Here is a 142829-nt window from a genome sequence, read left to right on the forward strand (position 1 = left end):
AAAAGGAAAGCCTCGACGACGATGATTATGGCTATGCTGCTGCTGTTGTTGTTGTTGTTTGTGATGATGATGATAATGATGATGATGAACCGACACTCCAATAGTTTCCCTCGCTGATAATTCTGATTTTCTGCCGCGCCGTCGCCACAGCTTATGAGCATTCTATAGGGAGCACTTTTTAAACGTAAGTGTGGTAAGCGGCTGCCGATGATATCTTTTCTGTAATAGCTTCAGCGCCGTAAAAGTTTGAAACGATATTTTTTTTAACCTGACCTAAAAAAAACACCACCTTTTTTTACACTAACAAAAAGGTTTTTTTTTTTTTTTACTTTCGTTCACACCTTATTTTTTTCTCGCAATGGGAGACAAGTGAGAGAACTTGGGGGGACTGAACGGAATTTGCCAACTCTGAGATCGCCTCTCAGCGCCCCGTGACGTACAACAAGGCTTAGCTTCGGCGCCGATCCACTGATGTCTGCAGCACCGCCCTCAAGGGGACACTCTAGCGCTCCGTTCAACACAACAACATGTGAAGAGGCCGTAAAAACCCGCCCATCCGCTCTCTACCCCCAAACCACACTATTGTACGGCTAAGGCTTGTATCCTGTTCCCCAACCTCGGTCATGATGTCAGAAACGCACGTGCGCGGACAAAACTCCAGTGCCTGTTCTTTTTATTTTTTTTTTCCCAGCTCGACGGTGACATCTCGGCACCTGACACGTGCTTGCGCACGTCCCCCGCACTCGACCGTGTCTCCTTAAATGAAAAGAGTGCGGTCAACAGAATGAGCACGTCTCTCCACCAACCCGCACGTGTTCGCTTAGTTTCGCAACCCGTTAGCAAAGAAGAAAAAAGCAGGAGATTAATTGTGTCATTCAGCTATTTTCTTTGTTTCTATCTTGCTCTATTTTTTTTTCATCTCGCCAGATCTCTGTTGCCTCCGCGACAACGCTGTCAACCCGCTGCCCTAACGGGAAATTAATTCTCATCACAGCTCGCTTCCCGTCCGGTCGCCCTCATTTTGTTGCTATTTTTCTCTCACTTCACGCGACGAACGTCGTAAAAGGTGCTCACAAACCACGTTGAAGAGCAGATAAAACCCAGAATAGTGGGAAGTAACATTAAAGCTCCTTTTTCCTTCTCTGGCTGTGAAAATGTCCGCGCTCTGTTTTTTTTTTTTTTTTTTTTTGTCTGCTTTGAATAGACGCCGGTAACTGCAGTCATCTCTCTATGTATGCTAATTACTCGTGTCAGACACGCCCCGAGCGTATCTGACACATTCGTTCATATATATACGCTCACAGCCGTTGCGTGGGAGAACCAACACACCCGACGCAGAAGGCCGTAGTTGTAGGGTGTCGACTCTGAGGCGATTTTGACTTGTCTTGGCTTGGCTTCTTCAAACGGTTGAGTGCACATGGCGATTCGGGGACAATGTGTTGGGAATCATGTGACTGGGCGGGCTCAGGATTTACGGAATTCTTGTGAAAGGGGTGTTGCAGGGAGATAGGTGAAAAAGAGAGGGGGAATTAAGAGAGAGGGGGCGTGGCGCGAACATTAACGTCGCCGTTGTCAGCGCTAATCCATCACAGCGGTGTGATTAAAAGCCGCCGGGGAGAGCAAGGTCAGGGCGTCGGGAATAACGACGAATACCAGAGAGGGGTCAAAGTTATTTTTTTTTCTCCTGGTGTTGTAACGAGTTTTATGTTCTTTATGAATTAGTGACTGTTATTATCGTTTTTTTTTTTTTTCTAATATTGGTAGCGAAAATGTTCCTGAACGGTTTGTCTCGGCGGCTTGCCAAGTTGGGTTACGAAAACTCGTTAAACGTCAGGAGGCTACGCTTAAAAAAATTGAATAACAACTTAAGTAACGCCTCGACGGGTGGACGGGAAGGGGAGAGGAGGAGGAGAACCTCTGGCTCGTGATTGTGCAGCACGTGTGATAGACGACTCGGCCATGGATTCAGACATTGTCTCGATATTTTTTTAAAGAGCAGAGCGTTTTCGGGGCTCGCCTTGTCGTCGTTGCTCGCTGTAACGGTCCATGTCAAACGACTGCCGGAATCAGGCGGTGCCGCGAGATAACGGACCCAAGTAGATCCCGGCGTTCCGTCGTAGGGCGTAGCGCAGAGGCTTCGAAAACCAAGCAGTTTAAATAGTCATAACCATTTGAAACTCGTGAAACGCTGGCACTTCTCATACATATCCTTATTGTTTAGCGCAAAACAAACTGCAGGTACATTTGACGCAAAATTTACGCAATTAACCGGCAGCACCCGCGTTCATTTAGTTGGGAACGCTCGTTGGGTTGGTTTTTGCGATTGTAAGCGAAAAAAGTGGCAGTGCAACGCCGGTGCGTGCGGGAGGAAAAGCAAGCAGAAAAAGAACAGAACTCCCGCTGGCCCGGCGGGGGGCGCGCGGGCACTACAGAGGCGGGAAATTTGAATTGCTTTGGGATGTAGCAGTGAGCGGATAACGACGCCGCAGCCCATTATGGCGAACACTGCTCTGCAGTTCCGACAGCTTTCACGTTGAGTGGAACGGCTTTAATTACTTTTTTTTTTCATTACAGTTATGGCGTGGAGACACGCGAGGTGTGACGCACACAAAATACAAAAAAAAAACATACCTTAATGCACCACATCGCGCTAGTTTATCTCTCTAGTATCTTTCTCACTCTCTCTGGGAGATGAAGCCCTCGAGCTCTGACTTCTTTTTTCTGGATTGAAGTAAATATTGGTGATTATCAGTATGCCATTTTACGCATTCGTCCGACGGTTGCCCTGCTATTGTTTTTTAAGAAAAAAACTCTGGTTGATTCCTCTGTCATAGGAATCGGTAAAGCACGAAAGTGAAATGTGCAACGAAATGTGCAGCTGACCATGATTTGCGGGTCGGCGGCTGTCTTGCGGGTGCGCTTGGCGAGCGATGTCCTGCTTGCGGGTCGCTTCGGCAAAGGTGTACCGGCGTCATTTCTGTGACGGATATGACGCCAGTGAAATTTTCGTGTATCCCGGAATAAAAAAATTTCGTGTTAAAAAAAACATTGCATTATTAATTGACTTCGTACAGAACGAGCATGTGAATCTTGTTACAAAAATTAATGCAGCCCCAGTACTGGCGTCGGTCAGTAAAGCAAGCATTGTAAATATATTGGAAAGAGCAAAGATTTAGAAGAACACCGACGTAGCTCCAAAGACAGGACAAACAAGTTCAATGCCAATGCCTACGCGCTGCAATACACTGCACGCATTTGTTCTTTTTCTGAGCGTATATCATGTAGGGGAGCCGTACTATACTGTGCAGTAAATCGGGAGCGGTACACGTATCTACGTCGTTGCGTGCGTGGGTCTTACCGTCACCCTCAGGGTAGGAACAACTACGCTTTAAGTGAACTGGAATGAGTGAAACTAACAGCGACGGGGCTTATCCTCGAGGGAAATCGACCCAGATGGACCGTTGTCGAGGAAGCTCGCGGAAGACGTGGGCTGTCGTGGTTCGCAAAAGTAAGGATAGACGAAAAAAATCGACGTAGCCTCTGCCGACGAGGCAGAAAGAGATAAAGTAAGAAAAGTGAGAACACTTGTGCGAACAAATACTTCTGTAGAACAGTGAAGCACCGGAAAAGCAAAAAAGATCGTTCGAAACTACCCGCCTATTTTTACGGGGGCTCCGTTAAGCGGAGCCGTAAACAAAGTCGCCGCCTCGGGGACTTCCGGAAGCAGCTCCACCACTGATTCGAACCGTACTTGCTGGTTTAATGTTCCAAGGCGTTGGAAGTGACGTGTTGCTGCAGTCATTCAATTACGATTCGTAGAGTAGCTGGTGTTTTGCACACCGCGTACTGCGTGAGGCAGATAACAGAGCCTGTCGTCTGCTATTGCAAAGCAGACAACTTCCTGTTGGCTGCTGCATCACTGATTCCGAACGACCACGCAAAACATTGGCGTAGCGCTCTAGGGGTTAGAAAAAGATGTGTAGGGTTGCATTTAATTATACTTCTTAGTAGTGTGCGCGGCTATCGGTAGCTGAAGCCATTGCGGGCAAGCACTACTTTGGATAACAGGGTTTGCGTCGGTCGCTGTTGCTTAAAAGATAACGCGCGGCCGGTCGGTAGCGCGAACGTGTAAGGTAAACCAGCTTTTAATTCTAATCATCGTCATTATTGGGCTCTTCGTCATCTTATCTCTATCAATGTGACGTAATGAAATCAAATAAATTATAGCTGAGGCCTTTGGCCTCAGCTATAATTACATCGGAAACTGGGAAGACCGCTTCGTTATAGTTACGTATACGGTTACATACTTGACTAGCAGGGACTACTTTCGTTACCAAACTCTTTCCTTATGGAACATCCCGCGGGAATTTCTGTTTCGCCCGCACGAGGCAAACAAGTGAACCGAACTCAAAACGTACCGTCGATTCCAACTAATTAACCCACGCGCGCGAAGTCGTGGGACGGGCCGCGGCTTTAGCGCGTAGGCCGCGCCAGGCACATCGGGGCGTCCGCGTGGGTTGGGACGCCCGTCGGCCGCGCGAATTTTTTCAACTTTATTCCTTCGTAAAGCCTCTAATTCGGCCTTGTAACACTGACCCTTTGCTGCCCGTGGCCTCTATCGTTCTTCGTGGCGCGTAGAAACCGGCAGCGTCCCTAATGGATGCAAAGCTCTCGCGAGGCTTCGCGGATTAGCACGCGCGCGCGGACGCGGCTGGTTCGGCAGGTGACCGCGTTTTTTTGTCGCGTCGAGACTCGTGTGCTTCTTAGTTTTTATATTTTTACACCGCCTACGGTTCTTCCACGTGGCTCGGCTTTGCTGTTTGTTTTTCGATTTCTCACCACGTGGCGGACGTCGTATTGTGACCGTGTGTACGCGAGTCCGGAAGGACGACAGTGCGAGGACATACGTGGCCACTATAGTTTGTTCTATTTATTTATTTATTTATTTATTTATTTATTTATTTATTTATTTATTTATTTATTTATTTATTTGGGCGGTACCAACTGCGCCAACATGGCACTATTGTGGCGAGGTTCAAAACTTCAAGATTCTCAAACAGTCGCGCAAATGGCGACACAGTGACGCAGCAGTAGGTGATTTAAAAAAAAAAAAACGGTGGAGCATATAATACATATCATTTGTTACGTAACAAAATCATCATAAATGGCGGGGGGAAAATAACGTTGCGCTGGTAGGGTCCAATTTCTTTTTTAACTGTCACGCCGAACAACCACGTAACGAGGGTACTTTAAATTCAAGAATAGCAAATTCCTTCTCCCGTCCTTTGCGCTGTTTTTGCTATTCTTGACTACGCACCAACCATCCCAAATTTTTACCTTGTTGAAGTACTTTACATAAAGGTTTTGTTATATAAAAATTTTAAATTTAATAATTTTTTGCGGGCTGCCTTATATGACCCTGACTGGGAATTTGGATTAGCCGCACTTACAGAACTTCAGGGAGCTTTAGAAAGCTTTAAGCCGAACTAATGTGGCTTCGCCACCCACTGGGTTTCGTTGCAAATATGTGACGGAACGGAAATTTCCGTTTGGCCACTAACGAGATGCATCTGCAAAAGTTTCTGCGATACTACAGGCGTCAAGTTTGAAACGTTGCGTCCCATTAGGACTCCACGTGTGACCTTTAAATGCGAAAGCATTAAAAATGGCCCATTAAAGGGGGCATTATGACTTTGTTCAATTTGAAAGGATTAGCCTTTTGGCACCTCACTAAGCACCATTACAGCCCCGAAAGACGTTTATCTAATCGAGAAAGCGCAATTAATACTCAAACATTTTCAAATTTCCCGCTACGGTGACGTGATATTGGCAGGAGTGACGTATTAGAGGCAGGCAGTTGTCTGCGCGTTAATTGCACGTCAACATTCAAATTATATACTATGAAACGAAACTAGAGGCTCTACTGTATGCAATCGCATTGTCTGATCTCGGAGGTGGCTTTTGTCGGCGGCCGTCAATTGCCCAAACAAGATTCGGTGACGTCATACAGACGTCACCGGAATGTGCCGGGTGGGGGGTCACCGCTGCTTCATGTGCTTTCCTAAATATCCCGATTATTTATTTGGAGTCTGAGTTAAAACTGGTGCCATTGTTATCAGGACAAAGAAGCCCTTTAATGAACTCACCCTGTTGCATGGCCCCTTAATTTAAGGCTCAATATAGGCAAAACAACATACCTACTTAGGTGAACTAACCACTGTCGATTGCAGCAGTCAGAAGCTCGCAGCTTATTCACAAGCTCTCATTTATTTATTTATTTATTTATTTATTTATTTATTTATTTATTTATTTATTTATTTATTTATTGTTTGTTTGTTTGTTTGTTTGTTTGTTTGTTTGTTTGTTTGTTTGTTTGTTTGTTTGTTTGTTTGTTTGTTTGTTTGTTTGTTTGTTTGTTTGTTTGTTTGTTTGTTTGTTTGTTTGTTTGTTTGTTTGTTTAAAGTTCCCTCAATCGCACCAGCATTGAAGAGGGCAGTGGATTTTTTTAGAGGAAAAAACACAGCAACAAAGCGGGAAAAAAGTAACAGAATATATATGCTGGTAGTACGGTAGTACAGACACAGAAGTATGTGAGATATACGCTAGTGGTTGTTCTGAACAGGCCTGTATAAATACTGGCGCTGCAAAGAACAAGCGGAAAGCATTTGCCGGCTACAGAGCGCACTACACAGCTTACACAAATACTATACAAGAGATGCGCAAAACGTGCGCTCAACAACAGTAATTCAAGGGAAAAGAAAATGAACAACAACAACAACAAGAAGAAAACAAAGAAATTCACATGGAATCACTATACACTCGTCTATTTGGCTGTGTATTATATCAACACTATTCTTGACGACACGCTCCAAAGAATTGGCCACTGTCGATGACAGCTGTCGTCAGAAACTCGCGGCCGATTCACCCATTCTGATTACACCAGAGCGTCACCACACCCACTCGACGGAACACCCAGCAGCGTTCAGTTGGATATCAATTCTTGCCCATTCACAACTCAAAACAAGAGCTTAGGTGTCCTCTAGGCGTGCCCTATTCAACAGCGGCCAAGCTTTCCTCGCCAGACCGACTCCGTTAACCTCCACTGGAACCGCCGCGTGAAACGACCAAGAAGACGACGGCTTCGACTTAATAAGATATCTCTACGATATCTATACGACATCTACACAAGACCTGGAACACCATAAAAGAATCAAAAGATTCTCTGCAAGAAAGCGCCAAAACCGCCGTTTTTACGCCGAGCTTTGAAGGCGGAGGACCGCTTATAATTCGCCCACTCCGCGCCAACGCTAAACAACGACAGCAACGAACAAACACAAAACTTTACCATTTCTTCCTAAAAAAAAAGTTTAGAGAAGCGCGAAAGCTTTCTCACATCAAAAGTGCGTTAAAAGTGCGTAAAAACCTTCGCTGAAAGTGCATCCAACCTTCCCTGAAAGTGCGGCCAATCGATCGCCAAACCTTCAAAAACCCACGCCTACTCGCAAACGAAGAACGAACGAAACTGCGCGGCGATTTTTCGCGCACTGAGTAAACGCATCTACGAACGATCTAAATGTATACCGATACGTGGTTTATGAGATGAAGGTATACTAGTGTACTCTTCCTTCATGATCGACACATGTATTGTCTTATCCAGAACTGTTCCTTTTTCGTGGTTTTCTTCAAGTAACCGGTTTGACACAATGGAAGCCAGGTTTAACGGACGTGCTGTGTGTCCAGAGATGTTATCAGAGCTTTTCGGTCGACCAACTGATCCATGGGGACATGCATGCGTTTTTGACAGGACGCCATCGGTCCCACTAATAAAGATTTCGCTTTAAAAAAAATTAGTAGTGGCTTAGCTCTGCTATGCGAGGATATACGTAGCGTGAGCTAAGGTTTAGCAATCCAGTCCAATCCAGTCCAGTCCAGTCCAATTCAGTCTAATTCAGTCTAATAGAGTCCAGTCCAGTCCAGTCCTGTCCAGTCACTGCTCCTCGCGCATGCTCAGCACGGCTCTTCACGAGCCACGCGAAAAGGCTATCAAGCGGCTCCGGTGCAGCGTCAGACTTGGCTACAGCGCAATTGAGGCGCACACCTGGGCACGCGCCGGCGCCAGTGCGTCTGCCGCGGCTATGGCGCAACACAATCCAACACAATCCACTTTATTCCAATCCAATCCAATCTAATCTAAGCCACGCCAAGCCAAGCCAAGCCAATCCAATCTAATCCTATGTCCCTCGCGCTTGCGCAGAACGGCCCTTCACGGCACACGCGAAACTGCTCAACCTCGGCAGGTGTAGCTTACGCTACAAAACAAACGGTCGATTATACCTCGGGGCACTGACCCTCCGCTGCTCTGTTCCGTCCCAAGTATGGTGCAGGCTTCCATATCACTATAATGCCTAGAATATACTGTATCCTTTCGCGAAGAGTTCACCCTACTCTCGCAAAAGAGGATTTCCCCCTCGGGGATAATGAAAGCGCGATCGCTCAAAACCGTTGCCTTGGCGCTCAGTTTCAAAGCATCGGTGATAAGCGTTCGTGTTTGAGGCTGTGCGTCGGTGTGTGATGTGTTGCATCTTTTTTGAATAAATTACGACCGCTTGCGCATTCCCGATTCCCCTCTGCGCACCCGCGGCATTTTTGAATATTCAAACGAGGATTCTTTCGCGCCGCGTGAAGCACGTTCGACGAGAGCGCGGTACTTTCTAAAAACGCGGTCGCGCATAATCGTTGAAAGCTTGCTTTACAGGCGCAATAAAGGCAGCTTTAATTCGGACGGGAAGCCAGAAAAGGCGTTGTAGTGGCTTCCGCGCACATTTTATTTTGTTCTTTGTTCGAGTAGATATTGACAAATGGGGCAGAATGCTTCGCAGCCGTTACCGTTCAATTTTTTTAAAAGCGGTGCTTTTGGACACCCTTTTTCCCTCCACTCTCGTCTGTTGAAAAGCGATCTCGCGCGTGTTTTATAAAGAATGGACGGATCGAAGATTCGAATTCAAGGGCTGAGAAGAATACAAAAGCGTTGAGTACGCCGTGAAGAAGCGTGCTTTGAGCCTCTGTAAACGTGAGTGCTGAATTAAATTTGCGATTGTCCGTGTTTTAAAACTAGGCAAGAAGGCTTACGAGAGCTTTTGCCGTGGTTCGTTGAGCATGCTAGATCCTAACTGAGAGCGTTGTTTCGTTGGGTGTAGATTCCATTATTCGCGCTAATTACGCATCGGTGAGTCGGTCTTGGTGATGCTGCTAGTATGCAACGGCTTCTACTAGTTACAGGTAGTTATACGCAATACTGGTTAAGTTGGCGCTTAGCCGTGTGTACGAAAATGAGGTATTGAACGAACACTCTTCGTTAAACGCAGTGCATCGCAATTTTGTTGCGCCAGAAGCAAAATAAATATATAAAAAGCGTTTAGATAGCAAAAGCGTCAAAGAGGAGAGAAAAGTAATTGATACTGTCTGGACAATAACTGACTCTTTATTTAGTCGAGGTTTTCTGGAGCAGACCCGCAGCTTCTTTTATTTTCCTTTAGAATTTAGATTACATGCGGGTAAAACGTCACGTTGTTATATGAAGTATACTCACTAATAACGTTGTTCAAAGTCCCGGCGCCCATCGCGAGCGAAAAACTGGAGCTAGAGAAGGTCTTTTAGAATCTAGATCAAAGCCTACGCCTCCCCTTACCCTCCCCCCCCCCCCCCCCCCAAATTTTCATTGTTTTTGTTTTTTGCGTACGTGGCACATGCCTCACAGGTGCAACACAAGAAAGAATATTTTGGTTACTTGTCTTTAAAAATAAACACAATTCCGAATATTTTTAACGAAGAAGGTGCAAACAGAGCGATGACATGCGGGATTAAGAGGCTATGACAAAGCATGACCTCCGACCCCTCCTAAGAGCAGTGACCGCGGCGCGGAATTGCTACATGTCTCGCTACATAACTAATCAATATTCCCAACTGTTTCGAAATCTACTGTCGCAATTAATCATAACTTTGTCTATGGTTGTTTTACTCGTGCGGAGGTGATGACCCCGCGTGACTGCGAGTGTTTAATTAATTAGAGATGTCATCAAGCATAAACTAATTTGTTTGATGCCCCGGGGTGACTTCGGTGTGTCTTGGATTTAGTGTTAGATTACAGTACCTTATTTACATTCCGTGCACATCGCCAGACTGTGCGAGGGCACGCTGCTAGTAGTTATTAATGATTAATTAATAAATTTAGCTGTAAATTATAACTACTTGCCATTCTTAGTTATCGATGATTAATCGGTCAATCAATCAATCAATCAATCAATTGATTGATTGATTGATTGATTGATTGATTGATTGATTGATTGATTGATTGATTGATTGATTGATTGATTGATTGATTGATTGATTGATTGATTGATTGATTTAAACAAGCACGAATCAGCGATCGATGAATCTTGTTAACAGGCAGTCGACAAAGTTTAAAAAGCCTTCATCTCATTGGTGAAAAAATGACTGTAAACAGGCTTTTTATTATATAAGGCAACATTTTATACGGCTCTAATGTTACCATAACCTCTTGAGGGCACATAACGCATTTGCCGTAAGATTGGTCACGCCACAATCACTCTGCCTGTTATTAACTCACACTTCATTGATTCAAATGCATTATAATGATGCAAATTTTTTTAATGCTTCCTGCAGGACAAAATGGACAAGCTCGGCGAGGTGATGCTGTCTCTCTGCTACCTCCCTACCGCCGGGAGACTGACCGTCACGGTCATCAAGGCGAGGAACCTCAAGCCCATGGATATCAGTGGCTCTTCCGGTACGTCACTTCCGGCCATTAAAAAAAATGAGATATTCAAAAGAATAGGAACGCTGCAAGCTGTTGACATTCGAGTGAGGTGACTGTTCCGCAGTTCATTCCGCTATTGTCGCGGAACAATGGAAACAAAGAACGACAGACTTTGGGCTGGCGGAATGATCGCCGGATGAGCGTACGTCAACCGTAATGATCGACCACCTACCGTTGCACTTGGCGCCGGCTTAATAAGAAAGCCGGTAACAAGCGTCGTGCTTGCAATTTTTGTTTATACCGCCACGAAAGTAGGGATGTGCAGCGAAATACGCATTGAAGGCACTGATGGCATCTTCGCTAGAAGAAATTTTTGTACCGCCACGCCAGATTTCGACATTTGTGAGCGAGGAGAAATCCGACACGGGAGAAGAGCCAATCCAAAATCACACGCATGCAAATTCGCCATTTGGATGGTAGATCGATTTGTGGGGCGCGCGGTGCCTTGGCTTAGTGAACAAGAACTTTCTTGTGCGGCAGTCTGGGCGGTGTTTTTTTTTTTTTTTGTTTTTTTTTTTTGCGGGTCTTCTTTCAGACAGCTCGAAAACATTTTATAATACCTGCGTGTTATTGTTTTGCCATCCCGCGGGCAGTCGATAGCGATTTAGAGGATGGCGCGTTCTTTTGGTGAAAGAGCCCTTTCTTATCCGCCATTCTAATCCAATAGCATTGCACAATACTCTCCTGTTATTGTCTTGCCATTGTGAAAGTAGTCGGTACGGATTATTCCTTGGCTGTTACAAAAAAGATAGGAAGGACGATCAATCGCATTCATTCGGCACTAATGCGTCGGCATTAGCTGCACCGTTAAGCTTCTTTGGCGCTATTGATGGTCAGGCGGGCTCGGATTAAACGTTTTGAGCGATTATTTGAGCAAAGGCATCGCTGAACGGCGTTTCATTTGTTCGTCCGTTTCGGCAACACGACATTGTTGCGTAGCTTCCACCTGTGATGTTCCGTGCTGAAAATATTTTTCCCTTTTCTGGGATTTTTCGGCAGTAACTTTGACCGACAGGCGACAAAGAAGTCTCTGATAGATGCGGGGAATTTTGAGAGGCATTGAGCAAGAAACGACAGTTAGGCCCGTAAGCCAGACCTCTCATCGTTCATTTTAAACCCGGCACAGTTAAGGCATATTATGAACAAACGATGTGTGCAAAAAAAAAAAAATCTCAGTTACCTAAAAATATCTTGGTATCTCTTCAAGCGGACACTTTCCACTTCGAGTACTCCGAGTAAGAGTAAGAGTACTGTTTGGTACAAACCGTGGAATGCATATTATTGTATCACTGCCCTGTAATAATTCGTGAAATGCTGCTGAGCGTCAGAGGTAGTGGAATTTGGCTTGCGCTAAAACTAAAAAAAAAAATCAGTAAAAGCCCTCCCAATCAATGTGAAAGCTGTCGGAAGTTCAGATCAGTGATTCGCCATAATGGGCTGCAGAGCCGTTATCCGTTCACTGCTAACACCCAATGCAATTCAAATTTCCCGCCTTCGCTGTGCTCGCGCGCCCCCTGCCTGAAACTGCGCCAGCATGAGTTTTGTTCTTTTTGTGCTTGCTTTTCCTCCCGCACGTGCCGGCATTGCACTGCCACTTTTTTTCGCTTGCTATCGTAAAACCCAACCCAACGAGTGTTCCTAACTAAATGAACGCGGACGCTGCCGGTTAGTTACGTATATTTTGCCTCAAATGCACCTGCAGTTTTCTTTGCTCTAAACAACGGGGAGATGTATGACCAGCGCCAGTGGTTCACGAAGTACCGTCGTTGTCCCTGGTGTCAAACAAAATAGACCACAAAATGCGACCTTCGTGTGAAGTTTGAGCGCGAACAGAGCGGTGGTTCGCCCAGGAAAAAATTTTAAAGTGTTCCAATTATCGCCGCACCACCCCGTATATTCATTTGCTCCTCTCAGGTTTCTTCCGCCACGTGGCGTTATAGGTATTTTGTTGTGTTAACGCTTAGCTTATTTTTCGCCAATAAAAAGGGGAACCTCATCCTGACCAACTGTCGACGTTCGGCTAAGGAGGGCAGTTCTAGCGAGCGTAACATTTCTGTTGCCGACTCGGTAGTAGAGTATTTCGAAAGAATGAGCCTGGCGGCAGGTTAAAAAACCTACGTTAAAATTCTTGGGGCAGGTTAAGAATTTGCTAAGAAACCTGCGGGGAAAAGAGATAAAGTGGGGAATTTGTGCATTTATAAAAGGGTGTTTTTTTTCTCCGCAGAACGGATCATCACTGGTCTCGATAATCTTTCGTGGAAGGGTGCGGCATCGATTGCTCATTTCAGCTAGACGTTCAATCTCTTTCCATACGTTTCTCCCGTGTGCGCTGAATAATTACATTTGATTTAATCGCATCTCGTACTCTCACCGCAGCATGCGGCAAGCTTCGACAATCGGAATATTCATCACGGTCTTTCAGTTACCGCAAACGTGCTATTCGATGTCGCCTATCTGCTATTCGACGTGCTATTCAATTCGTGGCAGTCACGGGAAATTTTTATTTTGTGTGGAGTTGGAAATCGAAAAGATTATCAGCTCAGAATGTTTTAGTGAGATTCGTAGCACTTACAAAACTTGTTTGCTTTTGTTTTAATTTTCGTGATTTGGAAAGAGATTAGTTTATACTTTCGCGCCTAGGTAAAAACCTGCATTCCCAGTTAATCTTGCACTCAGCATGTTTCGAATACATTTTGAAAGTTTGATGTTCGCAGACGTTCCTACACGGTTGGTATCTTCTGCGTGGAAATTGTTTTTACGCTTGAATATTTTAAAGAAAAACGACTCCTGCAGCGGTGAATTTTATGGCAACTACCTGTTCTTGGCGTTGTTTGAACGAGTGAAAATTTCTCTTTTTAACCCATTCAAGTTCAATAGTATGCGGGCCTTGATTCAGTATGCCTATCGTCTGCAGCTCGTCACGCCTGAGCGCCGCCATTTTGTTTTCTTTCGGCGGCTCTGCCTTCGGGCATCGTCTGCTTCATCAAATTGCACGTCGTCTGCTAGCATTTTTCCCATCTCGCGTGCGTGGCGTACAATGTAGCGCCGCCCGGCAAATAAGCTGACTTTTTGATGCTAGTTGGTTGGTGACCTTAAAGGAGAGCGCTCTAAAGTAACCGCTTCAAATGTTTAAAGCCTCCTCCATATCTGCATTCTCATCAATTATGGATAGCCAGCGTTGAGAATTTGGTTTGAATAAGTACAAAAAAGGAAGAAAGAAGCTCGGAGCTGAAGCTTTCCACTTTTTTACAGCTTAAAACAAGCTCTCAGCCAGCGTCCGGCTTCGCTAAGTGTGTGCTATAAAATCCCACATGATCCCGCATCGTCGTTTATTTTTATTTTTTCTTCGCTTTTAGTGAGAGTAGCTTTCTAAAACAAAGCGATCGACTCGCTTTAGAATGGCTGGTTTACCACGTTCGCTGCATAAACTAAAATTTGAAAAAGGTACCTGCTTGCCCTTTTCTTACTCTCTAACCAAATCGGCTGCCGTGCGAACTGTTGAAATCCAGGAGAGTTTGTTGCTGGGCTAGTTGGTGCATATTAAGTAGCATTGTCCCTGTCAGTTTTTGTTAACATTTAGTCCTTTGTTTCTGTGTTCAGCTGGTTTCTTCTAAACGGTTGAAATCCCCGGCGCCTAAAATTACGCACAGCGGCATCTCAGAACGGACTACATTTGTACATCAATGGCGTTTAACACGTCTTGGTGCTATAGGAGTGTAAAGTGATATTCGTAACCGTCGCAAGTGCTAGGCTGGCGCTGCCACTATTACGTAACAACGGAGCTGGGCTTCTATTCGTCTTTCTGGAGACCACTTTCCTCATTGCGCGGCCTTAAAAAGTCCATGAAGACAAAATACAAGTATGGTTTTTTTTTCGAGATATTTCCACGTCGCAGTAACAGTCATGTTAATTTCCACGCAAATTTGAAACAACTAAGATCCTCCGCGGTGGCTCAGTGGCTAAGGCATTGCGCTGCTGAGCACGAGGTCGCGGGTTCGATTCCCGGCCGCGGCGGCCGCTTTTCTGATGGAGGCGAAAAGCAAAAACGCCCGTGTGTACGAGATTTCGGCGCACGTTAAAGATCCCCAGGTGGTCAGAATTATTCCGGAGACCTCCACTACGGCGCGCCTCATCGCCTGCGTTGCGTCGGCGCCTTAAACCCTACAATCACCCGAAACAACTAAGCGACATAATAAGAGGAACAGACGAAGTGAGTCAACTAACTAACCACTTTCTTGCGCAGCACCTATGACGTCACAGGTATTTGTTAGTGGGATTTTCTGCGGCGGCCAAAACCTTTACCATCCCATACCAAATAAGGCTTAGAGAAGCACGAAAGCTTCTTTACATCAAAACTGCGTCAAAACCTTCGCTACAAGTGCGCCCATGCAAGCTTCGCCGAAAGTGCGTCCAATCGATCGTCATACCTTCAAATTACCAAATAGCAAACAAAAAAACTAACCCATGCGACGATTCTTCTCACACTAAGTAAACGCATCTACGTACGAACGATATAAATGTATACCGATGCGCGGTTTATGAGCTAAAGGTATACATACTATTGTGCTCCTTCTTCATGACCGATACGTGTATTGTCTTATCTAGAACCGCTCCTTTTTCGCGATTTTCAAGTAACCATTTTGATAAAATGGAAGCAGCCCGGCTTCACGCACGTGTTGCGTGTCCAGCGACCTTATCAGAGCTTATCGGTCGACCAAATGGTCAATGGCCAAATGCTTTAGTCTATTGAAAGGACGCCGCCGGTCCTACTAAGAAAGCTTTCGCTTTAAAAATCACCCGGAGGACCGATGTTTCTCCTCTCCTCTCCTCTCTCTCTCTCTCTCTCTCTCTCTCTCTCTCTCTCTCTCTCTCTCTCTCTCTCTCTCTCTCTCTCTCTCTCTCTCTCTCTCTCTCTTACCGGCAGGTATGTGTGATGCCTCTGATTCCGTTAGATCATGCGTCTCCAGAATATCCTTGAGGAGGGTGTTATACATGTATTTACCAATGTACCGTATGTATACCCATAGCTGTAGTAAAGGCTATATAACGCTGCGAAGTGCCCACACGGCAATTATCTTCTCATGGTGCTTTCTACAGGCTTAAACAGAAAGGGGGACGACGCTTCTCGGAAGCAACTTCCTTTTTGTAGTTCGTTCCTTCCGAAAGAAGCAAGATCCGGCTCGGGCGATGGGGGCCTCCGTGGAAGAGGAATTCCCTTCTAAATCGGCTTAGAGCCTTCGTTGGTGAATGCAGAAAGAAGCTTCGAGGGCAACGGCCCTTTTATTTCGCCATTGTAGTATACAGGCAGACGGATTTCCTTAAATAGCGCGTTTTCCTTTCCTGGCTGAACCCCGTTTTAGCAAAAGGTAATCCCTAGCTTTCTCAAAGCGCAAGCCGTCTCGTACGGGAGCGACCCTGAAGAGTTGGACTGGAACAGTAGTAGTTGGAAGGTTAGCAAGTACTAATCCGAGCAGAATTCTGAAACCAACCAAAACCGGCAGCTTGATAGATAAGGTTCAACGAGTGCAAGACGGTAACATGATCTCCGTTACTCCTGTCCTGTCGGTTAAAGCTCGACGTTGCGTCTTTTCTTTGAGGATGAAGGCACTGGCCCAGCGGAAGCTACGTTATTAAAGTGGAGCTTTCTATGTATCATTGATAACGCATGTAGCATCAAAAACGCACTGCAGGAAAGGGAAAGCCAGCTTTCTCTGGCGATATGATGATCGTGGATGAAGATAAAGAAAAAACGCTTTCCCTGGTCGGAATCTAATTCGGGTCCATCGCGTTATGAAGCCCACGTCTATCCAACTGCGCCATTCGGACACTTTTGTAGCGTAAGTAGTGTAAGCTAAACTGGCCGAGGTTGAGCAGTTTTGAAAGGCCGTGCTGCGCAAGCGCGAGGAGCATTGGATTGGATTGTATTGGATTTAATTGGATTGGATTCCAATCCAATTGGAGTACGGGTGTGTAGAGAACTGGGTCTGCACATTTGCCGGCCTGCGCATTCCAGAGGAGCGACGTCATAGCCGCGGCAGGCGCACTGGCCCCGGCGCGTGCCCAGCTGTGCGCCGCCGTTGCGCAGTAGCCAAGTCTGACGGTGCGCCGGAGCCGCTTGATCGCCGTATCGCGTGGTTCCTGGAGAGCCGTGCTGCGCATGCGTGAGGAGCAGTGACTTGACTGGTCTGGACTAGATTGGATTGGAAATCATTTTAGCAGCAGTAAGCATGATAATCAGCTGATCCTAGACAACCAGGAAACCTAAGAATAACCAGCTGAACCTTATATCCTGGCATAGCCGAGCTAAGCCACTGGCAATTTTTTCGTTTTTCACATGGTATTTATTGCACTACATGTCAATGTAGGAAAATATATTTACAACACATATTTACAACCATGTACACATACAAATGAGTTGATCACGTACACATACAAATGAGTTGATTACAAGCTGAGAAACAAAACTAAACACAATGAACAATTATGTACGCTTAGTTTAAAATGGGGACAACATTGAACAACTGATAAGGAGGGTATACCAATCAGGGCGAGAATCATTTTGCTCATAGACGTCTTTAAGATTAATAATCATATGGCAGAAATGTGCTCTGGAAGCAACCATAGGCTCAGCGTGCCTATCAAGCATTCGCGTTTTCCATGAACTATGCAGAGCGATTCGAAAAAAAAAACAATCATATGGCACATCACTGTCTGCGGGTGATACGAGATACGGTATACCATGCGGAGACAATTCAAAGTCCTTCATAAGAATTCTTTGGAGAACATCCCAAGATAGTATGGTATCCTTACAATTTATGACGCAGCGCTCAATAGTTTCCGGTACATCGCACAGGCGACAGTTCACAGAAGACACAAAAATGTTCCGGTTGTGCAGCCACGTCTTAACAGGTTAAGGTTTCGCTGTGCAGTTCGAAGTCCGTAAAATGCCGCCATTCTGACACGGTCAGAGCAGTTTGGATTTGGAGAGGGCTGCATTGACGTGCAAACTTACACAGAAAAATCATGCTCCGCTCCATGTAACCACGACGATGGTTGAACGCGAGGCTTTCTTCTTGCAAAATCAAGCAACTGCGAAGGGTTAAAGTCAAAGCATCTGTGACCATCAAAAGTCCCAACTGCGTGCGAGTCAAGGTCAAGGTCCGAAACGTCTGCGAGTCAAAGTCCACACTCAGGCGACAACCTACGCCTGTGAAAATGGAAACAGCATTTCTACCAAGAAATCATAATTTCCAGCTTCATTCCTGACTGGATTTATAGATTCTAGCTGGAACTGACAGATTCCAACTAGAAAAATTCTTAGTCTAGCTAGAAACGATTATTTCCAGCTGGCAGGTTTTTTTCTTCCGCCTGGACTGAGAAATGCTAGCTGGAAGTAATAGCTGGCAGCCGTGCCAGCTGAAACAAAATCTTAATTGCGCTTCGTCCTGTGTTGTAGTCTTACTCGTCCTTGTTTACTAGTCAAGCGCTTTCCATTCAAGCTATCTCAATCCAGCTATAAATGAGCTAGAAACTTCATTTATAGCTATTAATTCTGCCTATTTCTAGAAAATAATATTTCTAGCTAGAAGAAATTTCTTTTTCAATATTGCAGCTAGAAAAAAAACCTTGTTTGATTTCTCTGTCATAGGAATCGCTAAAACCAAACCGAAAGTGAAATGTGCAACGAAATCTGAAGCTGAGCATGATTTGCCGGTCGGCGGCTGTCTTGCGGGTGTACTTGGCGAGCGACGTCCTGCTGGCGGGTCGCTTCGGCAGAGGTGTACTGGCGTCATTTCCGTGACGGACATGACGTCAGGGAAATCTTGGTGTATACCGGCATAAAACACTTTCGTGTTAAGATATAAAACCCGGAAACGAGCAACCCTAAGTATAACGTACTCTTTAGTACTAAAGGTTGCTTTCCCTCAAGAAGACCTTGTGTGCAGGGGTGCACCCTTTACAGGCCGCTTGATTCGTTGTACTGGCGTCACTTCCGTGACGGATATGACGTCAGGGAAATCTTGGTGTATACCGGCATATAACACTTTCGTGTTAATATATAAAACCCGGAAACGAGCAACCCTAAGTATAACCTACTCTTTAGTACTAAAGGTCGCTTTCCCGCAAGAAGACCTTGTGTGCAGGGGTGCACCTTTTACAGGCCGCTTGATTCGTTGTACTGACGTCACTTCCGTGTCGGATATGACGTCGGTGGAATCTTTGTGTATCCGGGAATAAAACACTTTTGTGTTAAAAATGTTATTTTCACCTGGGTAGGAATACCTCACGAGAAAGCTTCGCGTTCAACCATAGTCGTGATTAGAAGGAGCGGTGCAAGATTTTATTGTACAAAAGCCTTATCACGTGACCCTTTTTCTTTTCTTTTTTTTTGTTCCTGCAATGCAGACCCGTACATCAAGGTGATCCTGGTGTGCGAGGGGAAGCGGATTAAGAAGAAGAAGACGAGCGTGAAGAAGTCCACTCTCAACCCGGTCTTCAACGAAGCCCTGGTTTTCGACGTGCCGCCGGAGAACGTCGACGACGTTAACCTCGCCGTCAAGGTCGTCGACTACGATCGGTGAGAGACGGTTCACTCTTCTTTTTTAAAAAAGAAAATAAATAAGCAGAATTTTCCGCGTGACCTTGCGGCACCATTTAAAGGGGCCTTGAAGACAAAGCACAAGTTTGGTTCATTCGAAAGATTGCCTCGTTAGAATCATACTGACACAACTTTTAACACACACTTCGTTCAAATAAGCTATATAATTAGGAAAAAAGGGAATGGCCATGCAACCCATTCGCTCATTTCTAGCAACACAACATATGATGTCATACCAGCCAGCCCTGCGATTGGCGGAGGCCGGCTAAAGCAAACGCAAACTAGGCAGCGCTTATAAGCTTGCCGAACGAGCTATTTGCGCTTAAAATTTAGGGCACATTCGTTTTATAGCAGTCACACGTAAGCATAAAAGTACCGATGCGTACTGTTGTTGGTACTGCGCGCACTATGCTTGTTTTAGCTGCGGAGCAGTCCGCCGCTTTGGAGTTGTCTCACACGACACTGGCCGATTGGCGTAAGCGACGTTGTCTTGCGTGACCCTGTGTTTGTCGAGGATATTCCATGTTTCACGAAACGATTACTTTCTGCAGTAACAAAAACAAGCCAGGTCCAAATACGGTCAAAAAACAAAGCAACGGCAGACAACGGTCCGTGCTAGAGTATGGTAGCGCCATCTGGGAAGACTGGCGGCAAGCATCGCTGCAGCCGAATCACGCAGCGCAAGTTCGTTTGTGTACGCGCGCTTATGACTTCGTGGCTGACGCACCAAAAACACACGCACGATTTGGCGGGAGAATCAAAATTTTAACCTAAATCGATTAATTTCTCAATGAATACGGCATCCATTTGCTGCCGGACAAGCTACAGGAGCACTATAGAACACGAAATCTTTCGAATAAAACAAAGTTGTATTTTGTCCTCATGGCCCCGTTTAAGGAGATTTTTTTTCTTTTCCGAAATGAGTCAAATCCAGAAGCCGGAACAAAGTGAGATAAAGCTGTACTGACAAGAAAAACGTTGAAACTTTCCCCTCGAAATGTGGCTGCAAAGATGTAGGTCGGATAAGGTCTGGCGAACGTGTACGCAGGTCGTATAGCGTACCGAAAATGAGCCAGATAGTGTTGAAGCACGGATCAAAATTTTCCCAATACGACTGTGCTTTTGGTTTGACGGCATGATACAACCAATATTGCAGCCTCCTTGTGAGTTACCGCCTGACAGGTCGGGCTGTCAGGAGGGACTATTTAATTGATCGGGCTATTTGTAAAAAAAACATAATTAAACATTAAAAGTAATTAACTAATCGCTCTAATTTTCAACTATTTGCGGCGTAAACGTCCCCAGCTGAGATGTAAAAGATATCACATAAAAGCTTTGCCGGCGTTGCATTTAGGCCGTGTTGCATTTACGTCGGCGTTGCGTTTAGGTCGTTGCATTTACGTCGCAAACATGTGGTTTCCCTTACATCAGTAGCGACCACCTACAAATAATGGCGGTGGGGAAACCACTCATGCTTTCCGGCGCCAAATGCCAAATGCCATTATCCACGAATATTAGGTAGACGTCCACCTATTAGGGCTAGACCACGGATGTACGCCTTGTCGTCGTGGTTGTGGAGTTTCAAGTTAAAGAGAGAGAGAAAGATAGAGAGAGTGAGTGAGAGAGATATATAGATAGATAGAGAGAGAGAGAGAACAAACTTTGTTGCCATCCCTTTTAAGACGAATGCACCGTGCGGAAATTTCCGGTGTCTTCGTCCCGTCAGACGGCGGTCAGGAACGCGTGGTCCCTGGCGGCGTCCTCTGCCAGTTGGATGACAGCAGCTTGTATCTCGGGAAGAGAGCTGAGCAATGCGGCCTCCCACTGCTCATTACTTCTTATATGCATTACTCGTTCAAAGGCCTGTGGTTTATTGAGGCATTGCCAGACCATGTGTTGTAGTGCGGCTGCTACAATGTTGCACCACTTGCATCTGTCCGTGTACCTATCCGGATAGCTGCGGTGACACAGGGCGGGATGAGGGAACGTATTTGATTGCAACCTGCGCCAAGCAACTGTTGGCCATTTGCAGCAGGAAATTTCAGTCGGCTCAAGCTATAGTGCTGAGTAATCTCTGGGTAGGTTGCCAGTCTCGCCCTCCCCCCTTCACAGACGGCACGTTGTCGGATTCGAAGTCAGCCTGGTTCGTGTATCCTCGGGTTAAAAATTATTCTTTGCTTTTTTTTTCTTTTTTCTATTGCAGTGTCGGCCCCAACGAGTTGATGGGATGCTGCGCTGTGGGTCAGCTGGCCTCTGGTGTCGGCCGCGACCACTGGCTGGCCGTCATGGACAACCCCCGGAAACCGACGGCCCAGTGGTACCCCCTAATCGACAGCCTCCCGGCCGAACTGGATCCCCCGAGGACGCCGTCTGTGACCTGCCTAAAGTAGAGACTCTCCGATCCGAGACGCGGGAAATGATGGCCACCTAACCAACGGTTTGCTCTTTGGCACGGAATACCCTTTTTAGAGCGCCCAGCTCGCGAAATGGTGCAGAGTACGGCACCGCGTGCGGCGAGAAACGTGGCGGAAACTCCGCAGCAAGTCGCTTCGGTAACCCTTGACGGTCGGTAACGGGGCAGTACGTCGAGTTTAGTGCACCCAGTTCTCGGCTCGAATGGACCAAGATAACCCTTTGGAGAGTATTGTCAACGCGATCTAGAAGATGGCAACGCCTGTTGCGGAAAGTTATGGGGAACGAAGAGCGGAGTGCTGTGGTCTTCAGGGGTCCGAACTGAGGAAAGGCAGCAAAGGTTTCGGTGTGACGCACATAGCGCATTTTTCGAACTTGCTTTGGAAAAAAGCGTTGCATCAGATCTCCTGTGCACAGTAACAGAGTGTTCCTAAAGCTATGAAGAGCCATCCCAGAGAAAACATTTATCACAAAAGCAGCACAGGAGCACCTCCCTACCCCACCAACACCAATGGCATGTTAGATCTCCGCAGCGGTGCTCCGGTATACCTGGCAGACACAAACGGTCCTGGAGTGGTGATGTGGCTGCTGTGGGCGTTCTGAACATGGTCTGGTGTCAACCAAGTGCACGCCTACACCCGACATCGGGGCATCTTTTCCCTAAGAGGAACAGCAGCCATCAATCTGCGGGAATAGTAAGAGACGGTCCAGCACCGCTTCTTCTCCAATGAAGCTCGGCAAATACATCCGACAAAGATGGACACAAAGATGAAGTGCTCTCAACTTGTGTCTTGTCCGTTTTGCTTCCGAACAATCCGGAACTCCAAGGAAATCTCCCTTTTCACTATGGCCACCCCAGCCACTCAAAAAAGTACACCCCAAATGAATGATATCTTGTCTGGAGGCATATCTGCTTCCCAGTTTGTCCGACAAAGTCAGTGACACTCTTGATATCGGGTGAGGACTACCACACGGAGGTTCTGCCTGTGTGTACTCCTCAAGCCACCGTGCATGAAGACAGTTGGGCAAGCGAGCAACCATTGGTCTGGACTCACCAAAGCACAGCTGCGTCTTCGCTGAGAGAAGTTTTTCTTCAAGAGCATCAGTGGTTGTGCAGTTGAGCTTACTCTGCGAAGAGATACGGCGGCGTTGTCATCCTAAAGGACTCAGAGCCATGGAAGTCTAACTTGCCCCCACAGCATTTATCCGTCACCATCTTGTCAGCTCCGGTGTTCTTCAAAGCCCTACGACCTCTGTGGTGTGGTTACTTCTGAACGGTTTCTTGTGATACGCGAGCCATTGTTTCGCTCGAATATTGTTCCGACGCACACACCCCACCCACTGAATAATGCACAGAGAATGTTTATTCAACCGCTGTCCCAGGTGCAAAAGCCTAGGCTGTCTTGTCTGTGTGCGCGCCATGTGCGAAGTGTTAGCGTAGGCGTCCAGTCTCTGGCGATCGCTCGTACTGAACATGAACTCTGCCAGAAGTCGTATAGAGAGCACACTCACAGGTATAGTGCCCGCCAAGCATATTTATCACCAATGTTCGCGTTTTGTCACATGAAATAAGCGGTACGGGCATTTGCGTAAATTAAGCACAAGATTTCGCATGATGAGGAGATGGTTGTTTTTCTTTTTGCGGGTTTACCGGCAGTGCACAAACACGCGAGAAGGGAATGGCGTCTTTTTTTATGTCCGTCGAAGCTGTGGCCTTTTACAAAGATCTTATTTTCGTCGGCCAGGTCGAGAGCCGGGTACCGCTGTACCGATGTTGCGCGCTGAATATACCTAAGACATGCATGTAGATGTGTGGGAAAGAGTGTACACATTGTGATATCTAGAAACCCGACTGGATATCTAGTTTTCGATGTAGCAAACCCGAACAGTAAAGCATTTTTCTAGATGTTATTCTTGCTACCGAGCACTCTAGCCGCGCCAACCGTGCATATATATAGCAGCACAGCGCTTGATCCATAAGTTGTGTTCCCTCACTGCGCGTGTATACAACAGCCGATGTAAATTTGCATTTAGTGTCATGACGTTCTGTGAAAAGCGCTTAATACAGCATTAGTCCCTGATTATTTCGTACATTATCTTCCTGCCAGACGTGGGCGATGTTTATCATTTCTTGACCAACAAGACGAGGTGTATTGAACAGCGTACTTCCGTGCCTAATAGCAAGGGAAAAAAAGAAAAAGAAAGGCTATGGTTGTGCCACATAGTGTGCAAGATTTAATTACCCATATCTAAACAGTTACGGGCGACCCATCCAGATTATGAACCGGCGGAAATTCACATTCCCTGGAACACCGACGTCTCGGCGTCGAAGCCTGCTAGAACCCGCCATTAATAAGCGTTAACTGCCTTAAGTAATATCGACCACTACAGGAAAAATTTTCCTTATCCCTTTACGGCCCAGGCCATAGAGGTGTGTGGGTCAACAAATTCGCTTACTAAGTACTCTGAGCTTTCCATTTTCACTTGCCGAAGCATCATTAGGAGGGGGTAAATACACCCAATATAATTACATGTGGACATTTTTTTCTGAAAACCTTTTGTTGGAGAGCAAAGGATTATGCTAAAAGGGTTAATAGAAGCGTCGGTTGTCCGTTTATTGGTGGTGAGGTAAACCAGAGCATGCTTTGGCCAAGCCAGGCAACACAAATTGCTTAGTTACACTCGAGGACTCTTAGCTTGATTGCACTGCGCATTTCCTTGTGCAGTTTGGGCGTAGAGTCATGCATGATGGTGGTTTCAGCTAGACGGAAAGGGTAGCTGCGCTAGTACAGACAGCGTAGCTCATTAGGCCTTAGCGACAACCATGATATGTCATCGGTTCTGTATTCGTTGCTTGTACAGCTGCAAACGAAAAAGATGTTAGTGTGCTCGGCAGGTACAAGCAAAAAAGTGCAGCTTGTTCTCAGCATGAAAACAAAATGAATGCGAGAAAGGAGACGCCAAAAACAGGTCTTCCATTGCTGTCGCATAGTAACGCCGTTACCCACCAAGACCTACATGGTTCATGGTATTTTGTCCTCAACCGTCACCTTTTCGACAGGCCCGTTCTCTCTTTCTGCGGTGTGTTGCGCGCATGCGCAAACACTACAGACGATAATGGCGTCCCAACTTTCTTGGAATTGACCTTGCTGTCGATGGGAGCTGTGATAAGGCGTTATCTTGGATGGCTGTACAATGTCCATGCCCATGACGATAGCGGCCGGAGGTTCCGCTATGCCTACAGGTTAAGGCCTGCTCCAATACAAGTAGGGCCTGCTGTACAAGATGGAAGGTCACTTCACTTAACTTGAATCTCATGCTTGGTGTATAAGGTTGCAGAAGTTCTCGCTGAAAAGTAATGTCGCGCATTTCTCTTATCAGACCTTTGCACAAAGATGGCACAAACATCGCGGGAGGTACGTTCAACCACACCACAGTAATTTTCGGCCCCATCGGCCGAATTTTCTTCAAATTATCACCAACAACCGCTAAATCTCGATTTTTTTTTTCGCTTGCCATTTCTCCTAGCGGAGCATGGATTAAGTTAGCATCGTGCTCTTTGGTAGCAAGTGGAACTGCGTGCACTCACGCGCCAATTACAACTGACTTGCTTCGTTGTACAGCTAGGGCGAGAAGTTCCCAGTGTGCTTACGTGTGCCTGCACATGTGTCCGTATCTGCAAATGTACAAGATGTAAACGCAGCGTAACAAGAGTCATGTAAAGCTTTGTCACATCACCTGCTATGCCATTTTCATGACCAGCAGCACTGCTTGTGTATTCTTTGCACTTCGTTTCGACGAGACGAACAGCTGTACTCTAGCACGTTCCGGTGTTTCCTTTCCTAACAGTTTAGATGTGCCGTACTCTGTCAAATGCGGACTCTTGACACAGTATGTAGGATTGACGTTTGCCAAGCACGCCCGTGTGTACGCAGCAGCAAGTCACCTTGTCGCCTGTGTCCGTGTAAAGTGTATGCTCCAATTGATATTTCCTTGGGCGGTATTCTTGTGTTTTGTCCGGTTTGAAAACGTCCGTTTTGCGTCCATTTTATTGCGACGTACTTCCAGTCGTAGGCGGGCTTCGGGTTGAATGTTGCGCAACTGTTCGTGCAAAGACATTTCAAATGACCAAACCTATTTTAAACTATCTTTTATGTGTTTATTGTTCCGCCAGCGAACCAACAATAAGGCGACGAAAAATCGTCTGCTCCAAACCGTCTGCTCCGAGAAGCCGCGGCTCATACCTCCGCCGTGCTTGCATGGCGTCCAATCCGGGTGTTCACTTTTAGCCAATGAGGGCTTGCTCAAAACGGACACTTTTGAAACGGACAAAAAGCGGGCAAAACAGGGGAATACCGCCCCTGATCTCGCATATGTACAGTAAACTTTCGTCATGGCGGAATCCCTCGAAATGTCGCTTTATTCGAGATGTTGCGTGATGCCTATAGTGCAGTGCATAGAGATCTCTTTGTATTTGTTTTAACGAAATATCGCTTATGATGAAGCCATTTTTCTGTCCCGATGACTTTGTTATAACGAGGATTTACTGTAATTGTCCTGACGATTAGTTTAAGGACAGCCCCCAAAGTGGAATGGGTTTCTGCAAAAAGAAAAAAGGTTGACGTCTTTGTGAAATGCAATCATATGGTTTTGCACCTGTGTGACGGAACACTGTGTGGATGCCACGTTTTTCTTTGCCACAATTAATCATGTTCGATTGACATTCATGTGAACTGCAATCATGTGGTTTTGTAGCTGTGTGACGAAAACTGAGGTGAATGCCGCCTATTATTTTGCAATATCTTATCATATCTTAATTTCGTCTCTGCTCCCGTGTGTGCACGGTTAAGCAGATTCCGAAAAAAAAATTAAAAGGTGTTTCTTCTGTTTGCAAATATTCAACATTGTTTGGCGTGCGAATGCTGCCCATTCTCTGACAACCCTGTGTGTGCAGTGCTATATCTTTGCGCATGCCCGTGCGTTTCTCCAGTTGTGAGTGTCTGTGCCCTGGTCTCCCCATTCAACGCACTTCGCTGCGCATTTAGCATGCGATTCCTGCGAACCCAAAGGCCACAGCATTTTGTACAGGCTTTAACAGCGTTCTTCCACCGTTGTAAGATGGCCTCTTCTCTGTATATCACCACTCCCGCAGTTATGTGAGCTCCCCAACGACGGTACCCAACAACCCCTACCCGCTCAGCAACTGTTGTATAAGCCGCCATTTTAGTTCCTACAGCCAAGAGTTTAGGCACCTGTCAACACTGGAACTGTGAACTGGTGTCGCTGGAATCGCTAGCGGCTGTACTTGAAATAACAAAAGCGCGCACAAAAAATTAAACACAAGCTTTATAAAAAATTACGCAGAAAAAGAAAAGCCATTTTAACTTTGTTAGGTTAAGCTTTGCTGAAGTTTACATAAATGACGAAGTGTGCACTACTATAGCAGACGATTTACGACATTGCATCCACGACAGCGGGCATTCCGGCAGACAAGCCTTTATTTTTACCGCTTTGATTACGAACACTCAGTAGGTAAGACTTAGCAAGGAACAGTGCGCGAATATATCTATTGCACCGGTGATGAATACGCCGAGGAAGCGTAGACGGAGTTGCCGCGCGCTGCTGACGCGACATTATACCCGTAATAGACGGCTAAATAGTGTTCAGATAAATGGCGCGCTTTTTGATTTGTCGAGTGACCGCCAAGCAGTTAATAGTGAAACAGGTGAGGCGGCAAGTTTGGCGGGCGTTTTTCTTCGACACTGCGTGTTCGTTTTATGCGCCAAGATCTTCAGAGATGGCAAGTTGTGCGCAGCCTGTGGGAGTCACCCGGAGTTGATTAAAAAGTTGTATCTCGCATGTTTCCGCTGCAGCCAGTCACACAAACACGCGAAATTTATTCCTCTGAAGAAGGAGAGGACACGATACGCCAAAGTGTGAGTGTATTTTTTATTCGCATTTTAGTGATTGAGGTACTTTTTGCCGCGCTCTGTCTTACATACCGCTTCTAAAACACATAAAACGCCTGAGCATTTAAGCGAATTCCAGAACCGAGCACTGAGTCCTATAACACAGCTTTCACTCATTTGTCGATGATTTTCCCGCTCTTCTTTTTTTTTTTTTTTTTTGCCTTTTGCATGTTTCGCCAAAAAACACAACTAGCGAAAATGGACATTTTTCTATAGCGTGAGGTGGGCGAATTCAAGCAGATTCGAGCAAAATGCTGACGAATAATTCGCCATCAAGCGCAAGCATTCCTCCAAAAAGTTATTCCATTTGAGCCGAAGCAAAGGTCGGATAGGACCGCAAAGAACCGTGGCCGTGTGGTGGCGACGCAGATACTCAATCGAATTGCGCGCTCTTTTTCGCTTGCTATAGTCTGCGACGTTGCGAAACAATAGCCAGCGTCATAGATTGATTGAGTTTGGTTGATCGCGATGCCAATGCTAGCCAGGCAAACTTGATTAGCGCGGATGCATCTGTGAGCGACGAAAGGGCACAAAGAAAACCTCACCCGCAGAATCAATAAAGGATACACGCTAGAATTCGCTGTGGAAGACAGCCGCGCCAAGATAACAAGAGCAATACCTCGACGAATCACCATACGCAACGGCTGCAGAGTACGGCGCACTTCGGGGTAACTGCCGCCATGATTGCTGCGACGCCGAACGCATTCCAAAGTTGTCTGTTCGGGTCGCACATGAGAACCGCTAAACGTAAGCCGGTCAGTGATGGCGCGATAGTAATGAGAAAATGCGACCAGAAATGTAATACTTTACCTTTTTATCAATAGAAATAGGGCTTCAGCTAGGCCCCAAAAGAGTACGTGACGTTATTGTTGCTGAAGAAACAATGGCCGTGGGAGTTAGTCGCACCCGCGTACACCGTTTTATCAAAAGGGTGTACTGAAGGGCTCATTGGTACATTGTATCGTTTAAAAACAGCGCGGAAGACGGAACAAAGGAAGGTACAGACGACACCCTTCGATAATCGCCACTTAACCCCTCACCCAACTCTTGCATGGCGTTATAATACTACCTCCGTATTCTTTGCATGTTATATACTTTTATGCATGGAGATCGTGCGGTACAAAATAAAAAAACGTGTCCAAGCGGCACTTGTACAGTTTCTGTGTTTCAGTCGGTGGTTTAGCGAGTACGTTGAGTGACTTAACGCTATCATCATCGCGGGAGGTCGGAGTTCGGTAAGTGCTGTGTATTTTGGGAGAGAGTGACAGAAATAGAGAGTGAAACAAAGAGATATATTTATCTGTGTGAGTGCACGGCCAGATGTTATTGTAAAAAAAGATTACGGTGTTATCTCACCCTCTCTTCTGTATGTAAACCTTTGACACAAATGTATGAAAGACGTGAACAATAAAAAATGCCCTTTATTTTTGACGTTAACAAAAACGACTGCTGCCTCAGTCTGTTATCTCATCTGGCGCATGTCCTGTCTGTTTTCAGGAGCCACATTTCGCCATTTTGCTGCTGGCGTCACAACTTCGCTGTACGAAAAGGGAGGCGTTGTAGGTTACCTGCAACACTTTTCATCGGCCATTCGGTCAGATTCTGGGGTTTAAAGGGACTCTGCAACACTGCCGATATTTCGCTCTTTCCTTCACGTCTGAAAGCACTGCGAAAGCTACAGTTATTGCCAGCCCGGAGCGGCACTGCGTGATCTGCTCGACGCAGCAGACACGCCTTCCGTTTGTGCCTTGATTTTGAGATTGATTGATTGATTGATTGATTGATTGATTGATTGATTGATTGATTGATTGATTGATTGATTGATTGATTGATTGATTGATTGATTGATTGATTGATTGATTGATTGATTGATTGATTGATTGATTGATTGATTGATTGATTGATTGATTGATTGATTGATTGATTGATTGATTGTGAGGTTTAACGCGCCCACGCAACGCAGGCGGCGAGGCGCGCTGCAGTGGAGGGCTCCGGATTAATTTTGACCACCTGGGGATCTTTAACGTGCGCCGAAATCTCGTACACGTGGGCGTTTTCGCTTTTCGCCTCCATCATAAAAGCGGCCGCCACGGCCTGGAATCGAACCCTCGTCCTCGTTCTCAGCATGCTTTGCTTTTGTGGCCTTTCTGAAAAGTGGCTATCGAATGCGTTTATTGCTGCAACTGAAAAAAAAGCCGACCAATTGCCGTTGCACCGCTGTAATAACGTAATTGGAGCGCCCGAAGAACGCCAAGTACGAGAAGGAATGAAACTTATTTTGAGCAAGTTTTTAAGTAATCTGATCGGCATAGAGCAGTAATTTTCCGCTAAGGTACTTTGTGACCCGTTATTTTAAGTGTTTGTTGACTACGTTCTGAAAGAATTTAGGATATGAAAAAATTTGAACTCCCACCGCCCCTCGCGGGAACCCCTGTGTAGATGCGACGCATAGGGGGTTCCGTTGTTGTTTCCGTTAGGTTGATTCTCCCATCGCGTGAAACGTGCCGTGAACCCCCTGCCGCGGCTATGACGCAACGTGGCGCGGCTATGACGCAACACAATCTAACACAATCCACTTTAACCCAATCCAATCCAAATCCAATTCAAGCCAAGCCAAGCCAACCCAAGCCAACCCAATCGAATCGAATCCAATGCCCCTCGCGAGAGAGTGTTCGCTATCGGAGAGGAGAGGGGGTGAGCGGCGTAGAGCGCAGCTCGCGCGGCGAGGAGAATGGGGGAGGGGTGTGGACGGACAACAACAACGCCGTATGGAGGGAAAAGGCGAGTGAATGAGATGCAGTCGCATCTAAAAGTCGAAGAAAGTGTTTCAGGGTCCCTTCTACGTCTGGTCTATGAGGTACGCCGTAGTGGAGGGGCCCTCCGGATGAATTTTGAGCACCTGGGGATCTTTAACGTGCGCCTAAATCTCGAAGAAACGGGAGTTTTCGCTTTTCGCCTCAATCTGAAAAGCAGACGTGCACTGTGGCCGGGAACGAACGCGCGTCCTTAATTGGGCTCAGCAGCAAAACGTCCTAGCCAATGAGCCACCGCGGTTGGTTCATAAACCATTCGGAACGCATTCGCTAGTAATGAACTATCCCACCAGCCTCCTTCCGCGGGAGTTTTAAAATAAACTCAGTATGAACGGAGTTATGCGATATGAAATACAACGTACACAATATGATGCACCGTTCCTTCCTTGATAAAGCTAGCACTAATACTCGTCGAAGGCCGCGCGCTCTCGCCGACGAAATTGGTTCTCCCGACGAAATTGAGTTTCCGCCTTTGGCGGCCTCCGATATACGGGCCAGGGAATTTTCTATTTTTTTCTTAAGGTGAGGTCATCTGCATATGGTGGGAAGCACACATGGCGAGGACAAAGTACGGGCTTACATGCTAGCTCATATGCTTTCTGGCTGTGACCATGTCAGCGCTGAAGAAAGCATAGCATTATGGTCTACGCACAGTAGATCATGATGGTCTACGCTCAGTAAACCATACACTGCGAACACGGCTATAGGCGATGACCGCTTAAACGAGTCGAGACCCGTATACGCGGACATGCATGCTTCGCTGGAAAGCCATCAGAACAGACGGCGACGACTTACTGCGGAGTCGGGACCTACCAAATCGGTGGCGCGTATAGCCCGCGGGTAATTCCAGATGGTCAGATCTTAAAGGGACACTGCAACACTTCCAATAAACGCTTTCACTCTTTCCTTCGCATCTGGAAGCACTGCGAAAGCTACAGTTATGGCCAGCCCGGAGCGGCACTGCGTGATTTGGTCGTCGCAGCAGGTGCGCCTTCCGCGTCTGCTTTGCTTTTGTGGCTTTCTTTTTAGAGGCCCGGGCTGTCGGCGTCTCCTGTCGTTGTCGTCTCATGTATCCACGGTAATAAAAGACCGGGACACTCGTTTTCCAACTTCTCGGGCTAGAATAACGCTTCGTGCTTCAAAGACACTAGACTTTTACAGCAATGCGTTATACCTCTACCCACCAATGGTTTCATCTCCGTGGGCAAAAACGCCAAAGCGCCAAGGATACACTTATACACTGCATGCTTCGCCCCTCCCCAGGGGCGGTATTCTCGTAACTGTCCCTTTTGAAAACGTCCCTTCTGCGCCCCTTCCTCGTGACGTACTTCCGGTTAAGCAGTGAGCGTTGGCAGTATGTTTTCCGCGCTTGCGTTACGTCACTTCCGGTTGTTTGCTTTTAGCCAATCAGGGCTTCCCAAAAGGGACACTTTTGAAAGGGACGCAAAAGGGACAAAACTCGAGAATACCGCCCCAGGTTTCGCGTTAGTGGAGATGGCCCGGGATTTCCTAAGTGAGTATCGAACGCGTTCATTGCTGCCACCGAAGGAAAGCCGGCCAATAGCCGCTACACCTCTCTAATGACGCAATTCCAGCGGTCGAAGAACGCCAAGACCGGGAAATAGAAACATCTTTTGAGCAGGTTTTCAAGTTATCTGATGGGCATATAGATGTAATTTTGAGCTGAGGTATACTTTGCAACCCCCTAATTTAAGTACTGGGGGGTTGACTATACGTTCTGCGAGCATTTAAGATTTCGAAGATAAATTAAAAAAAAAGCGTTTCAGGGTCCCTTGAAGCATGCCTTATCTTACCTTTATCCTGGTTATGTCCACTGCAGGACGAAGGCCTTTCCCAAGGATCTGAAGCCACGCCTATCGAGTGCCTGAAGGCCGATAGTGTGATTGTATAATCATGGGAAGGTTTTTAGCAAATGTACTCAACCAGGGAGGCCAAATCCTTGTCTGGTGAGGAAATGCTGTTTGTGTCCCAGTGAGCCTCACCTAGCATGGTTGAACCTATCTAGTACAGCCTCTCGGGGTATGCGGCGGCGTTATATACCGGACCAGGCAGCATTTCGAACCTGGAACAACGCTGCAGGACGGCGCTTTGTGGCAGGTGGGTACAGCGCGCAAGGAGAGCAGCAAGGCTGCCCTTGCGCTTACTCTGCCCCGAAGCGCTTTCCACGTAATCGAAGCATGTACTCGAAGCATGTACAGCATGTACTCGAAGCATGTACTCGAGCATAATGCCTACCACAATTTAAAGGAGCCATGAAGACAAAATACAAGTTGGGTTTATTAGAAAGACTGCTTAGTCCCGATAACAACGATACCAATATCATCGCAATCTCCGAACAAATAACGGAGATATGAAAGAAAAGGTGTAAAGCAGTCGCGACCCCCTAGCCAATTTCCCGCAACTTTTTCTATGACGTCACAGAACCTTGTTTGCGCGATTGGCGGCCGCCTAACTGACAGTGTCATGACGACGCATGACTGGACGTCTGTAATGGGGCCTGTAGTTCCATTTGACCGCATCACTTGAATGCTGACGTGCAGTTAACGCACTGAAAATTATATTTTTATTGTTGGCCCGTATGGCGTCATTCTTGCTCATAACACGTCACTGTGGCGCGAATATTAAAAGTTTTTAAATACTTCTTGCTTTTTTTTTCGTTAAAAAACATCTTTTGTGGCTGTAGTGGAGCTGAGTGAGATACTCAATCCTAGTTCTTTCAAATTACGCGAAGTTGTATTTTCTCTTCATGGCTCCTTTAACAGAAGGCGGTCAAAACGCGAAGCTTTCTCCCATGCAACTGGAGTCAAAGTCAAAGTCCAAAATTTAATCTTCCTCGACCATGCCGAAATGGCGCAATCGGATAGACGTCGGCTTCATAGGGACCGAGGTTCGACTCCGACCACGGGAAGCGTTTTTTTTTTTTTTTTTTTTTGAGGAGCTTGAAGCAAACCCCACAAATCTACACATAATTTCTTTCCAGTTCCTGTAAGAATGCTTGTTCTACCCACCCGAGCTTCAATAAATCCCGGGCCATCTCCACTACCGTGAAACCTGGGGAGGGGCGGAGCATGCGGTGTATAAGCGTATTCAAAGATTGTAAGTCTCTCTCTGGCCACACGGCGAACGCTGATTGGGCACCGGAGAAGTGCCGGTGGGAAGAGCAATCGCGCGCTTGCTGAGGCGGTGGCGCCCTCTCTTGCGTTGAACAGGACTTAAGCAATTAAATAAGAGACAGACTTGCCGTGGGTTGTCTTCGTGTCGCACGCTGCAGCATGCTAACAAGTAGCGCGAGGCGTTGGAAAACGAGTGTCCCGGTGTTTTAGTACCGCGTCTACATGAGACGACAGAAGACGCTTACAGCCCGAGCCCCTAAGGCGCTTCGCCCCTAAAAGCAATCCATTTCCTTTAGTATTATCGAAGACCTTTTCTCGTTCGACGTGTCCACTTTGAGATTGTGTAGACATAAGGATTCCCTTGCTTTCATTCCTAGAGCCGCCGGTCTCCGGAAAATTAGAAATATTCCGGTGAAGCCGATTTAGTTGGCGCCGCTCCCGGGCTCCTCCTCGCCACCGCCGACACCGCTTTCACAACTGTTATCCCCTTGCCCCCACCGACGCCTCCTTCACAAGCTACGTAATCGACTGATAATGGCGGCCGCACCCTTATCAGGCGTCACCAGAGCAACTTGCCCGCTTTGAACGCCGACGGGAGCCCATAGTTCGTTTTCAGCATGAAAGGCTTTCGCGCGAAATTATCGCCCCTAAGCAAACGCCCATTAAGCGGGATTCACACGACGGAGAAACCCTCTCATTTTGGCCCGCGGGACCCGCTCACGTGACCGGTTTTAGGCTCCGCCCCTCGGTGGGGATAGCCCGCGGTGGCTCCGCGAAAGAAAATGCCTCCGCATGTTTTCGCTGGACGGCGGTGGCCCTCGGCGGGGAATGGAACCTGTTCCTCGGCGCTGTCGTCTGCTATTCACTCCGCGTAGCTCCGCACGTGTGGATGCGCCGCCAGGCCGGATAATCCGGTCACGTGCTGTTGACGTCACATATCCGTCCGCCTCCGTGAGAGGGTTCCTCCGTCGTGTGAATGCCGCTTAAATTACCGGTTGCCGGATTATGCGTGCACTGGTTGGGGGCGGAAGCATATTGCTTTTCTATGGTGGAAGCGGGGGGGGGGGGGGGGGGTGCATGCACAGCCAGTGTTCATGCCGCTACCGATGGCATGCGCGTTGTGCTGGCGCGTAATTGAAACGTGGAAGTCGCGCCCCTAGCAAAAATTCTGATACAAATTCTAATACACGTATATGCTTATTGCCACTAATAGACCTATCAGTCTGTATTAGTCTATTAGGTCTATCAGTTTGTATCAGCCTATTAGTCCTATCAGTCTGTATTAGTCTATCAGACTGTATTAGTCTGATAGGTCTACCAGAGTGTATTAGTTCTATCAGAACCAGTGCAAGTTCGAACAAAGCAATGAAACATGGCAACACATTTTATTATCAGGGTACACAGGCAAATTCCTCTGGCTGAAAGAAATCTTGCTGAATAATTTAATGTTACATAAGTTCGTAACCTGATTAAGAACGAATGAATAAATATCAATGCGAATCCACAAAATAGCTGCAGCATGCAATCAGAAAAGCTCGTCAAACCTGTACGGTCCAGCCGTAGGGACATATCGAGCGCATTAATGGCCGATTGAACACCATCCCCATTTCGATGCAACTTCAAAACGGCATTCACCCTTCGCAAAACGCGATTAGAATGGAGTCTCTCCTTCGTGAGAATGAACAAAGGAGTCCGAAGCGGCGAGGTGACGGGTCAAAGATGGGTCGGGCGGCGGCCCGGATCACATTTGTCAATGTTCGGCGGGCGCTAGACACATCGCCAACACTTCTGGATGACGTGATGCACACGCTTTCTTCGATGTCAGGCGTTCGTTAAACAGCATAGCAGACAGAGCAAAGATGTTCGGAGCCGCGAGGTGACGGGTCCATGATGGATCGCGCTGCGGCCTGGTTCATACTTGCCAAAGTTATACGGGCGTTAGACACATCTCCAACACTTCTAGATGACGCGATGCACACGCGTCTGATGTGAAATAACGCTAGAAGCCGCTTCCTTCTAACCGTCTTATTCCCGAACGTACACACACGCACACACGCCAGCCGCCGCACTTTATACCGTCGCTATCTTGGCTACCCAACGAAGATCATTGGCATGGCTTGGCTTGACTTCGTTGCAGTTTTTTCGGCTTAGTTAGATTTTGCTGCTCTTCTTGCAGCCTCGCAGGTACGGTCAGGTTAAAGTCCCATCATCTGCTTTAAACGCCGATCAAGGGCCTTTACGTCAGGTTAGCGTCACTAAATAAAGGCGTATCTTATTTAGTGACGCTAGGTCAGGTAAGGTGGCTTATCGCTGGCGCAGCACTCCCAGCTCCCATCAGCGCTCTTAATGTAGCGCATTTTTTAGGAGCGAAATGAAAAAAAAAGTTGACCTATTTTGCATAAGAATTTGGTTAGATTTGTTAGTGAACAAAACGCTTCATAATAATATACCAAATAAAAATTATTGCTCAAGGGCGATCATTTCAACCTTTTTTGGCTTGTGATTTTCCAGAAAAAATAAAAAGGCAAAGGCTGCTGCACCCCGGGGATCCTTTCCCCCGGGGTGCTCCAGCCTCGCCCGATCGGGGCTGGCTGGAGCGCCCCACGGAAGTGACGTCACCTGTTTTTTGTTATTATTTCTTGAATTTGGTCGTCGTTGTTGATCGCCGAAACTAGTACGAAGTACCATGCCGCCCGTGCAAAGCGGCCGTGCCGGCACTCATGTTTAGGTCGGCTGTGCTTTTCATTGTTTACGATGAAAAGCACGTCCTTTTTGTACGCGCCGTAAGCGCAGGCTGATAACTCTCCTCCTTGGTACATCGGCTGTCGTTCGGTGTTGTATTATCTACGGCGCACCTGCGGGCAAGGCAAAACCACTCCGAGTGGAGGATTCGGAGGATCGTTGCACGTTTAAATTCGCCGGCTTTTGTAACCGCACTTCTTTCTTTCTTTTTATTTTGGAAGGTGTGTGCGCGCCCCATATCACGCCATCAGGTTCGATCTGCTGTGGCTCAATAGGGAAGAATGGGTCTGTGTCCTCAAACGTGGGCACTGGCTGAAGACTCTGCCGGCAAAGGTCTAAACAGTGCTGCACGAAGGCTGCTTGCGCTCCCATTTAGATCATAGAATCTGTGGCTTTTGTGGGGAGAAGAATAGGCCGAATTCAGGAATACCTTTGAAGGCCCTCATTTGACAAGAGTTCTCGATTACTGGTGCCCAGTGCACTTGATCTTCCACTCTGGTGCACTGTAGTACGCGCCGCTGAACACCAGCGTTTTTGTCCGTATAGTTTTGGCGCAGCAGCCTGAAATGTTTTGAAACCTCACCATACTTTCTGTGCATAAAGAGACCAGCAGGTGCCCTATTTTGGGGAGTGAAATCAGCACAGCTGGGGCAAAAGAGGCCTGAATTATATTAGATGTGACAAAAAGATATTTGGAGTAAACGCGTGTTAATATGCCGTCGTGCCTAACTATCTGTATATTTGGTCATGTTGTACCAACTTTTCCGAGCTTCCAAAGTTACAAGGTACACTGCAGTGCTGATCACAAAGAGCCAAAAAATTTGGCTTCTGGCACAAGCACAACTTTGCCACCCTTGTTAGTGATGGCCTGGAAAGAATCACGCCGAAGCAGGAAGCACCGACCAATCCAGGGGATACACTGTACTTCATTTCACCAACTTCACACACCGTTGTAAAAATTGTGCTGGTAACTAATAAATAGCGAGAGCACAGCGCTGTATCACACGCTGGTAAGGGCAGCAAATGTAGCGCCAATATAGTCTCCCACATAAGCTGTGCCCACAGCTACTGTGAACATCAAATTGATAAAAGCGTTGTTGCACATAATTTGTATACAAACGTCATGTAAGCGCATGTTGCTTCTGGTCATAGCAGCAGGTGTCCAACAGCCTACCACTGCAAGTGATGAAGAACCGGCCAACCATGTGACGTTTGTTGTCCAAAAAGAAAGAAGCATGCAGGCCTTCGTTTTCTGACAAGCAGACTGGATACTCATCACGCTGAAGTTCCCCAGCAGTCAGAGATGTGTGTGCGCATCCGTTTACGCGTATACGTGCTGCCACGTGCACCTGCAGCTGGCAGCACGTGGCAGCAAGGTTCCATTCTGCCAAGGTGCCGGTTTAGCGCCGTGGTGAGGGGATTTGGCTGCTGCTCTGGCGAAATGAGTTCAAGTACACCAGTCCATACAGCGGTGGCCCCGCCGACGCCACGTATATGTACGGTCAGTTTTCGCGTTTGATATGTTACACCTTCGTCTTTAAAACTGGCGAAACTTGCACTAAGTGACGCAAGGCGAGCTGGAGGATTTCTTTTTAGATCCTCCTGAAGCACTGAATGACACCACCACGTATTGCGAAATTTGTTTATTTACGTGTTCCGTCGTCGCTTCTCACTGTGGCAGTAGTAGTCATCGTCATACAGTCGAACACGCATATATCGAATTCCAAGGGGATTTCAAAAAAGTTTGATATATCGATAATTCGAAATATTCAATATGCCCATCTAAATCTTATCTGAAAGCTCCGCACATCACAGAGGTCTTCAAAGTCGCGATAAGTGGTAACTTGCGGTGCAGCATTCGATATATCGAATGCGCCCGTGATCGGGAGGTCAGTACACGCGTACAACGGCGCTATGCTTTTGCACGGGATTTCCAAGGGGATGTTCAGACTGTTCGATATGGACAATAATTCGATATAAGCGTGTTCGACTGTATAAGGTCCCTAAAATTATCGTCATATCCATCTTCCGCATGCATGACTGGCTGACCCGGATTGCTTTGTCCGCAGGCTTTCCCATTCCTCCTAAAGTGAAATGCGTCGGCACGCGGTAGAACCGGCTTCGCGAGCTGGGCGTCTGCGAGGTGTCTTGCGCTCATCCTTGTGGCGCAGACGTACGTGACTGTTTTCCTGGTATTTTTCCGAGCACCACGGGCAAGCCAGGTTGATGCCGCACGCTCATCGCAAAACGCTTGCACACGTACGTGGTAAACGGTGGGAGTAACTATGACATGTTTTCTGATGACGCCGCACACATTACGGCCAGCAACGTATGGCGGCTGGTCGTAATTATTATTCATTTTATAATGGGCACAATAGCAGTATTGTCGTAAAAAAGAACTGCAGCTAAATTATAAATCCTAATTGTTGTATGCTAGTGACATGTTGCAAGAAAATCGGAAATGTAATAGTTATATCCCTTCGCTCACCAGCTGTACAAGTTGTACCTGCCCCATGGACCTTCAAATGCTGATTAGTCTCATGGCCAACACATGAGCCATACATGCTCAACTGTTCCCAAAAGGACTAAGCAAACACACAACCTCCAAGGAAACACATCCGGCATTGGGAAAAACATTTAAAATTGGCTCACTTTATTTGACCAACAACCAGTACATTTTGCTTTTATAGCCCACAAAAGACCATCGCCAGCACTGCATTATGGCTGAAGAACTTTTCTGCAGTTGGCTTTGGCAACAAGCAGAATGCACCATTATGAACTGGAAACACATATGACAAGCCACAGCTTTTACCAGCCCATTGGTTGCACTGGGTGTCAAGAGATAAAAAGGAAGAACCAGCAAAAATGCTTTAATGTATTTAATGTATGCACAACGATCAAACATTAATTCGGAGTGTAGAAAAACATCCCTTCCAGCATGTTCGGCTGATCAACCCATTTGTGACAGCCTTATCGAAGTGAAGGCAAGAACGAGTCCGTGGCAAGATTTCGATGTGGGCTTTAAGAACTGTAGGCTGTCTGCAGTCATAATTACTATTGCGCGCCAAACACCCTAGTACACTGAGTGCAGTGAACTTCAGCAATGAAAGTAGTCATAAGAAATTTTTATCGTATGGTGACCGTTGCGAATCCTAGTAAACCGTTACAAGCACCTGGCATGCTGGCAAGAGAGAGGTAGAGATAGTAAAAGATTTTTGAAAGGAGAAGAGGCCAGCCTGAGAAACTGAACTTGGGCCTGCTACTTAAATCCCACTGGGGCAAGGAGGTACTGAATACTGAGAGTATGAGAAATGACAGTGAAATCAACCAATGAACTTTGTACACTTAAAGCATGTATGGGGCGCAGAAACAGACTAATCACTGCATAATTCGCATAACTTATTTACCGACCATAAAAAAAAGTTCCGCAGTTTCTGAAATTTCACCACATAGACCCAAGAGTCCTGACAGGACAAGCAGCGATTTGACAGCTCGATCTTGCTTCTTCGTGTCAGCCCACGTGCCCAAAAGCTTTCGTTCAGACAGAGGGTAAACATTCAAGCGTAGTAAGGCTGCTTCAAGGTCTTTTCACCCACTAGTATACCTTGGTCAAAAACTATGCAAATGATCAATTGTCTCTGTACAGCCTTACACAGAAGGCAGTCTGGGCTGTCCTCGCGTCCGATTGTGTGCAGATACTTTCAGGTCAATGCTACTTTAAGCCGCAGCCTGTGTAACAAGGTTTCATTGACTTCTGTGAAGTTGAGGGGCATGAGCGAGCCAGAACCTTTGCTCGGGATCAGTCCTGGGGAGCTGTTCCTGTCAATTCTGTGGGTCAGACCAATGCAAGGCAGCAGCTTGTGCACGGGCTCTGTGGAGTATTGCATTGCTATCTTGTCTTATGATGTGTGTAGCCAAAACAGTGTGTATCCTTTAGCCGGCACAAGGCAGCATTTCCTTCACAGAAAATAAGTTCTATCATTGTAATAACACTAGCTAGTTTCTAATAATTTTTTCAAACAAAGAGCACGACTACAAAGTGTAACAAAGGGAAGGGACAGCAACGACTTCCAGCTAGTGCCTTGTTTGAAACATATGACCCATATAAATACCATGCGCTTTATAACATCAACATAGCAAAAACAGCACGACGCCATGCTGCAACTTTTCTGCTACGACCCCCATGAGCACTGCCAGCTTTCATGTCCGCAACCTCGTTAAACTCGGTTTCCCCTTGAGAACATGATTTTAGTGCTAAAGATGACAGACACACTTTACTGGTGCTTGCATCTATCAATCAAACACCAGCAAACGTCAGTTAATTTGAAATGATACGGGGTAAACTTGGAAGCTGGCACAACTAGGTGGGATGGGAGTGGCAACAAAAATCTGTGCACAATACAGCCCTGTTGTGGCATTTTTCAGCACGGCGACAGTTGTCACACCGCCCTTGTTAACCTATATTCGAATCTCCTGATACTACGGAGAGACTTGTTGCATTGGTGGCACACTGGAATTACCACTGTGTTGAACCATGGAGCCTGCCAGTTGCCATTCGAGTATGCGAGTCTGCCGATGGAAATTTTTTCTGGCGACTGTTGCACTGCCCTGCAGTGCTTCATGAATTATTTCCTGCTGGCACAGCCATTCCATTCCACGCAGACAAACAAAATGCGCACAGGCCGCATGCAACAGGCATGTGTTTGTGTTGTTATGTGGGAAGCAGGTTTGCCAACGGGTACCAGTCGGCTGCGCAGTAGCACCCAATGTATGCTTAGATGCAGATATACCTAGTGGGTCCACCTTGGTTCAGTCCGTGGAGGCAAAAGCAACGCTTTCTCATGTTTCTCTGATGGTGCTTTTCAATGGCCTCAACTTTGCATTGCATTAAACAACGAGACAGAGAAATATTTTATGGATTTGCGAGCAGAAGGATGTTAGGGCTTCCACCCCGTGAGAGCCGTTCTTAGTCCAAATGCACTGAAACCCACAAGCGCCGTCAAAGTCGCCCACCCCGGACTTTCACTACCGCCTTCACCATCGCTACAGTTACATCTGGATTTTTTGAATTATTAGTAACGATTAATTATTAACAGTGACTCTACATGGCTAGTCAGTGAGTGGAAGTGGTTTGGTTTGTTGGGTAAAAATCAGAACAGACTGCTTTCACTATATGTTATGAAGTGGGCGTGACAGTGACCCTGGCTCGTCAGTGAGCAGAAGTGGTTTTGCCGGTTGGGTAAAAATCAAGCATGACTGCGTTGAGGGGCAGACGAAGAGTGTGGAGCACGTCAGACATACTTTTAGCCTGTGTGATCAGTGTACGTGCTTTGTGCCATTGAGAAATTTAGCAGGTATATCCCGTGTATTGTTTTTTACAAGTTTGTCCGACATAAGCGTTAAATCATTCATTCCTTTTAAAAGCAACACGAAGCCAGAAGGTGAGAAAGAAAAAGGTATGCTAGTAATACTAAAGGAAATTCAGGCTATTAGCAATGGTTCAGAACGACATGCAAACAATCTTTGCTAGCATGCACAGTAGCTGACGAAATACTGCAGGGTAACAGTAGCACATGCACACGTGATTACAAAGAGGGTTATGGCATGTACAGGTAAGTGTGTAAGGTTGATTTAGTGCTAATACGCTGCGTGCACACGTAAATAAAAATACCCTGCAAAAAAGATGAACAAGGCAACTGAGGTTAGAGCAAATAGAAACAACTACGCAGAGTCACCTAGATGGTATGCTTATAGCATCCTCGATAAACCGCACCGGTGTGCACCGTCCGTCCTCAATAAACCATGGCGCACCGTCGCAGGGCAATTTTCGGTTGCACCGCCGCGCACCAAGAGAGTCGACGGTGCGCCGGAGCGCAATCCCGAGATGCATCGCCGACGAAGGGGCTTCCTCCGCCGTCTGCTGCAGCGACGGCGCATCGCCGCACTCGCATCAAGGCGGGAGGAGCTGTGTATTGTTGCTGACAAGGATGGCGTGCTTGTGAATTCATCGGGCAACGATGCGACAGGCTCCTAACGGGCGGTAACAATGGCCAGAGATTGTAAATGAGGACGCGAACTTCGTGTACTTCAAAGACGGCTGCATGCATTGCCGGACAGTTGGGCATTGACATTCGTTTCGTTCGATCGAATGATCATGAACTGTCACCGGAGTGCCTAGGCGATGAAGACCTACTTGTTTTGCTGTAACGGAAGGGTGGAATAAAACAGGCACTCGCATTATGGCTCAAACGAAGATGAGAAGCCGCTTGTATGTAGCTGTTTAGTGGTTCCGCAGCCGTTGTTCCGCATGTGTGACGGATTTAAGTTGTGCGTACATATAATCATTGGCCTTCAATAAATACCACTTTCTAATAGCGCTGTGTCTCATTACAGTGCTGTATTGCTACTTGTGAACGTTTTTATGAGTTGATTTCTTAGATTAAGCGATGGCGCCTGGTAGAACCGCCCCGTTTGTCCTCGATCAACGCTCCGTGCCGGTACGCACCGTCGTGGGGCACTGTGCACCGAGCCGGTTTTGGGGGCAACACCGGTGCGTGTTTATCGAGGACGCTATTAGAATGTAGATATAACAGTTCAACACAGCACGTAGCATCTGTTATTGCTGAAGCCACTGACGCATCACCTAGCCTGTCATAAATGGGCACGATCACGTACGTTTGGCGACATCGTAAATTTTGGAGCACACGAACACAACACACGGAAAATGCCACAGTAACTCACGACAGATATCCGGCGCATTTTTTGGCCACGTTTGTAACGACAGGGATCACGGCAAGTTGAAGTGAACGAACGAAAACTCGCTGTCACTGCGACGCACCATTGCTAGCTGATGGGGCTCTAGATTATTCACGTATACACTCCTGCAGCGACACGAATCTGGACACTTGCAGGTCGAGTACGGAGCAGTATCAAAGTATTTGCCTCGCGTTGTGATACCGACACAACACCGTGTATAACAATGGCTGTGATGATAGCATCGATGACTGCGGCGCCAGCAGCTTCACACAAACAAACCTCTGGAAAACTATGACGCACCACACACATCGGTCACGTTTTGAAGGCAACACGGCGCTTCGTACTTCACTGCACATTTTGGGGCAACATTTGGTTCTGATACGTACGTATTTGATATGAAAACATTGCGCTCTGCGCAAGCGCTGACCAGCACTTCGCGTTGCTGCCACGAATAGTCATCAGACTTTGAAGACTGTGAATTACTGCAGAAGATACAAGCGCGGTGACACAGGCTTGGAGCTGAACACCTCATATGAAACGAAAACACAGCGCAGCACCGCACCACTCGTGAGCGACTCCACACAACGCCGACGCTCGTAACATTCTTGCTTGCCTCGGCACAGCGCGAAGCCGGAATATTTCAAATAGGCCAACGGAACAAACTCGGAACAGACAAGCCCGTACTAGAGTGAACTCTACCCGTATGTATGCCAATACGGGGCCAAAATTCGCTCTTCGATGGAATTCGGCCTCTTCTCCATGCCGCTCGTCCGTAGGTCATCCGTAAAACACGTGGTAAATCTATAAAAAGTGCTTTGTTGACACAACTTCTTCTACGCGAGTGTCAAAAACAATAACAAACTCGAGTTTCGCAGAGAAAAATATAATGCAAACATCTACAAAGCATGTCCATGACGTCACGGTAACTAGGTGACGTCATATTAAAAGACAATAAACTCAGGCTAAAAATAGATCTTGATACTGTAATATTAGTGTGTCACTGCCAAAAATATATGCAATACTATTGAAGTAATTGCAATGTAATGCAATTACGCAATTTTTTTTGTTGACGTACGTCACTTCCGTGGGGCGCAGCAGCCAGTTCGGGGGGAATCGGCTCGGAAGCCCCGGGTTGCAGCAGACGCAGCCAAATAAAAATTCAGGAAATCGCACTTTGCGGGTCCATTTGTATTAGTTTTTATTAAAACCAATACGTCTCTATTAGTTTGTATTAGACTCAGGTGTCTATCAGATCTATTAGTATTTGTAAACTAATACAAACTAATAGGTGTATTTATATTAGACTAATACAACTTGTATATGAAACTTATAAAACTGATACAAGTTTGTATAAGACTAATACATGTCTTATACACCTAATACAAAAATGTATAAGACTAATACAAGTTTCTATCAGAATTTTTGCTAGGGCGCGGCTCAAGGTGACCTGTCAGCTGTCCTCAATGGTCAAGAGGTTTGGATATGGGTTGGTGTGTTTCACAGACAGTGAGATGCCTACGACACGGTACGAAAACGGACAGCCACATGTTTGTCTACTGGAATAAAGCTCAAGTCCTTCCAGGTTTTAACTCCCTGTGGACAGACGCGTGTCGTTCGCTCGGAGAAAGAACAGCGGGGATCGAAGGAGTGTCCGCCAGAACATGAGTGCGAATGGGTGCGAAAACAACAAAAAACCGCTGCAACCGCAAGTTTCAGCTCGCTGTGTAGCTGGGAATTTCTCCCGGATGAACAGGCTCAGAACAGCAACGTCACGTGAGCCATGGAGGAATTTTCTTTACTCCATGACGTGTTTTCCACGGTAGAAACGGAAGGCACATCTGCTGCGACGAGCAAATAAAGCAGCGTCACTCCGGGCTGGCGATAATTGTAGCTTTCGCAGTGCTTTCAGACGCGAAGGAAAGAGTGAAAGCGTCTATTGGCTGTGTTGCATTTCACTTTCGCCTACAATTTTGTACGTTTGTAGTTTGTACTTCGCGGTCTTCTCCGAGCACCCATTGCGTACAGCGCCGCCTCGGTTTTTATTTAAGTGGAGTTGCCGTCAACGCAAAAATGCTGTAAATAAATTTAATTTTTATTCATTTTATTCAATAAATACATAAAGTAAAAAACTTGCGTGTCTAGGGGTATTAAAAGTGACGTTTTATGTTTAAATTATTTTTTTATCAACCTACGCACTTTGTATAGAAGCTGTGTATCGACGGCCGATGTTTTTTCAGTCTCGCCGAAAACGGGACCAGCGCGATCAATATGAAATTTCAGCGTCTGCGTTCTCGACAAATTTAGCCGTAAGTTTTGCGCTACAACAGCCGTGAAACGTTTGTCGCGTGCGCGTTTAGTGTCCTATTGTTGTTTCTGGCATCTTATAAGTCGAAATACCGTCGTTCGTGACAAGCCGAATCAGCTCTTACGTTGTCCAGCGCTCGAGCTGACGTTGTTGTCATATTGCTGCATCAAACTGCGTCGCGGTATCTCGTTTAATTGGCACACAAGGACTCCCCACGTGAGCCTGCGTCTTGCAGGGACAATCCTACCCCATTTTATCAGGATACGACTTTCCCTTTCGACTTTAATTAGACGCCGTAGTGGCGGTTTTGACAACGTTACCCGCGCTGGCACGGTTGTCGAGTTGCGTGCCAAGAAAAGGCGTTCAAAATTGCCCGACTTTTCACGTAACAGACTGTCATAGTTGTAAGAAGTAGGTAGGTGGTACAGAATGTGAGATGGAGAAGGGACTCCAGACCCGCACCACAAAAGTATCGCAGGTAGGTAGGTGGTACAGAAAGAATGCCGACTTTGGTTTTATTTGCAAACGCTTGTCGGGCGTTTCTGGTAAGGTGACATTGCAATATCAGCTCGAGTCACGCCAGCCACAGCGAACGGTGAAAAGCGTTTACGTTCATTCACCTGACATCGCGTAACAGAACGTCCCGACAACCTTGTTGAGCCGCAGGCTGTGAAAGGACATGACCAATGGCTCAATACCAAAAGTGTCTGGCCTTGATCGAGTAAAGTTGATGCGCTCAATGCTGCCGCCGTATTTTTAGGCAACCGCCCCCTGACATGCACAGAGCCGCGGAAGCTGTCACCCGAAATGGGGTAAGTGTCCGTTATTAGCTATTATCACAGTGTTAGCCTTCATTATTGTGGTAAACAAATGCTCTGTAGTGTACAGCGTAAGGTGGTTCCGAAACTAGTGCGCCAGATCGTCGAGGGAAAGTTTGATTGCTTTCTGGCCTGAGGACTGGTTCGGAAACGTTGAACTGCTCAGTTGTTTTATTTGCTAATTTGCCTTATAGTACCTGCCTGACAGTTTGTTTAGCGTTGCCAGGTTGCGCCTTTGTGCGGACTTATTCTGTTGTCCTCTGCTCAATATAAGTTTCGTAAAGACGGAAGAACTTGTACTTGCAATGGATGTGGCACTAGTCATTGCATTCAACAGATGCCTCAAGGGAAAGGCTTTAGCCTCGAGAGATGTCATGCACGTCGTAGAGGCGTTATCGCACTCTAAAAACAGTGCAAAAATTAGCCACTAAACTACAAAGAACCATAATGTATTTTTCCTAATTTCAAAAGTGCAGGAGCTGGTTTTTCTATATGCCAATTTTTAGAATTCCTGATAAATGAAACGCTTTTGCTGAAACTGCGCGGTACCATACTCGAGCTTTTTCAGACCTGTCGCATCTGAAAAATTGGTCGCAGACTTTACCGAAAGGGTGCAATGCCTCCAGCATTGCTTGTTGGATATCAGGGTGAGGTGTATGCTGAGGCCTGGGTCTGCTTTTAAAGACAATAGTCTTTCTTGGGCTGCGTTAGCGAGAAAATTTTGGTCTGCCTGTATCATGGGCTTCGGCAGGGTTTTGTCTAGCACGAGGTCGCGGGTTCGAGTCATGGCCGCACCGGCCGCTTTTCTGATGGAGGTGAAGAGCAAAAACGCCCGTGTGTACGAGATTTCGGTGCACGTTAAAGATCCCCAGGTGGTCAAAATTAATCCGGAGCCCTCCACTATGGCGCGCCTTATCGCCTGCCTGCGACGGCGCGTTAAACCCTACAATCAATTAAGAATTTTGTCTTGAAGGAGGCAAACCCATTGTATTTGAGGGGAAAGAAAGTGAGGGAGTGGGGCAGTTGTTGTGGGGTGGCTGGGGGGGGGGGGTGCAGGTGTTCCTTTTGCACCCCCCTGCCGACGGCCATGGTCTGTATGTCTATCTGGCACCTCATTCAACCGCCCGGAGAAACGACAGTTGAAAAAATGCTTGAACACGAAGTATGTACAAACTGGACCATTCCAAACTATTACAGCTGCCGGCAGGCCCCCCACACATCCACAATATTCAGTGCGAAGGAAACCTCAGGTGTACAGTAGCCGACCGATTTTTCGAAGAACCTGGATGGCAACGAAAAATAGTCCGAATTAAAGAGCAGTTCGAAAAATCCGCGAGTCATTACTCCTACGGGACAACTGGCAGTTCCTCAGGAAAGTCTGGAATATCCAGCGAGTATGAAAAAATGGTTGGCTACTGTATACAGGGCAGAATGTAAGTACGTAACTGAGAGTACCGTTGTTCTTTATTGTAGTGAAAGAAAAAAAGAGTTCAAAATGGTGTCACAGAGAGGCGAGATAAAGCAGACACAAACAAAAGATATTGGCTCAAGCTGCTCCAAGCACAGCAGAAATGAAAGGTCCTGAGAGCTAGCACGTGAGACTGCGAATATTAAAAAAAATGGAATTCAATTGGGTTAACCTCGATCACATTTATCTTGGACCCGCCGCGGTGGCTCAGTGGCTAAGGCGTTGTGCTGCTGAGCATGAGGTCACGGGTTTGATTCTTGGCTGCGGCGGCCGCTCATCTGATGGAGGCGAAAAGCAAAAACGCCCGTGTGTACGAGATTTTGGCACGCGTTGAAGATCCCCAGGGGGTCGAAATTAATCCGGAGCCCTCCACTACGGCGCGCCTCATCGCCTGCGTTGTGTCGGCGCGTTAAACCCCACAATCAATCAATCAACGTTTATCTTGGCAGGAGTGAGAGGATGAGGGAAGAGATTGAGGGGTGGGAGAGGAGGAAAGTAGATGTTACATTTCAGGGGCAGCAGAAGGCTGTCACCTTTCGACGACATTTGCCAAGCAAACACGTAGTCAATTTGTTGTGGCTACTGTGCTGAGTTGCGAGTCACCGCTGATTTCATCAGTGCGGTGATCAGGGTGTTGTTAATAAAAACACCCGTAAAAAAAACGAAGTAGACTAACTTGTTGCTCCTTGGCTGCTCCTTTTCCCCGCCTTGTTCCAGACCAGCCATCGCAAGATCGTTCCGGCCGACAGTAGCCGCACCAACAAGGTCATCTCGGCCAGCGGAGCCGACATGGCTGCTCAGCGCGCTCGTCGGCGCAAGGAGCTCGACCTGAAGGGCAATGCGGAGACTTTTGCGGTGCCCAAGGTCAATCTGACCGGCGTGACCACTAGGACCAAGCGAGAGGCGCGGGAGGAGAAACATGTCCAGGACGTCGCGTGCGAGCGGCTACCACAGAAGAACGATAGTCTCAAGGTTGGTATTTCTTTCAGTACTGCCTTCCACAAGTTGGGAAGCTCGGATGGACAATATCCTAGCTCAGATTAAAGGGGCATTGAAGACTAAGTATAGCTTTCTTCAGTTTGAAGGGGCTGGTCTTCAAACCTCTGCAACCATTTACAACCAGTAGTTGCAACCATTTAAAGTTTGGGCATGAAAGGTGGGAACTAGAAAAACCAGCCTTCCAGGCCCAAACTTTAGATGGTTGTAACTACTGCTACAGACCGGATAGAATGACACTCTTCCTCCTCCACTCCACTTGCTCCCTCCACTCGGCTGAGGGGAGGATTCTGCTATGCTTATGCATGGGGAAGTCGATTTCAAGGCTCTCCTCCACTGGAGGCTCGAGTGGAGGTAGGATTCAGAATACCAGGGTTAGTCTTATTGCACTCCTTGATTTGTGCACAGTTCACTGATACCTTGTTTAGCTGCATCACTCCAGCAGTTTTCTTACGAAAGCTGTCAAAATATCAAATATAAAATACAAATAAGTTTCAATGTAGTCGTTTTACACAAAAACAAATTTTATATCTACAATCATAATGAAAAACTACATATATCCTCCCATTTTTATCATAATAACCTTAAAAGCAAAGTTTTTTTTTATTTAAAAATAGTGTGAAAAACGTCTTTCTTTGCTAGAATGGAACTCTGTGAGTTACCACCAAACGCTCAGCTTCTTTCAAACTGAACAATTATATTTTGTCTCCATGGCCCCTTCAAATGCCTGTTGCATCTAAAATTGGTACTTGGGGCACACTTACCATATTTACTCGCGTAATGATCGCACCCCTAGAGTTTGTCATCAAAATAAGCCTTTTTATTTCCCACGCAATGATTGCACCCTGAACTTGCTGCAGCCATATGCCGTATGTGTGCCAAGTCTAGATGATGATGGTCATGCTTACCTTAGTTTCCTCCTCTTTCAAAATGGACATGGCTACGTTATTGCGCGGACTTGATGATATTAGCGATATCGGCAAGCATGAGTTCATTATTGGTGCAGAAGAAACTCTCACTAAATGCGCGTAATGTACTCGCAAGACTTATAAAAAGACGCGCTCGGCTTGCTGCGCCGGCAGCTGTGTCTTGATGTCCCACACTGCGACAGCAGCAGCCACTTATTGGTCGACCTGTTGTCACCTCGCATCAAACTCGTTCCGGTGGGTTCCGTAATTCCGGCGCGTTCCGTAATGAAAACACTGCATTTTGTGTCACTTGGTGGTCATTCGGTGGAGTTTTCATTATGTTTTTATTTAGTTATGTTTATTATGGTCATGAGACTTATCGTAAACATTCTGACCTGCAACTTGCGTTTTCTGCGCTGAAACTTTTTTCGCGAAAAATTTACCTCGCATAAATGAACGCACCCCTAAATTTGCATCATATTTTTGGAAAAAAAGTGTGATCATTACGCGAGTAAATATGGTATCACCCAGCTTGTTTATTTTTCAATACACGGTTTATAAGAATTAATTTTGCCTTTTTTTTTTTTTTTTGCTGATGGAGTGTGTCTGTGTTACGCCTTTGTTCAAAGGGCGATGTCCAGAAGAAGGTTGGTACCGGTGTCAGCAACGTCACGGCGAGTTCAGCGACGTCACTGACCAGTTTTGCGGCAGCCGTCAACAGTGAACTTCGCACCAAGCCAGGTGGGGTGCTCCTAGTGTTCTGTTTTGATCCTTTATGGACTGATACGGACTTTACGGACAGAGTCATATCTGTTAAAAAGCAAAAATCCAGGAGTCAAATGCATGCTCCATACCTGTTGCAGGGGCTATGTTTTCTAAAACGTAAAATGTTCCCGGGTTGCTTTTCTCTGCAGCGTATGTACATTTCTTAAGGCGAGTGGCGCTGAACCGCACTACACATCTTCAAGGAGCACTGACATGAAAATTTTATGTTACACTTTTATTGCTTTTATCGATGCTTAATAGTCTGGCGAACCCGAAACAGCACTTCAAATACTTCAGCGCGCGATAGTTAATTACATTGAACAGCCTGAAAATCATTTGTTTCAAATTCCCGCGCTTTCATCCCGAACGGCGCATATGACAGAATCCCTGCCTGACCTCACCGCTTTGTGCGGACGTCACCGGCGCCCGCTTGAGAGGGTGTTGTGCCCGCTCGCTGCTCCTGGGGCCGCGCGCGTGAAGTGACGTCACGAGTTTTTGAGGAGCGCTGTCGCGTCACTTCTTTTGGCTTCATGGGGTGATGTCACGCTGATGTCCATTTGCTGAGTGCCGCTTCGCGCGCTGCTCCGTCGGCGCGATAAATGAGATCCAATTGAAGTATGTTCTTCGCGTCGCAGGCCGCTCATATTTCAGCCAGGGTATTCTGTTGAGTGAAGGAAGTGAACTGTGCAATAATATTAATGCCACAAATTGGTGTCAGTGCTCCTTTCAGTGTTGCATACCTGAGATGGCATCTCAAGATTTTTCGCCAAACAATTAACCAGAATACTATAATGAACCTAATGCTGGAGTTTTCAATTCAATAAGCACTCCGTCCAATAAGCACTTTTTTGTACCTTTTCTCACAAAACGGGGGGGGGGGGGGGGGGGGAAGGAATTCACATTGTTGCCGCCTACTCTGGGGATTTTTCTTCTCATAGGTACTCCTTAGGGAATTTAAAGGAATACACGAAAGTGCGGAAGTGGAAGTGTTGTTGTGTTAGTAGTGTGTTGATGGAGTAGGGCGGGCCCAACCACATTGTCGTGCTTTCCTGTTGTAAACTCTCACGCGGTATTGATGCGAGGTCAATGCCAATTGCTTCGCACGGGAGCAGCATAGGCTCATTCGTTGAGCTGTCATTCATGACATAGTGTGTTCCAGCAGATCTCCTAAAGGCTCTGTGGTGGCATGGCTTCACAGGACTTGGGAGTGAACTTGGAGGGGGGTGGGTTAATACTCAAATTTTGCGTATTACCCAAAAGGCTACCCACACATAGTGCGGTGTGTGTGTGTAGCCTCTTACTTCGTCCTGTGCTGAGCACTGTTTTGTTTGGGTGATATGAACCAACAAGCCCAAAGACTTCCATTGCCAAATAAGGGTCAAATCAGTCGGCGATTGTTTTGTCCCCCCACTGTTGTTTGGGACACGACAACAGGGTTAGCTGCTGCTGCAAATAAGTAGTGGAAATGGGTAGTTTACGACACCCCTGTCGCAACCCTTATCACAACAGAATGGGGTTAAATATCATCTTAGCTGAATGGCTCCGCTGAAGGTGCAGTTTAAAAGCAAAGTGCTGGGAATTTGGCCTGGTGTTTGTTGTCAGTTGTGGGTAGGCCTAAAGGCCGCATTTATAACTCTTTCATAGTTTTTTTGTTTTCTTTTTTAGCTATTTAAGCTGATGTCGTGTAACTTAGATGGCATCATTCAGCATTGTGGGGTATGGCGGAGCTTTGCAGAACGCTGCTGTGCTGTAGTCTCCGGCCATGAGAGTTGTTTTTTAACCGAGAAAGCACAAGAAATATCGAAAAACAAATTTTGCACTAAAGTGATGTAATGTGGTCAGGAGTGATACAGTAGAGGCCAGCACTCAAAGCATAGTTATCAATGTGTTAACTACATTACATTACATTAGCATTCAAGTGATAAAACCAAATGGAGCTGAAGGCCCCACTACAATTGGCCAGTCGTGCGTTTTAGGGAAAGTTTGGTCGACGGCCGCAAATCGCACCAAGATTTTGTGACGTCATAGAGAAATCGCCGGACAGTGGCTGGAGAGCCGCCATTGCTTCGTCTGCTTCCCTTGATCTTCAGTGTTTGTGACATCGGTCCAAAGCAGTCGTTTTTAAAGGGACCCTGCAACACTCTTTGAGCAGTACAAGTAAACCTGCGCGACGTTTAGATTACACTGCCAGGAATACCTGAGCCAAATATTACACGTGCACGTGAAGCGGTGAGCGCGCAAATCGATGTGAAAGACGCGGAAAAACAAACCGCTCTCTCTTCAGTTGTCCTCATTATGCATGGCCTAAGGGACGTCACATAGGCCATGGCTGCCCGATCGGCTGTCACTGGTCAACTTCGCGGCTAGATTCTCCCATTTCTGTCGTCGTCATCGCTCTGTACGAACCTCTTCTATGCCTGAACCTGTAGGCACAGTTTTGCCGTTTATTTTGTGTTTTGAGTGCGCGCGGAGTTTGAGTGATGAGCTCAATACTTCCCTTTCAACGGGACCACTCGACTACAAATGTTTATTGCTTCAAAAACGCCCTACCAGCCCGAGCGCGCACTTGCGAGCAGGCACCCATGCCTGCTTTTTTGTGGCACCAGACCGGAAATATCCCTCTCCGCGTTGCGGAGAGAAGGAGAAAACTACCCGGCATGTGATATATCGAAGGCCGCCGAAGAGAACGCCGCGAGCCGCCCCCCTCTTCGGGAGAGAGCGCGCAGCTTTCGTCGCCTTGTCCGCGCTCGAGTTGAGAGGGAACGATTATGCGCGATTTCTCATCGCGCGTAGTTTCGTTAATTGTGAACGGATTTTCATAATTCTTGCGGGAGGAGATTTCTGGGACAATAGACTTTATCCCAAAATACAGCACTAGTAGTCGATGGCAAGTGTTGCAGGGTCCCTTTAAGGGGCAGACCGGTCTTAGAGCTATTTTTTAATTTACGAACCAATTTTAATGAAACTGCACAGCATTATGGAGTTTCTTCTGCTGATTTCAAATCTGCAATTACATGTTATGCAAGTTGATTATTTTTTTAGATAATGATTAATTGCCATTATTTTGGTTCACAATTACAAAATAACCACTGTATACAGCAGGGGAGTTACCCCTGGCTGGGCAGACAAATGACTAAAAGAATACAACTTCGGAAGAATTTTTTTGATTTAGCTATTTTTTGGTTATTTTACAACACACTGAACTTCACTCCTCCCACGCTCTGCCAGAAATGGCTCAAAGGTGGCGTCATTTGAACACAACAATAATTTTTCAAAGCCACTATTTGATAAAAATTTTGTTTCCAAAATTGTATTCTCCCTACATTTAGGTATCAAAGGAAAAAAAAACTTACGGTTGTACCTGCTCTGGGTGCCGATATATCTGAGGGCGAAATGCTAGCTTAGCATTGCTAGAAAAGTACCTTTTCATCATCAATATCAACGCGAACTGAGCTGTAAAGCGCGCTTTAAAATGCTATTCACAATAAAATATGGGGCCTTATGATGAGTAAATTTGCAGACTGATAGAAAAATGGATGTGGATGCCGCAAATGCCATTTTCCAGAAAACGGTTTTTTGACCGTTTTTCGGCCCCAAAGACCCATCTGCCCCGTTAAATGAACCAAACTTGTATTTAACCTCGTGGCTCCTTTGAGCTGAGGATTTCTCTTTTTTGTCACGATTGTGGCGGGCACGTCACAGATCTGGGACACTCAGCTGTGTGTTCGCTCTGTCCCTTGCCTCCTAGCCCAACTTTCCTTTCGCTGTTTGGCTCTCTTTCTTTCAGATCTGATGCACCTGGGGTCGATTCAAGACGATATGAAGGTGTCCTGGGACTTTGCACCCGAGTCCCACATGTTGGCGGATCCCCGGGTGGGTGAATTTTTGTGGTGAATTCTAGTGGTGATAGCCTTTCTGGGGCCTTTTTTTCTTACATGTGAAAATTTTGGTCTGTCTGTCTGCAACTCGTTCCAACCACCCAACCAAAGTGAACGAACGCTTGACCACGAAGTTCGGAGACAGGATTTTTCCAAACGAGCAAAACCACTGCCAATATGTACAGTTCAGCGCAAAAATAGACAGGGACTAGAAAAGACGCAACACAGGAGCGCTTTTTTGCGCTGAATTGTACATAATGCAATACCAGCTAGGCCAGTCAATTACGTTACTAAATCACTGCCAATGGCTCGTTCACGTCCACATTATTGAGCGCAGAGGAAACCACGGGCCTATTTAAGGTACAACATAGGGACACAGCCAAAGATACCAGTGTTCTTTTAACTGGGAATGCAGGTTGAGTTGGTTGTTACCGTAGCAAGTAAAAGAAAAGTGCTAAAAGTGGTGGCAAAGAGAGGTTAGGCGGAAGCAAACACCAAAACAGAACATGTAGGCTCGAGCTGCTGCTAGCACAACAGAAACAAAACATCCTCGCATATAAAAAAAGATTCAACCACCTTTGCAGTTGCGATGCAAAGACTGAGAAACAGCGGACCTGGTGGTCGTTACTAGCTTTAACTTGGCTTCTGTTAGGTCTGCCCATCTTATCGGTAAATCGGACACTGATGCCGCAGAGCATCTCTCTCAACTAGGAGAACACCTGCACATCAGGGCTTAAATCATCACTGGCGCAACCAATCCCAGATGCGCACCTATCCACCCGAACATTTATGCCACGACGAGCACTCCCCACACTTGCTCTTCGGCTCCTTGCCTCCTCCCCACTTTCCATCAAACTTCTCGGCATAGCATTTTCTTCCTCTCCTCTTTGCTGCAGAGAGTTTTGATCAACTCCTGGCATGGATGGAACTGAAAGAGCTCTGCTGTTAACCCTTTGAGGGTCACGGCCGTACATGTACGGCATCGGCAAACACTTTCAAAATGGTCAATGACGTACATGTACAGCAGCGCTTGTATCTTTAAAAAGCGCGCCTTTTTCACCAACTTCTCTTGCTTGTAATGTGCTGCCACACTTCGGAAATACGTCAAAAATTTTTCTTGTGCCGATGGCTCTTCTTTTTATTTTTTGATTTACCGTATTTATTCGAATCTAGGCCGGCCCCGATTCTAAGCCGACCCCCGAAAGTCCGAAGGCGCGGAAAAAAAAAAAAAAAAAAAAAACTTACCTCGAATGTAGGCCGAACAAAAAGGCGAGGTCAGCGTTCACAAAAAGAAAACATGTTTATTGAACATGAAGATGCGGTGCTGGAACTCAATCAATTTCTCTTCAAAATCACCGGGCAACTTCTGGACGATTGAGGTTCGACGACGGAGGCAAAAGCCGAAGTGCTTCATGAATTTCTGTAGCCAGCCCCGACTGGCTTTGAAGTGTGCCCCGCGATAAGCCTCGTTCCGTCAAAAGCTCCCTTGATTTTTGCCTGGAGCACTTCCGTCGTTATTGGAAGGGCAGCTGCTCGCTGCATCTGAACGAAGTCAGCCAATGCCATCTCCATTTCATGGTGACGGCATTCTCGTGGTCCGGTGATTGCCAACCTCGTTGCGGCGCACGCAAATATCCTCTCCTGTTGCGTCCTCCAACGATGGACATTTTTTTCATCCACGCCGAAGTCCCGCCCGGCTTGAACGTTCGACGACAACTCCGCAGCTAAAACAACTTTTCTTTTAAAAGCGGCACTATAATGGCACCGCTTCTTTTTGCGCTGTCAAAACTGAACGCCACACCGCACGCAGGCCACTGTCCGCACAATTCAAAATGGCGGCCTATGGCCCTTAAGTGGCTACTGGCTCATCTAGTAATGGCTACAATACTTTCTTTTCTGGGTGGCGGTAGCTGCGCGCCACTTCCCTAGCTCCCTTGGCGCTAGCTGCGCGCCACTTCACTTGGAAATTGGCGTGTATTTCAAAATCCTCGAATCCAAGCCGACCCTGGAGTTTGATATATCAGTATTTCAAAAAAACTATCGGCTTAGATTCGAATAAATACGGTACTTCGGCGCGCCGGCTATCGCTTGCGCATCTGCTAACGAGGGGGCGCACTGGGTATCGCCCACCGAGTACCCGGGCGTCTCTCGCTTCTTGCGCCTGCCACAGACCAAGGTCGCCTGCGAAACTGATGAGGCTCTTTTCTCGTTTTTTTGTATTTTATGAGCGGTGCACCATCTATTGCTCCCGCATCCGGCCGCGCGCGCCGGCGGGAGTGCAGCGGCTGGTTTCGTTATCGTCCTCCGGGCGCTTACCGCTTTTTGCGCCCGCAAAACTGATGTCTGATTTTGATTCACTCAAAAGGTGCTGGCTTGTTACTCTCTCATTTTTATTTAGAATTTTTCTTGGGTAACGCCATAATAAACCACGTGTATGTAACAACACAAAGGGTTTTTTGTCCCTTTACGGTCACCCAAAAAAATTTGATTATATTTTCTTGATATAGATTCGTTTGAGAATTTAAATCGGCAATTAAAAAAATCTATCCTGGGGGGACGCATTTGGCGAAAAAATTCGACCCTCAAAGGGTTAAAAACAAAGCCGATTGTTTAAGAGAAAGATGGTTAAAAAGCGGTGCTTTGTTCGTGCAAACTTAGTCAAATTATAGTAAAAAAATCTATGCTCCTACAGTCCAAAGTCCACTTCAACTCAGCCAAAGTCGAAAGCCAATGCCGCACCACTAACCCACAGTAAATGCGCAATCTATGATACTGCAATCGGATAGACGACGGATTCCTGACGCAAGGGATCCAGGTTCAATTTTAACCATGAAAACTTCTTTGTTTTAAGTGCAGAGCACTTTAGGGGCTCACCTTGTTGCCGTACCTCGCTGTAACGCTCGATGTCAAGCGACTGCCGGAATCAGGCGGCGTAGCGAGATAACGGACCCAAGTAGCGCCCGGTGTACCGCTGTGGAGCGTCCCGCAGAGGCTTCGATAGCCAAGGGGTTTATATAGTCATAAGCGTTCGAAACTCTTAAACCACTGGCGCTTGTCATACATCTCCTCGTTGTTTAACGCATAGAAAACTGTAGGTACATTTGAGGCAAAATATACTCAAATATCTGCGTTCATTTAGTTAGGACCGCTCGTTTGATTGGTTTTTACGACAGTAAGCAAAAAAATGTGGCAGTGCAACCCTGACACGTGCGGGAGGAAAAGCGAGCACAAGAAGAACAGAACTCCCGCTGGCGCAGTTTCAGGCAGGGGGCGTGCGAGCACTGCGAAGGCGGGAAATTTGAAATGCGTTGGGTGGTAGCAGTGAGCAGATAATGGCGCCACAGCCCATTATGGCGAATCACTTTCTCTGCACTTCCGTCAGCTTTCACGTTGAGTGGAACGAACGGCTTCAATGTGTCTTTGTATTGCATTTATTGCGAGTGTATCGTTTTTCACATTGTCCTTTGCTTAGAGGGCTCCTCCCAGTCATTAGTGACTCGGCAAGGTCTAAGTTATTCTGTGCTGCTGAGAAAAGAGTTTGTGTATTGACTGGGGTTGGAGAAGTTGTGTATGTCTTTCGGGGATGTGAGATACAGACATCACCGTGAACGCTTGGTATGGGAGCGCACTAAAAAAACGGAACAAGACACACAAAGTGTACAGTCAGTGACTCCGTTGCAAGCACAGGAAAAAAACACCGGAGCTTATTAGATTAAGCGCTTGAAGTTTCGAGCATCGAAAATAATTTACCGCAAAAAGACCGTCTTTTCAGAAAGGGTTTGAATTGACACAGAAGTTACGTTTGCTCCCACAAAACCTGCGTGGGTTTCTTCCGTAGTGAATTGCTCTTTGTGTTTTGCGGTATTACAGGCGGAGCCAATCGGAGCCCTCCCGGTGGCCACACAAGAATACAAGCTTCTTGAAGATCTTCTGTTTGTCATGACGGTACTTATTTATTCTTCTTTCTGTTTATTTCTTCCTAAGCTGATTAAACTTCCAAAGTGCCCAAAGGCATTATACAAAGCACGCTATGACTTTGCTTCATTCATAAGAGTGGGCCTTTCACGCTAAATTGTTGTTCAGTGCAAGATGCTGCTGCTATTCATGTGTAATCTGCCATTTGGCCAATCCCCTTGGCCAATCCGTTTTATGGTGCCACGATTTGCAGTGCCCTTAAAGTTCCTGGCCAAAAGTGAGGAGTGTTGCAACTCCACAGTATGGGGGGATTGGAACAGGCCAGAAGGAACCAGGAGTATGCTAGTAATGTAGCACGACTCTAGTAAAGCAGTCGGATGGGGCGTGTGTGGCAATTCTCTTTTGGGGCTTCAGTAAAACATGTTTTTGCAAGTTGGGGCGTACTTGTTCTGGAAATTAGAGTGCGATAAACACGACGCCACAGAACAACAGCGGGACGAGGGGGGAATGCAGCTGTCGACAAAACTGGCTTCTAAGTCTGAACCCTGCTTGCTTCAGCTTCTTTTCTGTCCTAGTGCAAAGTCTAGAAAATTTAAAGTGCAGAGCACTTTAGCAGCTCGCCTTGTCATCATAGCTTGCTCGCCGTACTCAAGTCAAGCCACACGGTGTTCTGTCGTCGCGGCGTAACCCAAAGGCTTCGAAAGACAAAAGGTTTATATAGTCATAAGCCTTCAAAACTCGAGAACCGCTGGCACTTGTCTTACATCTCCCCATTGTTTGGCGCAAAGAAAACTGCAGGTACATTTGAGGCAAAATATACGTAATAACCGGCAGCGCCCGCACTCGTTTAGTTAGGAACACTCGGTGGGTTGGTTTTTGCGATAGTAAGTGAAAACAGTGGCGGCGCAACGCCGGCACGTGCGGGAGGAAAAGCGAGCACAAAAATAACAGAACTCCCGCTGGTGCAATTTCAGGCAGGGGGTGTGCGAGCACTGCGAAGGCGGGAAATTGGAGGAATTGCACTGGGTGGTAGCAGTGAGAGGACAGCAGCGCTACAGCTCATTATGGCGAATCACTGCTCGGCACTTCCAACAGCTTTCACATTGAGTGGAACAGCTTTAGTTTTTTTGGTGGTGTTCTTGCAAATGAAGGCGAAAAACTGGTTGTGGATTTGTAAAAAGGAACCCTACAGTGAGGGAATTCACTGTGTGTGATGTTGTGCAACTGTTGTGGGTGTTGAAAAACGTTTTTCTATAAACCTTTTTTTTTGCCCCGTGTTCCTTTCCCTTTCTCTCTCTCTCTTCCTACAATCTCACCGAAGGGTGTGGATGGCACCTACATTCGTTCCCAACCGCTCCTCAGCTTGCAAAGTGAACGAACCTTCACCGTCGACGAGTCGGCCGGTGGGTGCGCTTTTTATATTTCCGCATGACGCTAGCCATCGTAAAAGTTGTCGCGAGTGTTGGCCTGGCTTGCGACTTGGCTTCTGCTGGCTTGCGATTTCTACCGGCCAGTCAGCTGCGCCCTTCCCTTATCGATTTTTTTTTTCCCCGGCATCTGGCTTATCACTAATACAAAGTTTCCAGTAAGCTGTTTAGGCACGCATGAATTTTTTGCATGCGTAGAACACAGTGTGCTGCTGCGTATGTAATTCGGCCAAACGGCTTTTTATCTGTTATCATCAATGTTGTGTTATTGTTATCTATGATCATTATCTGTGATTTGTACATACCGTAATCTTAGCTCTGATTTGTATGAAGGCGTGCTCCCTGTAGGGGTAAAGTGTTACAGCAGATAGAATAACAGACAGAAGCAACAACAGAACACTGACAATTTTTTTTTTTTGAGATTGATGATGTGGCGTTTTAAGCATTGCTGCTGGACAAATGTTTACTAACTATACTTTTACACGGATAACACAATTTGGGATGTACTTCTAGCAACAAAGCTTTTATTTTCGCAGCCACGGGCATCTTTTCAGCTTGTTCTCGTGCCAAGCCAAGTAAGATTGGAACGTTTCTCAGCCGTGCCGCGCCATTTGTAGTGCACCTTTCCGTAGACACTAGTGCCAGATTTAGCTATAGGTTGTTTTGGTGGGAAAATCTGTGGGGTGGGGCATTTGATTCAATTGATGTGCAAGAGGTTGATGAAGGGGGAACAGCGAAGCGATTGAGGAGTGAGTAGTGGTGCCTAGAAACTTGATTGTCAATAAATGGATTCGAGTGATTGGGGGGGAAAAGGGGGACATAATTGGGTAGGCGTATTTGATGAATGTGTGGGATGGTGCTGCTGATGGTAATGCTGATTTCTCTGTTCATGTGTGCAGAGCCTTCTTTGCGGGACATGGTGAAGAAGATTTTCCCCCTCTGCAGCCACCATTCACTCGTAGTGCAGTTTGTGGAAGGTGAGTAGTCCTGGCTTGTTATGCTCCTGCAGAGCATTTCAGTTAAAGTGGCTCTGGTGTTGGTATGTTAGATGAGTGTGAACATGGGGACCATTAATCCACAAGGAAGCCCTTGCTTAGCAATTTTCGTTGGGTCTTGTGATTGCGTTTGAATGTCGTGATAAGGGAGGCAGGTGAGTAGAAGTGGGTGTGAAGCTTTTAGACGCCTAGGTAACTTATTCGTTCATATTAGGTCCTTTGTCCTTCAAATGACGAATTCTGTACTAAAGTCTAACGGTGTTATGAAACAGACTCCGAAGTTCATGGTTGAAGAAAAAGACGCAAACTTCTAATTCCGTGTTTTAATGATGAATTTTGAGCTTTCATAACCTCTGAAGCAACACAAACGTGAAGCAACCCTTATTGCACCCCTGTCTTCCTGTAGATTATGGTTGCATAAAAGATTAAGCACCCAGTTAGCAGTATTGCTGTAAACTTCAAGAGTTAATCAGGTGATTTACACTGTTATAAAGATTAAATTTGTTAATTCCACCAATTGTACATTTTTGTGCGGATACAAGGCACTACACTGTTTTTATAGAAGACCTCGTTAAAGAATGCTTCTGCACTAAAAATGGAGTCGTTTGAAGATGTATAACACGAGGGACAGAAGAAATGCTCTTCAATGACACTGCCAATGCTAGCCGGGTAAACCACTTAGGTGCTATGACCTATGTACTCAAGAGAATGGATTGAAAAGAAGACAAAAGGCATGGTGATGCGATGAGAATGTGGAGAGTAATCTAGGGTGTCTTGACTGGTTCTGCACTTTGCAGGTATACAAGGAGACATTGTTACAAGATGTGTGCATGTACCATGCAGCCCTGTCAAAATTGCCGGTTGTAATTTAGAATATGCCATCATCGCCATCATCATCATTGCAGTCATAGTTGTTCATCTGGGGAGGGCTTACGCCTAAGAAATTTCAAAAAAGTGTGTTATCAGTGGAAACATAAATGGGAGATTAAGCCAGCGTGGTGCAGACCTGTGAGAACAGCTGATTGTAACGGCCATCATCATAATCATCACCGCCTTCATTCTAGTTTTCATCTCGCGTGCAACTAGGAAAGTTAGCAAAATTTCAGTTGCTCGCAGTAAGTTTCCAAGAGGTGCGGGAAGTTATTGAGCAGTTTCATATAAACTACCAAATGTTATGGGGTTAGCCTCATCATCATCATCATTTCTATTCTTGTTTCGCATCTGACGACGTACATCCTGGAGATCCAGGAGAATTGACTCATTTGCAGTGGTGTCACGCTATACTCGGTTACAACTTAAGAATGGCAACGGAAGTTGCCGCTATGCCTCATCACCGCAGCCGGATGTTACTCCGCGCAGCACAAGTAGAACGTTACAGGGAATATTTTGAACGTGGCACAAGCTGTTTTCGTAACTTTTTGGACCTGATATGCCTGTAAACTGCTGCAGCTACTACAAACAAACGACGTGAGAAAAGGCATACGATATCACGCATTTGTAGCAGTCTCTTTTCAAAGCATGTGCCTGTTGACATCCTGGTCCGTCGGTTAGGTGGAGTGATACTGCACATGAGCAGCTATTGCCGTTTTTAACTTGTTCCCGAGTATAGGAGATCAGGCAGTTTTGTGAAATCAAGTGTATTGCAGTCATCATCATAATCATCACCACTATCACTTTCATCCTGGTTTTGCACCTGACGAAGCCTAATATCCTGAATATCCAGGATTAGTGAGTCGTTTGCAGCAGTAGCACTGGGAGATGTGGAAATTTTGTGGAAACAGGTTATGGTAACAGCAATGGTGATGGTAATCATGGTGACCTGACCGTTTCTGCCTTGTAGTGAAGGAAGCATGTGGTCATGGCCTGTTGAGTTGTTTGCAGCAGGATTACGTGGAGACAGGGCAGTATTGGGGAAAAGACTAAGTGGGATGGTTATCATCATCATCACCCTTCTGTATTGCAGAGAAGGTGGAGTGTGGCCAGGGCAATCAGGCCTGGTGGTGGCCGTGAAGTTGTTTGCATTAGTATTACTAAGGGATAATGCATTTTAGCTGATTGTAACGACTACTATCCTCATCATCACCGCTTGTGGCCTCTGCTTTGGAAAGAAAAAAGGAACTTAGTTGGGCAACCAGGCCCCAGTGGTTGCCGTTGAGTTGTTTGTAACAATATTACTAAGGGATGATGCAGTTTAGCCGATATTTACGGCTACGATCATCGTCCTCATCATCGTCATCGCCACTGCCGCCTGCAGAGAAGGAGGAGCGGGGCCAGGGCCTGGTGAACCAGGCGTTGGCAGCGGCCATGCGCTCCCTCCTGGAGGACTACCTGACGCTGATCGCCCAGCTGGAGCACAAGCTGCTCAACCAGGGCTCCCTCAGCCTGCCCAAGGCCTGGTTCTACGTCCAGCCTGCACTGGCCTACATGGGCGTGCTGGCCGGCTGCGCGCAGGCCGTCTGGGCGGTGGGTGCTCTCTCTCTCTCTCTCTTTCCTTTCTCTCTCTATATCTCTTTTTGTCTATATATCTCTCTTTCTCTCTCTCAAATCTTCAAGGGGAGAAGGGTTGTCCTTGTCTGTAGGCAGCGGATTGAATAGCATCCAAGTTAGTGGATAACTGTCCTAGGAGAATGGGATTGTCTTGGGAGTAAACGCTTTCTACGAGGAAATAGAGGGGGAGGGGCATTCTCTGGTTCTGTGGCTGAGTTCTGCTTCATAGGTAGAATAAGTAGTATCAGATATCTGTATCAGTGACGAAGTGACGAGGAACGAAGGGAAGAGGAGATGGAGGAAGTGGGTGTGGTCTTGTCTCAGTTCATTGCCAGCTTGGGAAGTGGTCTTAGGTGGTGGCTGCTCTCTGTTCTGTGGCACAAGTTGGCGTTACAGAATGGATACTGGAACTACGTGAAATGTGGCAAATGTTCCACCATGGGGGGCTTTTTGAACGCGAGAGCATTTGTATGCAGACTCAGCGAAGACACATGTCTGTCGTTCTGTAACAGTGCAGATGGATATACGTTAAACAGACCTTAAGGTCTTTGTATTTACATACAAGGCGGCTTTTATGTACCCTGACAAAAATCTTCTCATCAATGCATTTTTGCTTTGGTGATGATGCTGACTCTGAAGGCGCTCAGTGTTCAAGCGTGCCCTAGGGCACGGGGGGGTTTTAAGTGGGCAGTTGATAAAAACCCTAGGGCTTTAACCTTTGATGTCAGGTTTGCTTACACTGCTACTTGAACAATGTCCTCCGCGTGATTCTTGTATGAATGGTGGCCAAGGCCACCTTTTTAAAGAGGCCAGGCAGACAAAGTGCAAATTTGTTTTATTCGAAAGATTTCGTATTTTATAGTGCCCCCAGTGCTTGTCCAGAAGCGAATGATGCCGTATTCACTGACAAATTAATTGATTTAGGTTAAAATTGTGATTCTCCCGCCAAATCATCTGTTTTCGGGACGTTTGCAATGAAGTCATGAGGGTGGGTATTTGAACTTAGTGCGTCATTCGGCTCTGCAGCCTTGCTTACCGTCAGTCCTCCCAGATGGCGCTACCATACTCAGCCACGGACCGTTGTCCGCCGTTGCTTTGTTTTTGATCGTATTGGCACCTGGCTTGTTTTTGTTGCGGCAAAAAGTAATTGTTTCGTGAAACATGGTGTTCGCTTGACAAATATGGTCACATAAGACATCGTTGCTTATTCCAATCGGCCAGTGTCGTGTGAGACAACCCCCAAGCACCACAGTGTTATGCGGCTAAAACAAGCATAGTGTGCCCAGTACCAACAGTAGTATGCACGTTTAAGTGTTCGTTCGTTACTTTAATTATTCACCCCACCATTCTTACTGCTGTAAGATGAATATGCATTACATTTAACCGCAAACAGCTCGTTCAGCAAGCTTATAAGCCCTGCCTAATTTGCGTTAGCTTTTGCCGGCCTCAGCCAATCGCACAGCAGGGCATATATGACATTATAGGTTCTGTTGCGGGAAATGAGCTAGCGGGTCGCATGGCCATTCCCTTTTTTTCTCATTATATAACCTGTTTGAGCGAAGCGTGCGGTAAAAGTGGTGTCAGTATGATTCTAACGAGGTAATCTTCCGAATGAACCAATCTTGTGTTTTGTCCGCATGGCCCCTTTAAAGGCACTCTGGTGTTTAGCGGAGCTGTGGGTGTGCTTACGCATTATCAGACAGTTCCCTCTGGGGGGAGTTTTTGAATATTTTTTTTCTTGTAAATATCTTTTTCTTGTAATGTGGCTCACTTGCTCACGGTTCTTGATTTACACGTTGCCTGCAGGGAAATTCTCACGGCGGAAGGACGCTGAGCGTGTTGCATGAACGGGCCACATCTCTGACTGGGTAAGGAAGCTCTCCCCGTTTCCTCGAATAATAACAAAACCTTAATGCCTCTTCCTTTTCTTGTTTTTCAGTTGTTTTAGAGTTGTGACTGAAGTGTTATGAAGAATAAATAGCTCCTTTGCCTTTTTACCATCACCATAACTTCATTACCATTGTCCATGCACTTTGTTTTTTTGTTTTTTGCTTTGCACACCTGCAGAGACACCAAAGCAAAGGAAATCTGCCTCTACTTAGCCAAAGCTGTAAGTATTGTTTTTTTAAAAAAAATTTTGCGGGGACCAAGTGCGAGAACAAATTACCGTATTTTCACGCGTATAACTCGCCTCTGCATATAATCCGCACCCCAACTTTCAGGCCGCCGGAAGAGAAAAAAAAATCCTTGCGTGTTGCCCGCACATTTGATACAGGAAAGGCTGCACCAAAGCTGCACCAAGCAACACATCACATGCTATTGAGACAGAAAAAGTGTATATTTAGCGAGTAGAATACACTGACTGCAAGGCAAAAGCCACAATTCACTGAGAAAGGCCAGTTGTTTGAGTGCGCTCGTTTTTGTTCTTTCTTCCTTGTCCTTGTTTGTTTTGCGCAATCACTGCCATGGAAGGTTTAGTCAGTGTTGCTGCATAAGAGCTTCGCGGCACAACGCGCATTGCCGTGAACCTGCACTAAAAAAAAACTTATTATTCACACCCCTACTTTGCCACTGAAATTTTCGCATTTTTGGTGCGGGTTATACGTGCAAAAATACGGCAACTTATTGGATATAGATTGCACTTCCAAAAGTACATATATATAATATACCACTCAAGGCCAGCCCCGGTAGTCTGCAAAGGCAGAAAATGCAGAAAAAGTGCAAAAACGGTCATCTACACCCTGTATGTTTTTTTCTGCCCTATGATTTTGGACATCAGAAACGACGACGAAACGAGGTTGACAGAACTTGTTTAAGTGTTTAATAACTAAATAAAAATAAATAAAAACGTTGAGATTGGGACATGTATATGGAATTATTTCGTGCGCCAACTTCTGCTGAGTACAGTTTAAAAAAAAAAACAACTTCAGCTAGCAAACACTACAAAAAAAATTGTCTTGCTACCGCTGACAGTCGGCTTGTGGTTCGATTTAGGCTTTTCGAATCTAAGTACCCCCTCACTTTAGGCATCGCAGTCGTGGAAAAAACGGGGGCTTAGAATCGAGTAAATATGGTATATCTTATATTTTGTTTAATATTTTGTCAACAGAATAGGGAGCATGAAATCTGAGTTTGAGATGATTTTTGTTCTTACGTTGCTTATTCCTGTTCCACTCAGGGTTGTGCTGGTCTTTAAATGACGAGTTGTATCTGTATGTACGACAAATATTTATCCTGGCATACTTAACAAATGGTGGTAACACGAGATCTCTCACTCCGTCTAAAATAAGCTGTAGAGGTGGAATCTAAATTTTCCACCGAGTACAGCAATTGTCCGGACATACGTTAAGAAATGTCAAGTTGTGCTTTACATTTGGGAAAATTCTCCGACGCTTCGGTGTAAGTGTTTCTTTTTATTTTCAAGAGTAATTGTGAATTTGCAAAATAAATTGCAAGAAAGGTTTCAAACCGAGGTTAATTTGCAAAACACCTTTGAGGTCCTTGTTCTCGAAAAAATTTTCCACTTGTCTCTTGTCTTGTTCGTGAAAACGTTTGAAGCATGTGTAAGGCAGGCTGGAAGGATTTTTACACTACAGAGCTGACTTAACGAAGTCTCGCACAAACCATTTTTCTCGGTGTGGAGCTAACGGCTACGCATTTTTGTTGTCTGAAAATTGCGAATTTTTTTCTTCACAGTGTCTTCCTACTACCCATAAGGGCACTTGGAAGGGTGATTTGTGAGACATCGTATACTGGCAGCCCTGTGAATAGTTTTTTTTTTTTTTGGTTCAACATCATAGTTTTTTTATATCTCGTGGTTTTTTGTTCCTTCAGGCGTCTGTGCCGTATTTCACCATGCTGGAGAACTGGGTCTTCAGGGGCCGCATTAACGACCCGTTCAAGGAGGTAAGTCAATTAGTTCTACTCCTGAAAGAAATGTTTCAAAACAACAACAACAAAAAAAAACCCCGGGTCATCTCCACTAAAGTGAAACCTGTGGAGGGGCGAAGCATGCAGTGTATAAGTGTATTCTTGGTTCCTTGGCATTTTCGCGAACAGAGATGAAACCTTTGAGAGGTAGAGGTATACAGCTTTGCTGTATACCTCACGAACGCACGAAGCGTTCGTGAGCGAGGCGTTAGAAAACGAGTTTCCGGGGGTTTAGTACCGTGACTACATGAGACGCCAACAGCCCCAACCCCTCAGGGGCTTCGCCCCTTCTTCCCGTAGGGGAACCCTGAGTAGTATGCGAAGCAGCCATGGGGACGACTGAAGTTCCCATTAGTGTTCAGTTCGTCATTTCCGTTGACGTTCAGCTTCGCGTGCCTTCGTTGTATCAGTAGCTTATTGATGTAGTTTGAATGAATGAAGGACATAAGGCGCGTTCGTAGCACATGCTCCCGCCTCGGTTTGTAGCGCAGTGGGAAGAGCGCCACGTACCTCCCGTTGCGGCCACAGAGTCGTGGGATCGAAGCCGGGCGCCACCTAACTATTTCTTTTTATAGTGGACTGCGCTGACGTCAGCCCAAACGCTGACGGGGCTGAAGAGACGCGCATGCGCAGTAGAGGGCGGACGGTGGACAACGATAACGAGAAAGGGAGGGACACAGCCCCGAGCATGAGATGCTCCGCATCTAAAAAACCGAAGAGCACATTTTTTAAAACATGACTGGCTGCCATACTGGTTGCTTAAGCATTCAGATTAGCAGTACTGCTTTTGTTTTGTTTATAAACAAAACTATATAGATGAAGTATGTAGAAAAAATTATATAGTGCTTAGCAGCCATGGGGTCTATGTTTATGTCTTAAGCAGCTATGTTTATGTTTATGCAAACTAGGTAGAATGTAAACAAAAAAGTGAAAAATCTGCCACTAAGGCATCTGTTCCTCCAGACACCAAGAAACGACAAACGTGCTCCCTAAAAACGGCAAGTGTAGCTGCGTCAGCAGTTGATTAGTTTGGAAAATTGCGCAATAGCTGATGTGGGAAAAAAAAAACAGGAACAATGCTTCTCGAGTCTTTTATTCCTTTGGGTGATGGTTAAAGAAAGAATGCTTGAAAGGAAAGCTGTAATGATGTATGGCGTGTTTAGGCAGGGGTGGGGATTTCCGCGGCTTCCACGGCATGCTTTACAAGCAGTCCGCTCTGTCTACGTGAAGTAAGCCTTAACTTTGCAAAATTGAACTGGAATTTTTCTATTTTTTTGCGTCCAGTTCCTGGTTGGGGACAAGAGCAACGTGAAGAAGGAAGACATGTCCATTGACACCAGCGACAAGTATCCTTTCCTGTCCTCTTAAGCAGTACTCTGCTTATTTGTATTTTAGTACATATAGTACAGTGTAGACCATTTATAATGTAACCGCTTATAGTGCGGGACCGGATATAACACGGGTTGTTGTGACCACCGGTTCACCTCCCATAGAACTCAATGCAAAGCATACTGCTTAGGATGCGGTTGGCCGAAGCACAATACCGTTTATGGTGCGGTTTTCTGGCAGGGCTGCTGATCGACCGGCGCAGCTGGGACATCATTTTATGGTAGCAAAAGAAAAAAAAGGGATGAAATCGGCCATCTGACGTAGTGCGCACCCCTTGCTCTCCTGTAACATCGACACACAACAAAAGAATAGGCACCCTTTAGTTCACGCGTACGTGATAACCACAAATGACCTTGCTTGACGCACCTCGGAAGATACCAACCCCCGTCCCCGTCCGCGCGCGTTAAGTTGTTTCTATTAAACGTTAACCGCATGGCCCGTTTTCGCACATGATTTGGGCGAAAACGGCGTTGCGCATGCGTTTTTTTCACGCTCAAGTCGACGATTTTGCGCTCGCGGTGGCTTCTTTGCGTGGCAGTGCATGGCAGTGGGAGGAGCCTGACGACTTGCACCAATGGGGAGACGCGCACCTAATGGCGGGAGATCCGAAACACTCCAACCAGCCGGCTGGCCGCTCCAGAGATGTTTAGGCCTACCACCGGGGTGTATTTTGATGGGCGCTTTCACAAGCAACGTGGATGGTAGTTTATATTCCTCTTTTCGCCTGCATTATCAGCTCTTTTCTTGTGTGAGCATCCTCGCTTGCGCCTCGTGCGGCATTTCAGCGAGCAGTTAGAAGCGGTCGCTGGAGCTGCCCGCACCACTTCACGGCCACAGCCGACGCCATGTTACCGCCTCTTACTGCGCCGCACTGGCCGCACACCACACCAGTTGTAACTGGGCCGGCGTCGCTGCGCCTGCGGCGGGCACTGCATGTTTTCGCGAGAAGAAATCGCTCCATGCGGTTCACGCTTTGGAATGTTGTGCAGATAAGCCACCGTTATTTTCTTTCCGAACAAGCGATCCGCGCGAAGCTGAGTGCGTTGAGCTGATAAGCAGCCGCCTTCGGCATTGTGAATACAAGGTGGGGTAATAATAAAAAAAAAAAAAAAACTTCTGTTGGCGTTTTTATCACGTACCGCGGTATCTCTTCATAGACGCTAAAAACGCAGCCACGATCCTCCAAAACACACACAACAGAAGTTGGAGCCGTGCTCGCTGTTTGTAAGACCGCGCTTGCAATGTGATAAAAAAATACGATATAAACACCAGGCCTTTGCTTTTAAGTGCCGCGCGTATGAGTGATGATGAATAAAGGCTGACTTGAGAGGTAGATTGCGGTTTGGTTGGATTCGCGCATGTTTTGGTTATAGTGCGGTACCGCTTATAGTGCAGATTTTTGCGGCTCCCGCGACATACGTTATAAGCGGTTTACACTGTATACAGTGTTGTTGTAATACTTTTGTCACGATCTTGCCAAGTGTTTTGCAGTGCAAGTATTGTTTGTTTCACGTTTTTGCATTCCTCCCTGAAATCTGGTTGTCGTGAGGGCAAAGCCCTGTTTGGAATCACAAGGCCCTTAAACGCGTGGATATAGTAACGTGTGTTCGGTTGCACTGCACCGAATCAGAAAAGCACTTCAGGCTGCATTGAGTTCAAGTACAGCAGGTTTCGGTGCACGTTGAAGACCCCCCCAGGTGGTCAGAATTTTCCGGCAACCGTCCACTACAGCAGGCCTTATAACCCAAAGGCAGCTTCGACGCATAATACCCTCGAAATTCAAAATTACAGCGCAAGCACGTAGCTTCTTTGAGGTCGCTTTCTCGAAAGTGTACAAAGGGCGATACTGACTGTAGCTCCGCGGGGAAATTGTGTGGTTGTTGCAGAATCTTTTAAGTATTGGTTGCCAAGGATTATTGTCATCGCTAAGATACACTTATGTTGTGCTAAGTTCTGGATAACTGTAAGAAGTATTAGTTGCCAAGGCTTATTGTCATCATTATAACACACTCATGTTATGCTAAGTTCTGGATAACTGGAAGGAGTATTGATTGCCAAGGATTATTGTCATTGTTAAGACACTTATGTTAGGCTAAGTTGTGGATAACTGGAAGGAGTTATCTGTGGCTCCTTGTTGCATCAATGTTTGTGAAGTTTTATGGTTCATTACTTCCTCATAGGCTGAAAAACAAAAAAAAATTCTACGCGGACAATGGAGTGCGTTATGTCCAGTGTGCATTTGGTGTTTGCCCTACACACTGGTGCGGAAGCCAGAAAATATTTCGGAGTGAGGCAAACGCAGGGGTGAGACAGCTGCGCATATTGCGCAGACTAGATACAAATTTGTTTTCCTGCGCCAGGCTCCAAAAGCTCAAATTGCCAAAATTGCGCCAAACTGCTCCAAAACAGTCTGAGAGCCAAGGATTTTAACGCTCCCGCCAGTTTCATTGGGGGAAAACGCTTTCTGACGGCATAATTTTCCAGCACCCGCAAGGTGATAATGTTTGTAAAGGTTTAATTGATCGATCATTCTATAAAAAACCTGCATAAAATTGTCACCGAGGTAGTTTTCTCGAAAGTCAGTGTCGGGTTGCACATGTTATGTTCTGTGGGTTTTTAAAGTTTTCCCATCGAAAACCATTGTAAAGTCCTACAGAAAAAATACTGATGTGTATTGAGGCGTCAAATTGCTTGTGCAAGTTGATGAAAAACCGGCAATTTTTGGAGCGCCGTATCTCCATTAACTCTATGGTATCTCCGGAATGACATTACTGGGTGCCGCCATCTTTGTGGGCTGAAAACAGGTGAAGATGCGAAAATATGGCCGGGCGAAGCAGTTCCTTGCGGTTCAGGCATAGGGCTCTTCGCCGATTTCTGGGTTTACCGATCTGTTTACCGATTTCTGGGTGGCTGGGTTTACCGATCTGTTGTGGGTAGTTGCGCGACTCGAAAGGCGGGAGTTCATCGAAAACAACATGGCGTCAGCGAATTCGCCATGTTTCGGCCTTGAGTGTGAGGGGCGCTGCGTGCTTGAAGTGAAATTTCGGACTCGTTGCGGTGTAATAAAACGCTGAGTTATTGTTGCCTTTCACAGTGAACTTGCGAGCGGCGGGAATGGGATGATCGACGCTGCAGAAGTGGCGGCGCAGGCTACATCGCCGCAAAATGTTCAAGCAGTGTCCGATAGCGGGACGAGCTATTATGGCACGCTAGTAATAATGGTTCATCGATCTGAAGTGAAATGTAATGCCAAGCGGGAGGGGCATTACAATATACCAACGTTACTCAAATTACTATCGTAGTGAACCTTGGGGATTGAAATGGGAGGTGTGGTGGGGTGCGACGACTGTGACCTCGCTTTGCGCAACTTTTGCCGTGGCTTTATTCTTGTGCGTAAAGACGAGTCTGGGATTACAAATAATAGTTTCGGTATTCACATGATAATAAAAATGCCTTACGATTACTTAGTTTTTCAGTTCGATATTTTCAACGGAACTCCACGTTATCTATGCATAGAACCTAAGAATTTAAAAATGGCTAGTAAAAAGGTAGTGCAGTTCGTACCTTGTGATACTCTGGTAGAAAAAACTGAAATGCTGTTTCAGTGTTATGTACGTTCAAAACCAATTAAAGAGTGCTCTTTTCCCCCATGAGTGGCGAAAAATTTGATTTTTTGGGCTCTAAGGTGACATAATAAATGTCGTTCTTCTGCTCCAAATCGAGGTTGTTCTGCTCCAAAATCGAGATTTTGCTGCTCCAAAAACTGCTCCCAAATCTGATTCAGCTGTCTCACCCCTGCAAACGTAAAAAAAAATTTAGAGGCGAAAGGTGTGGGACAAATTGCCGGCTAGAATCGATGCTGTTTGCACGGCTTCATTTTTGAAGTGAAGAACTGTGCAATGTCATTCACAGACCACCTTTGGATGCTTCTCCATGCATTATTTCATCGCATTTAGTCAAAAAAAGGAATAATCCTGAGACTGCATGAAAACCCTTGTGGGTTTCAGAAGTATTTCTGAGATTAACAGTGCGAAAGTACGGGACACCAGAGGAGTAGACAAACACAGCGCTGTGTTAGTCTACTCCTCTGTTGTCCCGTTCTTTCGCGCTGTTAATCTCAGAAATATGTACCAACTGGCTCGCCTACAATCAGTGTTTCAGAAGTAATAAGACGCTAACAGTTTGTTTTCTTATTGACCTGGAAACGAAACCTAGGTTTCATTTCCAAGTTAATGTTAGTGGTTGGTCTGCAGTTCAAGCAATGAAACGAGCCACTGGGAAGTCAAGTCGATCCTGTTCACTTTTTTTACGCTCCTTTCGGAATTGATGCGATCCGGTGATGTTTGTGCCCTGTGCTCATTTTGAAAAAAGCCTGTCGTGCTTCGTGCAACATCTGTCAAATTCCAACCTTGACGAACGTGCGCCTTCAGCTATTGGAACTCCCGGTACGCACTGCGCAAGGAGATGGTTCCCGCCTTCCTCAAGCCAATCCAAGACCGGATTCTCGTAGCCGGCAAATACCAGAACGTTATCCTGCAGTGCGGTAAGTGGCTCCAGGGAAGACAAAGGAAGGCATAGTTTAATGGTTTTCTAGGGGCAGTGCTTTTCGAAACCTAAGTGTCCAACTACAGTAGACTTCCGTTTTAAGGTGAACTTGAGGGGACTGTGAAAAGTTGTTCGTATTATCAGAAATCTGTCGTAAGCTGGGAGTTTTTTTGCATTGTGGACATTACAAGAGAGCAAAACGTTGTTCTTCTTAACCGTAGAGTTTGTTTCAATTGAGTTCATCTTAACTGGAGCCTGCTGTACAGTCTTAAAGTATTTTTCTTGTGCCGGTTTGGGGGCACTGAAATCGAGTGTAAAAAATTGTCCGATCACTCTGCCCCATTCACCTTATGTCAGCCTTGAAGACGCGTTACGAATTCTGCAGGTATGGCATCATCTAACAGGTTGGGAGCATTGTGTGCCTAACGTAATTGTTCGCAAAGAACTATGTCGGCAGTGACTGTGACACAGAAATTCGTGTCGAAACTGGGAAGGCTGAAATAACACCAAACCACTCTATAAACCAGCATGACTTCATCGCAGTGTAGTCTTCCTGGTGTTTTCTTTCAAGCTTCAGATAATTTACTAGGGCTCTACAGGCTTCTACCAATCAGCGAAATTAGCAGTGTCTGTGCAACTTTGTTAATTAAGCAGATTAGATTTCGACAGCTCCGGCCACTCACATCGCTCACTGGTGTAATTGGTAAGGCTGCCACGAAAGGTGCCCCAGAGTTTCCTCATGCAAGCGTTTGAACCTCGTGCAAGCGTTTGGAGAATAAACCATGGCTTGTGCTGACTTATACCGTGGGACGAAATAACCGGCCTTTCCCAAGGTCTGGGCGCTGTTGTAACGACGATCTCTCGTTGCCTTGCTCAGGCGAGAAGCCCAAGGCATCGTCCACAGGGGACGAGCGGCTCGTCTACTCGACCGACGAGAGGGCGTACGCGGAGAAGATCGACGGCGCGTACCGCAAAGCCAGTCGTACCCTCCTTAGCCTCCTCATGGACAAACTCGACCTCATGGGGCGCCTCAGGTACGTGCTACTCCAGCAGCAGTTCCAGCCAGTCCCCCAGTCTCTGCCATTCCCCCACCCCCAGATTTGAGGGTTTGTTCTTTGTATACGTGCAGTACATGTTCTTGTGGGGATGTTTGTTGTGGTGCGATCTGAACGCTTACTCGGTATAAAACAGGTGTACGATATGCAGTACACATTAGGGCGGATTGCATGTGGTCTATTGACAGCCAAATGTTTTGTTGTGCGTGCAAATGAGAAGCAGCTCATCACGGCTGAAAGCTTGTATTGTGGAACAAATGGCATTCCTTGGGCAGCAACACTTTATACCCGTAGTCTTTTAGTAGCAGGAATGAACCCTGTGAGGGACATTGGTGTTTCTTTTCACTGATTGGGAACATAGAGAGACACGTACCTCAAATCGTTCCCGATTAATTAACTCGTATTGTAATTTTTAAGTAAACTCTGGCAAACTTGTCAGTCTTGCTGCTTTTTTCCCCACTGATTTCAGATATGGTATTATTTTTGAGTCGGTCAATTAGTTACCAAGATAATTAGAGATAATTAGCCAATTTTGGAGGAACTATTGATAAGACAGTGTTAGCCGTAAAACTGTAATCTTTAGATTTTCCAACACTATGAACCCATGGTGAGTGCAATAAGAGAAGCGGTTTTTTGATGCACCACTTGGAACTAATTGTACAGCTCATTAAACTTTGGGTTTGAAATGGACATCTTTGCCACTGGTGCCACCAAGGTTTAATGAGCTGTAAAATTAGTTCCAAGCGGTGCATCAAAAAACTGATTCACTCATTGCACTCACCGGGGTTCATAGTATTCGAAAATGTAATGATTACAGTTTTACGGCTAACACTGTCTTATCTATAGTTCCTCCAAAATTGGCTAATTATCTCCAATTATCTTGGTAACTAATTGACCGACCCAAAAATAATGCCAAATCTGAAATTAGTGGGGAAAAAATCAGCAAGACTGCCAAGTTTCGCAGAGTTTACTTAAAAATTAAGTTTTTTTAAGAGCAGTGTCCCTTCTTAAAAGGGCCATGAAAACAAAACACAAGTATGGTTCATGGGAAAAACTGCTTTGTCCTGATAACAATGATACTGTTATTTTATCGCAAACTTTGAACAAATAGTAGAAGAAATAAAGAAAACGTGCGAGGCAGTGGCGACTCCCCGGCCACTTTCCGGCAACTTTTCTATGACATAAGTTTTGTTTGTTCGATTGGCAACTGCCGACCAAAGCTACCACCAAGAAGCATGACTGGGCGTTCGTAGTGGGGCCTCTATACTCAGGGGCAACTTTCTGTGGCAATGGAGCGAAAGCTACGGAGGGAGGGGGAGGGGGAAGCTAACTGCTCTGTGTTACTGCGCAAAGTAGTTCTCAATAAACTGGTTTCGGTTTCAGTTTCGGCGTGACCGTATGGGGTCACCTTACTCGCTCAGCCTGGCAAGCGGGCTTCGCCTAGTGGCTCCCGCGTGAGAAACGTAGCGATCCCAACCTGCGGCGCGCTGGACAGCGGCCACGGCCGGTTCGGGCGAAAACGGAGACCTGAACTCTATCAAACACATTTATTAAATAACTAAAAAGTACAAAAACACACTGGCTGATCTTATTATGGTAACATAAAAAAATAGAAAAGGTCGGTCAGGCTTTCCCGGGCTGGGGGTGGCCTACGTCTGTCTCTTTCGGTGGTCAGGACCCGAGAGAGCATCCCCTCAGGTTTTTTTGGCGGAAAACAGAAGACGACACCACCCCCACTTCCTCTGCTCCCTCGACGGACAGCAGCGCGCCCCACGGGCTACGCGGCGCACGGGAAAACGAAACAGCCGTGTCTCGCCTCCCGCTGCTCATGCGCACCGCGACACCCGTCGCGAGAGCGGGACCTCCTTGGAGGAATGCGGGAATAATTCAGCGTTCCCACAACCGATACGCATTTCATACAGTTCATTTCTTCGCATAAGCTCCGTGGTTGAGTGCGCTGAACCACGATCACTGAGCATGCAGGCATATTGGCGTCTCCTTCCACACGCTTCATTTGTTTGTAAACACAGGCCAACGCTTTGACTGGACACGGCCCGAGCGGCCGTGAACTGGAGAACTAAGACTGACTGTGGACTCTCTATCGTTCAGAAAAGAAGTGAATTTTGTAAACGCTGCAGTTTTGACGGAATGCACCGATCTGTAAACTCTTCTAGTGTGCAGCACTACCGGCATGTGCGGCGTACTTACAAAGCGCGGTCGCGGTATACCGAAAGAGCAGCATGCACACATGCTTACACACACGCTCGCTTATGCCAGGAAACTGGCTAACCGAACGGGCAAACGGCGGAGAGTCCCGGTTGCATCAGTCTCACTTGGGCGTATACACGTTGCAAACCACTCGCTTCGTTTGTTCAGACCTCGAAGCTTTACAAATTTTGTGCGGAAAATGAAGTGGTGAGCTGCCGAAAGCCGTAAACAAAAACGCCTTTTTTTTTTTTTTTTTTTTTTTCTCTGGGAGGGAACCATTGTGACGCCAGCAGCGACAGCCTCAACCAAAAATATCCGAAAATGTAAAACAATGCTGTGTTTCATATATTCTGGCTAGCAATTTAGTGGCATTATCAATGCAAGTCTAAAACATAACTGAATATTCTTGAATTGCTGAGGTTACTGCCGGCCAATTATTTTTGTTGAACTACTTCCAGGTGCCCAGTGAAAAGGCGTGGTCCGGCTCCATAGCCTTGACTGCGTTGCCATAGAAAGTTGTCCCCGAGTATAGTTCGGTTCGATCATATCACTTGAATGCTAACGTGCAGTTAACGCACTGTACTGACCCATAATACGTTACTGCTACCCGTATTACGTCACTGCAGCTCGAAAATGTTTTTCATTACTTGTGTTTCTTTGGTTAAGAAAACACCTTTCATGGTTGGAGTGGAGCCAAGTGAGTTCCCACAGGCTAATTCTTTCAAACTGGACAACGTTGTATTTTGCCTTCATGGCCTCTTCAAGCACAGGCGCACGACAACCCCTTTTCCCCCTCTCTCTCTATCCAGGTCGGTGAAACACTTCTTCCTGATGGACCAGGGAGACTTTGTGGTCCAGTTCATGGACATGGCGGAAGAGGAACTCAGCCAGAACATCGACGACATCGCGCCCACGCGCCTCGAAGTGCTTCTCCAGCTCGCCCTCTCCACCAGCTCAGTTGGTCACGACCGCTACAAGGACTGCGTCAAGTGAGCACTCGCCCTTGGATAAAGCATGCGCAAAACACATTCACCTTTACTACTGCGACGCTTACGTTGTCTTGATGACGGATCGGGTGTGCCATAGAAGGGCAGTCGAGGGTAGTTGACACCATCTCCATATGTTGTGTGTGGGTGCTTGCATTCCTCAAGCGGTTCTTTATGTTGACATTATTTCGGGTGTCCATCGGCTGCAAACTTAAAAGGGACAAGTTTTATTGATACGGGGCCCCTTGAATGGGTCAAATGGGAGCAACAAAATAAAACAGTAGGTTTTTGTTGTAGGGGAAAATTCATCGTGGTGAGTCGTTTGCAGGTTCTTGCCACAAAGTTGTACAAGTGGTTCCATAAGTTGGCATTATTTTGGGCGTCCGTTGGCTGTGTAGGTGTACGGGATGTGGACTATTGATACGGGGCCCCTTGAATGGATAATGTAAGCAACCTGAAAACATTAGCTCTTTGTTGTTGGGAAAGCACCGTCCCATGATGTCGTTTGACGGTGCTCGCATTCTATGTGCAGTTCCGTATGTCTGCACTGTGTCAGGTGGCCATTGGCTGTGTACTTCTACAGGACATGCATTACTGATACAGGGCCCCTTCAATGGGTCACACAGGAGCACCACAAACAGACAAGCTTTTTGTTGTTGGAAAAGCATTATTGCGATGTGTCGTTTGGGGGAGTGCTTGCCACTTCATTCTACGAGCGGTCCCGTATGTCGGCACTATTTCGGGTGTCCGTTGGCTGTGTACGTTTAGGGTATGTGCCTTACTGATATGGTTCCCTAGAATGGGTCATACAGGAGCAACGTGACAAAAAAAAATGGTGTCGTAATCAAAAGACACTGCATAACAGCCAATTTTGCACATGAAGAGGGCACCAGATGATGATGATTATAATGTTGATGATGACACAAAATAACTTGCTGTGGCCGGAATCGAACCTGGGTACCTTGCATTATGAAGCTGGCGTCTGTACGATTGCGCAATCATCACATTTGGGTTGTTGAGCATTTGCTCTGGGTTCATTGTGTGGGCTTTGGGATTCAGGCACCACAAACTACACCTTTAGTGCATTCTCTCTTTAAAGTTGTATGACGAAGATGGGTGAGGGGGTGCCCAGCTTTCTGATTAGACATTCAAATGCTGTTGTCTGAGTTTGGACTATGACTCGCCGGCTGCTTGCACTTTGACCGTTGATGTTTGGATTTTGACCCTAAGGCAGTTTGCACTTTGATCATTGACACTTTCACTTTGTTTCTGGTGGTTTTGTAAGCTTTTTATTGTTAGGAAAAAATTTTTCGCGCGATGTAAAAGATTGGCTTTCTGTCTCTCCCGTGGCGCAGGCACCAGATCCTGGAGTGCAGGCTAGTGTCCCAGGCAAAGCACATCATGACAAGCGACAGCCCGGGTGAGTGCAGTTTAGATGTTTCAGCACGGTACAGTTTCTGTCGAAAGATTGAGGCCATGCCACAAGTCTGCAGGTAACCAAGAATTCGAAGTACAAGATTAGCTCCTGACTGAGACTGAAATGTTCTGTTTCAGAAACCTGGCTAATTTTTGAGTCGCAAATAATTTGGTCACATTTGAACATTTTGCTTTTAATTCTTTGTGGCCCAGAAGCTTTAACTCTAACTGATGCACAAGCACAGTAGGTCAGGCCATCACCCATGGATCTCTTTCAAATTCACGTGACATGAGACCAGTGTTTTCGAACTGCATAACCCTCCATAAAACTGGCATCTTTGTTAACTTGTGCAAATAAAGGTTGATAAAAGCAAATAACGGTCAAAGATCGCAGGAATAAACGTGAAATTTTGCACTTGCTTTGTCAGGTTGGCAGAAAGTTAAAAGCTGAAAACTCCACGCCCCATGCATAACGAAAAAGTGCGGCATTGTAGTTACTTTGTTACGGATGACTTGGCTATGCATGCATATGTGTGGGCATGCGTGGGGTACACCCCATGCATGCATTCCATTGTAGCATTACATTGTAGCACATTGTAGCATTGTACAGTTAAACCTCGATATAATGAAGTCGTACTTGCCGGTGAAAATTTCGTTAAATCGAGAATTTCGTAAAATCGAGGTTTCGATGTTACAGTTAATTTAACCAGTTATTGAGGTTTCAAAACCTTGCCCATCGCTCAGAAACAACTGCTATGTAGTTACCTCTCCACTTAAAGCGAAATTTGTACTAAAACTGGCCGCGAAAATTGTGTGAATTAAGAGCTTCAACACTTAGGCAATGGAATTCGGATACCCAACAGTAGTCCGTGTCGTCGTAAAACCAGTGTTTTTTCCACAACGCCTCATTAAATATGATAGCAGACTAGGTTTCCGCTTTTTCTTTTTTTCATTTCGGTCACTACTAAACGCCGCTGTTAGTCAATTGAACCCGCGTCCATGCCCCGTGAACTTCACCCCGGCGAGGTGCTGGTTCGAAGTTAAGCCTCTTTTCGTCCGTTCAGTGGTAGGCTTAGGCGCGGCGTTGAGGGGTGCGGCGGGCCAACAGCGTACGGGTGCTATAAAGTTTTCGAAATACTTTTTTCATGCACAAAGGCTCTGCAGTATGTGCGCGTGATGCAACCACGACACTCGAGATAAAGCCATGATTGAGAGTTGAGCGGAGTACACACGGACCGCTTCACTTTGTGGAGCAGCGCTTATGTGCTCCCGCTAAAGCAGAAAGCTTACATTAAATATCTTCTAGCCAAATTTGATTAAGCAATTACTTTTATGCCTGCTGAGCCCTAAAGAAACCGATTTCTCCACATCGCAGCTGTCTAATGAACACGTTTTGACCACGTTCGGAGAGCAATTTATTGCCACCAGCACTCGATGTTCAAGCCGTAGTGAAGAAGTCCGTAAGCAGTGCTTGGCGTTTCTTGACCAGGGTGGGCTTTACGTGACGCTCGTATGCTGACAGCGCTAACAAGGCTTGCTCTTAAACATTCGCGTGCGCCTGCGTGCCTCCGCAGAACGTCGATGGCATCCATCACTTCGGTGGCCTTCGGTTTCACCGACACTTCCTCAGGCTCTTGTTCGGAACACTTTTCTTTCCCTTGGAGTGCTCATGCTGCTTATAAGGCTCATCTAATGATGGACGAACAAAGTATTAATGTGGTTATCAGCGAGCACAACCTAGAGCAGCAGCACCGTGAGCAAAGACGTGTAGAAAAAAAAAAAACTTGAAGTAGGCTTCGGCAGCCTAAGCATAGAGGACGCTGGCGTAGGCAACGATGGAGACGTCAAAATGGTGGCCGCACTATTAAACCGTCCATGATTGCTAACGGTTTCTGAGCAGCTTCTTTCATCGCTTTTAATTGTTGTCAACCGCATAATTCACCGCTTTTCTTTCATTTTAGCCATTTAAGAGTTAATGTGAGTACTGAATGTTTTCAATGAAGGCTCTGAGAGGCAAAATAAAACGTGCCTCGATTGGAATTTCGTTCTTCCTTTCTCGCCGTGACTTCGTTAAATCGAAAGCGCCGCACGAAAGTACTTCGTAAAATTGAGATAAAAATACATGGATTTAGCAAAATTTTTATAGAAAACTTGAAAAAATTCGTTATATCACGAATTTCGTTAAATCGAGGTTCGTTATATCGAGGTTCAGCTGTATTACATTGTAGCACATTACATTGTAGCACCCCATGTAGCACTACATTGTAGGCCACACCACATAAGGCACAGCATAGAACCTCACAGGCGGCTTAATAATAACTTGTAATGGCTCTTCCCTCTTTGAACAGGCAAAAAACGAAAAGTCGGACGTAAGTAGTGCAATGTTCTTTTTTGGGGTGCGAGAAAAAAAAAACCTGGTGATTTGGCATGCAGTTGTGTCTCTGCTTTTGCTTTTGGGGCACACATGTACTACTGGGAACAAAAATAAATGTGTTCGCACTGTGATATTTTGATAAGTGGTGCGGGTAGGGTAGCTTGTTCACGTGCTTTGGCTTTTTTTTTTTGTTCTTGGTAACTACTTACTGATACTGTGCTGTTCAACGGACTTTTTGGACGGTGCCACTTTATCACTGAAGGCATTCAAAGTGCCTTTTTTTAGTTTAAAAGTGCATGGAGGCAAATTCTTGAGGGGGTTGGAGTAATGCCGTCTTTGTCAGGAGTTTGTTTGCCATTCAACATGTTTATAGGCAACGATGAATTCAACTTGCAACTTTTCTCTTTGGTGAGGCTATGATTTTTTATGTCGGAAAGCTGGTGAAAGCAGTACTGTCATATAAGTCTCATAAGTCTCTTACAAATGAATGTTAAGCTCTTGCTTTGAATTCTCTGTGGCCTAGAAGCTTTTGTAGCTGCCCAAAAACATTAAAAACAAGCAAGGTCTTTAACTCCTTTCTTTTCTGCATGCATTGATGGTGGAGTGGCCGGAGTTCCAAAAATGTTTTTTCAGCATATCATTTCACATTTGACTTTGCACATTCGACTCAGTAGCTAAGGCGTTGTGCTGCTGAGCCCAAGGATACGGGTTTGGTTCCCGGCTGCGGCGGCTGCTTTTCTGATGGAGGTGAAAAGTGGAAACGCCCATGCGTTTGAGATTTCGGCACTCGTTGAAGATTCCCAGGTTGTCAAAATTAATCCGCAGCCCTCCACTACAGCGCGCCTCATCGCCTGCCTTACGTCGGCACATTAAACCCCAGAATGAATGAATCAATCAATCAAGCAAGCAACCGAGCAAGCCTTCTAAGAGGAACCTTCTGTTCATGGTTATTAACTATTACACCAAGTATAAATAGTAAGTTTGTGTGCAACAGAAATGTCGATGTTCAGCAGAAATGCAGTGGCCCAGAGTGTTTTCAAAGGAAACACGCGGTGTGCTTGTTTACTAAAAAAAATTTTTGCATGCTTGAAATTTACTAAGAACCAGACTACAAAATCGGAGGACTACAGGCTGTCTTCTAGCCTATTGCCGGTGCCAAAAACTGGCGCGGAGGGAATTTCCTGTTATTGCTTTGCACTTGCAAATATATCTGGTTTGTTTAACTTTGGCTCACTGCAGAGCTTCCTGCATGCTTGTCAGTACCTTTCTGTGTCATGTCTTTTCTTTCACCTTGGTTGCCCCACATCCTGCTTTCGTTCACGCTTTGTGTCGTCTTTCCTTTTTGTTTGTTCACGCTTTGCTTTGTTTGTGCGACTACTGTTATGCACCCTTCTTCTTTTTTTCCCTTCCTTACAGGTTTGATCGGGGAGGCACTACGCAGAAGTATGCATTTAAGTCTTGCACGCAGTGCATTGACACCAGCTTTTACCAAAACGAAGCTGTCAAAATGACGCTGTTGAAATGCGGCTATCTAAGCGAACCTGTCAAAGTGAAGCTGTCATAATGAAGCTGTCGAAGTGTTCCTAACAAAACAAAGCTATCAAAACAAAGCTGTCGAAACAGTGCTGTCAAAACGAAGCTGCCAGATGTAGCTTTAAGATGCAGGTACCAAACAAATTGGTCGAAATGGGGCTATTGAAATTGGGCTATCGAAATGAAGGTGTTTATAATTTATTTGCAATGATCATGGGATTGGGCTGTAATGCTGGAAGACGTTTTTTTTCAGCTTCTGATAACGACCCAAAGCTTCAGGGCAGAGCACCGTATATTTTGTTGCTGTATTGTTCAAATACTGGGCCACGTTTCAGCTTATGCCATGCACTTACCTTCCCTACTTCAAGGGCCGCTCGATAGCTTCTGTTTTTGTCTACCTGCAGCTTCCAAAAGTATCTGGCCGTTTCACTATGACCACCTGTGCTGTTTAGAGGCAACAGAAAAAAAAAAGATAGCTCGGGCTGTCTTTTTTACAGCATATAGTACTAGTAAAAGTTTGCAGATTTGTTAGCTGTTCCTTGCTGTCTTAAAGTTTACTGTCCACGCTACTAAGCTATCCTGTGCTATATTGATACCATTGCTGTCACTTGAGTAGCATCTAGGCATGAGTCAAGCAGATTATTCTACTTGACTCGTGCCTAGATGCTAGTATTTCCAAATCATGGAATGCAGTGATATACCGGTGTATGCAAATGCAAGAAAGCACCTACAGTCGCACCAACAGCACAATATATAGAGTGTAATGTTTATAATTGTGCAAATTGTGAAAATGGGGACTATTGAATCGTCAAAATGATGCCCATTCAGTGCTGTGTAAGTTCCTACTCAAGTTTGTATGAAGCAAACCAGACTTTTCGCAGACAAAGATGTTCGTAGTCCAATTTAATGACAAGCCCAAGACTTCTTGGTTTGCCCAGGCATGTACATCGCGGGCTTCTCTTATTTTAGAAGTTTATTTTAACATACCACTGCAGTAACTCCACTTGAAATGCCGTAGAAGCTTTGGCTCGTTTATTAAACAGCATGCGCTCTGGAGTCATTTGTCTCTGGCCAAATGACTCTAATAACAAACTCAAACAACCCTTGCATAAATTGGAGCAGATCAGAGTATATCGGCTTGTTGTGGCAGTAAACAAAAGCAGTTGAAGGTTATTAGAACTTAGCCCTTAGTTTATACTTCTTTTCCTTGGCCATATTTTTTATCACCATTCTCAAACTTCTCGCCAACCCTTTCTTCTGCTTTTCTTATCAACCACATCGTAACGCTTGTAATTCTGTTCGCCTAATTCTTTGTTGCACCACTGGGGAGCTGGTTTTCCTCGTTTTTCATGCGTTGTCACACTTGTTACCCATCAGCTCGTCACCTGTCATCATATGCATCGTTTGATATTGCGCCCTTTTGACAAGTACTGCATTTTGACGTTTTTCCGGATCAAATCTACATTGATTGTGCTTGTAAATGATGCAATCTAAATACACGCGCTTCCTTTCGCATTGTAACTAAATGCCTTTCTTGTCTATGCTGTTACAGACCAGAATGCAGCTCCAGAAAACATCACCGGTCACGAGGCGTTCACACTAAACTACGACGTCGACTGGCCTCTCAACTTGGTCCTCAGCACCGCGGTGAGACACTGTTCCAACTCGCTGCGTGACCGTTGTGACCAACACTAGACTGCTGTGTGACCGACTGTCTTGCGACTGTCACTGCTACTTTTGCTGTCTGATTTCTAAGCGCTCTCAGTGCCTCAGTACGGCAGCTTGCTGGTTTGTTGCACAATCATTGCTGGATGCTGGTAAAAAATGAAACAGCTGCTACGGACGAAGACTAAAAGAGGGTTGTTGGCAGTTTTTCTTTAGTTTTACCGGTAGCCACAAACTAACTAGCTCATAGGCAAGTACTTCTAGATGCCCCTTCTTTTATTCCAAGCATTATTTATTTTTTATTGCAGTTCATATACTTGTGCTCCATAGCTGCTGGAAGTGTTTTATAGCTATAAAACTATAGACTAGGGAGGCTGGAAAAGTGTTTACATGTAGGGACATCTATGGCTGTTTGAGGCTGACGCTGCAAGACAGTGTTGACATTTATGCTCCAGAACTAAAATTGTTGGTGTTTATGCTCCAAAAGCAACATTTCATGGGCTCTGTGGGTTCTGGTATGAAAGAATTGCCACCAGTTCAGAATGATCCAAAGCATCAAGTTCTTTGCATCACCTGTTGCCACCTAAAGTTTAAGGGGGCACGCTGGTTTTAAGCCAGAAAAGTTTACAGTTATGATGAGGAAAATTGGGTGGTGTATGCAGTATTTTGTTCTGATTGTAGATATAAAATTTGTTTTTGTGTAAAACAAATAAATTCAAATTTATTTAGATTGTTTTATCTCATTTTCTGACAACTTTTGTAAAAGAGCTGCTGTAGGGAAGCAGCTGAACGAGGTACCAGTGAACTGTGCACAAATCAAGGAGTGCAATAAGCCTAAAATTATCCTTTTATCTGGCCTGTAGCAGATGTTACGACTGTTTGAATTTTGGGCTGGAACGTGGGAACTAGAAAAAAAGCGGTTTTTCCTTCCAGGCCCAAACATCCAACAGTCATAACTTCTGCTACAGGCCAGATGGAATGATAATTTTAGGCTTATTGCACTCCTTGATTTGTGCACAGTTCACTGGTACCTCGTTCAGCTGCATCCCTACAGCAGTTCTTTTACAAAAGCTGTCAAAAAATCAAATATAACAATCCAAATAAATTTGAATCTACTTGTTTTACACAAACAAATTTTATATATCTAAAATCAGAATGAAGAACTACATACGTCCCCAAATAGTTGTCACAACTGCAAAAATAAAGTTTTTGATCAAAGACCCATGTGCCCCCTCAAGCCTTGTTAGGTTGACAACTGCAGCAAACAATCATGCTGTGGCCTGCGTTAGACTGCTACTGCTGGGTTGGTAAATGACGTGAATGCACACAAAACACAAGCCAGTTTTTGAATCGGAAAGTTCTAATGTACCATGAAGGGAGTGAGTTAGTGCTGTGTTGGGCAAGGGCAAATAAGAACTGTTTCTGAAGAACAGAGTCTGACTTGCACTCTGGCGCATTCTTAGGTGCAACTCTTGCCTATGTTGCAAGCTTTTGGTAAAACTGTGTGAGCTCATCAAAATTCCGTCATTCCGTCTCTTATTTTAAACGCATTCTTTAGTTGTCCAAAAAGCAGTCGCTTGCATGGTAAATTCCAGGACGATGAAAATTGCACAGATTTTTGAGCTTTCGAATCGACTGATTTTGAATTGGTATTGTGTAAGTGTCTGATACGTGTCCTTTTTTTTTTTTTTTTTTTTTTTTTTTTTTTCAAAGAGGGAGAGAGAACAAAAAAACTGTTGAATGACTTCGACCTCTGGTGACCTAAGTGTTGATTTGGTATCGTTGTCTCGTGTTTCTTTTTATCAGAGCCTGGGCTGCTACCAAATGGTCTTCAGGTTCCTCTTCTACTGCACACACGTAGAGCGCATGCTGTCCAAGTAAGTCTCTTGTTCTTCAAGGACGGGCATTCGTTTTGTCATTAATTTACAGACAGTGTTTCTAGGCCATTGGAGAAAAAGGTCTGTCGGAGGGGGGGGGGGGGGGGGGGGGGGGGTAAATAGTCGAGTGTGAAATTCTCTTTTGCCCATCTCCCTTGCATTGGAACGGGAAGCTTTTTTCTGGCGTGGGAATGCACCGCTGACAAATACAAACGAGGCGTTCTTGCCATCAAAATACTCCTTGATAGCCGTAGCCGCATCCGCATCCGAATCCCATAGCCCGCAAGGGCGCAAGCTCCGCAGCACAACCAGCAAACTCTTACAAGCATTTGGAAGTTTGAACGCTGGGAACATGTTGAAAGGAAGAGATTTTGTGAACAACACCGAGGACATTCACAGACTCGCACAAAGATCCTTCGAAGATCTACCATTCAAACTCAACACTATTGCAAATCACACTGGTGGTGTTGGTGGAGCTTGCCTAGTCAGTTTATTAGAAGAAAATTAATGGTTTAGAGTTCAGACTCATTAGCCCTCTTTGTAAGCAAGGATTGACAGTGTTGACAAAAGTGAGCTTGCTGCTACTGCATGGGTAAATATTAAGTGATAACCTGTGTGCTGTCTTCATATTGCCTAGCCTCTTCATATTCTCGCACAGCGAAGAAGGAGTCGAACTTTTTCTAGATATAGACGTTTATTGAAGCGAACTACGCTTTAAAGGCCACCTGCACTCAAAATTTCGACCTCTTGAAAGCACTACTTCCGTATAGTCTGCCTGAAAAGAAAGCAAGATGCAAAATACAAAAGGTAAAATACGAGCGTGAACGCCACAAGCGTTCAGCAAAAATCGTCGATTTTGAAACCAAAATCGAGGAGAGCGCGGCTATTGAAGTGATGTTGCAGCCGTCCAGCGAGCGGTCGGACGGTCAGCGGCTCGGGAGCCCGCGTACAAGCTCTGCGCGCGCATGGGGTAGCAAATGGGTGAAGCGTTCGCAGCAGAGCTCGACCGGTTCTTCAGCTGCGTGGCTGGCCAGAGGAAGAAGCCCCCGTCGGCCGGAGCGTCACAGGCGCGTCATGGCTGGTTACACGATCCGCCGGCAGGTGCAGCGTGGTCTGCGGCGGAGCTTTTTAAACGCTTCTGACTGATTAATGAGGCGTTTCACGGGGCCACCACGCGTGTCCCAGCTGATTTGGTGGTACTTACTACGCATCAAAAATAAACTTGGTCGAGGTGAAATTTGAGTGCAGTTAGCTTTTCAGAAGAAAGAAGCACCGTATATGCGGTCGACGTGCGCAGGCGGATGTCGGTGAATTGAATGCCGCGGCGTTTGCCCTGTGGACATTTATTTCTCCACGTTATTCTCTCCGGAACAATCGGATTAGATTAAGAACACTGGCAATGAAAAAAGAACATTGTAGTCTATTGATGACAGCGTGGAACAGCCTGTGCAGTGTACAAAAAAAAGAGCAACAAAACACAAGTAAACGAAACAAAAAGCATCATTCATGGCAACATGCCGAGTAGGCACACCCATGAGCATGTGTAACAAATGGGGCACCAGGCATTGGCCCATCACCTGTTTTGCCACCAATGTCCAACATTTGAAATGTAAGTCTGCAATACGTCCGTTAGGCCTAAAAAGATGGACGTTAAGCCTAAAAGCCGAGTCCCAAATGGGAATGGCCTTGCAGGGTCTGGCTGCGTGACAAGGGCGCCAAGCTGAAGACGGCGGCGTACCCGACGGCGGCGTTTGGTCTCCGCCAGGGGATGATGCACTTTGTCAAGAACCTGCAGTACTACATCACCGTCGAGGTTGTCGACCCCAGCTGGCACATCTTCCAGGATCGCCTGCAAAAGGTGCCCCACGTTGGACTGCATGCTGAGTGTTTAATTAAGAAAGACAAATGACTGAAAGCATACACAAGACTAGCGCGAACAATCAACTGCTTTATTCACAAAACACAGACGGTATGTACGTATAGTTGAGTGTGAGAGGGGAAGAAAAAAAAGATAAAAATAGACTATTCACGGGTGTTATTCATGTTAGGCCATTTTCAATAAGCCTTATCTTGCCCTGTGATAAACTTATTGAGGGTTCACAGGCGCAATCTTTCACTTCGGAACATATGCAATGCACTTAGTCTATTTCTCTCGTGCGATCTTTTGCCTTGCCAACGCGTATGTGTTCTCAGACCGTGACATAGTGCATTTGCAATTTTTACAGTGTGCAGACAGTGTTTCTTGTGCTGGTCATTGCTTGCATGTAACGTGCGTAAGCAATGACAAGGAACAATGCCTGCACATATTATCTTTTAAGTGGAGAGCCCTTTAGGGGCTCTCCTTGTCATCGTAGCTTGTTCTCTGGACCTAAGTAGAGCCACATGGTGTTTCGTCGTAGTGGCTGTTGTCGCGGCGTAACCCGGAGGCTTCGGAGGCCAAACGGTTTATATAGTCATGAGCGTTAAAAACGTGTGATCCGCTGACGCTAGTCATACATCTCCCCGTTGTTTAATGCAAAGGAAACTGCAGGTACATTTGAGTCAAACCATACGTGACTAACTGGCAGCGCCCGCGTTCATTTAGTAAGGAACACTCATTGGGTTGGTTTTTATGATAGTAAGCGAAGAAAAGTGGCAGTGCAACGCCAGCACGTGCAGGAGGAAAAGCAAGCACAAAGAGAACAGAACCCTTTTTGGTGCAGTTTCAGGCAGGGGGCGCGCGAGCACTGCGAAGGCAGTAAATTTGAATTGCTTTGGGTGGTTGCAGTGAGCGGATAACAGCTCTACAGCCCATTATGGCTAATCACTGCTCTGCACTTCCATCAGCTTTCACATCGAGTGGAACGGCTTTAATTTTGTGCAGTGCTGCATTCAACAGTCGCTGTTTGTGGTTCACACTAATCTACAAGTCTCAGTAGAAGTCATCTAAGTAACATGTCATATTAGCTAATGCAGCAAGGAAATCGCTGTTCCTGTCCAAGCGGGGAAAGAAGGGATGACTTTGAATTGGCAGATGTGCAAGCATTCAGTGTCACACCTGTCGTTTAGACATGGTTAGCTTAGAGAAGTTAGGGGGGCAGGACATTTCAATTCACACTTTATGGGCGCTCTTGCTATTCCTCGGGCATAGTTTGCTGCTGAATAGCTGCAGACACACTATGATGCTGCACATTCATATTGTCACGTAGCCATGGACGACGCAGGTTTCTTGAAGGTATAAAGTTTACTGCAGCGAACTTGTGCTCCCCAGTGAGCCTAAAGAACACAATTGTCGAAGGAGCAGCCAACAAAGTGATGTGTGCAAACGGCCTTCGGCAATTTGGATGCTGCGGCGTTTTCTCTTTAGACATTTATCTAGAGTGCTATCGTTTCTAATTGCGTCGATTTAGATCGAGAACATTTTGAATTGCACAAGAACGGTCTAGGATGGTGACCGTAAAGCAACACGGTTTTTCTATCAAATAAGGTTGCCGGTGCGGCATACTAATAGAGCAAATACACACTTCGGTTTAAGGGGGCAGACTGGTCTTGGAGCTATTTTTTTTATTTACCAACCTATTTTAATGAAACTGCATGCATTATAGTTTTTTGTGCTGATTTCAAAGCTGCCGTTAGATTTTTTGTAAGTTGATTATATTTTGAGTTAATGATTAATTGCCATTATTTTGGGTCACAGTTACAAAAAAACCATGCCATACAGAATGGCAATTACCACGTGGCTAGACAGACAAATGACTAAAGAATACAACGTAGAAAGAACTTTTTTGATTCGGCTATTTTTGGTCGTTTTACAACACAGTGAACTTCGCTTCTCCCATGCTCTGCCAGAAATGGCTCGCAGGTGGTGCCATTTGAACACAATAATAATTTTCCAAAGCCTCCATTTGAAAAATTTGTTTCTGACATTGTATTCTCCATACATTTCGGTATCGGAAGCAAAAAGAATTACAGTTATACCTGCTCTGGGTGCCGAGATATCTGAGGACGAAATGCTAGCTTTGCATTGCAAGAAAAGTGCCGTTGCACCATCGAATTCTGCGCTAACTGAGCTGTATAGTGCACTTTAAAATGCTATTATAATAGAATAACAACAAAATATGGTTCCTTTTGATGAGGAAATTCACAGACTGATAGAAAAATGGCCGTGGAGGCCGAAAATGCCACATTTCAGAAAACGCTTTTTTTGACCGTTTTTCGGACCCAAAGACCCAACTGCCCCCTTAAGGGGCCATGCAGACAAAATACAAGTTTGTTTCATTCGAAAGGTTTCGTGGTTTTTAGTGCCCCCAACACTTGCCCGGAAGCAAACGATGCCGTATTCACTGATAATTATTCAATGTAGGTTAAAATTTTGATTCTCCTGCCAAATCGTGTGTTTTCATGACACCTGCCACTAAGTCACAGGGGCGGGAATTCAAACGAACTTCCAGTGCATCAGTAGGCTCTGCGGCCTTGCTTGCCGTGTCAGTCCTCCCAGATGACGCTACTATACAGAGCCGCGGACCATTGTCCACCGTTGCTTTGTTTTTGACCGTACAGTCTAGTCCACTTATAACAATATCCAAGTGCCAAGGAAATCCCATCATTATAACTGATAATTGTTATAAGTGGGTTGCGAAATAAAAAGACGGAACAGAGTTCAAAACATCTTATTCGCATGGCAGCAAGGTGGTACTACTACTAATTTGCGGAAAAGAAGCCAAGTCGGTCACCATTGTTTGCCGCGTGTTAAGGTAGTGCAAATCTTTTCTTCCAAGAGCATCTATAGGCGCTTCACCTAGCTGAGGTAAATGTCCTTGGCGGAAACAAAGTCCCCGAGGTGACGCATTGGGCCTCCTACGAAGACACTACCTGAGTAGGCTGCGCAACCGCATCATTTAGAGTCGTCACTGTAGCACTTTTGGCGAACAATATAACCGGATTCAATCGTTATATCCGATATCGTGGCACCGGAGCACTGTAATAAACGGTTTATTTTACCATAGAAAGAATACAAAAGTTGACGGTGCCATAGCTGTTCATCGTTATATCCGATATATTGTTATAAACGGTATCGTTATTAGTGGACTCGACTGTATTTGCACCTGGCTTGTTTTGTTACGGTAGAAAATAATGGTTTTGTGAAACATGAGGTATGCTTGACAAACAGAGTCGTGCAAGACAACATCGCTTATGCCGATCGTCCAGTGTCGTGAGACAACTCCAAAGTGGCGGTCTGCTGTGCAGCTAAAGCAAGCATAGTGCGCCCAGTTCCAACATCAGCTAGGGTGCATTGGTACTTCTATGTTTACGTGTATTTTCGTAATTTCCACTGTTTACCCCTCCATCCTTACTGCCGTAAGATGAATATGCATTACATTTAAAGGAGCCATGAAGAGAAAACACAAGTTTGGTTCATTCGAAAGATTGCCTCGTTAGAACCATAACGACACCACTTATAACGCAAACTTCGCTCAAATAAGCTACATAATTAGGAAAAAAGGAAATGACCATGCGACCCACCAGCTCATTTTCCGCAACAGAACCTGTGATGTCACTTGGGAATGCTCTGCGATTGGCGGAGGCCGGCAAAAGCAAACGCATGTTAGGCAGGGCTTACAGTTTGCATAGCGAGCTAAATGCCCGTGAAACATACTGCACATTCTTTTTATGACAAAGAATGGTGGAGTAAACGGTTGAAGTTCCGAACGAACACGCAAGCGTGTGCGCCAATGCGTACGAAACTACTGCCTGGCCGAGCTCGACATCTCGCCGTCGCGCAGACGAATTTTCGGGTTCGAGGCGCTCTGACCTTGGGGGAAAAAATGCCGTAAACACCGCGCATTGGCGCTCATATCTTTCTGGTCGAAGCAGAGAGCTCGCTCGAACGGCTTTCCATACACGACACCGGCCAACTGGCATAAGCGATACTGCTACTGAAGTTGAACTATTATTAACCGTAATACAAATACGGCACATACGTACCAGTCTGTATTCGTGCGTCGCGACGGGGCTGACGAGGCAGCGGTGCCGACGGCAGGGCGTTCGTCTGTTGTGGCTATCGCGGAATGGTCGCTTTCCCGTCCACCGCGTATCCCACAACTCTTGCCGCTCGTGCACTTAGAAGCATTGAGCGTTCAAGTGGTGTGAGGTTGTTAAATGCAAGCCCGAGCTCCTCGGCGAGAGTTTTGTTCTCCGGATCAGGCGATTCCATGACTAGGGTGCGGGTGCACTAGGTTTTACAAGTATTTTTAAAATGGCCGCCGTCTCGGTCGACTCCCGCGTGTGGGTGCTATATGGAGTCGGCATACTAAGTATCTGTTTCATGGACCGGCCCGAGTGACGCCATTGCTCACGTCACCAAATGTGCAATTTTAGCGGGAGATATAAAATTTTGGCTTAAATTGCCTGATTTCTCAGTGAATAAAGCATCATTTGCTTCCGGGAAAGCGCTTGGGGTACTATGAAACACCTAATCTTTCGAATAAAACAAACTTTTGTTTTCTCTTCATGGCTCCTTTAAGTGCAGATAGCTCATTCGGCAAGCTTATAAGCTGTGCCTAATTTGCATTTTCTTTTGCTGGCCTCGGCCAATCGCACAGCCTTGGCATATGACATCATAGGTTCTGTTGCGGGAAATGAGCTAGTGGGTCGCATGCCATTCCGTTTTTTCCTAATTATATAGCTTATTTGAGCAAAGTGTGCGTTAACAGTGGTTGTCAGTATTGTTCTAAAGAGGCAATCTTTCAAATGAACCAAACTTGTGTTTTGTCTACATGTACCCTTTAAACAGCAAATAAGACCTCCTCTTAAACCGCGCTGTTTTAAAACTTAGACAAGGGAAGAGCACACAAGGACTGGACGAAGCGCGACCCGTCCTTGTGTGCTCTTCCCTTGTCTAAGTTTTAAGGCAGCGCGGTTCGAGAAGATCTATAACCAACTAGCCCCCGTTTTAGCCTTGCTTATTAGCAAATGAGATCGGCAGGTATGGCCAAGTGCTGGTGACAAAACTTAAGTAAGGAAATCAGAAAGCATGGTTTGGGGCAATATCAGTTCCAACAGCATGAGATTTTGTGAACGGTACTACCGAATAGGCGGCAACCTTAAGTCTGTCGGCTTGGTGACTAGCTTTTGCCTCGGTTTTCCCTTCCACAGGTTCAGACGGTGGACGAAGTGCTGGCTCTGCACACGGAGCTGACGGACTCCTTTGTCAACCTGTGCATGCTGACCAACTTCCCGGTCTTCCAGCTGATCCACGAGATCCTCCAGCAGTGCCTGGAGTTTGCCACCTTCGTCATGGTGAGCGTTCTCCCTCGGGGGCCGATCCGTTCAGGCACTAGCCTTGTAGCTTTGTGGACCCGATAAGGGAAACTCAGTAGCTGCGGAGTTGTGATGGTCCGTTGGACGTCTCGCAACGATTCTGTCGGCCCACTGGACTTTTGTTGAACGGCACTTAAAGGTGTTGTGCCACCAAATTTGTTGCTTGTGCATTCTTTGTTGCAAACGTTTTATAATTCGTTAGAAAGCATGATACATGCTCTCACACGCACATATTCTGAGTGAAAAATTTATTATCGCACGATTCATGTGAACAGGATTCGGTTTCGGTTTCTGGGCGCCGATTCAAGCAGTGACGTCACAGTGTTGCGAGGAGGCTCTGCCACGGCGGCGCTGCGGTACGTTGCGACTTTACTGCGGCGTCTGCTCCCCCACATACGTGCTTCACCACGGAAGTAAACACGCCGACTCGTCACGTCAAGCCGCGACAGCTCCGACGCGGATTCTTTGTCTGCATCCTCGGATGCAGACAAATGAAAACCATGAATTTGCAAACCATAAAAATGCTAAAAAAACGCTACAAAAAAAAAAAAAAAAGCTGCCCCCCGCCGCGAATCGAACCGGCAACGTTGACCGGACGGGCGGAACGCGCGAGACCAGCGAACAAAGGATTCCACACCGCGATATAGCTGATATAGCCAGTGTACTAGATGGAGGCCCATCCTTGGAGTCGTACGTCGGTGTTTACTAGCTAGTTTACAGAATTCCTGGCTTGTAAACTCACATTTTTTAAATAGCGCTTGCGCAGCAAGGTTCCGCGAAGCCCCCGCGACAGCTTATCGCCATCAACTCTGCTCTTCTGCGAAAGCGCTCGCAAAAATAAGTGTGCCCGGCTGCGACTGCGATTTTGCACTGAAGGGATAGTGCTTGCCGTACTTTGGTTTTACGTTTTACGTTAAAAACCTTTGCCGATACTGATCTGTTATTACCCAAATTACCCTACGTAACTGTTCTTCTGCACGAAACTGACCTTATATTTTCTACAGGCGAGCCGATCGCACACGCATTCCGGGGTAGCGGCGTCGCCGAAGAGCACGGCTGAAGCGTCGAACGCCAAAATACGGATCGCATTAGCGCTAGTGTTGAGTTGTATGGGCTTCATGGAACTTACTGAGTTTATTACCCTCCAGAAACTAACAAAATAGAGCCGCGTTCATTGCGGCACGAATGTTGTCGGGGCACAGTTTTCGCTTCTCGGTCGATTGACGACGCGTCGTGCGACCAGTCAGGCGACCGGTTTTGTTGGCGTCTTCGGTCGGCGAGTCAGTCACACTACGGCGACTTTCCATCGGCCGACGTGTTTGTGTCGCCGTCGGCGTGGTGTGACAACGCGGTCTGGCAATTCGGCAGTTGGCCGATGTTTTAACGACTCGTCGGCGTCGCGTCGGCGTCGCCGTCGTATCGGTATAGTGTGTCGATACGACCAAGCGACCAAACAAACTGTGGTAACTGGAGTTCACGTTGACGTCGCTCGAGTCGCTAGCGTTGTATGACGTCACAAACTTTGCTGTGCTGGCAATCCACTGACGTCATGGTTAGTGGCGCTAGCGATGGGTCCCGATTTCCAGAAGAGCATTTAGGTAATTTTTAGAAGCGAATTAAAATATATATTAAGCGCTTGCTGTACCCAGCACTTCGTGTTGAGGGTCGTTGCATGCAGAGGAAGCCTACAGCAGGCTTTTTACAGACTTAAAATTTGGTGGCACAACACCTTTAAAGCAACTCTTAAAGCTTCGTTTAATTGATAAGTGAACTTTGTGAAACTTGTCAGTCTTGCTGCTTTTTTCCCACTGATTTCAAGTATGCCATTATTTGTTTTGGTCAGTCAATTATTTACCGAGATAAATAGAGATGATTAGCCATTTTTGCTCAAACAATAAACAAAACAGTGTTAGTCATAAAACTGTGATCCTTATATTTTCCAATACTATGAACCCCGGTGAGTGCAATAAGAGAATCGGCTTTTTGATGCACAGCTTGGAACTAATCTTACAGCTCATTAAACTTTGGTGTTTGAAATGGGCATTTTAAATGGTTCCTTTCCGCTGGTGCCACCAAAGCTTAATGAGCTGTAAAATTAGTTCCAAGCGATGCATCAAAAAGCCACTTCAATTATTGCATTCACTAGGGTTCATAGTATTGGAAAATATAAGGATCACAGTTTTATGGCCAACACAGTTTTGTCTATTGGTCCTCCAAAAATGGCTAATTATCTCTAATTATCTTGGGAAATAATTGACTAAAAAAATAATGGCACATTTGAAATCAGTGGGAAATATGCAAGTTTCACAGTTTCACAGAGTTTGCTTGAAAATTAAAAGGAGCTGTTTTAAGAGCAGTGTCCCCCTGGCGACCACGAGAGCTGTGTTGTGTCTTTGAGTATGAGACCTTCAGAGGGTGGTAGGGTTCATGTGGGTCCTTTGAAAACCTTGAATTTCTTGAATTTTCATCTTTATTAAGCATGAAGTCAACGTGAAGCTACATAAGCATTGAGCAATTGTTTGCTGCTTAATTTATCTTTCTTAGCAAATGAAAGGTGTTATTTTGGAACACCCTCAAAACGCTTATCGGTGTAACTCTAACATGCGGTTATGTTAAATTGTCGGAGAAGGAAACATTACCAAAGCCATCATTTGTGATGAGGGGAATCGTTTGACGAAAAGTCCCCTGTTTGGAATGTGGGCTGCAGCAACAATCCCTTTTTTTTTTTTTTTTTTTGATTTCTCATCATTTCAAGCCTCCTGCCTCACAACACTGGTTTTTATTTGAGTTCTAAAAGTCATTGCGGTCTTTGAAGATCCACACACAGAGCTTTGAAAGGGCTTAGAAACAATTTTTGTCACATAAACCAGCTTGAACCCTGGAATCTACCGTTTTAGTGTATGGGAAAATTTGGAGTAAGCGACAAGTAGCGAATGGTAGTACACGGGCCCAATATCAGATGAACCCACTGTGGTGGCTCAGTGGCCATGTTGTTGTGCTGCTGAGCCCAAGGATGTGGGTACGATCCCTTCCGCAGTGGCTGCTTTTCTTTCTGATGGAGTCAAATAGCAATAACGTCCAATATGTCGAGATTTCGGCGCAGGTTAAAGATCCCCAGGTGGTCAATATTAATCCAGAACCCTCTACTACAGCACACCTCGTAGTCCAGGCGCAGCTTTGACGCGTTCAATCCTCGAAATATGAAATACAGTGCAACCCTGGCAATACAAATTTCAAGGGACCATGCGAAAGCGTTGTAAGACGGGGGGTGTTGTATCATCGGGGTACGGGCAAACGGCGGCCTAGTAGACTGTCTCATGCGGCAGGTGGGCTAAGTAGTTATTTGCACTACAGTAAAACCTCATTACAAGAGACACTGTTACAAGAGACACTTGGTTATAAGAGGCATTCAAAGGAAAGCGGTTTGGTTTTTGTATGTTCGCCATGTTAGCAAGATTCCATACAAGAGACCTTGGTTACAAGACAGACGTTTCTTAGCGAGGTTTTACTTACTATGTTTAGTGCTTTCTTATGTAATTTGCAAACTTTTAGCTGAAATCCCAAGTTTCTAAACAAAGAAATGCCTATTTTGTGCCCTCCTCCTCTCCACGGAATCTGCACTAGCCCACCAGCCCTGCGCCTTGTGCACCTGAGATTAGCTGGTAAGGCCGACACAGCTGATCAAATTTAGAGGGGAAAAGGCAAGAGTGTGAAACTGCCCAGGCCAAGTGAAGCGAACATTAGTTTGTAGCGGCGATGAAAAAAAGGCGAGAGAGAAAGGAACGGAGCGACAACGCAGCTTTGAAAGACACTGATAGGCAGGGAGCAAAGAGAAAGGGAGAGGGGGCATCGTGAAAGGGAGAAACGTGGATCAAGCGGGCGAGGAAAAGCGGCCGTTGGGTTATTGCTGTAAGGTTTTGTCGTGTGTGTTTCTGTGTTCGTCAGCTTGATGGGAGCTGCGAATTCGCGGTATGCCGGCCACCTGGACTTTGACTTCTCGTAGTTGGCGCGTTGGCAATCTGTGAGCCCGTCGAAGGTTAACTCCCGCCTACCAGTACCTGCCTGCGGACCTTTGCACATCAAGTACAGTTAAACCTCGATATAACGAAGTCGTACTTGGGGCCGCAAATTTCATTAAATCGAGAATTTCGTAAAATCGAGGTTTCGATTTTACAGTTCATTTAACCAGTTATTGGGGTTTTAACACTTTGGCCCTCGCCAGGCAACAACTGCTATGTAGTTACCTCTCCAATTAAAGCGAAATTTGTACTAAAACTGGCCGCGAAAATTGTGTGAATTAAGAGTTTCAACACTTGGGCAATGGAATTCGGATAGCCGACGGTAGTTCATGTGTCATCGTAAAACCGGTTCTTTTTCCGCAACGCCTCATTAAATATGATAGCAGACTAGGTTTCCACTTTTTCTTTTTTCATTTCGGTCACTACTAAATGCCGCTGTTAGTCAATTGAACCCGCGTCCATGTCCCGTGAACTTCACCCCGCCGAGGTGCTCGTTCGAAGTTACGCCTCTTTTCGTCCATTCAGTGGTAGGCTCAGGCGCGGCGGGCCAACAGCGGAAGGCTGCTATGAAACTTTCGAAAGACTTTTCATGTACAAGGGCTCCGCAGTATGGGCGCGTGATTCAACCACAACACTCGAGATAAAACCATGATTGCGAGTTGAGCGGAGTACACGCGGACCGCTTCACTGTGTGGAGCAGCGCTTACGTGATCCGGAAAGCGGAAAGCTTACATTAAAAATCTTCCGGCCAAATTCGATTAAGCAATTACTTTTATGCCCACTGAGCCCTTACGAAACTGATTTCTCCGCACCGCAGCTGTCTAATGAACGCTGGTGAAACGAAGATGACCACGTTCAAAGAGAGCAATTTATTGCCACCAGCACTCGATGTTCAAGCCGTAGTGAAGAAGTCCGTAAGCAGTGCTTGGCGTTTCTTGACCAGAGCGGGCTTTACGTGACGCTCGTATGCTGACAGCGCTAACAAGGTCTTAAACATTCGTGTGCACCTGCGTGCCTCCGCAGAACATCGATGGCATCCATCGCACTTCGGTGGCTGTCAGTTTCACCGAGCTTCCTCAGGCTCTTGTTCGGAACACTTTTCTTTCTCTTGGAGTGCTCATGCTGCTTACAAGACTCACCTAACGATGCACGAACAAAATATTAATTGGTTATCAGCGAGCACAACCTAGCGCAGCAGCACCAGCACCGTGAGCAATGACGCGTAGAAAAAAAAAAGCTTGAAGTAGGCTTCGGTAGCCTAAGCATAGAGGGCGCTGGCGTAGGCAACGATGGAGACGTCAAAATAGTGGCTGCACTATTAAACCGTCTATGACCGCTAGCGGTTTGTGCAGCTTCGTTCTTCGCTTTTAATTGTTGTTAACCGTAGATTTCACCGCTTTTCTTTCATTTTAGCCTTCAAGAGTCAATTTGAGTAATGAATTTTTTCAATGTAGGGCCTGAGAGGCAAAATAAAACGTGCCTCGACCGGAATTTCGTTCTTCCTTTCTTGCCGTGACTTCGTTAAATCGAAAGCGCCGCACAAAATTACTTCGTAAAATCGAGACAAAAATACATGCATTTAGCAAAATTTTGTTAGAAAACTTGAAAAAATTCGTTATATCGCGAATTTCGTTAAATCGAGGTTCGTTATATCGAGGTTCAACTGTAGCATCAAACGGGTGTTAAGAGTAAATAAAGGTCGGGGCAGAGCGGTGTAAAAGATGGGAAAAATGTCGGTTTATCCCCCACCGTGGTCCATCGTACGAAGCGGACCACGCTCACCCGAGCGTTGTATAATCGGAGTTTCTAGTGCATTGTTTCTACGGGGAGTTTGCCGGGACTGTGGTGATCCATCGTAAGAAGTGGGTAGTTTTAGATGCAGAGCATCTGATTCACTCGCCTTGTCCCTCCGGCGTCGTCGTCGTCGGCGGCGGCGTTGTCCACCCCTCCCCCATTCTCTTCGCCGCGCCAGCTGCGCTCTCCGCCACTCACCCCCTCTCCTCTCCTCTCCGATAGCGAACACTCTTTTGCGAGGGGCATTGGATTGGATTGGATTGGCTTGGATTGGATTGGATGAAAGTGGATTGTGTTGGATTGTGTTGCGTCATAGCCGCGGCACGTTGGGTCATAGCCGCGGCAGACGCGCTGGGGCCGGCGCATGTGCAGTACTCTCTCTTCCGCGGTTTCCTCTCCTTCGGGCGCACTGCGCATATAACCGGTGTGCCGTTCTCCGGCGAAGCAACATCCACGCTTGGCTCAAACACCTAGAGTCCACGCCGCTTTACAAGTACGCCAACGTCGTCATTGACTGGGACCGGCTTACGCAGTCCCCTCAACGTTATGCACGCTATAAAACACGGTCCCTTCGCCGCTCCGCCTATGTGTCGCATCTACACAGGGGTTCCCGCGAGGGGAGGTGGGAGTTTTTTTAAACCGGGAATCGTCGTGTCGTTGGGGTTTCATTGCACAAATGTCGAATCAAATTGAGAGAAAAAATGCAGACTATTTATCGACTGCCCTCGTACTTTCCTCCTTAGAGCGACGCTGAAGACGCCAAGTTCGACGAGCGAGTGCAGCAGTACCAGCGCACGTTCCACGTCCTGGTGAGCTCGCTGCGCAAGAAGCTGCTGGAACGCGGCGAGGGGCCGCCCCAGGGCCAGGAGTCCAGCCTCACCGAGATGCTCAACAGGTGGGCTGCTAGTCTCGGGTAGCGAGCTCAACTCGTTGTCAACTCGATCGCGTGGTTGAAAAACCTGGCCACCTAAGCTGGTGTCATCTACGGGTTTGCTTGGAGCACTCTTTCTATTCTTTTGAGTGAATGCTAAACAGGCTTTGTTGTTAATCTCCATCGCCCTGGGTTAGAGTCGTTGGTTTTTCACACTAGTAGCTTGGGTTGGAGCCCCAGGGGCCCTAATTTGTTGTGTCAACAATTTTTTCTTCTACATTTCTCAACATTTTTTTCCTACAACATTTTCTCTACATTTCGTTCTACAACATTTTTTCGACAACATTTTCTACCTAATTTTTTTCTGCCACATTTTTTCTTGGGTCAATTCTACGCGTTCTTTTCGAAAATGAGGGTAGTTTGGTATCTTTTAGGTGAGTTTAACCTGCCAAAACGTTTATTAGTTGTTTGATACCTTAAATGCAACATTTTGAAAAAGAGGTGAATGTTGGGTGTGTCTAGGTGGCCAGGTTTCTCAGATACGGGGCTTGATTGCTTCAGAATACAACTTTCTTTCTGCAGTTCTAGCAAAGGACAAGTTTTAGGCGAAGGCCTGCCCACTGCAGGAACGCTTCTGTCGACAAAATGCTCAAGGGCCATACTGGGGGGATGGGACTCTTGTTGAAAGTCGTGCGATGTGTTCGTTCTAACTGGAAATTTTGGAAGAAAAAAGCGTCTGAAATTTCATTTCAATAGGACCCCACAAAGTTTGAGGGGCTGGAATCGTTATGCAGTGGGCTAAAGGGGATTTATTAAGTTAACGTCACCGTTAGATAACTAACACATGTGGATGATTGACTCGTGTATACTGGAGCAAATTTTCATCATGTAGTTGGTATGCAACCTGGAAGACAAAAGCAGTATTGATGTTGTATATTAGTGCAAAAGCACTATGGCCTAACTCTGATATGGCAATAGTTTTAAAAACCTTATTGGCTGTGGATGGGGGTATGACGTATGACGCGCTGACCTAATGTCAACGTGTCTCCGCAAATGTGGGTATGCATTGCCCACGAATGCAGGAATGCACCAGCCTGACGTCCCCATAGGGTATGCAACAACCTGACACTAGCCCTAATGTAAAGTTTTGAGGTCTAACATCGCCAGTATCCACGTCTCAACGTATGGTCAGTTTGACGTTTGGCACGTCGTTAAGCTCTTCTGAATTTCTTCTTCCATGAACTTAAATGCAAGCTTTGTTCACTAAAAATGCTGCTTTGTTGCCCTGATAAGAGCAATGCACATTTTTATCGTGATTTTCCAATAAATATAAACATTGAAGAACCCAGACGAAGCAGCCACTATCTGGAAATTTCTCTACGACCTAACAGAATCTTGTTTGTGCGATTGGCGTCCGCCTGCCTAAGCCACCACTGAGAAACCTGACTGGGAGGATGTAGTGGGGCCTCCAGTTCCGTTTGATCGTATCACTTGAATGCTGACGCGCAATTAACACGCTGATAACTGTGCTTTTACTGCTGGCCCATATCACGCCACCGTAGCGTAAAAGTGTCTATATTTCTATATAAAACTATTTTCCTATATTTTCTTATATATTTCTACATAAAAAGATTCTATATAAAAGTATCTATATTACTGTATAAAAGTTTTCATATTTCTACATAAAAATATTTTATATAAAAGTTTCTATATTTCTGTATAAAAAGTTTCTATATAAAGGTTTCTATATTTCTTGCCTTTTTCCGCGGTTAAAAAAGGTCTTCTGTGGCCTGAATGAAGCTGTGTGAGTTACCGAAGGTTAATCGTTTCAAACTGAACAACGTGGTGCTTTGCCTTTATAACCCTTTCAAAAAGATGGGCTCGAGCACACCGTAGTTAACTCCTAATCGTCGCTCAGTGTCTCGCTGAACACAACCTCAACCACGCAGGATCGACTTCAACCGCTTCTACTCGAACCTGTTGGCGGAAAAGGCTTCCAAACGGCCTGCGAGCAAGCCGACATCCTAGGAGTTTCGCCAGGTGGTTGCACAGCCTTCGCAAGCCTGCTTTGTGCTCGCATCGAGGTCACCAGCACTCTTCGCGTCGCAGGCTTCAAGCTCAAGTGCCATCGGCAGTGCCAACGTCGCTCCTTGCGGACCAGTGCTTACTGCCTACTGCCATGCGCTTCAGAAAACTCCTTCGCCGGAATTCAGCATGGCGTCTCTATAACCAATTGCTGCATATTGTGGCCTATGCCTGGTGGACGCTGTTTTATGTCTACGTTTCGAAACAACGTACTACGAGCGTGCCGTACCGGGGTAACAACGTAGTTGGCATTGAATTGACGAGTGACGTGCGAGTGGGATTTCGTCAATAATAAAGGTGAGAATGCAGTTAGGGGAAGCAGGTTTAAGCAAGTCACTGCGTCAAAAGGTGTCGTAACGTCGACAGTTACCGCAGGGTCAGCTTTTAGAAGGAACTGCCGTAAATGTCGGATTTCCCCTTAGACTTGGGAAGTGTTAACTGTTGGAGCGGATGTCGTGTGCTATGAAGTATGGGTTTCGAGTTGGTTATTGTAGCAAAGGGTGATATGAGTGCTCTTATCCCAAAGCGCTGACAGTTTGGAGTCGTTAAAACTGTGAAAGTGTGCATGTCAATGGAAGAGAGTTTGAAGGAGAGTCAGATGCGTTACGTTTCATATCTGCTTACGTTGGCGGGTCTTTAGGTTGGTGAAGAAAAACGTATGTTATTCCTACCCTTAAACCTCAGCGATGCTTTGCGGCCATATGTTACAAGGGTTGCTACTTGATTTTTACGAAATAGTACGTTGAGTAGTTTGCGGCAGGGATAGCCACTCTGGGAACGTTGTAACTGAGACTGGCCTCGCTGAAAATAGTACGTTTCCAAACCAGTCGGGTTTTTTTTTTTTTTTTTTTTTTTTTGCTCTGCCACACCGTTTTGCGTGGGACTATTCTGTGCCATTGTTTCTAATCTTATTTACACAGATGCATTTATTGTACAAGCAACATTGTTGTTTTCTTTTCTTCGTCTTATGTTTCTTTTTGCTTGTGTGGTAAACTTTGCTAACGTAGCGTCCTGTAGATTGTCTTGCTGTAAATCTATTCATAACGCCAGGTTATCATATAGTCACGCTCGATGTAGTAAATCCAGAACCATTTCCTGCTTTGCTCTGAACAAATATGCTTGGCTTTTAGAGGGAACAAGAGGTGGCTGATTGAATCTCCGGTGTGATCGCATTTTATGTTGAATTTTTATCAGCTTTAAGCAACAGCAGCATCTCTTTGCCCTGTTACGAAAAGTGTTTGCTACGCTGAGAATTCGGGCTCGTTGAACATGTTTTGCATTAATTTATACGTTTAGAAGCGCAGCAGAAGTTTTCTTGCGTGTGCTTTTAGTTGCATTTAGTTGTTGTCAGGTCAACGTCTTCCTACAACGAAAATTTTAAACCTTTTAGAAGAGTTGAAACGTTTAGTGCCATTTTATGTAACGAAATCCCAGCTCACACTTTGTGTTGAAAACGTACAGTCGGCAAAAGGCTTGTCTATAACGCTCGAGCGGCGTGCTCCGCACTGCGTGGGAGACGCGTAGTGATAACGCCTGGTTTTGAGACCGGTAGAATGTGAGCATGCTTGGCCCGTATCAGATAAGAGAATAAGATAACAGGCACTGCACCTGACAACCAAGCAGTTTAGTCGAGGTTCCTTGCTGTAAGGTAATGCAGTTTCTTAGCTCCTTTTTTTTTCCCCGGTAATGTGCTCTTGTGCGGACATTATGCGATAATGTGCGCACATTGTGCGATAATGTGCGCAAGTAAGATTAAAAAAAAAAACCATTGTTGCATTCGTTATAGGAACAGACACGGCATAATTGCCTGGTACTCCTTTTTCAAGAATATTGAAGAGTTGCATTCGGCAGTCAATGTTGTGGGCAATGTGCTTCTCTTGGGGTGCGACATGGGGTTGTGGGTTGTGTGCTGGGTGTGCTATACGCACGAAAATACGGTATGTTTAGTTTGGTATGCAGACACCATATTACGATTTTGGTATTGCTAACTTTCTATTGCGCATTTTTTAACGAGTGAACTGAACTGCATTCCAAATTGCTGCTTCTCTCGCACTGATTTTCCGATGTTGGTCTTAGCGACGCACTGGCAAGTCCACGGGAATAAATAAATGAAAAGTTGATATTAAATGTCAGACACGTGGAAAATTAAAATCTTGGAGGCCGAGATTGCACGAAAACACGTTGTGAGCTGGTTTGGGGCCGCTACAGTAGTGTGCTCGGTGGTTGCGAATGGAGCATGGTATTTTCTAATCTCCCGCCATTTACAAGTAAACTAAACCATTCATTTCTGCTAATTAGTTGAGTAAGAGATTGTGGGGGTTAACCTGCGCAGTCGAGCCAGAGTTGAAAGCTTCAAACAAATTCACTTCAGTGTTTCTTTAAGAAGCTTGAGATGTAGCAGATTTTTACCCGTTTTTTTTTTTTTTTTTGTCCTTTCATGTAAACAAACGTAACGAATTTTTGTTATCCCATGCCTGCTTTCAAGGGTAAATGTCATCCGGCTGAAATTTGTTATTTGACCCACTCTATGCCTTTGTTATTTTGAGATTTTACTGTATACGCGAATTTTTTTTCTTCTTGAAGCATCCTAATAAGTCCCCCCTCCTCCCCCCAAACTGTCACATTGCTTATGGGAGTGCCATAGGTGTTTTTCATTAGTCTAGCAAAATGCACATTCGTTTTAATTCTACGTGCGATTGTTGAGGTGGTCTCATAATGATGCGGGTTATTGCTTGAAAGTCACAGGCCTACGCTTTAGAGTGATGCGATTTGTGGGCATTGTTTATGCACTAGCGGATAACCCGAATGAATGTGTGCAAATTGGCTAGCTAGCACGTACATTATGTAAATAACCATGGTTAAATGGGGAAGCGCTTACTTTCAACTACAGGCGTGTTTTTTTATAGCTGTCTCGGTATAGCTTCTCGGGGTGGCATAATAGTGTCAAAGCCTGTCAAATGCGCAAGGCTAGGCATATTTGAATGAACTCGATTGCTTGTAAAGTGGGTTGAAGTCTGGCAAGGTGCAGTAGTGTATCCAGGGTTATACGGTTTTTTATTAGCTACACTTGTTCCCCACAATTGCTGTTTCCATATTTACATTTTTTTTATTAACGGTATTTGTTCCCATAAATTACTGTTCCCGTATTACGGTGTGTTTCATATGGTGTTGCAGGAATTGTTGCAGGCGTCAAACTTCTCAAGGACAGGCTTACCGTATTTATTCGATTATAAGGCAGTCGCAATTATAAGGTGAGCGTGGAGTTTTTCACATGTATATATGACGCCATGGGCAATAATGGGTATGCAGTGAATTTGAACTGTGAAGATGAGGATACAGCACCGGTCTCGCTGAGAACACGCCACGATCTCGGATGCACCTTGATCATAGCTCCAGCTATTCCTCTCAGCGTCTACCTGAATACCATTACCTGGAACGCTAGCATTCCCTGCAAATAAACACCTTTTCAATATATATATATATATATATATATATTATATTAAAAAAACCTCGCCTTATATTTGAATAAATACGGTAGTTGCCTGATTGTGGTAGGTTGTCAACATTGTAGTTCTTGTCTTAGCGTATTTGCTGCGCACACAGTCAGGTTATCTGCTAGTGACATGTCGATACGGCAAGTTTGATCTCGTGCCTTGAGCAGTGTTGTTGAAACCTAAACCTGGAGTCGTGTGTATTCCTCATCCCAGAAAGCGTGCCGCATTGGTCGTCTTAAGTCATGATGTGCCCCGTCAAGTCGTTTATTGCACCTTGAAACGGGCATTGTTGAAAGTAGCGTAATAAGCTTTGGGGTTCACGCCCCTTTTAGTTTTACAGTGCTGTGTTTGGTGGGCATTACAACGTGGTGGCATTGAAGTTGAAAAGGGTCTGGCATATGTATGTTGGCCGCACAGATTGGGGTGGTTCGCTTGTGCTTTGATAGATGGCGCCAGAAGAGGTGTTAGAAAGGTTTGCGTGATGTGATGCTCTGCTCATTTGGCTGTTAAAAATGTGTTTCTGGACCTCCCTACTAAGGTTGCGTTTGATGCACGAACAGTCTATGCTATCTTGCCGGTGGTTGCGGTGAAAGATGTCCCTATGGAGTTGCGCCATCTATCAAAGCCTGTGAGAACCTTTGTGTGACAGTTGGTGGAATGTGTGCGCAATATTCTTTTGCGCTGGAGTTTTGAGCAAACTGGTGTGTTGTGGTTCGTGTATTTCCCATGGGCATTTTGGTCTGTGCCTTTTAATTGGCATTCGTTGCTTTTGTAGTGAAAGTTTGATTTTTACGAGTTGTTCGTTTCAACGGTAACCAACATATGCAGTTTAATATGTCATCTCAGCTGGAGGGAACGTAATTTGGAAGCGATATACAAAAACTGGGACGGTGTAAAATTTTTCTTGAGGGGTCAGCAAACTGCTTGAGAATATCTTATAAGGCTGCGTGGTTTGTTTTTAGTAGTTACAGTTTAAAGGAAGCTCGCTGGACTAAAATACCATTGAGCTGGCTTAATGGGGCAGCCAAACTGACTCAGTAGTGTAAATAGTAAAGTCGCCTATTGTAGTGCAAACCTGCCCTATAGTGCAGGTTTACACCGCACTTCAACTTACACCAAATGGAAGCTACCCACCCAGACTTAATTGCATTTACTGCAGACCAACTTTTGGCTGCAAACTATCATTACATAACACACGTTGTTACTGGTTGACACATTCAGCGTTGCGCAAACTTCAGTCAGGCCAAAGAAGCTGTTGTAAGCGAGTTTCATCAATTTTTTTTCTTTCTGTACATTGGAGGGCAAACCCACGGTGCTTGTTTCTTAAAAGCCAGATTGCAGTTTGTTTCACTGCCATAGTTTTATGCCTGGGTGGGCCTAAACACTTTAATAAGGCTTTCGATGCAAGTTCGTCTTTGCGGCTCTTACCTAATCAGTGCAGAAACCTTAGTGTTGTGGCAAAAACCAAAAGTGTAAAAGGGTTTTTTTTTTTTTTGCTAGGTCTTCTAATCACTTTAGTCCTCCTTGTTTCGGGAGGTCTCTTTCAACGTGACGTTTTGACCTGGAGCGGCATGACTATACACGTGTTGTAGGTTTAAGGATGTGTCTCTTGGGAGTTTGGTGCCCCCAGAGGTCAATTCAGACTTTCCCGAAAGTGTGGCTATACTGCTTGATAAGAAATGTGAGTTTGGAAAACTTGTAGCCGGAGAAATGCCTCGCGTGACGTGATCTCATTGTAGCAGAAGGCGGGGTTTAAAAACCTTCAAGCGGCAACTGCTTCATCGTGTTGTCTTGCCACATGGTTTTAGTTCTGAGTGGTGCCCCGGTCTAGTTCGATGAAATGCAGGATGCGGCCATAACATGTTTTGTCCTTGTGGTCCTTTTAATTTTGTATCCCAGTTTTCCCAAGCCGTGTCGACGGGCATAATAAGTAGCAGTCTTTACACAACAACGTACTGCTGTGGGCCAACAAATAAAAAAACGCCAACCGGGCATTCTCGAATGTTGGTTGTATGTTGAGCGCAACTGTTCTTTTGCATATGTCAGCATCTTCCTGGGCCATTCTCACATGCTCGTGGAGCAGTTGAGCTAGCCATCTGTATGAAGCAGCAGCTGCAGTTGGCGAGCAAATAAAATGCCAACCGTAATGTTCTCCGATCATTTCGTGTCACATCAATCACCATGCCGTTCACTCGTGTTTGTTTTGTTACGGGGTCCCTTTAAAGGGCCATGCAGACAAAATATAAGTATTTTATTTGAACGATTTTGTTTTATAGTGCTCCCAGTGCTTGTTTGGAAGCAAACGATGCTTTATTCACTCAGAAATTAAACAATCTAAGTTAAAATTTTGACTCTCCTGCCAAATCGCGTGTTTTCGTGACATCTGTAATGACATCACAAGAACCGCTCTGCAATCAATTGTGGAGCTTTGTTTACCGTTAGTCAACCTAGGTGGTCGTCTAGGTTAGTCGACCTAGCCACCATACCGCATTGGGCCCTTTTCTGCCTTTGCTTTGTTTTTGTCCGCATTTGTACCTGGCTTGTTTTTGTTAAAGGGATCCGCAACACTTTTTGCACTGCAAGTAAGCCCGCGCGACAATTGGGTTAGCACCGCCAGGAATACCCGAGCCAAATATTACACGTGCAGGTGAAGTGGTAAGTGCGCAAATCGCCGTGAAAGACGCGCAAAAACCTACCGCGCCCTCTTCAATTCTCATTATGCACCCCTGGCATGGCCTAAACGACGTCATTTGGGCCATGGCTGTCCGATTGGCTGTCGCTGGTCAACTTCGCGGCTTCTCCCATTTCCTGTGACGATCGCGGCGCTGGGTACCAACCTCTTCTATGTCTGAACCTGTACGCACACTTTTGGTGTTTCTTTTGTTTTAAGTGCGCGCGGAGTTTGAGTGACAGACTCAATACTTTCCTTTCAACGAGACCACTCGACAACAAACGTTTATTGCTTCAAAAATGCCCTACCATCTGAGCGCTTGCTTGCGAGCAGGCAAGCCATGCCTGCTTTTTTGTGGCACCAGACCGGAAATAGACCCCTCCGCGTTGCGGAGAAAAGAAGAAAACTCCCCGGCCTGTGATATGTCGAAGGCCGCAGAACAGAACACTGTGAGCTGCCCCCCTCTCCGGGAGAGAGCGCGCAGCTTTCTTCGAGTTGAGAGGGAGCAATTATGCGCGATTTCTCGTTGCGCGTAGTTTCGGTGATAGTGAACAGATTTTCATAATTCTTACGGGAGGAGATTGCTGGGACAAAAGACTTTACCCCAAAATACATTCCAAGTAGTCTATGGTAAGTGTTGCAGGGTCCCTTTGTGGTTGAAAATAACCGTTTCATGAAGCATGGTGTTCGCTCGACAAATATGGCCATATAAGACACCGTCGCTTACACCAATTGGCCAGTGTCGTCTGAGACAACCCCAGAGCCCCGCAGGGCTGGGCAGCTAAAACAAGCATAGTGCGTGCAGTACCAACAGCAGTACGAATCGGGACCTCTATGTTTACATGCATTTTTTTAACTTCCCCTGTTTACCCCTCCATTCTTACTGCTGTAAAATGAATAGGCATTACATTTAGGCACAGATAGCTCGTTTGGCAAGCTTATAAGCCCGGCCTAATTTGCGTTTGCTTTTGCTGGCCTCAGCCAATCGCACAGCTTGGCATATGACACCATAGGTTCTGTTGCGTCAAATGAGCTAGTGGGTTGCATGGGAATTTCCTTTTTTCCTAGCTATCCTAATTATGTAGTGATTTGAGCACAGTTAAAAGTGATGTCACTATGATTCTAACAAGGCAATCCTTAGAATGAATTAAACGTGTTTTGTCTGCATGGCCCCTTTAAGGGCAAAAAGACGATGCTAATGACTGCAGACCAACCACGATCTATCCTCTCTAGCTTCTTTTAATTCTGAGCTGCTAGTGCATGCCACTCCCCCTTGCCAATCCCCCATCTGAAGGTCACTCTGGATGCATACCTGCATGTTGCCTAATGACACTCTTATTGGCTTTCAGTACAGCAGTCACCATATCTTTGCAGCATATGTCACATGAGCCCTTGCATCTTTTTCTGCGACTGAAGGCACGGCCTTGAAACACTTGTGTCAGTGCACGTTCAAACACTGCTCAAGAAATCGGCATCACACAATTCATTTCCAAAGCTCTCTTTTCACTAGTACTGCTTGGGAGACGTTTTGCAAGGGGTGCTTGGCCACGCCTGTGGATTAGATTATCATGGCCTTAATATTTTTTCGTGTTCCAGTGGAAGCATTGTTTCGCTCATTGTGGGAAAACCCTAATGGTATTGGAACAAGTGGGCCCTTCAGCGCAGCAGAGGTGAGACAGCTGCGCATATTGCGCTGTTTTGATACAAATTTGTTTTCCTGCGCCAGGCTGCTCCAAAAGCTTGAGAATTGCAAAAATTGCGCTAAACTGCTCCAAAACAGTCTGATAGCCAAGGATTTTAACGCTCCCGTCAGTTTCAGTGGAGAAAAGGACTTAGTGACGGCATAATTTTCCAACACGTACCTCCGACGTGATGCTGTGTGTAAACGTTTATTTGATTGATCATTCAGTAAAAAATGTGATTAATTCCTCTGTCATAGGAATCGGTAAAACACGAAAGCGAAATGTGCAGTGAAATCTGCAGCTGAGCATGATTTGCGGGTTGGCGGCTGTCTTGTGGGTGTGCTTAGCGAGCGACGTCCTTCTGGAGGGTCACATCGGCAAAGGTGTGGCGTCATTTCCGTGACGGATATGACGTCAGTGAAATCTTTGGGTATCGCGGCATAAAACACTTTCGTGTTAAAATATAAAACCCGAAAACGAAAAGCCCAAGGTATAACGTACTCTTTGGTTCGAAAGGTTGCTTTCCCGCAAGAAGAGCCTGTGTGCAGGGGTGCATCCTTTACAGGCCGTTTGCTTTGTTGTACTAGTGTCACTTCCGTGGCGGATACGACGTCACTTAAATATTTGTGTGTCCCGGAACAAAACACTTTTGTTTTAAAACCCGCATAGAAAGTTTTCCCATCGAAAGCCATTGCAAAGTCCTGTAGAAAAAATACTTATGTGTACTGAGGCAACAAACTACGTGAGCAAGTTGATGAAAAAACGGCAATGTTCGGAGCACCGTATCCCCGGAACGATATTACTGGGCGCCGCCATCTTGGTGTGGTGAAGATTGGAAAATTGCTCGTGGTTCAGGCAGTGCTCTTCGCCGATTTCTACCGTGGTTTTGCTTATGGCGGTGGCTGGGTTTACTTTAGTCTTGTTATCTGTTGCGGAAAGTTGCTCGACTCGAAAGACGGAAGTTCATCAAAAACAACATGGTGCCCGCAAATTCGCCGGGTTTCGGCCTTGAGTGTGAAGCGCGGTGCGTGCTCGAAGTGAAATTTCGGACTCATTGCGGCGTTATGAAACTGCTGCCTTTGACAGCGAGCGGCGGGAATGGGACGATCGACGCTGCTAGCGGCGCAGGCTACATCGCCGCAAAATGTTCAAGCAATGTCCGATAGTGGGACGGGCTATTATTGCACGCTAGTGATAATATGGTTCATCTATCTGAAGTGAAATTTAATGCCAAAAGGGAGGTGGCTTAACATACCAACGTTACTCAAATTACGATCATAGGGAACGAGCACCTTGGGGATTGGGGTGCGACGACTGTCAAGTCGCTTTGCGCAACTTTTGCCGTGGCTCTACGTACACTTGTGCGTAAAACCGATTCTGGGGTTACAAAAATAATTTCGGCATTCGCGTGGTAATAAAAGTGGCTTACGATTGCCTAGTTATTAAATTCGGTATTTTCAACGTCACTCCACGCTATCTATGCATAAAGCCTACGAATTCAAAAGCGGTTTGTAAAAAGGTAGTGCAGTTCGTACCTTGTGACACTCTGGTAGAAAAAACTATATTTAAAGGCTGTTTCAATGCTATGTACGTTCAAAACTGATTAAAAAGTGGACTCTCCCCCCCCCCCCCCCCCCCCCGAGTTTCCAAAAATTTGATTTTTTAGGCTACTAAGGTGACGCAAAAATGTCGTTCTTCTGCTCCAAATCAAGCAAGGTTCTTCTGCTCAAAAATCGAGGTTTCGTTGCTCCAAAAACTTCTCCCAAATCTGCTTCAGCTGTCACCCCTGACGCAGACTCGCGAGTGATTCACTAGATGGCGCAAGCTGGCGTAAGGTGTGCAATATTGCCCGCGTCTGCGCCATCAAGCGCTACAGCAAAGCATGGCTGGAGGCACCAGCTCAATACATACTAAGTACAGGACTATTAAACACGCAGCAAAACATGCGTAGCGATCTGCTGCAGCAAAACGTTCTCCCACCCAGCCCGCCCCGGACAACTTGAAAGGCACAGCAAACAGCGGCGGAGCAGCCTTAGCAAACTGCAGTGAGACAAAATGCATCCTCCTGATTCACAACAGGGCAGTGAGCGAAGCGGCAGGGTAGCCAAGAACTACGATAGCTAGAAACACTGTAAAGGCGACAGTGGGACGGAAGCAGCACTAAATTCGGCAGCATTTCGTTGCAACACGAAACTATGCTGTATAACTGAGCCATAAGGAATGGTTTTCACTTATTTATTGTAAGAGTTGCCGAGGGGCCCGCATAGCCATTCTGAAGCAGCAGCCGTCGGTAAATAGCACGTATTTTTCCCGACAGTGTGATCAAACAGCGAGTGCCGTTTGCAAAGGCCTTAAGTGCCACATTGTGTGTAAAAATTATCGTCACTGTCCGGTGCAACAGGTAGATAAAGCGCTCGTGAGTTCGTATTGGACTGGAATGCGCGCGAACACCGTTTTGCCTCCGGCCGTTGGCAGTAATGGTACAAACGTTAAAGTAGTGGGTGCTGCGTGAACGTGATGGCACGTGAGCAAGACGGGTGCATCCCAGCCGCACTAAACGTCGATTTTAGGGGAGCTGGGTTGCGTGCACGTCACCAGTCTGCATGTTAAATTTGCTTGAATTTGCTATTTACTTTTGCAGCAGTGGGCAACAACTGCAATGACAGTGTTTTGCGCAACGGGGCACATTATCCTCTCACCTTAAAAGGTGAAACTGTTCAGAGGTACTTTAAACATTGCCCCTGCATGCCATGTCATAGTGCAGGGATTTATACACTCCCACTAACATCCCTGCCCCCCAGAAGGATTTGAACACCCCCCGAAAAAGATTTCACAATTATGGCATTTCTACCCCCCACCAACAGCCCCCCCCCCCCCCTTAATCGAAATTCTGGTTTGGATGCTCACTGTACGTCCATATTTGGATGTACATTTTCGGACGTACGGTGGATATCCAGAAATGGATGAACAAGTCCGAATTACATATCCGCCAGTGGACGTACGAAAATAATGGCTTAGATTGAATATAAACGCAAAAACGAAAAAGCTACTTCGCTTTCCAAGTGAGATTTTGTACGTCAACACCCTGACTTGTATAGTGCAAGTTTCATATTCATATTTCTAAAATTAAGCCTAATTTTGTTACTTCATTGAAGCACCTCACCGACTCCAAGGATGATCTCTTTGGGGAAGGATCGATATATAAGAATTAAGAACCGGTTATGAAACAAGTGAAACAGGTTCACTGTTCACATGTATGCCTGTCTGCTCAGTAGTGTGTTGGTCTTGTACGGTGTAGTATTCGTTGTAGGAACATGATCTCGTTATGTATTTCTGGAAATTTTTACTGAACATACAAACTACATCCAATTCCGGACGTCCGACTGGACGTACGGAAGTGTTGATTCCGGACGTCCCACGGATGTACATGGTACGTCCATCGGCCCTGAAACGGACGTCGTACGGACGTCCGTTAGAGCCGGAATGGACGTAAGATGGATGGCCGACGGACGTCCGGTGGTTGCCTGGCATATTGGATAGAACACATACCTGGTTCTTGCAGAAAAGACTGGTTTGAGTCTTGATGATGATAATAAAGAGACTCCGCCACACTTCCGATAAACATTTTCACCTCTTCCTCCGCGTCTGGAAGCGTTGTGAAAACTATAGTTATCACCAGCACAGAGCGGCACTGCGTGGTTTGCTCGTCGCAGCAGGTGTACCTTCGTTCCCGCTTTGCTTTTGTGGCTTCTTTAAGTGGCTATCGCATGCGTTTATTGCTGCAACTTAAAGGAAGCCAGCAAATAGCCAGCCGCTACACCACTGTAATGACGTAATTCGAGCGCTGGACGAACACCAAGACCGGAAAACGAAATTTTTTTGAGCTAGTTTCTAGGTTATCTGATGGGCAGTGATTTCTGGCTAAAGCGGTTTGTGAGCCCCTATTTTAAGTATTGGATGTGTTGACTACGAACTGAAAGCATTGAGGATTCAGAAAAAAAGTTAGAAGTGTGGCAGGGGGACTCGTCTGACCACAATCCTACGGGACTAACTAATACATGACCCACGGGCTTAAAAAGCATCGTGTACTACTGCGAAAAGTTTTACAAATCCATCGAAACGTTCCTAATGGCCTACTTTGCTTCTTTTAGAAAAGTAGCGCATCTTTACTGAAACAAAAAATAAACAAGAAATGCATGTTACTTTATAGTATCATTAGATGGTGCTAGTGGTCTTCCATGTTCTATGTTCTACAGTTCTATTTTTTTATTTCAGTATAGAAGTGACATATATATAAAAAAAGCAACCTAGGCCATTCTGCACATTTCTATGTGTTTGTAGAACTTTTCGTGTTGGTGCCCGATGGGTTTTAAAGGAGCCATGAAGAGAAAATACAACTTCGTTTAATTTGAAAGAACTAGGATTCAGTATCTCACTCAGCTCCATTACAGCCACAAAAGATGTTTTTTAACGAAAAAAAAAAGCAAGAAGTATTTAAAAATTTCAAATTTTGCGCCACAGTGACGTGTTATGAGCAAGAGTGGCGTCATACGGGCCAACAATAAAACAATTTTCAGTGCGTTAACTGCTCGTTAGCATTCGTGATACGGTCAAACGGAACTAGAGGCCCCATTACAGACGTCCAGTCATGTGTCGTCGCGACAGGTCAGTTAGGCGGCCGCCAATCGCACAAACAAGGTTCAGTGACTTCATAGAAAATTTGGGGGAAATTAGCTAGGGGGTCGCGACTGCTTCACACGTTTTCTTTCATATCTCCGTTATTTGTTCGAAGATTACGATGATATTGGTATCATTGTTATCCGGACTAAGCAGTCTTTCTAATAAACTCAACTTATATTTTGTTTTCATGGCTGCTTTGATTGATTGATTGATTGATTGTAGGGTTTAACGCGCCGACGCAACGCAGGCGATGAGGCGCGCCGTAGTGGAGGGCTCCGGATTAATTTTGACCACCTGGGGATCTTTAACGTGCACCGAAATCTCGTACACACGGGCGTTTTTGCTTTTCGCCTCCATCAGAAAAGCGGCCGCCGCGGCCGGGAATCGAACCCGCGACCTCGTGCTCAGCAGCGCAACGCCTTAGCTACTGAGCCACCGCGGCGGGTTTCATGGCTGCTTTAAGATCAGTGGGTCATGAAGTAGTCAGTCCCATATTCATTCGAAGGATTGCCTCGTTCGAATCACTCTGACACCACTTTTAACGTAAACTTCGCTCAGATAAGCTACGTAATTAGGGAAAAAAGGGAAGGTCATGCAACAGAACCTATGTCATAAGCCCTGCTGTGCGACTGGCTGAGGTCGGCAAAAGCAAGCGAAAATTAGGCATCGCTTATAAGCTTGCCGGTCGAACTACTTGCGCTTGCATTTAGTGCACATTCTTTTAATAGCGGCAGTAAGAATGGTGGGGTAAACAGTGGAAGTTACGAAAGTGCGCGTAAACATAGAAGTACAGATGCGTACTGCTGTTGGTATTGCGCGCACTATGTTTATTGTTTTAGATGAACAGCACTTCGGCGCTTTGGGATTGTCTCAGCTAGACGACACTGGCCGAAAATGGCGTAAAGCGACGGTGTCTGCATGCGTGACTATATTTGTCAAACGAATGTCACGTTTCACAAAACGATTACCTCCTACCTTAACAAAAACAAGCCAGATACAAATACGGTCAAAAAAAAAAGCAAAGGCAGAAAAATGGTTCGCCGTGGTATGGTGGCTCCATCTAGGTTGACTAACGGTAAACAAAGCTCCGCAGCAAACTAGGTTTAGCTTGAAGACCTGGTCTTGTGATTTCATTGCAGACGTCATGAAAACGCGATTTGGCGGGAGAATTAAAATTTTAACTTAAATTGATTAATTTATCAGTGACTATAAAGCATCGTTTGCTTCCAGACAAGTGCTGGGGGCACCACAAAAGACAAAATCTTTCGAATAAAACAAACTTAATTGTATTTTGTCTGCGTAGCCCCTTAATACGTGCCATAAACCAGCATTGTTGTTGTCCAGTATGGAAAATGGCCGCCGCTGGAAAGAGTAATGTCAGCCAGCACCCAGGACTTGGAATTTTCGCGGCAAGGGTTTTGCCGTGCGGGACTGTTGAGCGTCAAGCTCTTGCTTGGCAGTACGCGCCTAGCTGTTAGCTGTAGTTTCTGTTCAGCAAACTTTGTTCTGTTCAACAAACTCCGAGTGGTTGACCCCGCCGTGGATTGCTAATTACACCAAATTTGCTAACCGTCAGAGCTATAACGATCCTGTCGCCCTCTACACAAGGCTGTTAACACCTTTCCTAACAAGATTGCTTTTGCTTTACGTTTTTATGTCATCATACTTTTTTGTTGCAGTGGTATCAGTGCGTGGACGATGCAGTGGCTTTCGGGAGAGGAACATTTAATAGGGTTCGGGACCGATTTAACAACATGTACAAGAATTATGGGTTCAAAATATCACGCAAGAACAGGTTTAAGGACAGAGCGGTGAGGACCACCATTCGAAAAATCAGAAACTGAACCTATAAAAATAGAGAGTTTTAGCATAGCGGCTCCCGTACGCTACGGTAAGGTTAGCGGGTAGCGGGACCGGACTGCGCATGCGCGCGCGGGGAGTGCGAGGAGGTTGCCCCCTCAGTGGAGGGAAAGAGCGGGCATGGCGAAGGCAGGCCGCGCGGAACTAATCCACCCCACCGTGACCCCAGTCGCGCCCCACTACCCGCCGCCGTAGCGTTAGCGGACGGAGCACGCTATGCTAAAACTCTCTAATCATTCTAATGAAAACGGAGCCGCTCGCGCGGTTCCAAATTTACAGGTGGCGCCCGCGATCCAGTTTGCAACGCGCGAGCTTCGTGCGTCTGCACGCGGAAAAGAAGCAGAAGTGACACGGTGCCATTCGTTCAGCTCTTGCTAGCCCGGCAGCGTCTAAATTACGGAGCCCTACCTCTCAGTTATATATTTCTCCTGTTCGAGGATGGTCGAAGGAGCGGGACTCGAGCAAACATCCAGCCTCAACGAGCGCAAGAAGGCACAGAGTCCCTCGGGATTCGCCTGCGGCTTTGTCGGCGCCTTCGTGACCATGCTGGCCATCGTCCTGCTCCTCTTCGTGTACGAGAAGCCTCGGCATCAGCGGGTCATGACGTCTGCGTTCTGCTGCCCGCAAGTCCTCAAGGACATCTTCCATGGCGCCAATTCAGGCATCGACCCCTGCCGAAGCATCTTCGACCACACCTGCTACGGGTATGTCGCGACCAGGGACGGGCACAACGAGCCACCCGCTTTCAACAATGACCCCGTCAACGGCTTCGCGACCACCGAGGCCGGAAGGGCCGTTCTCGCCTACCTCCGAGCCTGCCAATCGCTCGGGAATACTGAAACCTCGCCGCACGGGCGAGCGGCAGCAGACGTACTCCTAAACGTCACGAATCCCCCGAACGCTCCACCCACGTCCCGCCATCTCGTCGCCCTGATCGTCGAGCTCTCGCTGAAGTATGGATTGCCCTCATTAATCCAATTTGAAACAGAAAGTGGCGGCAATTCAACTGTATACCTAAGGGTGTCTGTTCCTACGCCAATCGACTCCGTCCTGGACAACCCTTCAGCGAGCATGCTCCCCGCGATCAAGGCAGACGCTCTCGAAGCGGTGAACCATTATTTCTCCCTCAAGCTGAGCCTTCAAGAAGTGGACGCGTTTTTGGCTAAGTTGACGGAGTCGAGCATAAACGCGACCCAACATTACGCCTTTGATTCCCTTGGGGACATCTATCCCGAGCTCACGGCGCTCCAGTGGAAGGAGATTCTAGGCACGTTTGATGTGACTGATAGCGTGGCCATTTATGGCCTTCCCCTTAAAGAGCTGAAAGCCGCGTTCGCCCATATTCTGAATCTTGACCATCGCTCCCTGAGCCTCGTGTCGGCGCTAGTATCCGCCTCGACAAGGCTAGCGTCCAGACTGGTAATGAATGCCGACAGCAGGGAAGTCAGAAGCCTGGAATGCCGCAAGCGAGCCAACGACTTGCTTCCACTCCTGGTCCTTGACCGGATCGAGTACTTCCGAAGCAAGACGCAGGACGACGCCATCGTCACTGCCTTCCGGGTCGCCGCCGGAGCTGTTCTCAATAGAGCGAAAAACGGAATGGAAAGTGGCGACTTCCGCAGGCTTGCGACGGCCCTGAACGGGATGAGAGTGGCCCTCCCTTCTCAGGTCATTCCGGAAGACTTGGTCATCCCCACGATGACGTCAAACTACGCCCGTGCCGAACTGGTCGCGCGCGCCTACGTGCGTCGAGCCCAGCGGCATCAAATGATCAGCCTGGGTGTCTCGGAGGGCTTCACGAAGCACTTTCTCGGGAGGAACGCGAGCTTCACCGAGGGCGTCTTTGTTGTGCCAACTATGGTTTACTCGATCATATCGCTGGTCAACGTGACCGACCCGCTGTTACTGGCGTCTACAGTGGGCGTCTACATCGCGGACGCCCTCTGGAGCTTCGTCTTCGACAGCGACTGGGGACAGGTGAGCAACGCGGCACTCCGGGCATACGGCAGCTGCATCCAGGACAACAGCCGGTCCCTGATCGAGTGGCCCTCCGACATCATGTGGCTCAGTCTGGCCACCAGCATCGATGCGGCCCGCGACGCCCAGTGGGGCAGCCTGGTTCGTCCGGCTGGCGCCTGGGAGGTGACGAGAAGCCAGCTCTTTTACATGAGCTTCGTGCACTACCTTCTGTGTCGGCAGCCTTACAGCAGGTTGGCCACTTTCGGCTGGGACGTGGACCGCTTCATGTCGGCCTTCGAGGATTTCTACCGCTCGTTCCGCTGCGACCTCGAGGTCTCGAAAATCACGGGCGCGGTTTGCTCTCTCCAGCCTGTGAGCAGTACGGGCTGACGGATTGGCGGGCAAACCTAAATGTTCTGCTATATTCGAAGAAAAGAAAATTTCTGCATTTCTGGTTGATTTTTCGGACATGTCGCATCGTGCAAACGTAACAATAGAAAACTATTTTCCCATTATAACTAAAACACTTGTTTGTCTTTCTCTAGTGGTTTGGGAGGGCGGGGGGCAGTGTATATGCGCTTGTGACATTTAGGGGCGAAGCACCTTAGGACCTCGCTTTGTCCGTGGCTTGTCCCTTGGCGTCCGTGTGCACAGTGTTGCGCATGCGCGAGGAGCATTGGATTGGATTGGATTAAATTGAATTGAATCGGATTAGATTGGAACTGTATCTACTGTACACACACGTTGTCCCTAGCTCATTTGCATGCGAGAGTGGGCAATGCCACGGGTGATTTACGGTAAGAACGATACCCAGTGCTTCGCCCACTCGTCATGGTTCACTTCGGGGGGATGCGTGAATTTTTTTTTTGTCTTTTTGACGCGCCAGATCCTTAAAATGGTCCCTTCACACGCAGTGATCTTTCTGAAGCACCTATGCCACCCAGCACAGTTTCAATTAAATACATTCCTTTTAGATGCGAAGCATCTCATGCTCGGGGCTGTGTCCCTCCCTCCCTTGTCGTCGTTGTCCGCCGTCCGCACACCCACTGCACTTTCCTGGTCAGGCACCGCTGATGATGATTGTGGCAGGATGCCCCTAGGGATTGGCTAACCAAAGAATCCATCACGAGATAGCTTCGCGTTCAACCACCGTCGTCATCTTCCCGTAGGGGAACCCTGAGTACCACACCCCTACTGCGCATGCCTGGCCAGGCACCGCTGATGATGATTGTGGCAGGATACCCCTAGGGATTAGATTAGATGCGAAGCATCTCATGCTCGGGGCTGTGTTCCTCCCTCCCGTGTCGTCGTTGTCCGCCGTCTGCACACCCACGGCGCATGCCTGGCCAGGTACCGCTGATGATGATTGTGGCAGGATGCCCCTAGGAGCTGGCCAACCAAAGAATCCATCACGAGATAGCTTCGCGTTCAACCACCGTCGTCATCTTCCCGTAGGGGAACCCTGAGTACCACACCCTTACTGCGCATGCCTGGCCAGGCACCGCTGATGATGATTGTGGCAGGATGCCCCTAGGGATTGGCCAACCAAGAATCCATCACGAGGTGGCTTCGCGTTGAACTACCGTCGTCATCTTCCGGTAGGGGAACCCTGAGTAGTATGCGAGGCATTCCTCATCTCCTCTCCTCTCCTCTCCGGGATTGCGCAACGAATGGCAACACCTGCGTCTCCGCGCGCGATAGTGCGAAGCAGCTTAGGGTTAGAGACGCGACGGTAGCCGCTGCATACTCCGCTGGGGGCGCCACTGTAGCTCCGCGGTAAAAATGACGCGTGCGCGCGTTCCCCTCATTCTCATCCCGCAACGCCGCGATCGAACTGAAAACTAATGGGAACTTGAGTCAAACCCATGGCTGCTTCGCATACTACTCAGGGTTCCCCATCCGGAAGATGGTGAATTTTTTTATTTGGGAATCGTTTACAAATACCGTGTTGTATGTACTTCTCTGAAACACTTTGCTAGGCTTCAGAGTACGCATACAGGATTAAGAGTATGATGTTGAATTCCAATGGCAGTTCCGGAGAACTTTCGGAGCAACTTTTCTGCTCTCTCTGGAGCAGACGCGTTCCAATGGCAGATCGGGAGCAACCAAATCCTGTTCCAATGGCAGATCGGGAGCGCCGTCGCAGCCGAGATCGCTCCGTGGAGCAAGAAAAGTTGCTCCGCCGATTTCGGCGGAGTCGGCCGGAACTCACTAGGGCGCTTACTTTTGCCGCGTGACATCGCCAACGTCGCCGCCATCTGCGCTTCCGGCCAGTGCTTGCCTTTTCTGCCTCCTGTAGCCGCGCTGGCCGCGCAGCGCGAGAAGAACGCGCCCGCGGGAACCAGACGATTTCGGGAAGGCGCGACTCAAAGAATGCTGGGGATTTACTGTTCCCGTCATGGTTTGGCACTTTGCTCCGGCAGGAGCGGTTGCGTTCCAAAGGCAGGTTCGGAGTACGTGCTCTTCGCGGTATGGAGCACGGTGACCGCTCCGGATCTGCCATTGGAATTCAACATAAGACAGATTTCCTTGTGGTCGATCCTCCTAGTGCTTGGCTGCTGTAATCGCATGCCCCTGCAGCGCGCGTAGTACATTCCTGTTTAGAAAGGGTTGCCCAATACGCCGCTGGAACACTGCTGGAGCTCGAACACTGGAGCTCGAACACTGGAAGACTCTAGAACACCAGGAAAATCACAATGGCAATGGCCCGCCGGAGAAAAAGGCGAAACGCGGCGACAATTAGAACCTTTTTTTCAGCCTAAATAAGTCTTCAACCCAACGGACTCAAAATGTGGTGCAACTAATTCGATGCACGCAGTTGGAACAGAACAGTAAATTTCCACTTAAGCATGGCGTAGCAAAGCTGAAATGTCGAAAATTGACGAATAAAAGCGAAAATATCACAACTGGCATTTTCATTCGGTCGATCTTTTCAGACAAGCAAAATGAGCGGATGAATTGCAACTACCACGTTTGATAGCAAGAGATCCCGTTCGCAAGCCTAGTTAAATTGGCAGACAAGGCTTGTGCAACGAACTTTGTGGTTCAGTTCATTTTGCTCTCCCATTCACAGCATGGTTTGTTTGGCTGAATGTTCAATTTTCAGAGAAACGAGAAACTAAGTTTTGTACATGCTCATTTCGTATGATGCTCATCCGTCACTTTCTTGACACCACGAAATTTCAAATGGAATGAAATTCTTTTCTCAGAAGCGGTGATGCACTTTACTTGCTTTGTCTAGTGACCAATCGGTTGATTGATTGCTTGTAGGGTTTTAAGCGCCGACGCTACACAGGTGATGAGGCGCGCCGTAGTGGAGGGCTCCGGATTAATTTTGACCACCTGGGGATCTTTAACGTGCGCCGAAATCTCGAACACACGCGTTTCTCGAACACACGGGCGTTTTTGCTTTCCGCGTTGTCTTGTAACCAATTTAGACGTTGCCTATAGCGATTTAGTCACAATACCTAACTTATTACACCCAATTTTATTATGTAACCAATTTAGACGCTGCCTATAGCAACGACTAAATTCGTACGCAGTAGCATTTGTGTTCCCGCGCAGTCGACTGTTTCTTCAAGACGCCATGGCGTTTTTTATTCGATTTCAAAAGCCGCGGAAGACGGCCGGTAACGGCCGCATGATCGATAGGATCGTGCAATCGCGCCAGCCGAAGCCCCCAGCCGACATGAAGAACCACAAGCAAGAAGGTTATCTTGCTCCGTGACGCAGCATAAAATGCCTTGTCATGCATGCTCCGGTGGCCGCGCGGCTGCGACTTGATGCGATAACTTTTTCGTTTTGTTTTACAACTGGCAGAATGTTCTGGAAGACGATATCGATGTGAAAGAGTGGAAGGGTAGGCGGTAGCCGACCAATAGCAGCGCTCTGTAATGCCAGGATGAGCGCGTTTTAGAACAAGGGGTACGCCATCTTGCCTGCATGCCTGTTGCGCATCGGGCGCAGAGTAGCTGGCGGCGCGGTGACAGTGGCGATGGACAGGTGAGTTTTTTTCCACGCGGTATACTGTCTATTGGGGAAGTTTGGTTCGCGCTAAGAGGTGTTTTAATGCCATAAGTGTTGTCGTTTTCGTTTCCTTCAGTCGTTTTTCGTTGTGCCTGTGCCATCCCCGCTCCCAACCGGCCCGCTCGGACAAGCGAATACCCACGAGGGCCTCACGGACTTCCTTCACGGTATGCTGCTTTACAGTCTTCAACGACGACTCTTCCAAGTGGTGAGTTCCGTGGCTGAAGGCCCGGTGCGACGTGCGGCGTGCCCACGAAACCGGCTTTAGTGTTATTTTCTTCGCGACGCTGAACGTTTGCGTATTTGAATTTTCCTAACCGAGCGCACATTAGCCTCGGAGCCGGACGTTTCATGGGCCGTCGCGACGCAGGGATTCCGACTGTCACCAAAGCTTTGCGGTGCGCGTTAGGCTGTAGCTTTCGGGACAGCGGCGCAGTGGCGGTGTTGGAGCCCTTCGCCACTGCCTCTAGCGTCGGACTCAGCTCGGAAGCCCCGTTAGGTTGTGGTGATAGTCGGTCTTCCTTTCCGAACGCCGCGGTAGCCGAGGTATATGCACTTCGATAATGCCTTCCGCTCGCACGTCCTCGGTTCGCGCGGCGTTCGGAATACAGTCGCCACCTTCAACGAGCATCACTGAAGCACGGAGCTCTGCGGTCCGCGGCTCCAAATTGGGGTCGTGGCAAAGGCGAGTGATTGAATTGGTGTCCTTGGTTCCTTTTCAGGTTCGCGTCCTGCACCGCCTCCGCCCTCCCCTTTCCCTGACCCTTGCGTCGTGTCTTATTGCACTTACTCCTTCCCGCAAACATGCACTACTCTTCTGGCTAGGCAGGTACACGTCTCCATCTGTCCTATCTAGCTCGACGACGCGTGTTCTGTACAGAGGTGTTTTCGGGTAATAAAAGTGGTTCTGTCGTTGTTCGTCTGTGTTGCTTTGCCTTTCAGCGTCCCTTCCCGTTCCTGTCAGGCGTAATCCTGGACCCCGCGCTCGGTAAGCAATGATGACCTCGCAAAATGTAGCATTTTTAACGCGATGTGCCTTTTGTTGCAGTTCGCCTCCTGTCTATGCGTCCCGGCAACCGCCGAGCAGGACTGGTGCCGTCATCGAGCCGTTCAGAATGCCGTTCGAGTCGAGCTGTCCGTGGATGTGCCTTTCTTTAAATCGTTAAACCCTGCTCGCATTCGGTAAGCAATGATGACCTCCCAAAACGTAACATTTCTAACGTGCTTTGCCTTTTGTTCCAAACCGCCTCCTGCCTATGCGTACCGGCACCGCCGATCAGGACGGGGCCGTCATCGAGACCAGAATGCCGTTCGAGTCGAGCTGTACATGGCTGCGCCTGTCTTGAAATCATTAAACTCTGCTATCGGTAAGGAATGGTGATCTCCCTAAACGTAACATTTTTAACGTGATTTGCCTCTTGGTGCAGACCGCCTCCTATCTATGCGTCCTGATTACCACCTTGGAGGACCGTGCCGTCATCGAGCCTTCACTGATGCCGTTCGAGTCGAGCTGTCCGTCGCTGCGCCTGTCTTCGAATTAAACCCTGTTGGAAACCGGAGTACTGCCTTTGTCGTTTGTACACAGTCGATGCGGCTCGCTGGCTCTGTCGGCTCGAGCGACATCAAGTACTGTGTCGGTCTCTTACCTCGTTTCGAACAGTATTTTAGCAAATCCTAGTTGTCATAATGGCGCTAATTAAAGTTGGGAGAGAAAAAAAAAAGAGCGAACAAGTTCGCACTCCTAGTGAGCATAATTCCAAAAATGATTCGCTAGGAGTGCGTTTAGGGACAGCCATTGACCCCGTGTGAACGTCGCACCGTTCATGAAGCGAAGTTCTTACCCGGGTACTTTGTCCTCTGGCTGGTGTGAAAGTGTTCATTCTAGGCAACGTGTCCTCCCAAGATTTGGCCCGGACGGCGAAAAAGGTAAACAGACTGTTGTGTGTAACTTGTACAGGGGACCGGCGTAGCCGCCGGCAAAGTATACCATGCGGACAGAAGTCTGACCGTTCTTGTCGTCACTCGTAGAGTTGAGTGTAATACTCGGCGTACTGTTTAGTTTTCTCAGTGGCTCTAACTGCACCAATTTGTGTCCAGATAAACCATGGCGTGCCATACCAGAGTGTTATGAGATGTAGCTGCTCAAAGATTAGCGATTCAGCATCGACAAGTGTTGTACGTAAATGTGCAGTGAAGGGCTCGATTATGCATGGTGGCAATTGCGAAAAACTGTCGCAAAGCGCCTCAGTGACGCTAAGCCCCAAGCAGATCGTCACAGAGGACCCTAGCAGCCCTGCCAGAGTGGTGCATTACCTGTGCGAAGGATGTGAGCCTGTGGGAAACCCCGACTGAGTTTTCACCCCCAGAGGGACGTTTGCTTCAAACTCACCGGAAATAAACAGTGTGTGCGCGTTCCGGTGTTCGTAGTGATGGCGGCGTCAGTGTCTGTTGACGCTGCCAAGGGTCAAAAGACGTTTGGTTATGTCTCCCGCCTACTTGCTTGGCCAGCGGGCTCCTTCATCTCGAAAGCAAGTGTGCCCTGGCAGAGAATATATTTCCTTCGTGGTCAATAAAAATGCATAAAATGATTCACGATTGTTGTCCTCCCTTGTTCCACTCACCAAAGCGTTCAGCACTAATCAGAGGCACCGAAAGCACAGCGGCAAACAAATAATGTTCACATACGGCCATATTTTCGCTTCAAACCAGAGGAGTCCTATTCGACGATAGAAATACATGTACTGAATTAAGTAAAGAAAAAAGAAATAAAAGAGAAAGGAACAGGAGTGAAAAAAAAAATGCTGAAAAGGTACTGAATCAGGCTTACGGCTTATGCGCGGGGTTTAATCTCTGACAAGACGACGAAATCTTCCGGCCACTGTATACCGCCATCTAACCTCCACACGTCATTGGCGCAGAGAAACGCCCTCTCACGGACAGACTCCGCCATTAAATGGCTCTAATAATGTTCCCTAATGCGTGTGGAACTAAACACATGAGTAATTTGCCTGGTCAAGCTAAGGCTGAAAGCTTCAGAACTAGCGCTACTAGCCACGGGTGTACTAATGGGGACGAAATACGTACGTCTCAACTCGGCCCGCATGCAGTCTTTGCCTCAACGGGCTCTTTCTAACCATTCCGACGGCGCCGAAAAGGGCAAGGAAGGCGCCAAGAGGCACAATTTGCGTCGCCGTTATCAGGAAAATCTTTTGCTGATAAGGGGGGTATTTTCAAGCATTCTTTAGCAAAACTTTTCACTCGAAGGTGTAACCATGGTGTAACATTAGGCTGCGCGAAAAGGTGTAAATTTGACTCCCTTGCGGGTGTACGTGCTGACTCTCTTTTTCAGGGGTATATCTACACCCTTTGAGGGAAAAAAGTTTCGCTGAAAAGACCCCCCTTATCAGCAAAAGATTTTCTTGATAACGGCGACGCAAATCGTGCCTTTTAGCGCATTTCTTGCGCCTTTTGGTGCCTTCAGAATGGTTAGACAACGCCCGTTCAGGCCAAAGATTTTCGGGACGCTCAAAATATACGCCCCTTCACATCCACAAGCCTGCGAAGATGTAATTAGCCACGCATTACCGATTTTCGCGTAATTAATTAACGGAGACAGTAATTTAGAAATCCGCGGACCTTTCAGCAAACTTGCCGTGTTTTTGACCATAGTGCAGAATACTTCGGCTCGAAGGGTCAGAACTTTCATGTTATCGGGCAAATCTTTTGCTGATAAAGGGGGTCTTCTCAAGCGTTCTTTAGTTAAACTTTTCACTGGAACTGTGGAAGTATAAGCCCCGCAGAAAGGTGTCAGTCCTTGCACCCGAGAGAGAAAGAGAGAGAGAAATATGTTTATTGGAGAGGTTGGCCTAGGAAAGTCAGAATTTGCTCCCTTGCATGCAGCGCAATGTTAGACCTTTTTAGGGAAACGTTCACATCACGTGTGTAAGTTTTCTCTTCGACGTGAGTTTTCATGTGATCTTATTTATTCGTATTCAGAGATCTTAGTGAGTGAGGGTTTGTTCTAAAACGTGTACTTTCCCATCCAAATTCCCTTTTAATTCATATTTTTAATTTTTTTCTTTTCAATTCTGTACATGCACGCCACTGTGCTCAAGCTGGCGTAGCCAGCGAGCTCAGGAGCCTTGATAGAGGCAGCAAATATTTAGAAAACTCTTTTATTTTCGCAATTGAAGCAAGGAGTATGAGCGACATGGCGAGATGCTACGACGTCATGTTATGGCGGCGTGAAGGATTGCAAGCTTGTACAGAACACGGGCAGGCTTGGACACGCTTCGGGTTTGGAACTTCAAAGAGGTGTCCTGACTTGTCGAACAAGGCCAGCGTGCTGAAGCTAAGTGAATGCAGCATCTGAAAACAAAGAACAAGAAGAAAAAGCCAACGTTACACATATGCAGCAGTCAGGAACGGAAGCAGTTGCGGGCTGGCGACCCGGTTTATTACAGCTCCATAGCAGGGAAGGGAGCAGGCCGATAAGCATCCTTACGCACCACAGATTACATGAAATTAGTTTTATAGACTTTCAGTCATGCTTCTACGAGGTCGCGGCTTCGATTCCCGGCCGCGGCAGCCGCTTTTCTGATGGAGGCGAAAAGCAAAAACACCCGTGTGTGCGAGATTTCGGCGCACGTTAAACAAAAATGGCAGCATCTCAACTCCGTGGATAATGGCGAGGGTGCGGAGTACGGGGACCGTGACATCCAAGTTGCACCCCGAGTGAAATCTGATTTGCGCCCCGACCGTCATTCGATTTGAGTCACTTTGCCTCCGCTTGCCGCGGTTAATTTTGTATTCAGGGAAGCTCGTTGTCTTCGTAGACGTTAGCAGCAGCGCGACGCGTCTTACGTTCGTTTCCGTCCATGGCGGGAAGAGGGTATGGTATTTTCAGAACCCGCTTACATACGCGGTGCACCGCGGCGCCATCTCGTGTTTCCGCGTAGCGCCATTTAGCGTAGTTCGATGCAGTCACTGTGTATTACAACTTGATCACAACCTGACTACACCGGTGCTTTTGCGCGTTTTCTCGTTGCTAGATTATGTTAGTGCCTGTTTTCGAGTGTTTTGGAGTGCTCTTGTACCCTTTTAGATAGTTTCCGCACAGATTTTCGCTTAATGGTGGTGTGCGCACGGATTGACGCGGACGGACATTGGGAGGTCCTAAGGTACTCCGCACCCTTACAGGCGAGGGAGTAAGCCGTTTGGCTCTCGGGTACTAACTCACAGTCGTAGCCCAGTGGGTAAGACGACGGACACTACCTCTGTCTGGTCTACCAAACACAGGCTCGAATCCTGCCAGTGCCTGTGTGATTTTTTGCGATTTTAAATGTTATGCGCACGGACGCGGACGGACATTGTGAGGTCCTAAGGTGCTCCGCACCTAAAAAACGCGCCTCGTCGCCTGCGTTGCGTCGGTGCGTTAAGCGATACAATCAATCAAGCTTTACAGCGCACGGTATACAGAGCAACACTTCGCCTTCCAGCCAACCCCTCTACAATACGCTTACTCTCAAGTGGCACCGTTAACACGATCCCCCAGCCCCTCGAAGACCACCGCCCTAGCCAACTTGCTTGTCTATCCACAACCCCCTAAGGTTCGTTCCTCCTGCATTAACTGAACCTCACTGCTCCACTTCGACAAGGCCACTGAATTCTCATATGGATGACTTTTGAAATGCACGCTGGCTTTCTCTCATGCTACCTTTTACGGCCCTTACGAAAGAATTTCTTATGTCATTCAGTAAGTTGGCTTTCCGAATACGGGGTTGGTGAGCCTCACTACGTTGTAACTGGAGCGCACCAAAGGAGCATCGTACCTATGCACCTCCTGGACAACGTCGAGAAGGCAGAGAGGGGGCCAGCAGGCAGGCGCCTCTGCAGCATCCCAGGAGGCTGTTGATGCGGCGACCAAGCGCCCAGCCTCGCGTGCAGGGCCTTCGCACATCGCAGTCCAAGTCTGACGCCCACGATGGAGAGCCTGTGTGTGCATGGTAACCACAGAGAAGTGTTTTACGTAAGCTTTGCCATTGCCGCAACAGTGCCACAAATTGCTATGAACCAGCCCATCTGGTTCACATCGCGTGCATCTCACAGGGAGTGAACCAGCTGCTGGCAAGGGCAGGGGGTACTCACACCAATGAGCCCTCTCCATTACCAGGCATGTACGGGCTACCAGCACTACCTTCTGGGTAGAGCAGTGAAAAGCCCTCGCCTAGCGTCCGCACCCGAAGCTCCCCAGGCGCGGAACCTTTGCCCGAAACAGGCAGCAGGCGCGCCCAGCTCCAAGCCCTCCAGGCAGCCCTGCGACATGTATATATAGAGCGACTTCAGGTGAACCACGGTGTACCCGATTGTGACCAGCCCACGTCCCCGGGACCATCACCATACCTCGACTCCGAAGGTAACCCAAGAGAAAATGTAACTGGTCCCAGGTGGTGTATGGTTAAATTCCCATTTCAGCCCAGCTGGTCCTTGCTGGTCCCAACTGGTACCAGCTAGTTCCAGCTGGGAATTTAACCATAAAACAGTGGTAACAACTATTATTTTCTCTTGGGAAGGTCACAGTTCTGCAGCAAGAATGAGATTTTTTCATTTAGTTGTTCTTGTCCCAAATGCAAAAGAAAATTTTGGCATATAAGCATTCTACGCCCGTACAGCAGCTTCCAGTGTAAGGCCAATGGAGCTCATTCTGTGCAGTCTGCATCGAATTTATGCACTTACGTTATAACATAATTTAGGTTACTTTAGCCTCTCGTTTTCTTTTTAAGATAAGACCTGCACTACAAATATATATGTGTAGCGCAGGTGTTTTGTTAAAAAAAACGACAGGCTATGAATCATGCATACAAGAAGCGTTATATCGCTAGCAATAATTTCAGCAAATACCAACAAACACACAGATATAAGCACAAAAACAGCGCTGTTAATGGCGAAAATTACATGAACATGGCAGGATTACCCCTCACGCAAAGCGGAATAATTCAGCCATCGGTATTTGTCAAGCCATGCCAGTTGTGATTTCCGTTTCTGTTTTGAGTCTCTAACGCAGCCCATCTCGTAACTTCTATCAGAGCTCTGAGCGAACATGAGAAGCTGGTCGACATTTCAGTACAGCCCAAATGACGAGTCTGCTGTACTGAGCTCCCTCTTGGTGTTCTGAAATAGTTGCATTATTCTCTGTCAAGTATTTAATGCTTCGTGCATAAATGCCCTATAGCCTACCTGAAGGCTCGTACTACCTATACAGTAACTTTTCTGGGGCGGCCATCCCTTTAAGTGTAAGAACCACTCCTGGATAAGGCATAGCAAGCCACTGCTAAGTTCATTATTCAATGCCATATCAAACATTAAATTTAGCAAGAAAAAATAATAACACAAAGGCGGCGGTGTCTGACCATGCTCTTGCGGTTAGGCATGTCCTGTGCAAGTAGAGCAAAATCTTGCCACATTTGGCTATTTTGTCTACTGCTTCTCCAAAAATGGCTAATTATCTTTGCTATCTTATTACCTTGGCTAATTATCTCTAATTATCGTGGCCTGACTAAAAAGATAATGGCATATTTGAAATCTGTGGGAAGAAAGCAGCAAGGCTGACAAGTTTCACAGGGTTTGCTTGAAAATTAAAACAATTTATTTTAAGAGCCACCCACCGCGGTGGCCCAGTGGTTAAGGGTGAGCACGAAGACGCGGGTTCGATTCCTGGCCACGGCGGTCACTTTTCTGATGGAGGCGAAAAGCTAAAACGCCCATGTGTGCGAGATTTCGACGTGCATTAAAGATCCCCAGGTGGTCAAAATTAATCCGGAGACCTCCACTACGGCGCGCCTCATCTCCTGCGTTGCATCGGCGCGTTAAACCCTACAATCTATCAATCGTGTTATTAAAAGCCGTACCCCTGTAAACAGCTGTTGCCCTAACAACTGTCTGCTAACTAACAGAATCCAACTGTCCGCGACCCACTAACAGAATCCAACTGTCCGCGACCCCTCTTCGAACTGTCCAAGCCTGCACACACCACAACACACGAGAGCAGACGACATCTAGCAGGCATGCTGAGAGACGCAGGGACCTCACCTTTGCTCAAACACAGCAAAGTCGCTGACTAGATCAGCCATTCTGAGACCCGTCCTCGAAGCCTGCAAGTCGAGAAAGGGGCAGATTCAGTCGTCAGTCAAGTTTCAGTCACAGCAAAGCACAGATTTGTTGCTAATTATCCCAGCCCCCAGCCCACTAAGCGGCCGGCAGAACAGTCAATGAAACTCAACAGAACAACGCAGAAATTCTTGAAATTTTCAGAAGCTTTAGTTTGCGCAATATTGTGTCAACTTTGACGTGCTTTAATGTGAGGGTAACCATAGTTTTTTTAATTCAACTTTTTGTAAAGTTATTACTCATTTACACCCAAAAAGGGCTGCAGACCAGGAAATGCACTATTTCCTTCAAGAAAAAACCTCCATTAGCATTTGCTCTCGGGGTTTATTTAGGCAATTTAAACAATACCCCATAAAAACGGGAGCATTGATGACCACGACAATGCCCATAAACACTGATAAATTCTCCTAGTCTTCATAAATTTTCCTAAGCAATGTAATTTCCGCAAGCAAATCGATGTTAAAGATTACACATATATGCGAAGATGCAACATGCCCCAATGTTTCGGTTGTGTCACTTTACTTTTTCCGCCGTTCTCAAGACACATATTTGAAGAATGGCGAAACTTTGTAATTAGCATAGCCACTATATTATGACCGTCTAACAAGCTGTATAAAAAAGCAATTACAGCTTTGATGCTTTTGCACAAGTTGGGGCATTTGTTGAAAGACATACGAGGCACTAAAACGCCTTTCAAGCAAGACATCAGACACAGAAGACAGCACTGTGTATGGTGTCAGAGAAATTCAACTTGCCCTAAAAAAGAAGCTTTCTCTTGCACTTACGACAGTAACAGCCAAAACCAAGATTCAACACGTTAAAGCAAGACAGGCTGCCTAGGCTACAAGGTGTTCTACAAGCGAAGGGAAAAGGCGCCATTGTGACAACCTCTCAGTGCACGCGAAGCACTGCGCACGCATGCCTTCTTTATTGTCATCGGCTTTGTTCGAAATAAAAGAAAAAATAGCCGCCAAAATCCGGCTTTGAGCAAGACATCGTGCTTCCACCACTTACTTTGCAGGCGTAGGTAGGACCAATACCCTTCTTTGTGGTGCCCAGACTGAAAGAAGGAATGAAAGAAAGAAAGAAAGAAAGAAAGAAAGAAAGAAAGAAAGAAAGAAAGGGGGTAAGAAGCACACCATCACACTACAAAACACTAACTGTTTATGCGAATAGTCTTCCCAATCATTCTATGAGAGGGGTCTTCAAAGTAGAGTTGAACCAAAAGCCCTATTGTTACGACGTAAAACCGAGCAATTGTTTCCTTTCGACAGTGATCAAGACCACGAATAATCTTTGAGATGGTTTCAATTGAACCCCCGCTACATGAACCAGCACCACCAGTTACACAACTGGCTCTGCACCCCTCCCTGCCTCTGACATGTGCAAATTCGCATTAGTGAGTACCGTATTTGCACGATTCTAACGTGCCCCTTTTTTGCTAAAAGCAAGCTTCAAATTTGTGCGTGCATTAAAATCGGGCTCAAAGCCGAAATCGCCTTCTAAGCAAGCGGCCAGCAGCATGTCCATGCACCTTAACGCATTCAAAAATGCAACTCAATCCAATCAAAACAATCTTTTCTTCGAAAATATTTACACAAAACTTTCCTGCGCGTCACAATCGGGGGCGCGTTAGAATCGAGAAAATACGGTATTACGGAAAGATAATGTTTCAAGTCTGTGCTGTTGACAGTACATGCGAAACAAGGTCTAAGCCCCCATCTTCTCAGTTCGTGTTCACAGGCACCGAAGCTGACCAACAGGTTTTCTCTTCTTTCTTTCTTTTTTTTTGCTCCCCCGCAATGCTCCTCGCAGCAAACTACAACGTGGAACAACTTGAACGCTTCCACCCCGAGCGAACACACAGCTTACCTCTTGGAACCCTTCTCAATCTCTTGAAGGCCGTCCATGGCTTGGTGGAAGTCGAAGACTGTGGAAAAACAAAACAAGTTTGCCCGTTACAGTTTACCCCACTACGTATACAGAATATCAACTTTGTGCCCAGAAAGAGTTTTAGGTGCCAAAAAGATTGCCGCAAAAATCAAAGGACACACGAAATGCAACCTTCTGCACGAAAATGTCGTCAAAGATGATGGAAACTAGTAAAACTGGCCACAAGTCCACATTTAGAGGAACTGTTCAGTGCAATACATCTGACACATGGTAGGGTGATCCTGCGTGTGAGCATGAAATCCAATGCCGGCGCTATAGTACGACCTAACCGGGCCACCATTGATGCAACCATAATGGGAATAATCCTACACAGTTCAGGAGCTAAAGATTAATCATGTAATCGACATGGTGTCTTCACCTTATCAGGTGTTATGTTATCAGGTGTTATCTTTCATGGGAGTTCACGAAATCGTCGGTGCACACAACAAAGCAATATTTCAAATTCTGGAAGGAAAAGAAAAGCCACCGCTCACCTATGTGGCACCGGTCTGAGATGAGAAGCCGGGAGAGAATGTCCAGACCCTTCTCCTCATTGGCCCTGATCTCGTCAAAGAGCTGCGGAATGTTGATGACCACGCCATTGCCTGCATTCGGAAGAGGCACAAGCACTCTTCAGAACACCGCTCAACAAAATTTTTCAAAAGATCTGAAAATTTGGAAAGCCAATCACTTCTGGTTTTTGTTTTCTTTTTTTATCACTCGAATAAACGTTTTTCTTCCTCCTCCAATAATTCGACAAACCTTGTAACCCCAAACCCTCTTCTCATACACTGGGTGCAATGAGCAGTCAGTGTACGGTATGGGGTACCGTACTCTGCCGTACACTCTACCATACCGTATACCGTAACAACACTTCCCACATTTAAGCATGGTAATGAAAAGCAAGCCCCCCTCCTCTCACTCACTAATAATGGAGTCATCAGCAACAGGGCATCTGAAACGTAGTCGCATTTCTATTTCTCCTGCACTGTTCTGCAATGCGATTGCAGGGTGACAGCAACCCTGCATGTGATCACGGCTTTGCTAACGCTGTTAGCTAACTGCAAGGAAGTTTTTATTCACAATCTTTAGGTAGCTTGGGATTCTGCTACAATGTGCAGTGTGTGTGTGGGTGTGTTGTTCCTTTTCAGGAGCAACACATACACAACAAACAAAATTCTGAAATATGCAAAAGGTGAAGACCTCTCGCATATTTTAGAATTTTGAAGTTCACGCCATGTGTTACGGAAGCATCAACGAGAATAATTACTATCGCTGCTTGCCTGTCCTCTAGTTTAGCAGCATTCTTCCCCTCCTTTAATCTGTGGTGTACTGGCATGGACGGCCCCTCTTGCTATAACCAAGTTTAAGCTCCTTATGGTGCAAAGCTTTTTCGCCATGCCGTCTTTCCCTACTACAATTCTTGTTCGTTTCGACACCAATTTCTTGTGTTAATATTGTTACACAGCTTGCTTCCTTTACTCAACAGAATACCCTGTCTGAAATATGAGCGGCCTGCGACGCATTTAACATACCTCATCGTGCCGACGGACCAGCACACGGAGCGGTACACAACAAATGGAGATCAGCGTGACATCACTCCGTGAGAGGGAACAGAAGTGACGTAGCCATCTGCCCCCAACGGTCATCAGCAGCTCGTGACGTCACTTCACAAGTGCGGCTCGGCGAGCGGTGATTAGGTGCTGGCGCGTTCACAAAGTTATACGCGTAGCCAGAGCTACAGGCATAACCGCTGCCCAGAAAGACATTCTTGTCAAAAATAAAGTTACACGTGCAGGAAAGGAGCCGATAATAAAGCCCAGAATCACAACAGAAGCCGCCCTCCGGTCTTTTATTGAAAGCGGTCATCAATGTTCCACCGCAATGCTAGGCCTAACGCCTTCAGATAGCTCATCTGCTCAGCTCCGGCGGCAGGGCGGTCGAAGCAACGCCTCCTTCGATCGTTGTTTTGACGTCTGCACAAAATGGCGAGTTCATTCTGCGATTCTGTTACATGCGCCCTCCAGGCTGGAAGCGCGGGAAACCAAAACGGACGATTTTCAGGCCGTTCAATGTAATTAATTATCGCACGCTCAAGTATGTAAAGTGATGTTTTCGGTTCGCCAGGCCGTTAGTCATTGATAAACTCCATAAAAAAGGAACATAAAGCTTTGGTGTCAGTACTCTTTTAAGCCTAGCCCATTGGAATGAGAGTTAAGATCAGGGTGAACTATTGAGCTGTACAACCCAACCAACGATTTAGTATACCCCGAAGAGACCTGCTTCTTCTCAGTTCAATCAGCACTTGAGAATCCCCACAGCGCCGCTGGCACAAATACTTCCGTTCGGCCATGGTGGACTGAGGCGAAAACAACTGCAGGATCACGCACCACTTACATGAAGCTGCTCAGTACCTGCTTGGTGTCGTCGTTTATCCTCGAATTGGCGAAGCTGATGCTCGAACAGTACAGGGCCACCCAGGCACACCACTTGAGCTGCAGACAGGGAGAGAGAGGGGAGAGGGGTGGGGGGGGGGGCCATGATCAGCACAAACCACAAAATGTGCGCTGGACATCTTGCATACAGGCAAAATGTACTGATGGTTGCTGAACAAGCAGCAGTGCCCGATTACAGATCAAGGTGGTTTGGGGTGTAATTTTTCAAAAAAAGTTTCCTTGCTAGTGGGTGCAGCTGTCCATAGAATTCGATCTACGTAAGTGTCACCCGTTGCGGTGGCTCAAAGGCTAAAGCGTTGCGCTGCTGAGCACGAGGACGCAAGTTTGATTCCCGCGGCCGCGTTTCTGATGGAGGCAAAAAGCAAAAACGCCCGTGTGTTCGAGATTTCGGCACACGTTCAATATCCCCAGGTGGTCAAAATTAACCCAAAGCCCTTCACTACGGCGCACCTCATCGCCTGCGTTGCGTCGGCGCGTTAAACCCTAAAATCAATCAATCAATATCTACGCAAGTGTCACCGCCCTGCTGCAGCTATCGACTGCCAGTTTTATCGCGCGCCGTGCCACCAACCGCCACAAAAAAAGCCATCGAGGGTAATGGCATGCCAACAAAGGCAGAGAAGATAATGGTTTAATTGGTGAAGTTCACAAGACGTCAGTGACGGACTGTGTAGCTGGCCATGCAGGTTGTAAATTGAAAAGAGAAAGCAGACACCAATGCGTTCTTTAAAATTATTTTTCTTCTCGGCTTGTCTAAGGAGGCGAGACTTCAGTGTGAGTGCCGGAAAACATTGGCACAGTACGGCACGTCTGGGTGACAACTGGTCAAAAAATTGTCACTTGTTGATCGAAGCCCTAGTCCACACTGACCTAAAATCAAAATTGGTGCACTCACAAAGGCCTCAGTGCAAGGTGCCTAGCAAAAGAAGCCACTTGTGCCATCCCGTAGTATGCGCTCTACCTGCATATGCTTCAATGAGATGCCAAAGGCTACCCAAAAAAATTAGTACTACCACCAGGCTGTTACTGTTTGTTGCACCCTGATTCAGGTATCAGGTTAAAACTTAATGAAGTTGAGTCCAAATAGCATTTTTCTTGCCAATACCCCACCCCGTCAGAGGAGATGCCTTGTACGCTGCTCTGATCATAGAACAGCTTATAGATCATAGATCATAGAGTTGGTATCTAACCGCGGGAAAGCCACTTGAACTCTTGACAGAGACAGAAGGAAATATAAAAAAGGTTTTTTTTCTTTTCTGCCTGTATTCGTCAGAAGTTTTAGCAGCTTTCTGATCAGCCGCACCTGCCATGGCGCCATCAGGACACACACACTGGCCGACTGCTTTTGAAAGGATGTGCTAATGCTATTTACCGAGCATAACGTTTGCTCTTTTTTGTCGCAGCTACCTCGGTTTGCAGCATCATAAGAACGACTACCCATTGGGAACCGCAGTGTGGTTAAAAAAGAAGTCGAGTTTGGCACTTGTGCGCACTTTTCAAGAATGAAATCGTAGCCCAGATAAGGGCATAAAGCAACAAGTGCCCCAAATGGTGTGCGTCTCTTTCATTGCGCTTCCCTCCAATCGTCTAAATTTGACAGAGAGCACTGTGCAACTTTTAAAGCAGAGGCCTTGAAGAAGTACCGACACCAATTTTCGGCATTAATATTATTGCACAGTTCGCTTCCTTTGCTCAACAGAATACCCTGGCTGAAATATGAGCGGCCTGCGACGCGAAGAACATACTTTAATTGGATCTCATTTATTGCGTCGACAGAACAGCACGCAGAGTGGCACTCAGCAAATGGACATCAGTGTGACATCATCCCGTGGTAGCCAAAAGAAGTGACACGGACAGCGCTCGTCGATAACTCGCGACGTCACTTCACACGCGTGGCCCCGCGAGCGGCGACCGGGCGCTGGCGCATTCACAAATGGGTGCACGTACACAGAGCTACAGGCATAACTGCTGCCCAGAAAGGCACTGTTGGCAAAAATAAAGTTCCACACATGCGAAAGGAAGCGATAACATAGCCCGGAATGGCAAGAGAAGTCGCCATCAGGACTTTTGTTGAAAGCAGTCATCGAATTTCCGCCGCACTGGTAGGCCTAGCACCTTTAGGCAGCTCAGCCATTCAGCTCCGGCGGTGGCGCGGTCAAAACGACGCTCCCACCGGCCTCCGCAGTGTTTTGACGTCTGCACAAGGCGGCGAGGTCAAGCCGGGATTCTGTCATATGCGCCTCTCGGGCTGAATGCGCGGGAAATTGAAATGAACGATTTTCAGGCCGTTTAATGTAATTAATTATCGCGTGCTAAAGTATTTAAAGCGCTTTGCCGGGTTTGCCAGACCATTAAACATCGATAAAAGCAACAAAAATGGATCATAAAATTTTTGTGTCAGTATAAGAGCCCCACCTTGCGGAAAACTGTCGTTGGTGTCCAGTACAGAAAATGGCCGCCCCAGCAAAGAGCATATAAGGAACACATCTGAGCTCGTACGGGATATGAATGTGGGTCTAGAGTAACAATCAAGTGCTGTACAACTGCGCAACCACCGCAAGTTGGCAGCAGAGAAACAAAAGTTGCAATCATAGAGTTTCATACAATAATAACTAGACGGGAAACTGGCGCTAGTGTCCACGCGAACATGGCGGCGGCGCTTACGCTTCAATGGGAATGATGGGTAGTTCTGGAGCCAGGATTGCGTAGGATCGAAACGAGCCTATGGATGCGCAAATTGTGTTTTTTGACAAAAATACTTGTATTGCCCGATTCTTCGTTTACAAATTACATGGCCAACAAGAAAGTTAGTGACCAAAAACTGGTTTTGTACGAAATAAAACGGCACGTTTAAATAAAAAGCAGACGCGGAGTCAAGGACGTTTGTGGAGCAGGTTTGCCATTTGCCGCCAACTACAACATGACGCGGACTTCTTTAAAAACTATTTGTAAGTTTCGGCGCTTGTAGTTTGTAATAGTACTAAGAAAAGGTTTGTGCTCATAAAAAAAAAAAGAGAAACCGGCTACATTTGGAGAAGTTATTCTTGCCTGAATTAGTGACATTCATCAAGCTGTGTTCCTATCAGCCGGCGGTACTGCTGGCGTTCGCACGAAAGATGTGGCTGTTCCAAGCGATTCGCAACCGTCGTCGGCTTCGGCAATACATTGCTCTGCCGAATGAGCAGCGCCGCAACTCCTAATTCGCAGACAACTTCGCCACACAGAGCGCCTTCATTCGTGTTTTCGTGCTCGCTGTGCGGCAATGAATTGATAACCCATCCGATTCGCAACTCTGGGTCATAAAACATTTCTACTCAGGGCGGCGTCAGTCTGCGTGCGGCATTCAGTTCAAGGAGAAACGTATTTTTGAACGATTCTTTCAACATACCGCGTAGGCAAATGCGTTCATGAAAGTCCGAAACGAAAACCAAACTGTCTGCACAATCTAATCCATAGTAACTTCCGCAAGCCATCGAGCGCCAATCCGAATCCAGAACTGCCCATCACGCCCACTGCGGCAGACGATCACAGCGCCAGATTCCTCTCTAGTTGTTATTGTATGAAACTTTATGGTTGCAATAGTGCATAGGGTGCCATGCGACACGTGAAAGTGATGTCACGTGGTTAGAACAGAGGCACCCCAGCCACTTGGAACACTGATTTCAGGCAAGCTGTGGAATGCGTTACCAGTGCCCCCAGGAATTTCTCGTTCACAGGTCGCGCACTGCTTCTATTGCAGGCACTGCGAGTGGACTGCGAGTTATTCCATGTGCTGAAAGCTGCAGACTTTGCCGACAGAAAAATAGCAGCGTAAGGCGAAGATCCTTGAGGGGCCCTACGTCTACCTCCTCACCTTGAGCATGAGGCCGCACATGCTGAATATCATGGACAGGACGTTCATGTAGTCGGGAGTTGGGTCATCGCCAGGCGTGCCGGCTGCGGGCGCCTTGTACCTGCAAAGTGTCCCCACCAATCAGCGGGCTGAACCAGGCGGGAAATACACTTTCGGTGGGACCAGCTCAAACACCCACTCCCAGCTTTTCGCTATAATTTTCCATGAGTCAGCCTTTCGTTCGAACTAACCTTGTGTGCCCGCGTTTAGTTTTTGGTAGTGTTTATTATCCCGGCAACCGTGCGAATTACCGTCAGAAATTTCTCACGGCAGTCGCCTCTTACTGGCTAAGCATGCTACGTGGAGATTCTATGGGATAAATATTTCCTAAAAAGCCGTGCTTGCAGCTGCCCGTGCAGCGCTGTGGCTTGGTTTTAAACGAGGAGGCTCAGGTTCGAGTCTGACAGTGCGACGCTTTTTTTTCTTAAAGCTTTCAGAATCTTTCGGTCATCGTGATTTTGTTAATGCTTTTCTTTACTCTGGTTTTCACTACAGCAAGCGATCGACACGCAGGACTTCTAGAATGGGTTGAATTATGTTTAATGTAGGGCGTGTTTTGTGTCATTGGGCTGGGTTAGATTAGGTTTGTTGCAGTTGGGCTGGATTTGAGTAGGTTATGACGCGTTCGGTTAGGTTACGCTCGGTTCGGTGAGGATATGTTATGCTAGGTTACGTTGGGAAGTAATATTATTCAGCAAATTTTAGGCCAGCCACCTTTTACTGCCGTGAGAATTTCCCGGAAGTAATTCTTGCGGCTGCCGTGAGATTAGACGCAGCCTTTGTTTTTTCTTTGTGTACGTTTTGAGTCCGTTCACGATACGATGATCGTTACAAAGATAGCCTCCTCGAGCACGTTATGCGTGCCTCCCATATTCGAGGCAGCGCAATTATAGGCTCAACGGCAGGCAAACGTCGCATGCTAGCGAAGAGCTTTAACGCGTGACTGATTCTGGTCATTACAGCATAAATGACGCGTTACTCTTAGGTAATAACCACCGGCCTTTCTTCAAGAAAGATTAAAGCAATTCAGTTGTCTCAACGACGCCGGTATGTTGCGCCGACTGCTCTTCACATGCAGTCGCCGCCTTTTCAAACGCACACTATTTAAAATTTTGATAATTTCGTACTTTGAAACACAAATTTGGCGGAATTGTCAGCTTTTCGGGACGAAAAAACGTCCGTTTCGAGTGCCAGAAGCACGGACAACGTGAAACCGGAAGTGGCCTTGTCCCTCTTCGACATGCGCAAAACAACTATTTTGAAACGGGGGTCAACTACGTACCTGTTAATTTGGTCCGCACGGCGTGGATCGCTGACGTTGTTGCTGGAATGCATGCTGAAGACTCCGGTTCGCGTTAGGCAAGTGTAGGGCGGATGGGCAGCTCCGACATTCTCATACGCATGTGCGCGATTAACCACAGCCTCTTATACTAGGAATGCCTGCTCATTAACGGCGAAGGCCATTGTGCCAAGTACCAAGCCATCATGCAAGCCATCATAGATGGTTCGCAAAGCCGCCATCACGCGGCGCGCGCAGCCGTTCGTGTAGCAGACGACGCAGCCGGGGTAGTAAAGCGCTAACCACATGGAGCGATTTTTCCAGCGACGCGACGAGCGACGCGACTAGGATCCGCAGTCGCCGAACCGAAGTCGCTCGCCGAGGCAACCACATGACAGCGACGGCTCGAGCGACTGAGCATGCGACTGAGGATGGCGATTTCAATGTTTCCGCACTGCGCATAGTAACGCGCTTGGTACGTTGGATGTTTGCAAACATTTTTTTTGTTCATTTGTCATAAAAAGCATGACTAAAAAGTATTACGCCTTTCTACCTTGCTTTTTGCACTTCATTGCATCTCTAGCGCACGCTTTTCCTTCTGCGCCTCGTTTCTCGGCTCCAACATGAACGCCGTGAAGAATTCGCTTTCTTGACGTCGTTTTTCCCACACGGGTCTCGCCCAGTGTGAGCGGGAGCCTTCTTGCTTCTGCTTCAGCGTGTACTCAAGCTTTGCCACGCAAAGCTTTCTTTGCCGCTGCACCGCAAACGTCGTCTGCGTGGATATTCCCCCCGTTCTCTTTCAAAACCGGAGGTTGCGTGTTTACGTAGGAGCTCTCCTATTGGCTAGTCGCTGAGGCCACTTCCGGGAGGCGAGCGACTGTTTCTGGCGACCCAGAACCGAGCGATTCGATGAGCGACTTGGTGCGCGGCGAAAAGTAGTTCGTCGCTAGTCGCGTCGCGCCCCAAGTCGCTCGCAAAATCGCTCCATGTGGTTGGGGCTTAACACGTTTCATGGAGAAAATACAGATTTCCCCCTAGCTCGTAATCACTGGGCTCCGTCATTCTCAGTAACGGTGCACTGCGCATTTACAAGTCCATGAAGAAATGTAGCTTTTCTTTCTGAATGCGTGGCCAAACAACCGAAAAAAAATCTGGCTGCAGAGCATTGATTGCGACATCGGTAGCACGCAGTTAAATTGCTGGAATACAGAGGAAAATATGAGTTCGTTTCTTATTTTATTTTTCGCGCAAAATTTCAACAGCCTATCTCCTCGTCGATGGCGACAAACTATGTGCGGGTCACCACAACTTGACGTAAAGTAATTTTTCCCATTTGTACCTGTTCGCGAAGTTCAACATCAAAGCGTGACGTTAAGCCTAACGTTTCATCTTAGGGTACTGATGCAAAATTTTGAAGGCGAGATAACTTCGGAGATAGATTTTTCGTTCACATTAGCGCTCCAATGAACGTGCCGCAGGGAATTTTGTCAAAAGAAATGCCTGGCCATTTTTTCGCTTTGCGTCAGACGGCGTAAGCTGCAGTACGCCATGGTTCACGGCGTACGCAAACCGTGTAAATGTCCAGGAGTAAAGGTATATGGGTTACCTTTTTATGTTAGCTAGTGCATACAGTCGAACACGGATATATCGAACTCCAAGGGGATCGCGAATTAGTTCGATATATGAAAAATTCGATATAAAAAATATGGACTCTGACACCTCACCTATGGCGGACGATCACTTACCGATCGTCGCATTCAAGAATGACAACTAATTTCGCACTCACGACGCAACAGGACGCTTTATTTCTGTGGAAAAAAATCGCTGATCTTGGCCTGCTTCTTCGTCCAGGAAATGAAATTAAAGACGCTGGTCTCGATCTTCTCGAGGCTGCACAACTTGAAAATTTCATCAGTACGCTGCGCCTTCGCACACCATGCACAACACGCACGCAAAAGAAGAACAGCGCGCACGTACCACAATAAATTTCAAGGTAACAATTCCAAGGCTCTCTGAACGGACTCCAACAAAGCGCTCGCGATGGTCATCTCTGAGAGAAACAGTGATCTCCGAAAGGTGCGGGACAACGCGCCAAACAGCAGCAACAGCAGCAAAATACAAAAGAAGGAGGAGGCCGCCAGCGCCTTCGTTCTCTCTTCCCTTTCCCGAGACGACATCGGGAGAAGACAGACCCAGAGATAGAGAAAAAAAAATCTCTTTTTCGGCAAGCCGAGGAACGTACGCAGCCGCAAAAAAAAAAAAAAAAAAAAAGGACGCGCGCAGTCGGGGCATCCCTACCTCGCACTGTCACATTTTCCGAGAGTTCGTGCTGGTGTGCCTAGAGAGATTTAGCATACCGGGCTCCCTCCGCTAACGCTACGGCAGCCGGTAGCGGGGCCCGACTGGGCAAGCGCAAATTCCTTCCGGTAGGGTGAATTAGTTCCGCGAGCCAGTCTTGGCCA

The 142829-nt window shown here is 46.6% G+C and overlaps 5 protein-coding genes across 9 annotated transcripts in view; 3 read left to right on the forward strand and 2 right to left on the reverse strand.

Annotated features, from left to right (window-relative positions):
* Positions 1 to 23494, forward strand: part of LOC144142750 (synaptotagmin-10-like) — a 239208-nt gene extending 215714 nt beyond the window's left edge. Inside the window, exons 7-9 of the mRNA XM_077674442.1 lie at positions 10684 to 10807; positions 19244 to 19415; positions 21640 to 23494. Coding sequence (XP_077530568.1) covers positions 10684 to 10807; positions 19244 to 19415; positions 21640 to 21826 — 483 coding nt within the window. The 3' untranslated portion in view covers positions 21827 to 23494. The remainder of the gene's footprint in view (positions 1 to 10683; positions 10808 to 19243; positions 19416 to 21639) is intronic.
* A 21977-nt stretch (positions 23495 to 45471) lies between these two features.
* On the forward strand, positions 45472 to 105507 carry LOC144142751 (gamma-tubulin complex component 2-like). Of its 3 annotated transcripts, XM_077674443.1 has the most exons (25): positions 45472 to 45568; positions 46328 to 46379; positions 48571 to 48825; positions 50387 to 50498; positions 54310 to 54395; positions 58271 to 58345; positions 59637 to 59718; positions 60642 to 60719; positions 62992 to 63200; positions 65031 to 65092; positions 65292 to 65334; positions 67059 to 67130; positions 68439 to 68500; positions 72974 to 73086; positions 73966 to 74122; positions 77161 to 77340; positions 78693 to 78757; positions 81102 to 81122; positions 82544 to 82570; positions 84213 to 84307; positions 86132 to 86202; positions 87895 to 88060; positions 93337 to 93480; positions 100058 to 100209; positions 102135 to 105507. In XM_077674443.1, exons 2-25 carry the CDS (start codon positions 46344 to 46346, stop codon positions 102211 to 102213), a joined length of 2442 nt encoding a protein of 813 aa, XP_077530569.1. In that variant the 5' UTR covers positions 45472 to 45568; positions 46328 to 46343; the 3' UTR covers positions 102214 to 105507. The 3 variants fall into 3 exon arrangements, with proteins under 3 accessions (XP_077530569.1, XP_077530570.1, XP_077530571.1); XM_077674444.1 differs by lacking the exon at positions 82544 to 82570; XM_077674445.1 differs by lacking the exons at positions 81102 to 81122; positions 82544 to 82570.
* Positions 105508 to 122301: 16794 nt separating this feature from the next.
* On the forward strand, positions 122302 to 124196 carry LOC144142752 (uncharacterized). 3 transcript variants are annotated; one of them, XM_077674446.1, is made up of 7 exons: positions 122302 to 122618; positions 122719 to 122809; positions 123365 to 123471; positions 123585 to 123630; positions 123691 to 123824; positions 123885 to 124009; positions 124070 to 124196. In XM_077674446.1, exons 1-5 carry the CDS (start codon positions 122559 to 122561, stop codon positions 123798 to 123800), a joined length of 414 nt encoding a protein of 137 aa, XP_077530572.1. In that variant the 5' UTR covers positions 122302 to 122558; the 3' UTR covers positions 123801 to 123824; positions 123885 to 124009; positions 124070 to 124196. The 3 variants fall into 3 exon arrangements, with proteins under 3 accessions (XP_077530572.1, XP_077530573.1, XP_077530574.1); XM_077674447.1 differs by lacking the exon at positions 123365 to 123471 and having other exon boundaries at positions 122305 to 122618; positions 123923 to 124009; XM_077674448.1 differs by lacking the exon at positions 123365 to 123471 and having other exon boundaries at positions 122308 to 122618.
* A 2627-nt stretch (positions 124197 to 126823) lies between these two features.
* Positions 126824 to 142829, reverse strand: part of LOC144142753 (adenylosuccinate synthetase-like) — a 58595-nt gene continuing 42589 nt past the window's right edge. The window contains exons 5-9 of the mRNA XM_077674449.1: positions 131823 to 131868; positions 130731 to 130792; positions 128790 to 128957; positions 128474 to 128634; positions 126824 to 127010 (exon numbers count right to left, since the gene is read on the reverse strand). Of these exons, the coding sequence (XP_077530575.1) occupies positions 126994 to 127010; positions 128474 to 128634; positions 128790 to 128957; positions 130731 to 130792; positions 131823 to 131868 (454 nt within the window). The 3' untranslated portion in view covers positions 126824 to 126993. The remainder of the gene's footprint in view (positions 127011 to 128473; positions 128635 to 128789; positions 128958 to 130730; positions 130793 to 131822; positions 131869 to 142829) is intronic.
* LOC144142754 (PAT complex subunit Asterix-like) lies at positions 135134 to 140574 on the reverse strand. Its single transcript, XM_077674451.1, has 3 exons — positions 140371 to 140574; positions 139050 to 139149; positions 135134 to 135235 (listed from the first exon to the last, which is right to left on the reverse strand). The coding sequence occupies exons 1-3, from the start codon at positions 140421 to 140423 to the stop codon at positions 135134 to 135136; spliced, it is 255 nt and encodes an 84-aa protein (XP_077530577.1). The 5' UTR covers positions 140424 to 140574.

This window comes from Haemaphysalis longicornis, unplaced genomic scaffold (genome assembly GCF_048455015.1).
Source record: "Haemaphysalis longicornis isolate Haplotype H1 unplaced genomic scaffold, Haemaphysalis longicornis Haplotype H1 scaffold_6, whole genome shotgun sequence".
Taxonomy (NCBI): domain Eukaryota; kingdom Metazoa; phylum Arthropoda; class Arachnida; order Ixodida; family Ixodidae; genus Haemaphysalis; species Haemaphysalis longicornis.

Bases quoted from the DNA above. Each gene is read 5' to 3' on its own strand.
- LOC144142751 (XM_077674443.1), top strand. From the start codon at position 46,344: ATGCACAGAGCCGCGGAAGCTGTCACCCGAAATGGG. The intron at 46,380-48,570 runs GTAAGTGTCCGT...GCCTTGTTCCAG, and splicing joins AAGCTGTCACCCGAAATGGG to ACCAGCCATCGCAAGATCGT. The intron at 63,201-65,030 runs GTGGGTGCTCTC...CGTTGCCTGCAG, and splicing joins GCGCGCAGGCCGTCTGGGCG to GGAAATTCTCACGGCGGAAG.
- LOC144142752 (XM_077674446.1), top strand. From the start codon at position 122,559: ATGCCTGTTGCGCATCGGGCGCAGAGTAGCTGGCGGCGCGGTGACAGT. The intron at 122,810-123,364 runs GTATGCTGCTTT...GTTCCTTTTCAG, and splicing joins CCTCACGGACTTCCTTCACG to GTTCGCGTCCTGCACCGCCT. The intron at 123,472-123,584 runs GTACACGTCTCC...TTTGCCTTTCAG, and splicing joins CTACTCTTCTGGCTAGGCAG to CGTCCCTTCCCGTTCCTGTC.
- LOC144142754 (XM_077674451.1), bottom strand. From the start codon at position 140,423: ATGCATTCCAGCAACAACGTCAGCGATCCACGCCGTGCGGACCAAATT. The intron at 139,150-140,370 runs GTACGTAGTTGA...GACACTTTGCAG, and splicing joins CGTGCGGACCAAATTAACAG to GTACAAGGCGCCCGCAGCCG. The intron at 135,236-139,049 runs GTGAGGAGGTAG...CCCTGTCTGCAG, and splicing joins TGTGCGGCCTCATGCTCAAG to CTCAAGTGGTGTGCCTGGGT.